Here is a 133961-nt window from a genome sequence, read left to right on the forward strand (position 1 = left end):
GTCGAATACCTAGAAAAAGTGAGTTCGTCACTAAAGCATTTCGCTCCGTACCCATACATTGTGTAATTAAAATGCATTATTGCATTATCCAAAGTTTATTACATAAATACCACACCTTTTAACAATATTTAGAGAAAATAAAGGACTATATAGATATCTATAGTTATCAAATGTGCAAATCATTTTCTATAATTAATTTTTATTTATTCAGAATCATATAGGGACCTAGTCAAACTGACTGTTAAATCAAAGGAAATAGTACACTCTTTATTTCATTCAGAAGGCAAGAAACATCGCTTAACAAAATGGAGCCAATGAAAAAAATCATTTTCAAGTGAATGATAATTAATATTGTAAAAAATAACTAAATAAAAAAGCAAGACATTTGAAGAGAAAGGGGGGGGGGGGCATTTCCCAATTTATTTTAATGTAGTTTAATAATTTATGTTTGTCTACCATACTAATACATCAATTTACTTGTATCCGTTATTAAGCCTATATACAAATGACAAACAATTTTATTCATTTTTACATACATATATTTATAAATTAACATCATCATTTTTTTCCAGCAGGGGATATTGCCACTTGATGAAAGCCTTTACAATGCCAACAATTTTAGCCTTGAAAGAACCCATTCGAAACATTCTTGCTGATGCTGAAGACATGAAATCCTAGCAATCTCTGATAGTGTTGTTATCCCCTCTTCCATATTGCTGCAAAGCCATTTCTACTTGACTTATAAATGACTGTGTCTTTGTTAGTACTCCTCAACATTAAATTTATGATTACAATGCATATAAGCCTTTGTTCCTTTTGTTATCCTGAAAAATTTACAAAAAAATAATAACAAAGTAACCATGATTATCCACTGGATAAGAGACTTAACCCACCTCTGTCAAATGGCTAACTTTGGCCAATATTTAACCACTGGATAGCAAAGTTAACCAGTGGATAAATTCTGAGCAACAGTATTTAACCAATGGTTAAAAGTTAATCGCTGGATAAGAGATTTAACCAGCGGTTAGCGCTAACCAGTGTTTTGAGCAACCCAGTCCAGGCTGCTCTTCAGAGCATGTGTAAAATATGAAGTTATATATTTGCTAGACACTGTCAATAAACTCTTGTTTGTTTTAAATTGTTTTAAACAATTTACATTTTGCAATAAATGCACAAAATTTTACACGATTTTAAACCATGTTTATATATATATATTTTTAAATGGAAAGTATCAGAAGCTAATGATGTTAGTACCTTAACACTAAACTAAGTGGACACCATGACAGACAAACTTCTGATCTGATTCTGTATTTCTAATGTTTGAGATCAATGTGAGAACAAATGTGGTTCTGTATTCACTGTATAAACTCAAATTCACTGTATACCTGAACTCTCAACTGCACTAATGTATGACAATCACACCTACCTGAATTTCCTCTATACACTATCCAAAACAACCTGCTAACTGTACCTGTGTCAGTCCGTTTTCTCTAGTCTGAGTCAAAGTATTTTAAATATTTGTACTAAATTATTGTTATAATAATGAATGAATAATAATATGGGAAAAAATAAACAATGTGAAACGGCCGAAAAATCTCTGTCTTTGTTTTCAACATATATATATGTATATATACAGGGATGGGGTAATTGAAAAAAGTAATTACAATTGAGTTTAATTAATTACATTTTTCATAGTAAATGGATGTAATTTGTAATTGACCAATTTTTCAATTACTTTTAATTGAATATAATTAATTACATTGAAAAAATATCATAAATTTCAATTACTTTTCAATTACTTTACATAATACATATTATGTGTATTTAATAGGAAAATATTTCCAACACATGCAGTCACATTTTACAGTTATTTTGATTTATTCAAAGAAGCCCTTCTGTTTTTCAAAATCTTAAACTTTTTTTATATCTCAATAAATGAATTTGGTATTGGCTTGTTTATAAAAATTTTGTTTGTTTTATAATTATAATGCACATAAATATTTAATACTAGTTTAATGTTTACCAAAATTTTGTTCTATACCTCTCATTGGTATAGGCATGAAAACATTTCAATGTTTTGTTGCTTGATTAGGCCACACCAATTTGTAAAATAGTTCTTTTGATTTTCAAAAATAAAAAGTGAGGCAAGAGGGCAAGATAATTTTACAAATATTATACAATTATGGACTCTTTCGGTGGTGAAAATGGTTTGTTATTCACCAGAAAAATATCAATATTGACCAAGGCGAAGCCGAGGTCAATATTGATATTTTGCTGGTGAATAACAAACCATATTCACCACCGAAAGAGTCCATAATTGTTTTATTATATAGTCAGGATTTTAATGAATAAGACATTGAAGGCTGCATGATGACTCCATTTTCATTAACGAACTTCTGTTGTAGAAAAATTTTTAAAAAATTTCTAGATTATAACTTATAACTTCCATGTTTTCCTTTCACTGTGTGCAAGACATCGAAATGTTTGGAAAATAATCCTGCGAGAAATTTGCCTAAAAGTTTTCCTGCTCAGATATACAGCATATGCAGCTGGCTCCGGCCGTTGCAACCATTGTTTTCAATGCGTTTTTTTAGGTATTGATTGTGACGTCACAATGCCGCTGCACGCACACTGACCCTCCAGTAAATACGGCATCAAATCCAGTGAATATGTAGTATTATAAACTGTTTGCGTTTGTATAGATTATATAGGGACTATTTATAGAATATATAATAATATTTTTTATTTTGGGATTAAAAATTATGAGGCGAGTGAATACAAGTAATTTAATTTTTTTTTAATGAATAAAGCATGATTTCAAAGAGCGAGTGCTTAAAAAATAAAGACTTAAAAATATTAGATATCATTCGTATACCACATAAACTTATGATTTTTAACTTTTTTGATATTGTTTTCAGTAAATAAAAAGCTTTAGGTTTCAAAGACTTTACTTTCATAACAAGTAATGTTTTGCAACATCAAATAAGGTCTTTTTGAAGAATTTCTCCTCCAATTTAATGCCCATTCTATCAAATCATTAAATAAATTCTGTGGTCTCGTTTGCCTGTTTTTTTTTTGCAAGGAGAAAATACATTTTGGAAGCATACGCGTCTACTTTCTGTTTGCCATGTTTTGAATTAGACTGGCCTTGCCTGTCTGATATGCACAATATACAATGGCAATACCAGTCTAGTTTTGAATGAGGTACATGTTACATTGGAACTTAGTTTCAATTCTACAAATGTTCTGTTCAATTCTGTACGAATTCCTAGGGACATTTCCGGTCTTGAAATCTCAATAACATTGCTCTTAGATTTTTTTTAGCTCACCTGAGCCAAAGGCTCAAGTGAGCTTTTCTGATCGAAATTTGTCCGTTGTCTGTCGTTGTCGTGGGCGTTGTCGTTAACTTTTTACATTTTCATCTTCTTCTCCAGAACTACTGGGCCAATTTCAATCAAACTTGGCGCAAAGTATCCTTGGGTGAAGGGGATTCAAGTTTGTTCAATTGAAGGGCCACGCCCTCCTCCAAGGGGAGATAATTACGAAGTAACAAAAAATTAATGGCATTATTGAAAAATCTTCTCCTCAAGAACCAATGGGCCAGGAAAGATGAAACTCATGTGGAATTATTGTCAGGTAGTGTAGATTCAAGTTTGTTCAAATCATGACCCCCGGGGGTAGGGTGGGGCCACAATGGACGATCAAAGTTTTACATAGGAATATATAGGAAAAATCTTCAAAAATCTTCTTCTCAAGAACAGCAGAGCTATGATTAGTCATATTTTTATGGAAGCATCCTCAGGTAGTGTAGATTCAAGTTTGTTCAAATTATGATCCCCAGGGGTAGGGTGGGGACACAATGGACGATCAAAGTATAACATAGGTGTATATATAGGAAAAATCAAAAATCTTTTTCTCAAGAACAGCAAAGCTATGATTGGTCATATTTATGTGGAAGCTTCCTCTGGTGGTGTAGATTCAAATTTGTTCAAATCATGACCCCAAGGGGTAGGGTGGGGCCACAATGAACGATCAAAGTTTTACATAGGAATATACAGGAAAAATCTTTAAAAATCTTCTCAAGAACAGCAAAGCCACTGTTTGTAATATTTATATGGATGCATCCTCAGATAGTGTAGATTCAAATTTGTTCAAATCATGACCTCCAGGGGTAGGGTGGGGCCACAATGAAAGTTCAAACTTGTAGAGAAAAATGTCACAGTTTGTCAAAAAATTATGTAAGCATCCTTAGTAAGTGTAGATTTAATTTTGTTCAAATCATACCCCCACTCCCTTTTAGGGTAGGTTGGGACCACTTATGCATTTAAGCTTTTCAATACTAAACTGATTTTTTCTTTTTTCCTAGCCACAGTGCTCAGGTGAGCGATGTGGCCCCTGGGCCTCTTGTTTCTATTTTGATAGAGCAAACATCATGTATATTCACCAAACCTTTCGTGGGCCTTTTGATGCTCTCTTTATAGTAATTTCAAACAGCGCTTCAAAAGTTTCCTCGGCTTCTAGTTCGATTGCAATATAAGGAAAAAATTCACATCCACTGTTTTTAACTATTGACGTATCGTACATATAAAGAGTAGAAAGGCATCGTGGAAAACTTCACATTGTTACAGGTCCACTCCAAAGACTATTTCTACCTACATAGCTATTAATAGCTACATAGGTATTTAAACCTACCGAAAGTAGCTAATTTTACCTACTTTTTGCATTACTTGCATTTTGTGGCCAAACGGCCGAACGGCGCAACATGGCGAGTACCAAATTTCTCGATACAGTCACACTTTGATGAATAAGACAAAATTTTGGCCAAAAGATGATTACCTCTTAAATTTACAATTTTGCATAGTAATGAATGCAAAATTGTTAATTTACAAAGTAATCATTTTTTGGCCAAGATTTTGTCGTATTCATCATCAGTGTGAATGTATCAAGAAACTTGGTACTCACCATGTTGCGCCGTTCGGCCGTTTGGCCACAAAATGTAAGTAATGCAAAAAGTAGGTAAAAATAGCTACTTTCGGTAAGGTTTAAATACCTACGTAGCTATTAATAGCTACATAGGTAGAAATAATCTTTGGACTGGACCTGTGTTACAAAGTATGAGTTACGAAGTACCCGCGCTTCTATCATTCCTCAACCACGTTTTCCAAAGTCTTTTGTGGGTTTGGTGTAAAAAGAAATAAAAAAAATATACATGTACTCGCATATTTTTGGATGCTCAGGCTGAAATATTTTTATCGTATTATAATTTGGATTTGTTACAAATAGAAGCGGCGAATCCGACGAACTATATTACAAATTGGTATGGCCTTATCAAAAAAGAATAGAAAATAAATTAATGTGTCATTAAAACCTGCCTTGTTGCCCTTCAGCTCCCAACTGTAAATTGCCATCAAAATAATCCTCCAAAGTCTTTTATATTAATTTTTTACCATGCTTTGTTTAAATTCAAAGATATGACCATTAGAGGTGATTTATAAAATACATTGTACTATATATACTTCAGAAAAGAAATATTGAATCACTATTTTTATACCCCACGCAACAAGTTGCGTGAGGTATAATGTTTTTGACCCGTCCGTCAGTCAGTGTGTCAGTCAATCAGTCAGTCAGTCCGTCAGTCCTGTTTTTTTGTCAGCTCAACTCCTCATAAACCGCTGCACAGAATTTCGTCAAACTTTGCAGATATTTAGAACACAATGTGTAGATGTGCATATTACCAGGAAATTTCTGATTCCTTTATTTTTTCTGGGAATTTCAGCACTTTTCAACATAGATTTTTGGCCATATCTTGAATATAGAGATGAACAGTTTGTCAGCGCAACTCCTCATAAACCGCTGCACAGAATTTCGCCAAACTTTGCAGATATTTAGGACACAATGTGTAGATGTGCATATTACTAGGAAATTGCGATTCCATCAATTTTCTGGGAATTTCGGCACTTTTCAACTTAGATTTTTGGCTATATCTTGAATAAAGAGAAGAACAGTTTGTTGGTGCAACTCCCCTTAAACTGCTGCACAGAATTTGGTTAAACTTTGCAGATATTTAGTACACAGTATGTAGATGTGCATATTACCAGGAAATGGAAATTCCGATTCCATTATTTTTGCCTTAAGAGTTTTGCCTATTATTGAAGAAACTTTCCAGCTAGGTAATAAGGAAATGCACTGGAATCAGCTTTTGTAATGAAATTTTATGTGAAATATTTTATGACCTTAAAAGGCCCCTATTGATTTTGAGATCAAAATATTAATGATTTAACACACACACAAAATCTTGGAGAGTTCTCCCTTCCCCTCTCAAATTGGTGCTTTGCCTTAAGTAATTTCATAATTACAGTATATAAACAAATTCATATGACAACATCATAATTTGATTTCCATCAATTATTTAAATGTGTAAATTGTCATGTGTTGGGCATGGACTTACACTCATAAACAAATCAAAATCACTTAGGAATTTAAATAACAGTTTGTCAGCATAACTCCTGCACTGAATTTCCTGAAACTCTGTAGGTATTTCAGACATAATGTATAGATTTGTATATTACCAAGAAATTTTGATTCCATTATTTATCTAGAAACTTTAGCCCAATTAAATTTGTAACATACAAAAATTTGAATGTCCTAATATGCCAGAAGTTTTGATGTGATGATTTTTTGCAAGAAATGCTCCTTTTTGAATTATACTGTGTATTGAAAATGCACTAGCTGTGCCATTCATTACATGTTGCATTGTCAAGTTTTGGGGGAGCATGGGGTATGTGAGCTTGCTCACTTTTTCTTTCATAACATTTAAAAAGATCTTTATATACATGTATGCATTTTGTATCTGAAATAGTTATTACATAAAACAAGTATTTGTCAACATTTGCAATTTAAGGTGTTTAGCTTGCCTACCTGTAGCTGAAATAATTTGAGAGTATTTTATGGTTGATTCATAAACTCTTGAAAACACGCTTTTAATCAAATTTCATGAAGGCAGTCAATTGATAAATGTACATGTAGGACTAGGTCTTATGTTGATGAAACACACAAAACATGACAGGCACCTGACATTATTTATTTTAAATATTCCCCCTACCTTAAACACCCAATTTTACCTAATTTACCTAATTCGAGATCAATAATATACCGCCTGTCAATCATTAAAAAAACAATAGCTACTGATTTGACTGACAGGCCAGCTACCTGTGCTACCTGATAATCTGAGTTTGCATGTTTTGGAAACAATTACCTGGTCACGCGTAAAACGCTTTCATGTGCCGCATGGTCACTTTGTATGTATACACTCTCGTAAAAAAAAATCAAATTGCTATAATATTGTTTGGTAATTATATTTCAAAAAATAATTGAGAGTAGATAATTAAACATTGACTTTATGATTTATTTTTTCAATCTCCATTGTTCTTTGGTACTTGTACATGTTGTAAGCGATATGACATCCAAGACAACTCAACTGTAGAACTTTCTGAAGAAAAACTATAGCGGATATTCAAAGTTTTGTTTTAAATTGCAATTTGGAAGTGTCGTTCTATTTTTAGCAAAAATTGTTATTAAAGACAAACATATTATAAAATACAAATCAATCTACACCATTCGGTGAAAGAAATGTTACAATCCTTGATCGAATTTCCTCTAACGTATATATTCGTATATTGAAAGGGTGAAGATAACGAACAGTGATCGATCTTTTAAAAAAAAAGTCTATAAACAATACAAATCTGTGAACAGGGCATAAAGACACGGACTCTGGAAATTGCACTGTTGAATACTTTGGACACGATTGTTGGCCAGAAAAATAAATAATATTCTGGTTATGGCACATGTCAGATTGTCCACATGAAAATGAAATCTCTTCGTTTCAATATTTACACTTATTGAATGATGATTTCTTTTACAGACGATAAAAATATTGATATGATTGCTTTGTAGTTTTCACTCGTGATTTTTATTTACTTTTTTTCTTAAAAAAAGAAGATATTTCTTTATAAATTTTTTTCCTTCAAAAAATATCAATGAAAACCAATTTTATATGAAATGTAAAAATTATTTATATTAGTTTCTCTCAAAATTAGACAAAAACGCGTAATGTTGATCCTGGTTACCAAAGACAGACCTCCTGTGTGCTACAATGTGTATAGGTATTTTTGACATCTGAGTATTGGGGCTCTCCAGGTAAATAACACCAGTACAACTAAGACCACTCCCTCTGCTCAGGTAACCGTACAGTAAAAAAATTGGGTCTTTAAATTTACTTGTATTTGTTCTTAAAGATTTTTGAAAGTGAAACAGAAGTAATTGAAATGTATTTAATTACAGCTTTCTTCAAAGTAATAGAGATTTATTAATTACATTTGTAGAAATCAATGTAATTGTAATTTCAAGTAATTAAGAAAATTTTCAATGTATTTTAAAGTATTTAATTACATTTCAAAGTAATTGACCCCAACCCTGTATATATACAAAAATATATGTTTAATATACATGTACAACTTGCAGATAGTAATAAAAATGTATTGTGTATGGTTTTTTGTTTTTTTAAATCATACTTATTTTTTAAAGTTGTGTGTGTGTGGGGGGGGGGGGGGGGGGATTTACAGTTGGTTTGTCTTATGGTACATTGTATGTACATTTTATATGGAAGCATTCTTATTATTTTGAATATCCATTAATTTATTTTTTTATTAATATATATGTACGACCATATAATTTGTGTAAGGAATTAGTGATTCAAAAATTGCTGTGTGGGTGTGTATGCTTTTGTAATTATAATGAATAGTGGTTCAGTTGCAAATTTGATCGCGAAAATACTGCGGATATTAGTACTTCACCTAAAGTCTGCAACACAGTAAAATTTCAAATGATGGAGAACCCTGATGTAAACTATCATATCAACATTTGTTTGTTTTCGGGGTTCTCCACATCTAAAAATGTAACCATGGTGGAAGCTGCTCAAAAGTGATATTGTTGTGAAAATGCATTTATTCTTTGAAAATCCTTTTCTCTGCTCCTTGGTGTTTAGCAGATAAACCATACAAAGTGTATGGACATAATAAGCAAGGGTGTCTCTTTCAAAATCATAAAATTTCTGGCCCCTATTTGAGGGCTTCTTGTATTATCTTAGGGTAGGGCTCTATTTATTTTCTGCAAATATTAAATGTAATTGATTGATGAATTGAGTAAAAGAATGAAACAAGAATTTTTAGCTCACCTGAGCCAAAGGCTCAAGTGAGCTTTTCTGATCAAAATTTGTCCGTTGTCTGTCGTCGTTGGAGTCGTCGTTGTTGTAAACTTTTCACATTTTCATCTTCTTCTCCAGAACTACTGGGCCAATTTCAACCAAACTTGCCACAAAGTATCCTTGGGTAAAGGGGATTCAAGTTTGTTCAAATGAAGGGCCACGCCTTCTTCCAAGGGGAGATAATTAAGAATTCGTGAAAAATTAATGGCATCATTAAAAAATCTTCTTCTCAAGAACCACTGTGCTTGAAAATATGAAACTTATGTGGAAGCATCCTCAGGTAGTGTAGATTCAAGTTTGTTCAAATCATGACCCCTGGGGGTCGGGTAGGGCCACAATGGGCGATCAAAGTTTTACATAGGAATACATAGGTTAAATCTTTAAAAATCTTCTTCTCAAGAACAGCAAAGCCATGATTGGTCATATTTATATGGTAGTATCCTCAGATAGTATAGATTCAAGCTTGTTCAAATCATGACCCCCGGGGATCGGGTGGGGCCACAATGGGCGATCAAAGTTTAACATAGGAATATATAGGAATAATCTTTAAAAATCTTCTTCTCAAGAACAGCAAAGCCATGATTGGTCATATTTAAATGGAAGCATCCTCAGGTAGTGTAGATTCAAGCTTGTTCAAATCATGACCCCCGGGGATCGGGTGGGGCCACAATGGGCGATCAAAGTTTAACATAGGAATATATAGGAATAATCTTTAAAAATCTTCTTCTCAAGAACAGCAAAGCCATGATTGGTCATATTTAAATGGAAGCATCCTCAGGTAGTGTAGATTCAAGCTTGTTCAAATCATGACCTCTGGGGGTCGGGTGGGGCCACAATGGGCGATCAAAGTTTTACATAGGAATATAAAGGAAAAATCTTTAAAAAATCTTCTTCTCAAGAACAGCAAAGCCATGATTGGTCATATTTATATGGTAGCATCCTCAGATAGTGTAAATTCAAGTTTCTTCAAATCATGACCCCCGGGGGTCGGGTGGGGCCACAATGGGCGATCAAAGTTTTACATAGGAATATATAGGAAAAATCTTTAAAAATCTTCTTCTCAAGAACAGCAAAGCCATGATTGGTCATATTTACATGGAAGCATCCTCAGGTAGTGTAGATTCAAGTTTGTTCAAATCATGACCCCCGGGAGTCGGATGGGGCCACAATAGGCGATCAAAGTTTTACATAGGAATACATAGGTTAAATCTTTAAAAATCTTTAAAAATCTTCTACTCAAGAACAGCAAAGCCATGATTGGTCATATTTAAATGGAAGCATCCTCAGATAATGTAGATTCAAATTTGTTCAATTCATGACCCCCCCCCCCCCCCAACCACTTTTTTATTTAAACTCTTCAACCTTTCAAGACTGAACTGATTTCTGCTTTTTCCTAGCCATAGTGCTCAGGTGAGCGATGTGGCCTCTTGTTAATGAATAAGAATAGTTTTTAATAGTCAGGTAGACTTGTAAATAATTTATTAAAAAAAGAATTCAACAAAAATACAATATATTTTCTTCAAAGACTAAAGAGAGGCCAATGAGTGAGGGAATGTGAAGGCCAGGTCAAGCATCACATTGTTAAGAATGTATAATGATAGTGTGTATTAGTACTGGCAAGTAAATAGATCTCCTTTAAGATTTATTACTGAGTACTAGACTAACTATTTTGTTGACCCCTGATTATCGTATTTCTATTGCTTTGGGGTAACATTTCTTCATCTTTCAGTTTATTTTGTTTTATTTCATACTTCAGCTAGTGGATCCTTTACAGTGTTGTTTTATACTCAGTTGACCAGTAAGGCCCATGGACTTCTTTTTTATTTTATTAATTAGCACAAAAAAGATAACAATAATGATTTCTAATTACAGACAAAAAATATAAGACTCTTATAAAGATAAAGAAAGAATGAAAATGGACCAAAATAATTGCATTAAAACTAAGATATTTACAATGTGCATGGTTATATAATAATGTGGATCTCAACAAAAAAAGCTTAATTGTGGCTATAATAATTTATTTATCTTATATTCTTTTAGTCCCCCTACATGAAGGACTGTAAGGTTAGAAATTTTATATTTTCCTAAGATGTGTATTGGGCTGTGTAAGAGTCTGAAAATAAATAACTGTGATTTGTTGTAACTTGGGGCTATCCATTTATTTCAAGACTCAGATGTGTGTTTTTGGACCCTGGGGTAAAGGAGAGATACAAAGATATTCACCTTGATAAATAGCCAGTGCATAAAGCAAAAGACTTTAAGCCACACAAAAGTCACTGGAAAAATTCAAGTGGGAGATACAAACAAGCAGCTTCTGTGATGAATGTTTTTTATAATGTAGCAGTTTGTACATGAAGTATTTTGTCAAAATACCTGTGTATTGCATGATGAACACAATGGATAAGAGAAAGGTATGTATAGCTAGTAAACTCTAAATTGTCTTTGATTTTAATTGTTAAGGTCTTCCGTCACAACGTAAGACCTTCTACTGATTCTGATGGTTAAGATTATTATTCTTTTTTTTTTTCTTCTCCTTTCTAGACGCCAACTTTGAGGCCTCATATCTCGCTCATTTCTCAACGGATTTTGCTCAAATTTACAGGGTTTATAGACGTTACAAAACTCTATCAGAATGCTGTCAAACATGTCAAAAATCCACTTCCGCTTTTGAGTTATCTCCCTTTAAATGAAAATTTAGGACTCTTCATTTCCGGATAAAGGCTCCGAGACTACAAAAGCTGGAGTAGAAATTCTACCGAATTTAAATAATAGAAGCATTGAAGTTGTGCACATCTATTTTTGTTTTTTGATTTCTGTGTTCAAAATGGCGCTAGATAGGGGTCAAAAATTAGAACGCCTAAAAGTGCAAAAATTTACACATATTTTCCTATGTATCTTTTAAACTAAAAATATTTTGTTAAGACATGTTGAATAAAAGTTGTGCACAATTTTAAGGTCTTTCATTTGGCACCTCCAAAAAGGGGCTGTTCCCTTAAATTAGGGATCTAGGGTCCTTGAAAGTTTTCGTTTTATAACTCAAAAACGGTAAATATTTCGATATAGCTGTCGCTAAAAAAGTTGTTCTTTAACATATTATTGATCTCGTGAACTTGTTATTTTGTTCGAGTCTTTTTTAATAAATGAGCTAGAAGTTTGACCCATATACAGGTAACTAGTTTCATTAGACAAGTGAAGGTGAAATCTTTATGCGCATAACTGAAATAAACTTGCTATAAATGATAAACCTATCCAAAATAAATACTAATACTACTTTAAAATAAGTTTTTACGTGTTCTGTGGTTTCATTCCAAATTATTGAGTCACACATTTTCAATATGTCTCGGGGTTTGTTTTTGTTTATAATTACGTAACCGGTCATCCCCCGAATCATGCGTGACCTAGATCCAGTGATCAGTGGCCATACACTAAACAGGCATTGCCGTTCTAAATCTATTTTGCAAACTCAACTATGTACGGATAATTGTTTTTTTTAGTCAAATCGGATCTTTCAAATTATTTCATCTTATCTATGTTGGTCATGTTGGTGATATACTTATTAAATTATTGTGGCCGAAATTACAAGAGATCCATTGCGTGTGAACCAGTGACCTGCGTTCGTAAACAAAATATCTTTTCGTCGTTTAATGTTGAAACATACACTATATTAAATTTTAAAAAAAAAGTTAGCAAAAAATAAGTCTTTAACTGCATTTAACTGCGTTTCACATATACCCAGGTTTTGTGTTTGTTTACAATTATGTAACCTAATTATGTAGCCGAGGAAGCAGCTATTAGTGCTCATACACAAGACATTGTCGTTCTATATTAATTTTGCTGACACAATGATTTACGGAAAATTATTTTTTAAATCATACCGGATCATTCAATTAAATCATTTATTCTTATCTTAATTTGATTTAATTTAAATCCAAAACATTTTATTAAGGACGTATAAAGGTCCCCGATTTCATGAATCCTAATCTTTAAACTGCATACATGTATTTAATAAACGATTTATTTCTCAATTATGTGTTATTATGTGTTTAATTTCGGAGATTCATTGCGTGTGGTTAATTCTGCAGATAATTCTAACTTGACACACAAGGTTTGTAGACAAAGAATTCAAAAGAGATATATTTTGAAAACAATAAGCTAAACACTTTCACATTATTTTCTTTTTAAAATGGCTATCTTTATGTTTACACCAACTTTTTATGTGAAAAACTCTGTCGACTATAGTTTTGTAACTCCAGCATATGACAAGTACATGTGGTTTTTATTAAACACCCAATTTTCCATTAACGCCCACAAAATCTACCTATATGTCGATAACATACCGCCCGACAATCATACAAAAATGAAACAATAGCTGCTGATTTGACTGACAGGCCAGGAACCTGCGCTACCTGATACTGTGTCTGAGTTTGCATGTTTTGAAAGCAATTACACGTACCTGGTCACGCGTAAAACGCTTTCATGTACCGCTTGAAAAGTCGCTTTGTATACACTCTGGTAAAAACTTATATCTTTTTTGGTAATTATGTTTCACAAAATAATTGAGAGAAGAGAATTAAACTTTGAGTTCATTATTTTTATTTTCACTGCTGTTTTGTACACTGTACTTGTATGCGATATGTCGTCCAAGATAACTGTACAGCTTTCCGAAGAAAAAAAAAACTGGCGGCTATTCGAGCCCCTTTTCGCCTTCAATGTCCTCTTCAAAACACACCTGTTTACAGAGAAGAGATCATAATATTCAATAAATATTTCATATTATATGTAATCTGATTTTGTATGTATAAGTATCTGAAAGGCTATATTGTGCTGAATTTTTTAAAATACATGTTTATGTAATACATAAGTTTTAGCATACGATTAAATATCGCCAACACTATAAGCTTAATTATTTCTAATGTCCAGAACTGTGTAACGTAAATGCCATGCATTTAAGAAGTATGTTAACTTATTATAATTTAATTACACTTGCACGTGCGGTTCCAAAAAAAAATGTACAAGGAGTACATATACATGGACTTGAATATAACAAATTTATTAGCACATCTAATGATGAAAATGAAAATAATTGATAATACACTTTTACAACTTCATTTCAATGATAAGTTATTCTTAAACTTTACTTCAAATGTCAGAAAGGCCAGCACAGCCAAACTACTGTTAATTGTCTCTGTTTTAATTACAATGTCAATCACAATAACTTTTTTTCTTTAGATCCCTTCATTTCTTATTTGTACATAGTTACATGAAATCCATGCACGGCGCTACACCTGTCAATCAAAATTGTTAACTTCTGGTGCCATGGAAGCATTTCCCCTGTGGTGTAAAATATTCTTTAGGTCAATTCAAATTTTACGCTTTTATAGATACAGTGTAATATTTCGAAACAACGTTTTAATTAAGGCTGAAGATGCATGCTGTGAATTTATCAAACCTGCAGTCCTATTTGACGATCCGTTCTTACATGTATATTATAATTAATCAGAGAGTCCAGTATTTGTGACAAATTTTGATTGAGATTTCACTTTCCCTTTAGGATAAAACGATTCATTAAATAGATTATGCATATGAGATGGATAGCTGTACTACATATAAATGTATACTTTTCACTTTGTAACAAGAATCTGTCATTGACAATTAAAAGTGAAGAGTTTAGGTAAAAGACTTTGACAAATGACAAGTTATTCCTTCTTAGTCACTATATAACTTAAAGCTATATGGTCGTGCCCACCCCCCATCCCCGCAATTATGTTTTTATTTTTATTTATTTATTTTTTTTTGCTTAGATATCAAAAAAATTTGATTGTTTGTGCCCCGTCCCAGAAAAAAATAAAATTGCGTTCTACAGGCTTAAGTCAGAACATGATTTTCATGATGATAATACATTTATCAAAATGTTTCTACCCCTACGATTCGTAGTTGTGGTTTCGAATACCACCACGTCGCCCGCGTGGCGCAGTGGTTTGAGTGTTTGCTCTAGAGTCGCGGAGTAAGGAGTTAATCTTTACGTCGTGGGTTCGACTCCCTCTGCGGGACGTGGAGACCGGTCCTTTGCATGAGACCGTGTATAAACCGAGGTCCCGTGTAGCAGTAGATGCTGGGACGAAAGAGATCCCTCACTGCTCAATGGCCTTGAGTGTCGAGTATAGGTCTGAATTTGCAGCCCTCCATCGGCAAGTGGTGGCATTTCCATATGAGTGAAAAAACTCAAGAGGGACGTTAAACAACACACAAACAAACAAACTATTCCACTACGGGATGTGGAGACTGGTCCTTCGGATGAGACCGTATAAACTGAGGTCCCGTGTAGCAGAAGGTGCTGGGATGAAAAAAATCCCTCACTGCTCAATGGCCTTGAGTGTCGAATTTACAGCCCTCCACCGGCAAGTGGTGGTTTTTCCATATGAGTGAAAAATCTCGACGGGGACGTTAACACACAAACAAACAAACAATTTCACTACAGAACGTGGAGTATTGTCCTTCGGATGAGGCCGTATAAACCGAGGTCCCGTTTAGCAGTAGGTGCCGGCATGAAAAAAATCCCCCACTGCTCAATGGCCTTGAGTGTCGAGTATAGGTCTGAATTTGCAGCCCTCCACTGGCAAATGCTGGCAGCTCAAGGGATGTTAAACAACAAACAGACAATCAAACAGACATTTTTGTGTCGCCTGCAGAGCAGAGCAGCACTTAGCGATCAATTTACCTGGCGTCTGTCTTGCTGTCCGTCCGTCTGTCACACCTTATATCTCGAGAAATGTAAGAGGTATGGGTTTGATAATTTGCACATATAGCTTGACACTATGGCTTTTGTATTTTTCCATGGCTTCCGACCTAGATATCCTTGAACTTGACCTTTGACCTACTTTTCAAAATAACCAATAATGCCGATATACAACTTCTTTTTGATATTTATGAGGCAAGTCTATGCTATTTAGAATGTGCACTGTTTGTCATAAAACATTTTGAAAAATACCAGCGTTACAGTTCACTTGACCTTGACCTTTGACCTATTTTGTAAAATATACTGCGGAGGGTTAAATTTAACTTATGTCTTTTGAAAATACAGAGGCAGGGTTTAATAATTAACAGTTATACATGTTTATGATCTCATGACAATGTATTTTGACACTGTATGAAATAAAGAAACCACAAAAACTGAAATTTAAGTACTATGAAAATACAACGGGATCGGTATTCCAAAATGGATGGTGTAGACTGACAATTGCTGATATGAAAGACTGAAGCCTCTTTCGAAGGATTGTTGAAATCACGTACTTAAATAATTTGTAATATAATTATTTATAATAAATTTATTCAAATTTCATTAATATCCATTTTAGCTTTCAGGGGTTAAGGATTTGCATTTCTATTTGATTGTTAGATTCTATCGCAGTCTTACTATCCCTGGATTGTTTTGTTTTGTTTTGTTTTTTTGGCATGAACTATATTCAATGCCTTAGCAAATAAATAGCTGATAACTTTTAGACTTAGTTACATCTTTAATGAAGCTAAAAGCAGGCGACACATGCGTTCCTGGGAACACTCTAGTTCTGTAAGAAATCAGCAAAGATAATTAAGCAGAGATTTTTGATGAATAAAATGGGTTTTTTTTAACCTTTTTTTATAAGGCTGACTATATATACATGTATGGTCTGCGTTATAAAACATGATGTGATAGGGTAACGTAATGCACCTTGTACACGTACTCAAAGATACCGACGTTTTTCAATATCGAAATTGGACATAAAACATATATACAATAAAATTTGAAGCCAGCGAGTTTAAAGTAATAAATTACAACTATGTGGAAACGAAATGAAAAAAACATGTGTAAACTTGTCAAGTTGGAAACACTCAGAATGGGTATTGTTGGTATCATACAGACTGTGTCATGGCCTTGACTCAAGTTCAACGTCAGTTAGAACAAGATGCTTTTACTGGATGTGTGGTCTGAAAGACATGTGTTAACTTGTCAAGTCGGTAACACAGATAGGTTTGCGTCATAACCAGAGTGTGTCATGGCTTGACGCAAGGTCATCTGGACAAGTTCAAGGTCATGAAATAGAAAGTGTACATTATTTTATTGTCTTTCTACTGGCGAAGCATTGCAAGTCGATAGTCCCCTAAAAGATTATTTATCATCTTAGAATATGGCGTGACCTTGACTCAAGGTCACTGCTCCAACGGAAGACCTATTCGTTGCTCTGCAACGAGCTCGGCTCTAGTTTCGTGTACTAATTATGACAAAGGACAAAAGATTTTAAAATTTTGATTTCAGGGTGGTTTTTTTTTTCTAAGTATCACTCTTAGATTTTTACATCCTTATCACACAAATGTTTAAAGGATTTATGCTTTGAATTCTACCAACATTTAATTGGGCTCGATGTTTTTTTTTTAAGGAGATAAGATATGGTGATTTACTGGTTGGTATGATGTTCAGACTTTAATAGTACATTGCAGTTTGTTGTTTGAAGCCATGTTCCCTTCAGATTTACAGTATCTGAGTTTTCATACTATACTGGAGATGTTATATAAATGTTTTTTACTGTTTTAGTTTCACCATTATCAACTCGAAAAAAATTCTCCAAATTATTATTAGGAGAGCTTATGTTATACCCTTGGCATCAACATCCCAGGTTAAAATTATGCCCTATATTAATCAGAAATGCATGGGTGATGCTTCTAGTATGTATCATTGTACCAATCCAGGTTTCAGATGCTGCATTTTCAGGCAAAGAAATACCAGGTTAATGTTTTCAGAGCAGGTTAAAGTTTTTAGAGTTTTTAGAGGTTTTATTAGCTCACCTGAGCCAAAGGCTCAAGTGAGCTTTTCTGATCAAAATTTGTCCGTTGTCTGTCGTTATCGTTGTTGTAAACTTTCCACATTTTCATCTTCTTCTCAAGAACCACTGGGCCAAATTCAACCAAACTTGCCACAAAGCATCCACAATGGGGGATCCAAGTTTTACATAGAAATATATAGGAAAATATCTTTAAAAATCTTCTTCTTAAGAACAGCAAAGCCATGATTGGTCATATTTATATGGAAGCATCCTCAGGTAGTGAAGATTCAAATTTGTTCAAATAATAACCCCCGGAGGTAGGGTGGGGCCACAATTGGGGATCCAAGTTTTACATAGAAATATATAGGAAAATATCATTAAAAATCTTCTTAAGAACAGTAAAGCCATGATTGGTCATATTTATATGGAAGCATCCTCAGATAGTGAAGATTCAAGTTTGTTCAAATCATTACCCCGGGGATAGGTTGGGGCCACAATGGGTGATCAAAGTTTACAGAGGAATATATAGGAAAAAGTCTTTTTCTCAAGAACAGAAAAGCCATGATTAGTCAAATTGATATGGAGGCATCTTTGGGTAGTGTAGAATGAAATTTGTTCAAATCATTACCCCGGGGGTAGGGTGGGGCCACAATGGGGGACCAAATTTTTACAAATGAATATATGGGAAAAAAATCTGCTGCTCAAGAACAACAAAGCCATTTGTAATATTGATATGAAAGCATCATCAGGTAGTTTAAAATTCAACACCCCCCTCCTTGTAAACTTTTCAATACTGTACTGATTTTTGCTTTTTTTCCTAGCCAATGTGCTCAGGTGAGTGATGTGGCCCATGGGCCTCTTGTTTTTATTAACTATAAGCCTATATTGACAACACTCGCAGGGATAATGCATCTAAGGATGTAAACTAACAGACTTGCTTCAGATGCTGGATCTGGCCTATTTTTTCTGGATGATTCACCAAGTTAAATTTTATGGAGTAATTTCATTCTAAAGTAACTATTATGAGCCCTATATTTACCAAACCTGCATCCTTGGGTGCTGGATCTAACTTATCTTTTCCATATGACCATATTAATGTTTTTGGAGCAGGTCCATTACCAAGAAAATGTAAGGCCTATCTAAATCTTACTTGCATTAATGATGCATCAAAGTATGCATACTTCCAGAGTTGCTTCAGGTGCTGGACTTGACCTACATTTTCTAGATGAGAGAACAGGTTCAAGATTTAGGAACAGGATCATTTCAGTGCAACTTTGACAAACCCTCTCTGGACCGATCTTACATGGATAGTGCATCAGTAGATGAATACTCTCAGACTTCCTTCAAATTCTGGATTTGTTAGATTCCAGATGAATGACAAGGTTAAATTTTGGAGCAGGCTCATTCAATGTAAATTTAAGCCCTATCTGGACCAAACTTTGAAAAATGATGTATCTGGGGACGCATGCCACCAGACTTGCTTGGGATGTTGGATATGACCTATATTTCTGGATGAATTACCAAGTTCAAGGTTTTGGAGCAGGTTCAGTCCAGTTTTATTTTAAGCCCTTCATAGAGCAAACTTGCATTGATGAATCATCTAGTGATGTATGTTTGTGAGTGATGAAAGGCAACCAGCCTTTCAAAGAACATTTTCAATAGTAAAAAGTTACTTCCACCCAATACGACATGCATGAGTGAGATGTATGAAAATTGAAAAATACTGTATCAATTAAGTCTTGCAATCACACCTGTTAGCATTATTTATACATAATTAAATCTGTCCCCTGCTTTCAATAAAAGTGGGGAATATAAATTTGGGTCTGTCTGTCTGCCTGTCTGTCATTCTGTTTGTGTAACACTTTCCTTTCCAGGCAATATCTCAAAAAGCCTTTGAGCTTTTGCAATGAAATTTATTTCACAACTCCCTATGGCCTAAGGAAGACCCCTAATGATTTTGAGGTCAAAGGTCTAGGGCATAAATTCATACATTCTGTCTGTGTGCGATTTTGAGGTCAAAAGGTCAAGATAAGAAATTCATACACTGCAAATAACATTTTCCAGATGATAACCATGATAACTTTAGGTCTCTTTGTGATTTCTTTAATGAAATATAACATTACATCTTCCTATGGCCTGAAGATTTTGAGATCAAGAGGTCAATGTCATGAATTTATACAATGTGTTTGTGTGTAACACTCTAGTTTTCAGATATCATGAAAAGCCTTTGCAGGGCTCTCATTGGCGACTAATTAAGTCACCATGGTGCTTAAAACTTTTGATTGGTGCCTAAAATTTCTCTATAAGTCACCAAATTGGCGACCATTTTAAATTGACTTGGTGATTGTCAAATTCTGGAACTATAACATTTTCATTTTTTTTCCTAAAGAGGAGAAAAGAAAATGTCTTGTGTTTTCTTTGTCACCTTGTTTGGTTTTATAGTCACGCATGTGTGAACAAAATTTCGCATCGCGCCAGTGCACACAGAGCTCAGGTAGACCAGATAAGACAATAGCAGTCCAGGTTATTGTTAGTTTCAGAAAATCGACAGTTGTGCAGCAAATTTTTTGAGCAAATTGGACAGGGAGATGTGGTCAATTGTTTGTCAATTGAATTCTCACTCATTAGAGATATCCTTTAGACATTAATGTTAAGTCATGTAATTGTACGAACGAACATGAAATGTAAATCATGTAAACAATTCTTGATGTTATTATATAGTTTTAAAAAATATTTCATGAGAACCAAGTTTCCTCAAAATAAAAGATCAATTAAAACTTTTTAAATATTTTTACCATTGTCACAAACCACGGCCAGTATGTATGATCCTCTCCAATTCTGGCCCGTAGAAGAGAGCTATATGCTGACTCCGTACAGTGGCTTGAGATGACGGGAGTTTTACATGCATGCTTAAGTGTAACCTTTTGGCATTTAGCTGGCTTATATTTCTTGTTGATTTTTTCTTTAATGATTGCAATCAACCCGCAACCCCCCCCCCCCCCCCCCCTTTTCCCATGATTAACCCAATTGGTCTGTATATTGACTAATATTATTTCGCCTCGGTCAATACTGATATTTTTCTGGTGAATAACAAACCATATTCACCAGTAAAAGAGTCCATAATTGTTTTATTATATAGTCCGGATTTGAATAAATAAGACATTAAAGGCTACATGACGATACCTTTTTCATTAACGAACCTCTGTCATAAAATAATAACAATTAAAAAAAACGCAGATTACAACTTATAACTTCCTTGATTTCATTTCGCTGTTTGTAAGACATCGCAATGTTTGGAAAAATAATCATCGATAGGCTTGCCTAACATTTTTCCTGCTCAGATACACAGCTGGCTCCGGCCGTTGTAACCATATTGTTTTCAACGTTGGGGTATTGATTGTGATGTCACAATGCCGCTGCACGCGCACTGACCCTCCGGTGAATACAGCTTCAAAACCAGTGGATATGTAGTGTTATGAACCATTTGTGTTTGTATAGATTATATAGGGGCTATTTGTAGACTATATAATAACAGCTTTTAAAGTTGGTGCTGAAGAAAAAATTGCCTGGCAACTAAAAATTTGATTGGCAACTAAATTTTTCTGATAAGGAGCTAGCTGGTGCCTAAATTTTAGAGGTTGCTTAGAGGCCTGCTTTGAGATTTTGCTGTGAAATTTAAACCACAAGTTCATATGGCCGAAACAAGACTCTTGTTGATTTTGAAAACCATACTTAATAACTTAATACAGTGGTGCCTCTTTTATCCGGACGCCTCCGTCCCCAATGAAATCCTCCGGATAAATGAATCGTCTGGATAAGTGAATCACTTCTCAAAAAACCCTCTCCAAGCATGTATATATATGCACATACTGGTATCAAATGTGAAGGCAAAGGGGAAAAAAAATCAATATTTTGGTTTATTGTATTTATTTTATAGTTTTAAAAGAAATATTAAATAAAGAAAATATATACTAAAATGTAATTTACATGATAAAAAAATGGATACGCAATTTTATGCTGTTCGAGACCTCCTTTTTTAACACAGGGAATTTTTAATCACCTTCTCTTTGGCATGTAACTTCATGTATTGAGCAAATTTTGATCTACTGTTGTTTTATTTCACCATATTTTATAATTATTGAAGCTCATATAGATATAATATGACATAACTGTTCAGCATCATCATTGAAAATGTTCAAATGTAAACTAACCCTGTATATTCATTACACAGGGCTACTATAGTAACTGAACACTGAAAGCTAACTCAAACACGCGCAATCAGTGAAAGTATTGTAAAGATTCAAATTAAACACAAGCCATCTTAATGATTATCAATATTTTTTTTTCTACAGTCTCTAAGTTTAAATTTTGATTTAAAATAATACCTTGAAAAATGTAATAAACTTCTATACCTAACGCCAGTTTTATATTTCTTTTCTAAAGTAATGTACATTTATAGACGGTAGTACATTAAATAGAAAGGTATTTTCTTCAATTATGTCCTTTTTAAACTGTCTTGTGATAAAAAAGCGTTTCAAATACATTTACATTTTTATAGAAATGGAAAATCATATTTTAAACTCATAATCAACATGATCAAGGCCATTATGAAATCGCTCATAATTTATTGTTCATTTTATTTATAACTCTCCAAAATTCTCATGAATTTACAGATATATATATATATATGTACGGTAAGCAATATGATTTTGAACGAATTCTAAATTCTTTGAGCTGCATAATAGACATGTGATTTAATTGGGGTAAATACACACTAATTTTAGATGCTATTGTTTGTAGGTCACAGGTAACTCCTTCAAACTGACTGCTTGGCCCATGTTTTTACAACAAGTTAACATTACTGCAAGATGAGTGTGAAAAAGTCGTTTCTTGAAAAACTACCGTCCGGATAAACGAGTCATTTTTAAGTGAACTATTACGTTTTGTAGTAGAAATCGACTGTTCAATGCGGAACATGAATTTCCAGATTAATGAGACAGAATAACATGGAAAAAATCCGTTCCCAAAAAATATCGTCCGGAAGGTGAAGCGTTCAGATAAACGGCATCCGGATAAACATGGTGCCACTGTACTAAATGCTCAAACTTGAGTTTGATACATATAAGGGGGTTTCATTTATCATTTATTTGTGAGGAAGAAAATTGTGCTTCAGGTGACCAGAGTGCCTCTTATGATAGTTCTGATAGCAATTCTTAAAGTCAGAAGCAAGCATTCATGCTGCAGCCATGCACTTTTTTTGTTTGTTGACCGACATTAAGAAATCGTACGAAATCATAAGAAAAGTTTGCACTTTATATATACCATGTTAAGGCACAAGTTACTTGAATAGCCAATCAGATAATATATAAGAACAAAACAATCAATGCCTGCAGATATAAAATGGGTATTTTTCTTTTTGCTCAGTATAAATTGAGACTTACAATTATCAGTCTACTAATGAATCATTATGTAATTCTTTCATTATGTGGTGTTACTTTGGTTTCAATAACAGATTTGTATTTTCATTACAGCAGAACTTTTGATGTCTTGGACCATATTACATCTGTCTAACTAGAAAGTGCAGCAACTTCATGGATTCTACAGAGACTAAAGAGAGGGTGTTTATCTGCGAGTCACAACATGGTAAACAAATCTCCAGCTCTCTAGAGAAGCATACATTCCAGGCAAACAACATGATTTCCACTTCTGAGGCCCGAACTACTACAGACGGGGTACCACCAAATGTGTTACCTCAGGGAATGCTTCCATCTGTCCCTTCAGAACAATATCACTCTCATGTGACAGCAAAGTACAACAGAGGGAGTAACAAAAGCCAGTCATCCAAAAACAGCTCTATCTCCAGAATGCAGCAGGACAGCAGTGGCCAGCAGACATTCCTGCACCAGACAGACAGTGGGTATTTTAATGGGGAAAGATACAGCACTAAGGGAAAGGAGATAGCTACTGCCCAGATCATTGGAGGAGAAACGGTACATGTGTCTGGTATGTCATGTACTTAAGCTTTGATAATATAATCATGTGACCTAGCACCGGTACGAGAAATTCTCAGCCTCACAAAATAAAGTTTTATAGACAATTTCTTACATAAATTTATTCTTCCAACTGTATGAACTACAAGCACATGATTTGAACAAAGGTATATCTGCACTCTGTATTTATTATGAAATAGCTTTCACATAACTGTGTTTAATCACTTGAGCCAATTAAAGGCTTATGTGACCTTTTCGTTTCAAAGAATAATTGGGTTTGTCTGTTACTTTGGTCAATTCTTGCAAGATCTTACCTTGAATATAGCCACTGCATTGAGTGAATTATAGTCAATGTACTTAACCCTAATTGTATTTAAAAATTAATCAGACAAGGTACTCTGTTAACTTTCTATTTCTCCAAAATTTCAGTTGAACTTGGCAAGAAGCATCCTTGCATGGGTAAAGCTGATTCAATTTTCTTCAAATGAAGGCTGGTTAGGGTCATTTATAAATCCTAGAATTTTTATCCTAGACCAGGAAAGAAAAGCTTCTGTTAAAGCTCACATCAGCTGAAAGCTCAAGTGAGCTTGTCTGATGGAAAAGTGTCTGTTAAGGTGTCTGAATTGTGTTATATGTTGTCTGTAAGCTTTTCACATTCTTGACCTCTCCTCAAGAACTGCTAGGCCAATTTCAACCAAACACAGAGTATTTTGGGGAGAAGGGAATTCATGTTTAATCAACTGAAGAGCCATCTCCTCCTTTAAGGAGAGATTATTATTAGTGGACTTTTGCAAGAAGCACAGACTTTTACAGTCAACGACTTACTTTGACAACCTACCTTATGCAGGGTTCAACACTAACGTTAGTCCATTAGTCTCAGACTAATACATTTTCATTCGGACTAATGAAATCTGTGCCTAATTAGTCCGAACGGATCAATCAAAATTTCTAGAAAACAATATGAATAAAATACCAATGTCCAATTCTCAAAAACTTTTACTGGAAAACCCCCCATGTATTTTTAGCTTTCTAACTTAGGTAATTCTGAGTCCATTCAATGCTTAATTTTATGAATAATTAATATGAAGTAAACCTTTTAGCGATCATGATTTAGTATGACACATGAAAGAAAGATGTTGGACGTTCTGGGTGTAATATAGAGGAAAAGAAAAAGATCAGGAATACATTCGTACTTCCTGATTGCGAGATTTCAACGAATCTGTGGAATAAAACACTTCATGTAAATGCTTTGTTTAATTCAAAAAGTATAAAAAGTACATTGTCATGTTTATTTTTTAAATTAGTCATTTAATATATAAAACATTGATGTTTCCCTACTTTTTGACGGACTGGTAAAATCGCATACGGACTAGTAAAAGTAAAGAAGAATTGATAATAGATAAGAAAACCTTAATAGTGGCTATTGGTTTGGTGTTTGGAGCACTTACATGATTAACTGGCATGCAATCAATGCAACAGATGATGGGAGGCAGAATTAGATAGTTTAAATTATTTATTCGTGAGGGTTAGTATCTCCTTTCAATCTCATTTTCTGGAGGAATCAAATAAGGAAGAAAAAACATTCCGGAAGGAAAACTAAGCAAGAGTTGGTCAATGTTGAAAGGGAGGGGATTGAGGGTAGGGTTGTTGCCGTTCCCTTCCAACGTAATATGTGCTTTGAAATGGCCCATTATTATCGTTTAATCAACTGTTAAGTTTAATATTTATATCGCAAAAGAGCTTCTATAAATTATCCTTAGGCTAGTGTAAAAGTAAGCCATTGATTGTAAAAGTCAGTGCTTCTCACAAAAGTCCAATAAGAATTCATGAACATTTGGTGGCATTTGTTTAAAAAAAATGCTCAAGAATAAAAAGATGAGACCTATGTGAAAGCTTCATTAGGCAATTAAAAAAATCCTAGATTCTCATTCCCGCCTGCTTGACTTTTAGCTCACCTGAGCCGAAGGCTGGGCTCAAGTGAGCTTTTCTAATCAAAATTTGTCCGTTGTCTGTCATTGTTGTCGTTAACTTTTCACAATTTCATCTTCTTCTCCAGAACCACTGGGCCAATTTCAACCAAACTTGCCACAAAGTATCCTAGGGTAAAGGGGATTTAAGTTTGTTCAAATGAAGGGCCATGCCTTCTTCCTAGGGGAGATAATTATGAAATAGTGAAAAATTTATGGCATCTTTTAAAAATCTCCTTCTCATATCCACTGGACCAGGAAAGATGAAACTGATGTGGAAGCATCCTCAGGTAGTGTAAGTTCAAATTTGTTCAGATCATGACCTCCAGGGGTAGGGTGGGGCCACAGTGAGACTTCTTCTTTGGAACAGCAAAGTTGTGATTGGTCAAATTTATATGGAAGCATCCTCAGGTAGTGTAGATTCAAGTTTGTTCAAATCATGACCCTGGGAAGTAGGCAGTAAGTAAGTTTTACATGGCAATACATAGAAAATATCTTTAAAAATCTTCTTCTCAAGAACAGAAAGTCATGATGACTCATATTAAAAAATATAGAAAATAGAAAAATAAAAAATATAGAAGCATCCTCAGGTAGTGTAGATTCAAGTTTGTTTAAATCATGACCCCTGGGGGGTAGGGAAGGGACACAACAGAGAATCAAATTTATACATAGAATTATATAAGAAAGATCATTAAATATTGATTTCTCAGGAACAGTAAAGCCATGCAAGTTACATTAATACAGAAGCATCCTCAGGTACTGTAGATTCAAGAGTTCAAATCAATCAATGACCCAGGGGGTAGGAAGGGGCCACAATAGAAGACAAAACTTACAGGAAAATAATCTTTAAAAATCTTCTAAAGCTTTGGTTAGTCAAAGAAATATGGAAGCATACTCAGTTAGTGTAGGTTCAAGTTTGAAAAATCATACCCCCCCTTTTTAAAAAGGTTGGGACTACTTATATATTTAAACTTTTCAATACTGATTTCTTCTTTTTCCTAGCCAAAGTGCTTATGTGAGCGCTTTGTCCCATGTGCCTCTTGCTGGTATTTATAAGAGAGACAAAATTTTCAAATATTTTAGTCACTGCTTTGTAATTTTTTAAATAATACTTATATATGCAAGACAGAAATTTTTTGTAAGGAGACAGACACATGTAATAACGTGAAAATAGAGTTCTCAAAAAAATGAAAAATTTATCTTCAGTATTTGTGTTAACTACAGTGTTTATTCTGAGTATTCATGTCATGACAATTTTTTCAATTATTATAGAGCATTCCTGTTCAATTTTAGGAAATGGCTACCACAGACAGAGAGTGCATCAGGTGGAGATGATTAACGAAGGGGACAAGTGCTCCTGTTGTCCCTATGGTTACCATGTGGACTTAGATTTTGTTACGTACTGTGAAAATTTGGCTGATGGATCATATCTGACAAAATTAAAAAGAATTCAGAGAGAGAAACGCAAGCTAAGGAAGTCCATGGAGTTCTTCTTACAGCAGCAAGAGAATGAAGAACAATCAAGTCCCCCACCAGATCTTGTACAAAATATCAATGTGCAGGCAACTGCATTCCTGAAAAGCATTGAATACAAGGACTCGGCTACTAACAAAGTGTTAGATGAAATAGATTCCTCAGTAGATCAAACTTTACATTCCATAGATTCTATGATTTATTCCACAGAAGCACATTCCCAGTTAATTAACTGTAACGATGAAACAAGTTCCTCAACCAATCAACACTTCAACACGTTCCCAGTGTCCAATACCTATAGGGCTCAAAATGTTGAGGATGAAATGACCTTTCAGAATTACTCCCTGGGAAGGTCAGATTCTAAAGAGTCCCTGTCTTCCATTGGTACAATGGCCAGTGATACATACAATCTGGTGCCTGTTAAAGTTACTGGTTTTGCCCAAATGAGTGATGGTAAAAGCTCCTCGGAAAAAATTTCCACAGTAACTCACATCACAACAGAGGAGCTAGAGTATACAATGGCCACGCATCTTCCTTCAGAGGAATCTTCTATGACAAGTATCAGTAAGTCCTCCATTGAAAGCATCAGAAAAACCATGGAGAGCAGTCTTCAGAGGATAAAAGAGTTGGAAGAACAGGTGAAGGCCATACCAGTGCTGCAAGTCCGTATATCTGTGCTGAAGGAAGAAAAGAGGCTTCTTATGCTTCAACAAAAGGCTAGGAATCAAAAACTGAATACAAGAACAATTGGAGTTGGAGATAACCATTTGATTCCACCACCCAGTCCAAAATCACCACAACTTAATGCCTCCAAACCAAAAGTCAAGAGTGTAGGAGTAGGAGATCATAGTATCACTAAAGTTTATCTACTGCAGCCAGATCTATCCCCATCATGCACAATTTCTGATGAGAGAATCTTTAGTGAGACAAATTTTATAGAACAGGGTCATTACCAAGGAGTGTTTGCTCCATTTGCTAAACAGCCATCTAAACCTTCAACCAGAACAGTGGGCATTGGTGATGGCAGTGTGTTTGAAGATGGTTTAAAAATCCATGAAAAAGAATTGAGAACAGTCATTATTGGGAAAGAAAGTGTGGGGAGGAGAAATGTTGGAGTAGATTGTCGTGTACCTACTAGAGATGTTGGTATGACCTTCTCACTAGATGATGAAAAACCAACAACAAGGTCTGTCGGCGTCAATGTGGACTCGGAAGCATGGCTAACCTCCATAAATATTAAAGCAGCAGAGGTAAGAAAGGCAATGCAGGAAGCTCTACATAGAAGTGTAAGAACAGTTGGAGTAAGTTGTGATTTAAAATCAGAAAAAGTAGACACTGGAGTTCAGTACACTTACCAGTATCTCAGGTCCATTGGAGTAGGAGACAGTCCTGTAGAAAAACCTCAGATTCCAACACGCTCCATTGGAGTTGATGCCCAATGTTTGATGATGTCCAAGGCAGTGAACACAGATTATGGATGGAAGGTAGATTCTGGAACTAATACTGTAAGGTTCTTCACAGATAATAAAGCAGTCCAGTATGAAAAAAATTACCAAGGAACAAAGAGCACTATGACTGAAGGTATGAGAACTTACCATGATACCACACAAACTGAGCACCGCATGTTTCTGGCCCTGGACATGGTCAGAAACACTGGCAGTAATACAGATGAGAAGAAAAAGAAAACTGTATCCTGTAGTACAGATATCTGTGAGCTTACAAACTCAGACTATGGATTTTACATCACCTACCGGGGTCGCAATGTAAATTCTTATGATGCAGGCTGTAACACTGAGAAAAAGAAGATGTGCACCATTGGAGTTGGAGATGGAAAGGTAGAGTTTGAGGATGAACCAACGATGGAAGAGACAACAGAAGAGGTAACTTATGTTACCCAGACTCTCATAGAGTCAGTACAAAAGAACTTAGAACAGAGCAAACAAATCACTCATACATATGACCTTTCAGCAGGAACAGACAAAAGTTCTCTGACAAAGGCATTGCTGGAGAAAGGGGTGGTAGAACTTCCTCAGTCCTCTGTTATCATTCAAGAAAAAACTTCAAAAAGCTCATCAGATGTTAAAACTGAGGAAACTCCTCGGTCATTAGGATCCATGTTTGAAGATGGTGCTATGAGTTCTGAAAGACATGAGTCAAGAACAATACATTCCAGTGCCAGATATGGGACAATGACTGATGATGCACTCTGTAGCTTGGGAAACAGACGTGATGCTGCCCTTTACTTTAATGAAGGTAGTTCAGACATGTCAAGATTTGATGTAAGTGAGAGGTTAGTTGATCAAAGAAGCAGTGGAGAGTCTGCAGATCAGTCAGGACTAGAGTCTGTTGTGGAAAAAAAAATTACTAGTAAGGGGGGAAATACATATATTACAACAATTACCACAAAGAAAAGTGCAGACGGGCTGGACAAGACTATGTCGGAGAGGGGAGAGAGTTCTAGGATGTTTACTGGGAGAACTTCAAATCAATCTGACAATGCCTCTGCTAGCCAGGTGTACACAGTCTCTCAGTCTACTGCTCCTTACATTGATGACCATTCAGAATCTGTGACTAGCAGTTTTATCAGGGAGCAGACAAGTAAAAGCCAGAATGATGACTCTCATATGGCTTCATCTGAGGATGTATCTTCTGGTGTTGAGACCAGTAATGAGGATCAGGAGGAGATTCATGTTATAACAGAGACTTACTCTCTGAGGGATATTGGGGGACTCAGCTACTATGAAAAGTACATCAAGCCTGCTGGTATGAAAACAGAGACTGATGCTGCTTGCAGACAAAACAGTTCAGATCAGATTTCTTTCGATAGAACAAACACCAGATCTCTCAAGTCCTGCATAAAGAAAAACAAGTCCGATAATGGGATAAAAAGAGGAATTACTTTTGCTGAAACAGTAACAGGAGGGTAAGTTAGGCATTATTTGTTGCATTATAATTGTTAGAACCACAGAGCTCAATTACATCTTACCGGATAGCACTAACAGATGACAGAATGCAGTTTGTTAGTAATGAAAATTGTCAAGGCATAAAGCCTATAAAAAGCTAAAACCATTTGTTAAACAGATATATATACCATACAAGCAGTGATCATCTAACCATTTCAATAACAAATGAGTGTTTTGTAAAAGAATTTGATATGCTTTAGAAACAGATTTCAAGTATATAAGACTAATAGTTGTGCGGCAGAATAGTCAAAAACGGGAGAAGTGCATGCATTCTATATGAAATGCATACACACTTTTAATGGACCTACTGTACTCTTAAGTTTAATCTGTTGGTGTCCAGTCCAAATTTTGACCATGCTTAAAATTGACCTCATTATATGCAGATTCTATTTAGGATTTTACTATAACCAGCATTTTTTAGCTCAATTGAGTTTTTCTGATCACCTGTTGTCTGTCGTCCGTCCGTCCGTCTGTTCAGCCGTCTGTGAACTTTTCACATTTTCAACTTCTTCTCAAGAACCACTGGGCCAATTTAAACCAAACTTGGTTCAAAGCATTCTTGGGTGAAGAGGAGTTTAAATTGTTAAAATGAAGGGTCAAGTTCCCTTCAAAGGGGAGATAATCAAGAAAATACAAAAATTGGGCGGGGTCATTAAAAAATCTTCTTCTCAAGAACCACTGGCCCAAAAAAGCTGAAACTTATGTGGAAATATCCTTTGGTAGTGTAGATTCTAAATTGTTCAAATCATGACCCCCGGGGGTAGGGCGGGGCCACAATAGGGAATCCAGGTTTTACATTGATATATCTGGTAAAAATCTTTTAAAGATATTCTTCTCTAGAACTACTGGGCCAGAAAAGCTGAAACTTATGTGGAAGCACCCTGGGGTAGTGTAGATTCTAAATTGTTCAAATCATGACCCTGGGGGTAGGGGGGGGGCACAATAGGGAATCCAGGTTTTACATTGATATATCTAGTAAAAATCTTTAAAAATATTCTTCTCAAGAACCACTACAGAAAAGCTGAAACTTGTGTTGAAGCATCCTTGGGTAGTGTAGATTCTAAATTGTTCAAATCATGACCACTGGGGGGTAGGGCGGGGCCACAATAAGTACTACAAGGGGGGGGGGGGGAGAAATCAGGTGAAAAACAGCAAGGCCAAAGTTACTCAGGTGAGCGTTGTGGCCCATGGGCCTCTTGTTAAAAGGATATATTATAAAATTAATTTAGGACTCTGAAATTGTCTTCTTGTAAGCAGTACCTCATTGTATCCAATCTTGCAATACCAGATGGACAATATATGTGAACAAAGACAAAAGGATTCATACATCAGTTTGATGTTTTTTAGTGCTATCCTATAAGGTATGATTGAGCACATAGGTTGTTTTATTATATGATTGGCTTAGATCCAGCATTGTAGAAAAAATACTACGCTATATTCACCTGCACGTGACCTTCCAGGTGAATATAAGGATTTATTTTTCTCCAAATAAGACTAAAAGTAGTTTGGGAAATTCCAAATTGATACAAATAATTTTGGAAAGTTATTTCACTTGCACCTGACTTCCACTCGTATGAACATAACGTTAAGGTAAATAGAATCTTGGGTGAGGGGTTGGTGGAGCTGTTGCAGGGGACATGCCTCTCTCCCCACCTTTTTTTGAGAAAGTAAATTTTTTAATTTAAATTTTACGGATAAAAATGTTCAATGAAAGCCACCCTCCCCTGTTCATGGACCTTAACATCCCACTAAATAAAATTTTGATTCAGGAAAATCCTCCTCTTTTTATTGGGGGGGGGGGGGCAGTTAAAGATTTTTTTCAGGTAAGTTGTCAATTTTTTCCCCCCTTATATTGCCCCTCCCCCCCCCCTTTTTCAAAATCAAGCATATATATGTGCCTGACATTTATTTTTTCAACATTGCACGTAAAATAGAATTAAAATTGCAAATCAATACAACTGGTTATGTTTATTTTAACCCTGTCTCTCTCATTATAGACCCACAATAATTTGTTCAAAATTTTTCATGAGATATAGAAGAAACAAGAATTATTTGATAATCTTTTGAAGAACAGCAGGACCAAGGTACTTCAAGAGTGTTGTGGTCCATGGGCCTCTTGTCTATATTCTGTGTTGGGAATGCTTTGGTTTGTGCATGCTTGGTTGCTGATATTAATTCATGCACTTTCTTGCCTTATTCTGAGTAGTTACACTTCTAGCAGTAATGGTGAAGAGAGTTCAGAGAATGCTTCAGATTCTGAATCAACCACGAGTTACGAGGAGGGTTCCTATGATGGAAGAGAGGGCAGCATTGTGTATCAGTGTAAAGATGACGTTACAATAGCATCTGGGGCTCCTGGTGCAGTGATGTTTGATCAGAATATAAGGGAAATGTAGGTGACTTATAGCATCTCAATGTGCATGTTAAGAGAAAAATAGCATTTATTACATTTTCAACAGTGAAATACTTAAGGAATAACTGTCTAGTTTTTTGATTTTATGAAGTGATCAAGCAATTGACTTGCGTGATAATTTGCATAAATGTTTATGCATAAAATTATCAAGCAAGCTAATTGCTTCCTCATCATCATAAAAGCAAAAAAAAAAACTGACAGTTATTCCTTATATTTACATGAATCCATAAATTCATGTGCTTGATTGTAGCCTCTCCCACTACTCTCCCGCTCAGCAATTTTTTTTTTAACCACACCTTGTCAGCAAATGCAATTTATCATTAAGTCAAATGCTGACTGACGTTTTTCATACTTATTGTTAGGCCATTAGTTACACACTGAATTGTTGACAGATTTTTCTGTTATTTCCCAATCATGACAAGGAGCACACGGCGGTTGTGACCAGTTGGCAGGGGATGCTCACTCCTCCATGGCATCTGATCCCACCTCTGATGTTTTAGAGGTCCGTGTTTGCTCTGCTCCAAAATTTGTATTGTTAAATGGACTTTTGAGCTTGAGTACTGTTCGTTATCTCCATATATTTCACCTTTTGATGAACTAAAAGTTTTATGAAGAAATCAGTTTTTTCTATTATTTGTAGTTTTATCTCGGACAAAGAAATTTTATATGTAAACATTTCAATTTATTCATTAAATAAAAGTTTCATTTTTGCAAGTGATTTATTCATTAGGTAAAAGTTTCATTTTTGCAAGTGATGTACAGTGAAAATATCAAAAATATTTTCTTTGTAAAAAATTAGCAACAAAACACTTGATTTTCCTTCTCTTTACAAAGTGTTAAAAAGAAAATATCCCTATAGGTAGCAAGAGTAAATACTGATATGGACTAAAACTGCAGAAGTGTCTCCAAATTGTAAATAAATATTCTTCAGTCTCACAACCACTCAGCTATGACTTCAGAGCCCATGACTACATTAGTGAAAAGATGGGGGCAAATGGAATTATAAAAACAAAGAAAATGTAATAAACAGAAAATTTATTTTGTATAGTTAGATATGAAACTTATTTCAGTCATGAGATAGGATTTTTAAATATTTTAAACACAATCTATATTTGAAAATATGAAAAAATAATGTCCAATACGAAATAAATTTCATATCAAAATACAAATATTTAAGTACAAAAACATTTATTTTGAAAGTAAATAGTATAATTTTTATTCTATGAATGGGATGGTGATGGTAGTAAAAAAATATGAAATATTTATGAATACTGTACAGCAGGTTAAAATCGCGGTTGGAAAAGATTGTGATTTGTTCAATTTGCAGCAAATCACGGTCGTTTGAATTTGCGGAAAGAAAAAATTCTACAATTTTTTTTTTCAGCACTACAGGTATTTTCTGTACTGCAAGTTTCAGCACTGCAAGTATTTTCCTTGCGTATTGTGTCGATTCTGAACCTGATTAAATAGAACAAAACACCATACTTAGCCCAATTAGAAGTCAAAATGTAAGATTTACAATGTTATATATTCAGATAAATTTTCTTTTTTCTTCTCTCTTTCCTTTGTTTTTTTTTCTTTCTTTTTAATAAATATTTTTGAAAAACAGTAGTGATTTCTTCAAGTGATTTTAAGTCATATTGAAACTTATTATATGCAACATTCATGTAAAATAAAGAAGCCCTTTGGCAGGTGTTCGTTCACAGAGATGTTTGAGTAGAGTACAGAGTAGTGTTTACTGCAGTATATTTGAATCCCCCTGAATCAAAATCAGTTGTCAGTACTGATAGTCAAAATGTTGAACTGTTATTAAAATTGAATTAATGTGTAACAGTGTTGTCTTCACTACGTTAGTGCCTCGATAAAAGATAATATGACTGAGTGATAGGCATGGATGAAATCTAACAATACATGTTTTATAGGTAATTACATCGCACATTTACTGGGTGGCAGAATTAAATGTTAGATATAGATGTTCATTTATCAAATAATCTTGAAAAACACCAACACCTTCATATTAGTGATTGATCCGTACGCCCACATAATTAGGAAGACAGTCTATGGTACAGCAATCACTGTTTTTATGTGTGCAAGGAAACACAGAGTTAACAAATCTATAATCACAGATAACGGTAATATTTCAATTTATCCTAATCGATTTTTTAAGAATTATTCACTGTATATTGAATTCGCGGAATTTTTATTTCCACATATATAGTGAATATTAACTCTGTGAGTTAACTTCCTGCTGTACAGTATAAGTTGAACATAAATATCTAATTAATGATAGAGATGGAATCTGATTGCTGTAAAAGCACAAAATTTTGGGTGATGGTTGTTGTTCGAAGTGAGTTGATATACTGGAATCATCTTGTCTGCTTTTGTCCATCTGAGGAGGATAATTACAGCTATGTACTTGGAAAGTTTCATTGACCAATATGAGTTAAAAGTAAGTGCTGTGCATCAAATTTAAGGACAGATGCAGTGTAGTTTGAACTTTATTCAATTTGTCTTTTTCCCTGGAGTTGAAGAGTTTCAATACTTGAAGGGCCTGTGTGCTACTCTTTTTATTGTCTGTATATGGTGCTGTACACATCTAAAACAAATTTGGATGAAAAAATGTCTAGAATATATGTTCAGTAATTTTTGTATATTTTTCTTTGAATAATACAAAATTTTTCATCATTTGATATCTATTCAAAACCCCTGGTAATCCATGCTGATTTTTTGTCTATGGACATCTAATTAGTAATATAATTTTAAATTAAGAATATCTTGAAAAATTATCAGTAGGTAAGGTATGTTGCTTATGCCCTAAAGTTGCATTCACATGGAGGATGTAATGCAAATTAGTTTAAATCAAATGAATCAAATTACTCCATCTGAAAGTTAAGCAAACTAAGCTAACTTGAATCAAATTTAGACATAAAATAGCAAATTCAAATCACATTCAACTTGTCAAGGTCAGCTAAGGTCAGCTATAACTACAGTAACTGTTACTATTTTTAGGTCTCCTTAATCACTTAGTGACCTATAGGGCCGTGTATTGAGCAAAAATATTGATACGATACAATATGATATTTCATAATGCGATATGTGATATATTGGATTCTTTAACAAGTCTATCAAAAAAGTCTTATAAATCATTTAATGCATGAATTTTATAAAAACTAATTGTTTTACAACTCATTTCAAAGTTCTTGTCTCACTTTCATTACAAATTATTCTTCAAATTCAAACTTTTTATGACTGTAAAATCAACATGTTAAATAAAGTTGTCTGTGTATTTTGTAATAATTATCTAAGATGTGCTACCTCCTTAATGATTATATCATTATTTATCAATTTTAATTCAAAACAGTTAAATATAATCTCTGGTGATTGAAATTCCCAACTTTTTCACAGAATTATATGAAAAACTGCATGCCTGATACGTATTGATAGTGATACAATACAATCCTGATTTGAATTGATATATTGATACAGCCTTAGTAACCTATTGCAATCTGTTTTTGTCCACCTCATGTGTCACCAGTTGACATTTAAAATTTAAACATTTTCATCCCCATTGGGCCTGAGGAATGGGACCAAAACCATCTAAATTATGACTATTCTTCAAAAATCTTCTTTCATTCCTGGACATCAAACAATCAAACTGTTATATATTACAATGAGCATTAAGCCCTCCACCAAAATTGTGTAATTTATGATCCCCAGGTCAGGGGTTCTGGTTTTTGGACCAGGCTCTATTGATGTTGTTGTGAAAATTATTAATAACTATTCTCTGTAACTACTTAACTTCTTTGCCATGCATGGTCACCAAATTTGATGAAACTTTGCCCATACTACAACTTGACACCAGAAACATTATATCAAATAAAATTTGGTTGCTGTGTGTCTTGGTTGCCATGGTAACAGCAGGAAAAGTTTGAAAAATTGACATTTTCAGCTACTTTGATTTTTTATTAAGTATTAATAAAGACAAGGAAAATCTCACAAAAACATGACACCTTTTTGTAGAGGTGGGACGATATACTGATACTTTAGATACATACCTATATTTCCTGCTAAGATACAGTTTACGAAACATGCACTGAAATATCAGTAGAAAACGATACATGAACGACTTATCAACAAATTGAAATGAAAGTAAAAAATTGTGACTTGTAAACAAAGCAAGAAGTGACAGATATTGAAAACGCAGCTTGCCTAATAAGTTGTACAGATAGAAACTTTTTAGCTGTAAAAGTATTCTTTGCACAGCTGGGGATATTCACTATTGTTATTTATTAGTGTCCTCTGTGTATTCTCTTAAGAAAAGGGAACTAATTAACCATTCCTCTTCTGTAAAGAGAATACCCACAGGGCAACTCTGAACAAAGTGGATTCTAAAATTTTCATTGAAAGAATTTGATTTTTGAACCAATAATGGATCAGTTGTTTGTTAACCAATCTGTTTATAAACATCTAGCAATATGTGCATGCAATATTGTTTTTGATGAATTTTTAGTCAAAGATGAACCACCAGTAATAATTTCACAGCACATTTGATTTGATATAAAATATTTTGTTGATTTATTGTCAAGACAAGTAAAACAATTTTATTATTTTTAGCTCTTCTGAGTTAAAGGCTCAAAGAGCTAATGCTATGGCCATTTGTGCGGTGTGTGAAACTTTTTAGAATAAGGGCCATAACTCAAGAACCCCTCGGCCAATTATTGTCAAATTTGTCACAGGGTATTCTTGGCCCAAGGGCTCTTGTTTATACTAAAACTAGGGTTGTGAGCCTTAAACAAGGGGAGATAATTAGGAAAATAGAAACAAAAGTACTGGTTGCTAAAAAATCTTCTTCTCAAGAACCACTGGGCAGATTATCACCAAAGTTACACAAAAGGATGAGGATATGTTGCAGATTAAAAACTGTTCAAGGCATCACCCTGGGGCAAAGGGCGTGGTCTCAAGGTCACTTCAAAGTTGACCAAAAATTACATTTTATTAAAATGTTGATATTTTGCTTACTATAAGGACTAGGATCATCAAATCTTGTCAGTTGATGCATCTAAGGACCTCATATCATGTTGACTCAAAAGTAGGTCATGGTGACCTACTTTTTAAATTTTGCGACCATTCTTTTTCAAAATGATTTAGAGGCATATTTTGAACAATTTAAGGCCTATGATCATCAAACTTTGTCAGTTGATGTATCTTGGGTCCTCAGAGCATGTCGACTAAAAAGTAGGTCACATTTACCTACTTTTTGAATTTTATGACTAATCTTTTTTAAAACAATTAAGGTCATTAATTTGAAATCTGAGAGGTTTAGAATCATTAAATCTTGTAAGATGATGCATCTTGGGGCCATTAAACATATTTATTAAGAAGTAGGTCACAGGGACCTACTTTTTGAACTTTGCAGGCATTCTATTTCAAAGCATTTAGAGACATAATTTGGGCATTTTACAGCCTATAATCATAAAACTTTGTAAGTTAATGCATCTTGGGTCCTCAAAAAACGTCAACTGAAAAGTAGGTCACCGTGTCCTACTTTTCAATTTATGTGACTATAATGAAATATGTCAGGTACTAATTAGCTAAGAATTATCAAACTTTGTCAGTTGATGCATCTTGGGTCTTCGGAGTAAGCCAACTAAAAAGTAGGTCACTGTGACCTACTTTTGAAAATTTATGGGTTTAATAAAATATTTCAGGTACTAATTGGCTAAGAATCATCAAACTTTGTCAGGTGATGCATCTTGGGTCCTCGCAGTAGGTCGACTGAAAAGTAGGTCACCATGACCTACTTTTGAAATTTTTTGGCTGTATTTAATATTTTCGGTTACTATTTGGCTTAGAATCATCAAAATTTATCAGTTGATGCATCTTGGGTCCTCGCAGTAGGTCGACTGAAAAGTAAGTCACCATGACCTACTTTCAATTTATATGACTATAATTAAATATTTCAGGGACTGATTTGGCTTAGAATCATCAAACATTGTCAGTTGATGCATCTTGGGTCTTCAGAGTAAGTCGACTGAAAAGTAGGTCACCATGACCTACTTTTGAAAATTGAATTTCGCTGGGGCATATAGAGTTTGTCATTTCCATCTTCTGTCCTTCTGTCTGTCCATCTGTCCTGTCCTTCCATCGCTCTTTGCATTTAGCTCAGTTCAAGGTAACTACTCAAGATATTTTTATCCAACTTCATTCACTGATACATATTGAAGTAAGCTATTCAACTGCATCAACATTTTTTTTACCTTGACCTTTCCCTTGACATTGACCACACTTTTCTTAAATAAGTGTTTAGCTCAGTTTTAAAGAAACCATTCAAGATAGTGTTATCAAACTTAATATGCTGATACATACTGAAGTAAGCTATTCAACTGCATCATCATTTTTTGACCTTCACCTTTCCTTTGACCTTGACCACACTTTTCTTAAATTAGTGTTTAGCTCAGTTTTAAAGAAACCATTAAAGATAGTGTTATAAAACTTCATATGCTGATACATGCTGAAGTAAGTTATTCAACTGTATCAACATTTTGTGACTTTGACCTTTTTTTTTACCTTGACCTTACCTTTCTTCATTAGTGTTAAGCTCAGTTTAGTGTTAGGCTCAAATACAATCTATAATTAAGTCATATGCTGACTGATGTTTTTCATACCAATTGTTAGGCCATTATTTACACACTGAATAGTTGACAGATTTTTCCGTTATTTACCAATCATAACAAGGAGCATATGGCGGTGTGACCGGTCATCAGGGGATGCTCACTCCTCCATGGCACTTAGCCCCACCTCTGATGTTCTAGAGGTCGCGTTTGCTCTGCTCCAAATTTTGTATTGTTTCACGGACTTTTGAGCTTAAATACTGTTCGTTATGTCCATAGATTTCATTTTAAAGAAACCATTCAAGATATTTTTATAAAAATTCATATGCTGATACATACTGATGTTACTTTTTCAACTGCATCAACACTTTTTGACCTTGATCTTTCCTTTAACCTTGACATCACTTTTCTTTAATTAGTGTTTAGCTCAGTTTTAAAAAAACCATTCAAGGTACTATAATCGAACTTCATATGCTGATACATACTGCTTAAAGCTATTCAACTGCATCAACATTATTTGACCTTGATCTTTCCTTTGACCTTGACATCACTTTTCTTAAATTCCTGTTTTGCTCAGTTTTAAGGAAACCATTCATGATATTTTAATCAAACTTCATATGCTAATATATACTGATGTAAGCTTTTCAACGCATCAACATTTTATTACCTTGACCTTTCCTTTGACCTTGACCTCACTTTTCTTAAATGAGTGTTTAATTCAGTTTTAAATAAATCATTCAAGATATTTTTATTGAACTTAATATGCTGATACATATTAGTGAGATCTATTCAACTATATCAAAAACTGTTGGCCTTGACCTTTCCTGACCTTGACCTCATTTTTGTTAAATTTGCATTTTGCTCATGTTTAAAGAAACTATTTAAGGTATTTTTATGTAAGATTATGCACTTATACATAAAATTTATCATCTATATCCAATATATTCTCTATATTCTCTATTCTCTCATCTCTATATACAGAGAATTTATCATCTATATCCAATTTTAGCTCACCTGAGCTAAAGCTCAAGTGAACTTTTCTCATCACCCATTGTCTGTTGTCCCTCCATCTGTCTGTCCCTCTGTAAACTTTTCACATTCTCACTTCTTCTAGAGAACCACCAGGCTAATTTTAACCAAAGTTGGTACAAAGCATTCAAGGGTGAACGGGAGTTTGAATGGGAAAAATAAGGGCAAATCCCCCTTTCAAGGGGAGATAATCAAGAAAAGACAAAAGTAGGGTGGGGTCATTAAAAAATCTTCTTCTCAAGAACCACTGGGCCAGAAAAGGTGAAACTTAAACGAAAGGTTTCTGGGGTAGTGCAGATTCTAAATTATAGAAATCATGACCCCTGGGGAAAGGTTGGGGCCCCAGTAAGTATTTAAAGGGGGAAAATCTGTTGAAGAACAGCAAGGCCAAAGTTACTCAGTGAGTGATTTGGCCCATGGGCCTCTTGTTTAAATTTCAATTTTAATGAAACTATTCAAGATATTCTCATCAAACTTCATACACTAATACAAATTTTCATGTTGCATTACTAATATACCCTCAGCAGGGCACTCATGTCCTATGGACATATTACTACATATAGCTTCTGCTATTTTCCATAAAAATGCTGTATTTGAAGAATTTAATTTTAATTTTTTGAAATGTGAAAATTAGGACCACACCAACACCTTTAAAAATTGATTACCAGTTATACAGAAATGTGCTTTTAGAAAAGATAAGATCAGATTAAGATATACAGAGAGTAAATTTGAAATCTCTTTGTGGTATTAAAACCATGGCAACCATTACCAACCAATAAGAAATGTCATATTTTGTCCTTGGTATATGTTTCAAGGATCTCTCTATTATTTAGTTGTATTTCATTCTATAATTGTTTTTATATTTAAGTGTATGACTTTATAAAATTGAATGAATAAAATTATTTCTTTTGAATACTTTGTTTCCGTAGTAACATATGTAATGGTTGATTTCCCAAACATGTTCATCATACATTTAACACATTAGGCTCCTATTTAAAAGTTCATGTCATTATAGAGAATGGCTCTTAATTCTTCCAAAATCTTCTTCTCTGCTCCTGAGTATGAAGTAGACAAACTAAATGCATGCTTATTATGAGCAAGGGTGCCTTTACAGGGCTCTTGATTATCTTTAATTGAGGCCATTCAAATGCCCCTTTCTTATATAAAAAGGTACCTTTTTTATACCATTGTGTGTCTGTCTGTCTGTGTAGCTGTAGCTGTCCATAACAAATTTTGGTCGCAGTTCTCTCAGTAACTACTCAGTGCAGATGCTTGAAATTTTAGCACACTCTTTGTTTAGGCATGCCATATGGTGGGATTCATTTTTTTTTCAAATCCAATGTCAACTTGCTATTTATCCATGCATCTGTCTGCACCATAAAAAACAAACAATGGTCGCAGATTTCTCCGCAACTATTCATCACAGGTGCTTGAAAGTTTGCACAGTCTTAGTTTAGGCATGCTATATGGTGGGATTCATTTTTGTATGAGTCTGATATCAACTTCTGGTTTATCCCTGCGTCCGTCCATATCATATTGTGGCAGTTTTTTCAGCAACTACTTATCGCAGATGGTTGAAAGTTTAACACACTCTTTGTTATGGCATATCATTGATGGGATTCATTTTTGTGAGAATCCGATGTCAACTTCTTGTTTATCCCTGTGACTGTCCATAAATGAACTTGTGTATTCACATCAGAGCGGGGGTATTATTAGTGAGCATTGGCTCACAGACTTCTTGTTCACATTGGATGTGTTGATTTTCCAAATTGACACTTTTACCAAAAATTATAGAACATTTAGTAAGATATATAATTACTGAACTTGTAATTATATTCCTCTGTAATGCAAAACAGGAGTTTAGTTGATAACAAACACCAGAAACCCAATATATAATGATTTTGATTAAAATCAATGCATAATAATTTTCACAAAATCCCAAAAGGCCTGAGCCTAAAGTGAGCTTTTCTGATAAAAATTTGTCCATTGTCTGTGTTGTTGTTGTTATAATCTTTTAAGCTCACCTGAGCTGAAGGCTCAAGTGAGCTTTTCCGATCAAAATTTGTCCGTTGTCTGTCATTGTCATTGTTGTCATAAACTTTTCACAATTTCATCATCTTCTTCTTCTTCAGAACTACTATTTTTTTTAAAAATCTTCTTCTCAAGAACAGCAAAGCTATGATTGGTCATAATTATATGGAAGCAATCTCAGATAGTGTGTACTGGGCCAGAAAAGGCAGGGCCACAATAGGGAATCCAAGTTTTACATTGAAATATGTAAAAAATATCTTTAAAAATCTTCTTCTCAAGAACCACTGGGCCAGAAAAGCTGAAACTTATGTTGAAGCATCCTGGGGTAGTGTAGATTCTGAATTGTTCATATCAATTATCACCTATTGTTTACTGTAAAGTTTCTTGGAAACATTTGTACACAATTAGAATGTCCTAATTAGACATTAAATTGAAATATTTTGAAAAATTACAATGCATTTTTTATTTTGTGTGGGAGATAAGAAAATTTGTTTGTGGTATGTACCTTTAAGAGGGCTGGGTGGTTGTGGCCATTTTCAGACTATATTGATCTCCTTTAGAAGAAGAGCTCCATATAAAGATATAGCAAAATGATCAAATTTTAAAACTAAAATGTATGAAATTTTTGTTTGCCAAATGATAGTTGACAGCTTAAGATATCATATCTAGAAAATTAAGTTATATCTTATGGTTAATTTGTTGACCCCCCAGCCTCCTTAAATATAAGTGTCATTTTATTCTCTATTAGCAAGTAGATATGATTAATTTGATCTCACATGCAAAACAATTTGAAGAAAGATATTTACTCTTAAATTAAGATTATCAGTTATTTAACACAAGGATACCCTCTATCCCAAACAAAAATAAAAATTGCCATAGTCATGAGCATGATGAACTTTTGCAGTTTTGGCAGTGCCATTTGGGTATTCCTTTCTCATTTAACAAAGAATAACAATGTAGAATATTATCTATGGAACAGGGAAGGGGGAAGGAATTCAGTGTACTTGACAAGAAACTTGGTTGTTTCATCTTAATTTTTTTTCATCTTATTTAAACCAGTAAACTTTATATTATTTTTATTGTACCCCCCACATATGAAGTTTGACGGGTATATTGGAATCACCTTGTCCATCTGCCATGTCTGATCCATATCTTTCTTACGGAGGAAATTAACGTCTACTACTTCACACAAATATTGTTCAATATCTGAGGGTGTGTTATGACCTTGACCCAAGGTCATTTGGGCAAGTTCAAGGTCATTGGAAGAAAATGTTCATAATTTGTGTCCAGTCCATATCTTTCTTATGGATATACTTGGTGAGTTCCCATTTTACAAAAAGATTGCTTATGACCTGAGGATGTGTCATGACCTTAAACCAAGATCATATGGGCAGTTCAAGGTCACTGAAAGAAAAAGTTCATAATTCATGTCCAGTCCATATCCTCTTATGGATAAACTTGGTGAGTTCCCGTTTTACACAAAGATTGACCTGAGGATGTGTCATGACTTTGACCCAAGGTCATTTGGCCAAGTTCAAGGTCACTGAAAGAAAAAGTTCATAATATCTGTCCATTCCATATCTTTCTTATGGATAAAATTGGTGAGTTTCCATTTTACACAAAGATTGCTTACGACCTGAGGGTGTGTCATGACCTTGACCCAAGGTCATTTGTGCAAGTTCAAGGTAACTGACAGAAAAAGTTCATAATTCATGTCTGGTTTTATTTTTCTTATGGAGAATAATGTTGGGAGTTTTCACTTCACACAAAGATTGCATATGACCTGAGGGTGTGTCATGATCTTGACCTATAGTCATTGTAGAAAAAATGGATAAATAATGCATCCATACTTTCCAGTAGAGGAATACTTGAAAATTATTATTTTAATTTTTCAATGTAATAAAAAAAAATGTTATTACAAGTATTGATGTTTAATTAGGCTGCACCTAGTTTCATTCATTAAAAAAAATAATGAGCAAGTAACGGTAAATTTTTACTCTAAATGTTTAAACAAATTGTGAACACCTCTTAGATGCATCAAATACTAGTATTAGTGACTTAGCAAACCGTGCGGGGGGTATTTGTCCATTTTGGACAGTTCTAGTTTTAAGCAGATAAAATCAGCAGCTATGCTTTGTAGTTTTCTACTTTCATTTTTAAAAAATGATCTACATGGGTTCCAATTTTATTGTTTGTTTATCATATCATTGTATTTAATTTTTGTTTTCAATAAAATAGTATTTAATTAACCCATAAGGCCATACCAGTTTGCAATATAGTTCAATTTTGCTTTCCTGATCAGGAAAGCAGATCAAAGGGTAAAATAAGAAGGATCCCGCCTAAATCTGGAAAGTTGGCAAGTATTAAGGGGGAGATAATTAAAAAAAATTAAAAATGGGTGGAGTCATTAAAAAATCTTCTCAAGAACCACTGGGCCAGAAAGGATATAACTTTTGTGAAAGCTCCCTGACATAGTGTAGATTCAAGTTTGTTCAAATCAGAACTCCCAGGGGTAGGGTGGAGCCATTGTAGATGATCAAATTTTTACATGGGTATATTTAGGAAAAATCTTTAAAATTCTTCTCAAGAATAGGAAGCCATGCTTGATCACATTTACGTCGAAGCATCCCTGGTAGCAGAGATTTAAGTTTGTTCAAAACTAGGGATGTCAATTTTACTCGGACAGCTTAGTCGAATAGCCGGAGGCTTTAGTCGAACGATAGTCGAGTACTCGTTGAAAATTTAATTAATTTTTCATGTCATTTTTCCTATTTGTCTTTAACAGACTGCTAGTCTGTACAATATTTAATCTACGCTATCACCATTATACAACGAATTCTTGAGTCGTTAACATTTACGTAGTAATAAATATACGTATCCAATGTTTTGATTTCAAATATATGTAAAGTACTGCACACTTTATCTTTATACAGAACATCATATGCTCGTATTTATCCTTTCTTTTCATGCTGCTAGTACATGTATCCGTTATTGATTTCTTACCTGAAGCCATTTGAATGTGTCTTGTCAGTGACCCGTGATTGTTAAACAATTAAAGCATAACTCTTATAAACACAAAGACAGCTTGTGATAAATTTTAATTATGAGATTTTTTGCAAACAATCAATACAAATGATTGATATTAATTACGCTCATAACTGTCCCCCACTTTACATGCATGTACAAATATGTAACAGCTTATTAATTATTCTTCATTCACAGATAGTTACATTATACGAGATCTTACGAAATTGCAGGTTGAACAGGTTGGAGAGAATACTCGAAATCGGGTATTATCTGTGAAATCGCGTATAGTCCCCGATAGCAGGGTATCGTTGAATCCGCGAAATCGGGTATCCCGTGCAACTTTCTGTAAAAACAGAAAAATAAAGCAACGGTGCATCATGACAGTTAGTGTTACGTCATCTACACTGTATCTTGGGGGTTTATTTTTATTAAACTCAATTTATATGGTTGTCTGACAAGTTTAAAATCACACGACAAACACTGCTGGGGTAGCAAAGAAGACACGGTGGCGTCAATATTTTTCAATACAATTTCTAAAAACAAATAACTACATGTTGTTTGTGTTTATTTCCAAATAAATTATTCCTCAAGCTTAATTTCCTAACTCATGTATATTTCACAAAATGTAAAACTTTGTAGAAATTCAACGACTAACGCTGTCTTATGTATGTTTTACTTAAAAATGTATGGCGTCCCTTTCACGTTAAAAAATTATTTCTCAGTTGATAAGTATTTCTTATCGATATAGAATACCGACGTTATTGCAAGGGGAAAAAAATAAAATTAAAATAAAACACATGGGAAGCAGGTTGAAAAATGATGTTATATGAAATCTAATTTAATCATCCATGTACTTAAAAACATTTTTTAAAATATATACACTGTACGGAGTGTAATTTCTAAAAACAAATAACTACATGTCGTTTGTGTTTATTTCCCAATAACTTATTCCTCAAGCTTAATTTCCTAACATGTGCATTATTCACAAAATGTAAAACTTTGAAGAAATTTACCGACTAACGCTGTGTTATGTATTGATATATAGGTAAAGTAAAGATTCTATAGTAAAATCATCAGTTCTTCCTATGATGTATGCATGCAGTGCAGTCCTGCAATTTCCGTGGAGAAAGGTGAAGGCGTGTATTTTAAAAAAAAAAAAAAAATAATGTCAATTTAGCGTGAAAAATTTAATTGCATTCAAAGGCATCGCCAATGTTTTGGTTGCATTTTGATCGATGCAAGCGACGTTATTTTACCTGTTTGTGTACAAATTGAGAGTGAGAGGTCTTGTTAAAAGGATTTTTCTTTGGCGGGGGTTGGGGGGGGGGGGGGGGTTCGACTGATAAACTTGCTATTGTCCTCATAACTTTATTATACCGAAGCAGACTTATGTACGTCACTATGCGGATAATACCAGAAGAGTCCCGAGATCATTGAAAAGCGAGGGAAATGAAATGCTGCCGGTGGATAGTTTGATGACTATTTCATTATGGGCAAATAGTACAAGAACTATTCCACGGTAGAGGTTGTTTAAAAAAATAGCGGGTTTATTCCTCCTATTTTTATGTAGAAAAAATTCACAGAGTATGATAGAAATTAGTGCATGAATGTTTTGGAGATATGATGAATTCTATTCACTCAAGAGGGCAGTATAGGGAATATAATTTTTATTAGGTGAATAGATATCCCCCCCCCCCCCCCCCCCCCCCAGTTACAGCTATTTACTTTTTTCCCCTGAAGTAGCCTAAAAATGGTAAAATATTGCCGACTTAGCGAATTAAAAGATCAACAGTTACATTTATTTTCTCTCACAAGCTGTGTTGCTGAGAACAGCATTGCCTTTGCTTAAACGTTGGAGGCATGTTGAATCCAAAGGAAATTTTAATAAATAAAAAAAAGAAGAAAGAATATATCGCCTATTTATAACTTCTGGAAATAAGCTTTATTTGACATTCTCTGTTTGTAAAGCATATGTACTGGTACAAGATATATGTAAGAAATGCTTTTCTGCATATATGCATTTATGACCAAACAAAAATCAACTCATAAAAATAGATTCAGGACCCCCCCCCCCCAAAAAATACGTATGCACGCGTTATATTGCTTTTTAGCCGTAATTTGAAGCATTTTAACCATTAAATAATTTATAAATTTTGTAACGAATTTGATTTTATGCAAAAGATGAATGTAAAAGCAATTAATGACGCATGATTGGATAAAATAGACAGTCCCCTGTTTACACCTGACATTATTTTGTGTGTGAAATGTGTTTCCGTATAATTTAAGTTATTTACAAATTGTTCATGTTTGTCGTGTTGATGTGGAAATATTATAAATTCCCGACTTTGGATATTTTACAGTTTTGTTGTGTTGGGTATGACTTTGAAGAAGTTGCAAATACTTTTAACATTATAAAAAATATAAAGCAGAACGAACGCCTGTTTGGGAGCAGACCATGAAATGTACAAAGCTCCACGGGTATTTGTTGTCATATGCGCATTATTCCAGACTTCCAGATCATTACTTGACTAGTAATACCTTTAGATAATATTTGTCTCTAGGTGGAAATTGACTCGGCAAAATGCGCCATCCCATTGTTTAAGTTTTATATAGTGATTATACCGCCTATACCCGATTTCGCGGATACAATGATACCCCGATTTCAGGGACTATACGCGATTTCACGGATAATACCCGATTTCGAGTATTCTCTCCAACCTGTTGAAACTTTACAATTTGGATCTGACATCTTTTAAAGTATGCCAATGTATGTTTGGCGAACAAAAAAATCCTTTGAACAATTATTGAAGATCGGATAAGCCTTTCCCTGAGTTTTACTCACGAGAACACTGAACTCTGATACGTTAATAATGAACTGAGCAGATCCACTTCTTTTTTTTACCTTGAATTTAAGATTATTAATAAGTAGCAAATTTTTAAGGAATAACCGACTAAAAAAATTTCAGTCGATAGTCGGTATGATCGAACAATAGTCGAGTACTCAAATATTCGTTGACATCCCTATTCAAAACATTACCCCCAGGGTAGGGTGGGGCTACAATTGGTAATCAAAATTTTACAAATGGGTATATATAGGAAAAATCTTTCAAATCTTCTTCTCAAGAACATCAAAGCTAGGATCATGTCATATTTATATGGAAGCATCCATAAGTAGTGTAGATTCAAATTTGTTCAAATCATGACCCCCAGTGGTAGGGTTGGGCCACTATGGGTGATTAAAGTTTTACATGGGTATAAATAGGAAAAATCTTTAAAAGTCTTCTTCTCAAAAACAGGAAAGCTATTATTAATCATTTTTAGCTCACCTGAGCCGAAGGCTCAAGTGAGCTTTTCTGATCGAAATTTGTCCATTGTCTGTCGTCGTTGTCGTTGGCGTTGTCGTAAACTTTCCACATTTTCATCTTCTTCTCCAGAACTACTGGGCCAATTTCAATCAAACTTGGCTCAAAGTATCCTTGGGTAAAGGGGATTCAAGTTTGTTCAAATGAAGGACCACGCCCCCCTCCAAGGGGAGATAATTACGAAATATCAAAAAATTAATGGCATTATTGAAAAATCTTCTTCTCAAGAACCAATGGGCCAGGAAAGATGAAACTCATGTGGAATTATTGTCAGGTAGTGTAGACTCAAATTTGTTCAAATCATGACCCCCGGGGGTAGGGTGGGGCCACAATGGACGATCAGAGTTTTACATAGGGATATATAGGAAAAATCTTCTTCTCAAGAACAGCAAAGCTATGATTGGTCATATTTATATGGAAGCATCCACAGGTGGAGTAGATTCAAGTTTGTTCAAATCATGACCCCCAGGGGTAGGGTGGGGCCACAATGGACGATCAAAGTTTTACGTAGCAATATATAGGAAAAATCTTCAAAAATCTTCTTCTCAAGAACAGCAAAGCAATGATTGGTAATATTTAAATGGAAGCATCTTCAGGTAGTGTAGATTCAATTTTGTTCAAATCATGATCCCCAGGGGTAGGGTGGGGCCACAATGGACGATCAAAGTTTTACATAGGTGTATTTAGGAAAAATTTTCAAAAATCTTCTTCTCAAGAACAGCAAAGCTATGATTGGTCATATTTATATGGAAGCATCGTCAGGTGATGTGGGTTCAAGTTTGTTCAAGTCATGATGCATCCGCAATAGAAAATAGCAATAGCTATAAACCAATTTCTTTTAAAAATGCTCACAATGAATAATTATAGCTTGAAAATAAAATTGCATCAATTGTATCTACAATTGATTCTTTTACAAAACAACGATATTATGTTTTATTTTCACACAATAAAAATGTGAGGGTTGTTGTGGATGAATTTCTACAGAAAGGTGCGTCGAATGACATGAATAACATTTTGGAACGATAACCGTGGAACACAAACAACCAACAGGTGGTAAAATAATTACAAAATTACATAAACACGAATACTATAAGACTGAAAAGATTGAATTTCTAAATCTTAGCTTTACTTTTACAATCTTCTGACCAACTTTATCCTAAAAACCGATGATGTTGACCAGTATTACTGTATTTCTCCATTTCCTCCAATATACCACGCCCTATCGTAACTCGATCGTACTTGTAACAGAGCAGAGTCATGGTTGTAGTTTAGATGCAATCACTAAAACAACGCTTTGACATTGGCAATTAGAAAGAATAGTATATAAATTCATGAAGTCCTTCAGAGTTCTTCAATTGACTGAAAAGATAATAGTTTGATATTTAGCATGAACATGTTCGACGGTGTCTGGTCAATTCGAACCCTGCTCCATTCAGACCATGACATAAGGCCCCAGACTGTAATTGTGACATTTTGTTTAAAACTATTTTTTCATTATTATTATTATGTCACCTGAGTCACTCACTCGACCTATTGCTATCGTCAGATTCTTTTGAAATTATTTTTCTTGTTCGATGTCATTGAAGCCTTTCAGGCTTTTGATTTAAAAATTGTATCATCAATATAATCTTTCACACATTTGCTTCCTTTATTTTATTGAATAACTTTTTGATAAATTATTATTTTACATATGTGTTTAAGTGTGTATATGAAAAGAAAAAAAGCCTCACACATGATTCGAACTCTCCAAAGTTCATGGTTAGGCATAAGACTGAATGTGTTAACCACTAAGCCACAAAGTCTTTTTGTCATTGATGTTTGTCAGTGTGATTTAAATAAATGAGTTTGTTTAAGTGTAATTTTTTTCAGAAATGTTTGATTTTCATATAAAATGGATTCAGACTCCATTTTTTGAAACATATAATAGATTGTATATTTGTTTTCCATCATTTTAACATTAATGTAGAATGGAGACTTGACCCACTCATATTCAAAAATCATTTTTTTATGGCTCCATTTTCCACTGATTCAGAATATGTTAAACTGGCAACTTTAACTACTTATTATCAACCAATAAGTCTTTCAATAAAATAAATGAATCATATGTGTTGAAGATGCCATTACTCAAAACACAATTTTTTGGAAAAATATACTTTTTACGTGAACTTTGAAAATTGAGAAAAATATTTTCTCAGAGCGGGGGATTGTCCTTACCTTGTACGCCATCTTTCTTTGTTCAAATAATGAACTTGAGGGGTAGGGAGGGGCCACTATGGACAATCAATCTTTCACATAAAAATACATAGGAAAGATTTGTAAAAATCTGAAGAAGAACAGCAAAGTCATGATCAGTTAAATTTATATGGAATGAACAGTAAACTAATAGATGGGTCACATTACCCATCTAAAAATGAGACAGAAATACCTACATGAATATCTTTGTACTTTAAAAAGGTTCTTCAAAGACCAAGAGAAGCCAATGTGAGAGTGAGTGTGATGGGTTTACAATATTAGCTCAAGCACTGTTGTTTTGTTTAGTCTACATGGTGATAGTGACAAATGAGAGTATATTAGCACTGGCAAGTATTATGGTTTGCAAATGAGTATTAGACTAACTACTTTGTTGGTCCCTGATAATCTTATTTCTCTTGCATTTATATCTACATCTGTCACTTTATTTTTACTTCATTTTATACTTTTATTATTCTTTTACAGTGTAATACTCGGTTGACTGTTAAGGCCCTTGGGCCTCTTGTTAACTTACCTAAACAAAGTCGTTGGAGCTTATGTAAAACCCACAGCATCCCAAGTTTAAGTTTTTGGAGCAGATTTGTTTTATTCCTTTCAAGTACTTCTATGCCCTATATTGATTGTTTTTGCAAGAATGATGCTCCTAGTATGTTTCATTATACCAGAGTCCAGTTGAAGTTGCTGAATTTTTAGCCAAAGAATGATCAGTATTATGATTGGAGTATTTTCAAGTTTTTGAATTTGGATGCTGGATCATCACAGGATGTCATAAAGCAAAACAACAACAAAAAATGACTAAAAAAAATTACAAGTGCACAATCTTTTAATGTTACAAGTGAAGCAATCAGAATGTCCAATACTGTGCTCGACATTAATATACCCTGACACATTAATGGACTACTTGAATGTAGATCTAGAAAGCCTTTTATGTGAAGAAAGACAACAATTTAGAATTAAAATGACATTCAAATTACTGTAAACACTACAATTTTTGACACCTTTTCTTTCCAAAATCAACAGTTTGAAATTCATCTTCAACTTTTAGTATTTGTGACCAAGGAAACATTCTACATGAATCATGATGAATACACAATTTAAATATAATGTTAGTTTCTAGCAATAGAGTTATGTCAGAAAATCTAGGTCATAAAGCTCTTGGATATTTCTTGTATATAAGTTAGTTTACAATGTTTCAGTTAATTCTTGATTAACAATAAAAGTGCTAAATATGGATTTATTACAAAGCAAAGGATTATTGACAATCTGTCATTGATTTGCTTTGAAATTTTGGAGGTAGCAGATCTCAACTCTAGTATTTTGACTCTCTGAATATCTTGACAATTCTGTAAGTCCTGCTGATTTAGAAATATACAGTCCAAAGTTTATGTGTACTTATTATCTACTTAAATGAATGGAAACTACATTAGGTAGTTCCCATTTATAAAAAAAAAATGTTGTAAATGTGAACACCTTAGTCTGGCATCAGTGTATTCAATCTTTTTATTGGTTGATGATCCCACTTTAATATACAAGGTTATCAAAAACTTGTAGTTGATTTTCTTATTTGCAGCTTTGAATTAGACCCAGAGATGAGAGAGTCCTGTCAAATTCTTGCAAAGTATTTAGAGGATTCCACTGAAGTCACAACAAAACAACTGGTAAGTGATACATTCCAGGGCTCTAATTGGCAACTAATTTAGTCGCCATGGAGCCTAAAAATTCTGACTGGAACCTAACGTTTCTCTATAAGTCGCCAAATTGGTAACCATTATTATATATTGACTTGATATATTGTTAAATTCCGGAACTATAAACATTTGCATTTGTTTTTTTTTTTTTCATAAGACCAGTTAAGAAGTCTGAAAGTTAGCAATGGACATGTCTTGTGTTTTCTTTGTCACACTGTTTGCTTTTTAAGTCAAGCACATGCAAAAAAACTTTGCATCGCGTCAGTGAACACAGAGGTCACATAAACCATAAGACAATAGCAGTCCTGGGTAATTGTTGGCTTCCGAAAATCAACTGTTGTGAAACGCTGGGTGGTGTAGCCAATTGTTTGTCAATTAATTTCTCACTCGTAAGAGATATCTGACCTGTTGTTGGCAACCTTATACCAGTTAAAATCACTCATGCATATCGCTTAGCACTTGGATATGATTCAATCGGTCAAGTTTTGAATCAGATTATACGTAAACAATTTGAATAACACATCTCATTCTATAAATTTAATGCTTCCATTGGGATGCACATTTATTGAAATAATGCGTCCTGAGCAAAAATTTACACAGGACGCAGACCAAAATGAATCACTGCCCAGGGATAGGGTGGGGCCACAATAGGGAATCCAAGTTTTACATTGAAATATATAGGAAAAATCTTTAAAAATATTCTGAAGAATCACTGGGCCAGAAAAAGCTGAAATATATCTGGAAGCATCCTGAGGTAGTGTAGATTCTAAATTGTTCAAATCATGGCCCCCTGGGGTGGTGTGGTGCCACAATGAGTATTAAAAGGGGGAAATATGGTGAAGAACAGCAGGTCCAAAGTTACTCAGGTGAGCTCTGTGGCCCATGGGCCTGTTGTTAATTGTCTGTCATTCTGTCTGTGTGTAACATTCAAGTTTGTGGACAATATTTCATAAAGATTTTTAACTAACTTCAACAAAGTTGGGGAAGCTTATGTAATACCCTTAGCGTCGGCATCCAAGGTTAAAGTTTTTGGAGCAGATTTCTTTTCAAGTACTTCTATGCCCTATATCAATCAGAGGTGCATGGAGGATGCCTGTAGTGTGTTTCATTGTACCAGTCAAGGTTTCAGATGATGCAATTTCAGCTAAAGATTGACCACATTAATGTTTTTGGAGCAGATCTCTTTTCCAAGTTACTATAAGTCCTATGTTGACCAAACTTGTATGGATGATACATCTAAGGATGCACACTACAAGGCTTGCTTCATATGCTGAATCTAATCTACATTTTTCAGATGAGTGACCAAGTTAATGTTTTTGAAGCAGATCTCATTTCTGAGTAACTATAAGTCCTATGTTTGACCAAACATGCATGGATGATACATCTAAGGATGCACACTACTGGACTTGCTTCAGTTGCTGGATTTGACATACATTTTCCAGATGAGTGACAAGGTTAAAGTTTTTGGAGCAGATTTCATTTCCAAGTAACTATAAGTCCTATGTTGACCAAACTTGCAAGGATGATACATCTAAAGATGCAAACTACTGGACTTACTTCGGATGCTGGATCTGACCTACATTTTTCAAAGGAGTGACTAAGTGAGAGTTTTTGGAGCAGATCTCATTTCCGAGTAACTATAAGCCCTATATTGACCATACTTGCATGGATGATACATCTACAGATGCACACTACTGGACTTGCTTCATATGCTGGATCTGACCTACATTTTCAAGATGAGTTACCAGGTTAAAGTTTTTTGGAGCAGGTCCATTGCCAAGAAACTATAATGCCTCTCTGAAACAAACTTGCATGGATGATACATAAAGGGATAAATACTTTCAAACTTGCTTTGGATGCTGGATTCGACTTACATTTTGATGATGAGTGACTAGTTTAAAGTTTTTAGATTAGTCCATTCCCAAGTAACTGCAAGCCCTATCAAATTGCATAAATGTTGAATCTATGGATGCACACTACTAGATTATTAGTTTAGTGTGGGACTTTGCCTTACTTAAAGACAACATTCGTTGAGGTGAGCTCTGTAATCTCTGATTACCTATGTTTAGCTTTTGCAATGAAATTTATATCATAGCTCTATATAACGTAACAAGACCATATTGATGTAAAGGTCAAAATGTCAAGGTAAGAAAATCATAAATTGCATTGAATGATTTCCAGATGATAATTTTTGCTCTCACTGAGCTTTAGCAATGGCATTTCATGCTGTAACTCCATATGATTTAGTCAGGTCAGGGGAACTATATTCTTTTACAGCAGAATAAATTTACATACTACCATCATGATTTAATAGAAAATATATCTTAATATATTGCATTATATTATTGTGAAATTCTATATTGCAGTAACCCAATTTTTAGCTCTTCTGAGTCAAAGGCTCAAAGAGCTAAAGCTCTTTGATATTTTGCTTACTATAAGGAATGGGATAATCAAATCTTGTCAGTTGATGCATCTTTAGACCTCATATCATGTTGACTCAAAAGTACGTCACTGTGTCCTGCTTTTTGAATTTTGCAGGCATTTGTTTTCGAATTGATTAAGATGCACATTTTGGACACTTTAAAACACATGATGATCAAACTTTGTCAATTAATGCATCATGGGTCCTCAGAGTACTTCAACTGAAAAGGAGGTCACCTTGACCTAATTTTTAGCTCACCTGAGCTGAAGGCTCAAGTGAGCTTTTCTGATCACATTTTGTCTGTAGTCTGTCTGTCCGTCTGTCTGTCTGTAAACTTTTCACATTTTCGACTTTTTCTCCAGAACCACTGGGCCAATTTCAACCAAACTTGCCACAAAGTATCCTTGAGTAAAGGGGATTCAAGTTTGTTCAAAGGGGAGATAATTGTGAATTCGTTAAAAATTAATGGCATCATTAAAAAATCTTCTTCTCAAGAACCAATGTGCTTGAAAATATAAAACTTATGTGGAAGCATCCTCAGGTAGTGTAGATTCAAGTTTGTTCAAATCATGACCCCCGGGGGTAGGGCGGGGCCACAATGGAGGATCAAAGTTTTACATAGAAATATATAGGAAAAATCTTTAAAAATCTTCTATTCAACAACAGCAAAGCTCTAATTGGTCATATTTATATGGAAGCATCCTCAGGTAGTGTAGATTCAAGTTTGTCCAAATCATGACCCCCGGGGGTAGGGCGGGGCCACAGTGGAGGATCAAAGTTTTACATAGAAAATGGGAAAAACCTTTAAAAATCTTCTTCTCAAGAACAGCAAAGCAGTGATGAGTCATATTTATATGGAAGCATCCTCAGGTAGTGTAGATTCAAGTTTATTCAAATCATGACCCCCGGGGGTAGGGTGGGGCCACAATGGAGGATCAAAGTTTTACATAGAAATATATAGGAAAAATCTTTAAAAAATCTCTTCTCAGGAACAGCAAGGCCCTGATTGATCATATTTATGTGGAAGCGTCCTTAGGTAGTGTAGATTCAAGTTTGTTCAAATGTTGACCCCCTGGGGTAGGGTGGGGCCACAATGGAGGATCAAAGTCTGAAATAGAAATATATAGGAAGATTTCTTCTGATGAAGAATTGCAAAGCCATTATTAGTCATTTTGATATGGAAGCATCCTCAGGTAGTGTAAATTCAGTTTTGTTCAAAAGATGACCCCGGGGTAGGGTGGTGCCCAATAGGGGGATCGAAAGTTTTACATAAGAACATATAGAAAAATGTTTCTTCTCAAGAACAGAAAAGCTATGTTTAGTCATATTGATATGGAAGCATTTTCAGGTAGTGTAGATTCAAGTTTGTTCAAATGATGACCCCCGAGGGTAGGGCGGGGCCACAATGGAGGATCGAAAGTTTTACATAAGAACATATAGAAAAAATATTTCTTCTCAAGAACAGAAAAGCTATGTTTAGTCATATTGATATGGAAGTATCCTCAGGTAGTGTAGTTTCAAGTTTGTTCAAATGATGACCCCTGGGATAGGGAGGAGCCACAATGGGGGATCAAATTTTTACAAAGGAATATATGGGAAAATTTTTTTAAAATCTTCTCAAGTACAACAAAGCCATTTGTTATATTGACATGGAAGCATCATCAGGTAGATAAAAATTCAAGCCCTGTAAAAACATTGCTAATTTTTAATCTGAATTTCCTGAGTTTTCTGAAAATGGTGATATTGTGTAATTATATAGATTTATTAAGTTATTTCCACCTACTCAGTTGATCTACGAGTAAATGATAAGGACTGTATGCATTATTTCAGGTAGAAAAATATATTTTCAGTGCATTAATACATATTAAAAATGATAAATTAAATATTTCAGGTATTAATTGGCTTAGAATCATCAAAGGATCATTCTCTTTAAGGCTGTTTTGCGGCCTACAATGACTTCAAATTTTCAAATAGTACTTTTTCCCTTAAAAATTGCATGAATCAGTAGGTGAATGTTCCAATTTATTGAATAATGTTGATTGGTTAAAGATACAATAGTATTTGTTATGATATAGGGTCACAAAGTAAGGTACTATCGGTCCGTATTAGCATTAGGGCAATGGGAAAACTCAAGAGGGTGGGTGTGTTAGGTAACTCCTACACATGTCATAACCACCTTTAACCAACACCAAAATTTGTTTGTAAACTTCTAATAAACATAAAAAGTGACTACCAAATTATGAACTTGGTTAAAGGTGGTTATGACATGTAAATAAAAACTTTTCACTTCATTTTTACGATATTTTCAGGAAAAGCTAACTACTCATAATAAAGGATATTAGCTTATGTAGATTATTTCTTATTATAAACTTTCACTTAAAGTACATATTTCTACTGATTTACAAAGAATTGTTATAAGCCATGCATGTTTACTCAAAAAATGTCAACTTTTTTCTTTAAAAAATCTAAAATCAAAGGACTGAAATGACTGGATGTAATGAAATTACACGTGAAGACAAGTCTCATTGAATTATCTGCTAGAAATTAAAAACGAAAAAAAACCCAACTTTTTATAGACTATAAGGCGTGAATGTAAGTTATTTATTATATTATTATTTATAATGATACTTTAGTTTATCTATGCTAGTTTTCCTAAGGGGTACTGCATATCTGTTGGTTCTAGAAATGATAAAAGCTATCTTTGTTGTAGCAAGAAGATTCATTTGCTATTTGTGTTATAAACTTATTTTTCTATGGGTACACATGTAACTTATATAGATAGGGAATTTCCAATGGGATGGTTTCATAATGGGAATTTTCGCCTCAACCTTTTACAAGGACACTTTTCTGTATGAAATACATGGGTTCCATGTTCTTTGTTAACTGGGTGATGAGAGGACTCAGTCTTTTTACCACACATCTTTGGTAGCATCAATATAAGTTACGAGAACAGCTGTTCTGTCTTAGAAAATAAAATTCCAAGGAGGAGAGGGGTTCCTAAATGTCACATGTGATTGAAAACTGAATGCTGCTTTACGCCATTTTAGAATTATTCACTCAGATAAAGAGATCATCCACTTAAGGTGAAGTATCAAATTTTGATTTATGCATGGTTTCATTATTGACCAACGCTTACCGTGGGACGGGACCTCCTTTTTAAAGATGATTTACTTTTAATGCTGAGGATTTAGCAAAGAAACTGTCACTACCCGTGTTAAACACCTTAGTTTTTGACGCGGCACTGAGAAAAGGAAATTTTACCCTTAGGTTTCAAGGGTGCGAAAGGAGCGTCAAACCCTTAGGGCCCATTTTGTACCTGGGACGTGTAGAACTTCGTTAGTCCAAGGATATATACTAAAACTTCTGATATGCGTAGTGGAATTAGGAACTGTTGAAAATCTACTCCATTTTATGGAGTGCTGTTAGAAAAGGAGGGGGACTCGACTTTTATACATACATTTATGTATTATAGTTTAGATAGCTTTTTAAATTAAATATATTGTTTTACATGTGTAATTAAATGAAATCAAAGCAATTCTTACGATGTTATTTTATTTTACGTCGATATATATATTTTTAATACAACCGTTCTGAGTTTTATGTACTGACTATTTAAATGAATAGTCAACATGTAATTGCATTAATATTTTCATCCTGTAAATTAATATTTTTTTATTTTTTGCAAATGTAGAATTTATTTTATTGATTACAAATTAATTTTTATTTAATCACAAACAAAATCCATTCAATGCTTTCAACATTTGATACACTACTTTTATAGTTCAATAGAAGCTTAGAAACCTCATTTCTTACATGGGCATTTTATGCGTAAAATAGGTGCCACATCTATACAAACAATACACAATTACAATATAAACAAATATGAAATAATACTTTTAATTAAATGCTAATTAAACATTTTTCAACATCATACGAGGTGCATTTTGTAAAGATTTACATTCAAAATATGCAAAATGTGAATGCATCCAAACTCTTGTTATAAAAATATATTTTAAACCCAAAATTAAACAATCTTCACATTTATTACTTAAGTCCAATATGTTTCCGACATAAATTAACAATTTTTGATCATTTACATTCAGAAACATGCATAGAAACTTGATGTAAATAGACCTACCCTCAATTTTTCTTTAATTGACAGCACATTTGTAATCTCTAATCAGGTTACTTAGGTGATCGATGTTGAAAAACAAACATCAAAATCATGAAGTAGAATGATTAAAGTTACATAAAATCACATTCTTAAGTGATTTTATCGTAGGCCGGAAATTGGCGTTATAGAGAATCATCCTTTGTCAGTTGATGCATCCTGGATCCTCAGAGAACGTCAACTGAAAAATAGGTCACCGTGACCTACTTTTGAAATGTTATGGCTATATTTCAATATTTTGGGACTAATTGGCTTAGAATCATCAAATTTGTCTATTGATGCATCTTTGGTCTTTGGAGAATGTCAACTGAAAAGTGACCTACTTTTAAAATTTTACATGTATATAATATACTTAGTGTTGTCAACGAGTACCCTGTTAACCATCAAACGATGCGAGTATCGGTTAGTAAAACTGCTATTCGATTACTCGGATAAAAATACATTTTACATAGTAAATACAGGTGACTCTCAGTGGCTCGAACTCCCATCTCTCGAAGTTCTCGATCTCTCAAAGTGAACCTCCGGTCCCGTTTTTTTCCTCTATATAACTAAGCAAATTTACTCCTGATCTCTCAAACTCCCGATCTCTCAAAGTTCTCTATCTCTCGAACCAGGACCTGGCTCCCGTTACACATATTTCATTGTTTTTTACTCTCTATCTCTCGGAGTTTTGATTGCGCATGTATACACGTCAATCAAGCGTAAAATTTATTCAGCTTGGACTTACCTAGATAACAGTGAACACCTGGGGCTGGGATGGAAGTGTTAATTGGGTGTTTACATAGATGATACTACACCTGTGAGTCGTCCGATATAATGAATTGGTTAATTGGTAAATTATAAACAAATCGCTTCACAACTTATTTTGACTGGACGAGACGATAATTTTGAGAAAATAATTTAGGGAGGTGTCAGTAATTTTTCATAGATTATGAACTTTAATATTATTAGAGTCTACACAATCCCTGTTTGGCAAATATTGCACAAGAAATCCTATCTTAAGAATTGTATACCGATTATGAGCAATCTTGTGAAGGACCGATCAAGCCCGCGCCCGGGGTTAGCAAAATTGACAATTGCTATTCAGGTTTAATGTAATCATGAAATGAGAACAAATAAATATTGAAACTTAAATGAATCATTTTATTTATTCAAAACACGATCATTGTTGTTGAAATCAAGTGAATTACCTGTAAAATACGAATGAAAACGTGTAATGACATTATCAACATATACTTCCGGTATGTATAATAGTAGAACAATGATGATCGGAACTGAAAATTCCAGATTTTATTCACTTTCGATCTCTCGAACCCCCCGATCTCTTGAACTTTTCTTAGGGTCCCTTGAACTTCGAGAGATCGAGAGTCACCTGTACGTAGAAAATAAATGTTATATGGTTTATAAATGTATAACACATTTACCTAAAATTATTTACCATTAGACTTGATCTTGACTAGTGGTTCACAAATAGGATCGATTTGTTTTGATTAGTTTTCACACTCTATATATTAATTGATAGCTTTGATTGCCAGGGGTATAAAAAATTTGAAGACCTCAGTTATAATTACCTCATTTACACCTGTGCTAGTCAAAGGAGCATAATTTAATAAGATGCCACCACAGACATATAAAGCTTGGAAGTATTTTAAAAGAACAGCTGATCTGAGATCTGTAAAATGTAAATTATGTGAATCGAAGTTATTGTATACGAGTGGGACTACAAATATGTTAAATCACCTAAGATTAAAACATTGTTTGGAAACCAGCGATTTACTGGACACTCTACAAATCAACCAGTGATTATGGGTATTTTAATTCTCCTTGATCGCGACATATATTAGGGGCTGAAAAGAAAAACATAATGAGAGCCATTGTGAAAATGGTGATTGACGACTATATACATGTATCTGTCTTCTTCGTGTATCGATAAAATTATTCTCTTAAACAAAAACAAACTGTCCGTTTCGATTGACATCTAAAATCAAAATTCTTTGAAGATATTGTGTATGTGTTTAAGTTTGTAATTGTAAATAGTTCATATACAGTATATTTGTTTTATTTCTACTGATAGGTAAAGGATGAGATAAATAATAGATATGGAAACTGTAATGAAAAATCATCCGAGTAACCGGGTACTTGATCGGAAAAGTAAGCGAGTAACCGGTTACTAAAAATCGTCCAATTTGACAACACCAAATATACTGAAAGGAAAAAGAAATGCAGGGTAATATAATGTGGGAAAATTTTTTGACTGTATAACCGAAAATTATGAAAATTTGTCAGAGGGATATCTTGGTTACTGTGCATTAGAATCAGTGGTCAGAACTACTCAACCGTGAAATATATGATGTCACATAAGGAAAGTGGTAAAAAGCCGAATACGTGTGCATATCGATGACGACATGTTTTTCAACACATCTCGTACCATTTGCTGCACTCGATATTTACAGTTGATTTGCATTTCTTGAAATCAAGGTACGGTTGACGGAAGTACCATGGGGTCTGGCTATTGCATTGCCTAAGTAAGGACAAAGGCAACGACAGGTTTCTGTGCAGTTTGTTGTGAATTTTTCCACAATAGAACATCTTACTTGTCCTTCGAGAGGGCATAGATGGTTTCCAACCAACCGTGATGATGACGTTGACGCATAACAGTGCCACATCAAGATCGGACTATTCATCCTGCCACCTGTATAATCACCAACACATTACTCTAAAACTGCTATTAATACAGCAGGCTATCATAATCGTTACATTCACCCCAAAACTGAAGGAAATCGATAGCGCAATTTTGGTTTGTGAGTTCATCAACTTTACATAAGTGTTCCTCTAACTTGCGCATGCATACCTCGTTTGCTTATTTTTGGGGCATGTTAACTCCCCTCCCAATGCTGCCAGGGTTTGTCAAGATTTCCTCGAAAACAATCACATTCATCCAGTTGACTGATCTCCATCAAGTCCATCTTTTTCGCATCAAACGCCTGTAGGACTACATGGACGATAGGGTTTAAAATGTCCAAGCTGGTCTCAATCAACTAAGGGCTGCCTTCTCGGAAAAGGTTGAATAATATCCCTATTAGAAGGATAAACACACTGATGAACTCCATGCAAAGGAGAATCAAGGGTGTGACAGATGCGCGATGGAGACATGTGAGATAATGAGAATTTTCATTTTTGACTTTTGGGGGTACCATCATGTGAGTTTCAATAACTCATGAATTATTGGGAAAAATCAAATGAGATTTTGGTTACATTTTTATTAAAGATGATTTTAAATGTTAGATAGGAAAACTGGAAAATACATCTGAAATATATACATGTAACCTTATTTCACCTAAAAAGTTTACCCTGCGTTTCTTTTTCCTTTCAGTATATTTCAGGTACTAATTGAATTGGAATCATCAAACTTTGTCATTTGATGCATCTGAAGTCCTCAAAGTATATCAACTGAAAAGTAGGTCACCCTGACCCAATTTTAAAATCTTATGGCTATATTTAAATATTTTAGGTACTAATTGGCATAGAATCATCAAACTTTGTCAGTTGATGCATCTTGAGTCTTCGGAGTAGGTCAACTGAAAAGTAGGTCATTGTGACTTACGTTTTGAATTTTATGATGATATTTTAATATTTCAGATGCTAATTGTCTTAGAATCATCAATTATTTTCAGTTGATTCATCTTTGGTTCTTAGAGTGTTTTAACCAAAATGTAGGTCATGATGACCTAGTTTTGGAATTTCAAGGCTTGATGTGAATATACAGGATACTCAGAGGCTTCAAATAGAAGTGACAGGTTGTACAATTTATCAGAAGAGTGATTCAAGGCCCTTGGGCCTCATGTTTAGCATAATTTCATATACTGAGTTAGAATAAAATATTCAATTCAACAATGATATAAGATTGATTCATTGATTGTTCTAATTATTGCAGTAAGGAAAAGTTAAAAAAGATTGCCTTCATGTATTTTAGAATGCCAGTGTTGAAACAATTAAAAAACATTGGTTCAAGACATCCAGTCACAAACTATCAGATCCCAATCAAGTGGAGGATTTCCTGTCCAGCTTCAATGAAATCTCCAAAGCCTGCCTCCAATATATTGTAAATCTACAGGATGACAATGTAAGAAATATTTATGTAATTGAAATGCATCTATAAACACTGTAGATGTACATTTTTCTGTGTGGAATTAATTAATGATATGTATGGGATCACATTTTCCATGGAAATTTGTCAGAGCTTATTTAAAGTGCATATAACATATATACAATGGCTGTTCAAAAATCGGCCTTATTTTCTACCTGGGGATTATTCTATCAAATTATGACCCTGTGGAAAAAAGAATGTTTACAGTATTTTAATAAAAAGAGAAAAATGCCAAATACTCAAAAATTTCTGTTTTTTGAAATGCCTCTCCAAGAGATTTTGCCAAGGACATTTAGTCTCCTTCAAATTTTACATAAGAATATATAGGAAAATTCTTTAAAAATCTTCTTCTCAACAACAACAAAGCCACAATTAGTCATATTGATATGGAATCATCCTCAGGTAGTGTAGATTCAAGTTTGTTCAAATCATGACCCCCAGGGGTAGGGTGGGGCCACAATGGGGGATCAAAGTTTTACATAGGAATATATAGGAAAAATCTTTTTTAAAAACTTCTTCTCAAGAACAACAAAACCACAATTAGTCATATTGATATGGAATCATTCTCAGGTAGTGTAGACTCAAGTCCGTTCAAATCATGACCCCCGGGGGTAGGGTGGGGCCACAATGGGGGATCAAATAGGAATACATGTATATAGGAAAAATCTTTTAAAGATCTTTTCAAGAAGAGGAAAGCCATGATTAGTCATATTAATATGGAAGATTCAAGTTTGTTCAAGGCATCCTCCAGTAGTAGGGTGGGGCCATAATGGGGGATCAAAGTTTTACAAAAGAACATACATGTTTGTAGGAAATATCTTTAAAAATCTTCTTCTCAAGAACAAAAAAGCCATGATTAGTCATATTGATATGGAAACATCCTCAGGTAGTGTAGATTCAAGTTTGTTCAAATCATGAACCCCCCCCCAGGGTAGGGTGGCAGACATCTTTAAAATCTGTTTACAAGACTAGCAGAGCCATGATTAGTTTTATGAATATAGAAGCATCCTCAGAGAGTTAAGATTCAATTTCATTCAAAACATGGCACCTGAGGGTAGGGTATGCCCTATGCAGATGATGAAAGCTTTACATGTGAATAAATAGGAAAAGAAATCTGCTGATGAAGAACAGCAGGGCCATATTGACTCAGGTTAGTGTTGTGGCCTATGGGCCTCTTGTTGCTTTGTTCCTCTGCTCTGCCTCTGGGCATTAAGTAGTCAAACTAAGCATGCCAAGTGTATAGTTATGATGAGCAATACCCCTGCGAGATGATCATGAATAATTCATGATTTTCCTTGAATTATTCATGAATTTTATTCATGAAATGTTCATGAAGATCCTATGAACTTATTATTGGACATTTTCAAATCATGAATTTTCATTCATGAAAGAAAGTTGATGAATATTCATGAATATATTTTTACATGAATAATTCATGAAGAGTCATATTCATGAAGATTCATCATTTTAAGAATTGTCCAATAATAAGTTCATTGCATCTTCATGAACTGTTCATGAATAATTTATAAAATTTATTCAGGAATGTTCATGAATGAATAAAATTTCATGAACTATTCATGAATATTTTTGCTTATTTGTATACAAAAAATGCAATATTATTATTCACTTTTATTCATGAAAATGCAAGAAGTCTAATCAAGCAAAAAACTGTAAAAGAAGATATTTTATAATACAGCATCTTGAAAGATTTCACAAAATATCTGTTTGTTTTCCAACAATGGCAACAAAATGTTTTTTTTAAAGTAAACAACTCTGATAATTTGATAACCATAATTATGTATACATGTATATCTTATTTTACTCTTATTTAAAGCGACAAACTAGAAAGAGTTGAAGTATCTTGAAACACTGTTTACAGACAAACGTAAAGAACTGATATTAGCTGAATTTGAGCTCCCTCTTCTTTTAATAAAAATAAAAAAAAAATAGCATTCAAATGGCAACACATTTTCATAGTATTGAAGGCTTTGCAATTGCCTTACCACTTACTTGCAACTTTTTGAATGTTTTGAATTTCTTATGTACATGTAGTTCATTCCTGGTAAAATTATGAAAAATTTCAAACACGACTCTGTGCAGAATCCTAAACCTTACTTGGTCAAGAGGAGGGCGGGGTCCTGCCTCAGCATATTTCAAAGTGGGTTTTTTTTTGGCCAGAAATGGAACAGTTTTTAATTCCAGTCTAGGAGAAAAGTCTGTTTAGCAATAGGGCAACAACTTTGAGGGCTATCAAGCATTTTCGAGCAGAAATGGTCAATTCCAAGATTCTTCTTGGTTCTCCATTTGGAATTTCCAGAATTTCATCATTTAGATCCTTTGATCGAATATCATTCATATTTTCATTTCTTTCTTTTGTTTTTTCAAGAGTCCGGATTTTTTTGCAGAGTTTCTTATCTTCTGATCTCAACTCATCAACATCATTTATGAACTGCTTCTCTTTTTCCTACAAGAACAAAGATTTTCTGAAAATGCCCATGAAGATTTTTGTTACATTTCTTAACTAATGAGAATTAACAAATCTTAAACTTTAACATTTTTACACTGAAACATGGTATTATAATGAAGGTTGCCAAGAACATTCACCTTAAAAAATTCATCTATAAATATCTAGTATACTCTTTATTTAGCTGAAAAGTGTAGTATTAAAAGCAACTTTTGGTATGTAATGCTAAAAAGTTACATTTACCAAAGCAGATTGACATAAAGTTGCAAACGAAACTGCAAAGGGGATCATAAATTTACCGAGGACTACTGGGGTAGGTCATCCAATATTAAAACAATGATTCTTAAAAGTTTATCATGGCTTAAACACTATAACGTAATTAAATATGAAAAGTACAAATTTGTCTTTGTCTAAAGATTCTCTGGACCTAAATTAATGGTTCAAATCTTCAGTGACACTTTCTGAAGAAAGTGTGCCTATTAAAACAGAATTAAAAGAAATTTTCAGGCAATTTATAACAAAAATAAGATTTTTTTTCCCTAAAAAAAAAAGATATTAAAAAGGTAAGTGCAGAGAGATGCTGCAAACAGTTCAAAGGTTACTCAGTACATTAACCTGCTTGATTTACCTGTAGTATTTAGTGATGTGGCAGGTGGTGACTGCCTTTCTGTTGCTGAATGCCTTGAAAATAGTTTGCTGGAACAGGATGCTATTTAGAAAAAAATATTTTCATTTTTAATGATAACCTATTTGTGTCTGTGTAATCATTTTAATTTGTGAAAGTATAATTATTGTAATAGATTAACTTAAGAGAGTTGAACTGTTTGGCTTACACTTGAAAAGAAACTTTTCATACGTACTGATGCATCCTGAAATGTATGGTTAAATTCTCCAATTCCTTCTTTTATTTTCTCAAGATGTTTCTTGTCATCTACAAATTAACAATAAAACAATTATATGACTTTTAACTTAGAATTTTCATTTTACACAACTCTTATTACCATCCACAGTCTTGGGTCAAAACACTTTGTATGTGCCTTATCTAATCAATTAAAGCACCATTAGATTACAAGTGTAAAAGTGGTCAGGAACCTCCCCCCCCCCCCCCCCCCTTCAAAAAAAAATTTATACTCTAAAAGTTTTGAATTCTTATTGTAAATTTACCAAAATTAGGTTTTATCCCCTTCCCTGCCATTAGCTAAAGATACAGGAAAAGAACTTATACTTTTCTTGCAAGTTTTATCAATTTTAGTTTTATGCATCATAAGCAGATCTAGAAGGGGTGGCAGTTCTTCCATAGAGTAGTCCGAGAGGAAGTTTGCCTTTTTCCCTCGGCTGTCATGTTGTACCCGTCAATAGGCCTATGAATGTTTTAATAAACTAGCCTATCTATAATTAATGTATATTACTTTGGTTGGATACCCACTCAAAGCAAAGTTTGGCAAAGTCTTCATTTAAAAAAAAGCATAATAATTTAACAAATAGAGTAACATCTACCGACAGATATCTGATTAAATGATTAAATCAGTGATTGCCTACCGTTTTTTGTAACTCACCACTAATCTCTGAAGTTATGGCTGCAAAGTAGATTGATCTTCTGAATATATATATTCTTCCTTCTTCGTATTCTGTTATTTCCTTAAGAGGCTGAGAAAGAATGACTACGCTAATTATAATGCTTTCGATCCTCCTACTCTATCAATTCACATTTCAAACGTCTTGCGCGTTTCAAGTTTGCGCCTTTCGTCTTGACCAATGGAAACTTGGGTTCTTAAAAATGTAAGGCAGAGCTAGGATATAGTTTCGAATTCCCAATATTTTTATTTTAATAAATAACAAAGACTATCTGAATAATTTTTTACTGGAATTAAATTTTAAAAATCAATATAATTTTTATCAATTAATGAATTCAAAGAAAATTTTTATGTCATCAATGAGCGTCTTCGTTTCGTATTATCATAACAAGTATGGCGGCCACGGACGAGGGAACCGGAGGACAACAACTATGAGGACGTATCGGTATGGGAGACGAAAAAAATACGAATGTGGATCATGTCATAGATACTTCACAACCATGCAATCTGTGTTGTATCGTTTACACACGATGCATGGAAAAAGTATGACTTTTTAACTACATCAATATTTTTGTATGGGGATAAAGTGTTTCGACCCAAGAATAGTACAGTACGGATAAGACGCATAATTTTTTAGTTGTAAATAAATATATGACGTGTTTTAAAGAAGATTACGAAGTTTTTTCTTAATTGTTTCAGTTTCTCACAACTTGCTTTAATTTTGACATTAGAGAAAATTCGGTTGAACAAAGTACGTTGCGTTGTGAAAAATGAGATTATTTAAAGCACATTTTCAATGTAACTGGTTAATTAAAATAATAAAGGAATATGGGTAATTTAAGGACATACGCAAGGTACCTTACCTACTGATAATTTTTCAAGATATTTTTATTGTAAGATTATAGTGCCATCAGATGTTCGTAGACAAAAAATCAGCATGCATTACCAGGGGTTTTGAAAAGACATCAGTAGATGAAAATTTTTGTATAATTCAAAGAAAAATATATAAAAATTACTAAACATGTATTATAGATGTTTTGTTTATCCAAACTTCTTTTAGGAGAAGTGTACAACAGCATATATAGACATTAAAATGTAATACACAGATCCTTTAAGTATTGGAACTCTTCAACTCCATGAAAAAAGACAATAAAGTTCAAACTACGTTGCGTATGTCCTTAATAAAAAAAATTGCTGGCTATGATGATGCAGTGTTTGTTTAATTATAATCAAAACACGGAATGTTTACAGATTTCATGATTTATGTTTTTTTCAGATAGTAGATAAATGATTTAACATGTAATTAATTATCAGGTCCAGTACAAAGACTATTAATAGCTACGTAGGTATTTAAACCTACCCAAAGTAGCTATTTTTACCTACTTTTTGCAGTAACATGGTGAGTACAGTGGCGCCGCGTTTATCCGTACGCTTCACCATCCGGACAATATTTTTTGGGAACCGATTTTTTCCACGTTATTTTGTCTCATTAATCCGGAAATTCGTTTTCCTTATCCGGACGGTCAATTTCTACTACAGAAACTTAATAGTTCATTGAAAAATGACTCGTTTATCCGGACGGTAATTTTTCAAGAAACGACTTTTTCACACTTCGCTTGCAAACGTGTTAATTGTTGTAAAAACAATGGCCATGCAGTCAGTTTGAAGACGGTTACCTGTGACCTACAAACAATAGCATCTATTATTAGCATGTTTACCCTAATTCAATCACACGTTTATCTTTAATATTTAGCTTACACTGTGCATTAATTAAATAATAATCTGTTCAAAATCATATTGCTAACCGTATGTACATCGGTAAATTCAGGAGAATTTTGGAGAGTTGTAAATAAAATGAACAAATAATTAAATAACGAGCGATTTCGTAATGCTCTTTATCATGTTGATTGCGTTAGTTTAAAATACTGTTTTCCATTTCTAAAAACGTAAACATACGTACATAAGTGAAGAAATATCTCTATTTAATGTACTACCGTTTACAAACGTCCATTGCTTTAGAAAAGATAATTATATAAAACTGGCGTTACGTACAGAAGTTGATTACGTTTATCAAGGTATTTTTTAATGATCGAAATTCAAACTTAGCGTTTGTAGAAAAAAAATATGGATAATCATGAAGATGGCTTGTGTTTACGAGTGATTTTAATACTTTGAGTAAGCTTGCAGTTAATTTTATAGTAACCCTGTGTAATGAATATACGGGGAATATACAGGGTTAGTTTATATTTGAACATTTTTAATGATGATGCTGAACAGTTCTGTCATATCATATGAGCTTCAATAATTATAATATATGGCTAAATAAAACAACTGTAGATCAAAATTTGCTCAGCCCTTGAAGTCACAGGCCAAAGAGAAGGCGAATTAAAATAGGTCTCAGCATAAAATTGCCCATCCATTTTTTTTATTGTGTAAATTACATTTTAATATATTTTTTTCTTAAATCAATTACTGCTTTTAAAACAATAAACCAAAATATAATTTAAAAGTTTTTTTTCTTTGCTGTCACATTTGAAACAAGAATGTGCATATATACAATGTACATACTTAGAGAGTGCTTTTTGAGATGTGATTCAATTATCCGGACGATTCATTTATCCGGACGATTTCGTTGGGGACAGAGGCGTCCGGATAAACGAGGCGCCACTGTACCAAATTTCTAAATGCAGTCAGACTGATGATGAATACAACCGAATTTTGGCCACAAATTGATTACGTCTTAAATTAACAATTCTGCATTAATTACTATGCAAAATTGTTAATTTATGAAGTAATCATTTTTTGGTCAAAGTTTTGTTGTATTCATCATTAGTGTGACTGTAGCAAGAAATTTGGTACTCACCATGTTGCGCCGTTCGGCCGTTTGGCCACAAAATGCAAGTAATGCAAAAAGTAGGTAAAAATAGCTACTTTGGGTAGGTTTAAATAGCTACATAGGTAGAAATAGTCTTTGGACTGGACCTGATTATACCAGGGGCTTGTTCAACAGTGGACATGTGCATGCAAAAGTTGTATTATGGGAGTTATGAGTGTTTTCTGGCAATCGCTTGTGTCAATTAAGTCTTCATGAAAATTCATGAACATTCATTACCTTGAACTAAACGTTTTTTTCTGTTTTTAAACTTAGTTTTCAGAAAATTACTTATATTCATATATATTCATCATTTGTTCATGAACTACATTTTATGAATATATTCATGAATAAAATTCATGAACCATCTTTATGAACCAGTCATGAATACATCATGAATTCTCATGAACGATTCATCAAAGTTCCTGAAATTATGAATTTCATGTCGCAGGGGTAGGTGCCTCTTTCAGAATTGTGAATTTCATGGCCTCTGGTTCAAAACACAAACCAAATGTTACATGATACATGTAACGTACATGCATATAAATACATGCATATACATATTTTGATGAATGGTTTTATAATAATACTAAAATTAAAAAAAAAATTATGTGAAATTCTTTTGAAAGGCTACTACTTGTACAGTTATAGTCAGATTGCAATAAAACTTACCACACAAAGAGACAAAACATTGCAATGAAGGATTATTTTAGCTCACCTGAGCTGAAAATTCAAGTGGGCTTTTCTGATTTCTTTGTCTTATGTCTATCTGTAAACTTTTCACATTTTTGACATCTTCTCTAGAACCTCTGAGCCAAATTCAACAAAGCTTACCACAAAACATCCTGAGGTGACAGGGATTTAAATTTGTTTAATTGAAGGGCCACACCATCTTTCAAGGGGAGATAATGAAGAATTAGTGAAAATTATTGGCATCTTTTAAGACATCTTCTCAAGGAACATTAGGCCAAAAAAAAAATTCAAACATTCAAAGTGTTAGTTCAAGTTCGTTCAAATTATGACCTCTTGCAGGTAGGATGGGTCACAGTTGGGGATGGATAAAAGTTTTCCATATGAATATATCATCTTCGCTAGCCAAGGGTTTCTGATACGCTACTCTCCTCATAAACCCTTGGCATACTGTGCTGACAAAAGACGGGATTGATTTTGTCACGTGATCATGTTTCTTACCAGGTACGCACAGATTGCGTCATCGACAGAAATAAAAAGCGTATTTAAAAAAATTTTGTTTTTATAGAATAATTAACAAGAAGGTATCGAGTTATGTTAATTTTTATTTAAACATGTAAAAATGCAAATCTACATCTTCAGTATAGATTCTTAATCACATATTTTGCACGTAGCTTTAGATATTGGATGACACCATATAGCTATTCATAGAATGGCATGTTATCTTACGGATCATTGTTTACTTGTGTTTTACATTACCGATATTAAAGAGTCAAGATATATCCCGAACGCAAATATCGTCATTTACAAAAAACAATTGCTGATTGGTCAAACGATGTTGATCAACTCTAATCACAACTTGAGAAAAAAATCCCAACTTTTTTTAACACCGTATGACAAGGGCTTATGAGGAGAGTATTGATCAGAAACCCTTGGCTAGCAAAGATGATGAATATATAGGAAAAAATCTTCTCCAGAACAGCAAAGCCATGGTTAGTCATATTGATATGGAAGCATCCTCAGGTAGTGAAGAATCAAGTTTGTTCAATTTATGATCCTCTGGATAGGATGTGGCAATAGTCAGGAATAAAAGTTTTACACAGGAATATATGGTTAAAAAATCTTCTGCTCAAGAACAGCAAAGATGTGATTAGTCACATTGATATAAAAGCATCCTCATGTTCAAATCTTGACCCCCCAGGGTTTGGGTTGGACCATAATTAGAGATCAAAGTATGACATGGGAACATATTGGAAAAAATCTTTTAAACATTTTCTTGAGAACAGCAAAACCATGATAAGTCATATAGATATGGAAGTATTGAAAGTAGTGAAAATTCAGGTTTGTTCAAATCATGACCTCTGGGTGGGGCCACAACAAGGGGAAATGTTTTGCATAGGAATATGTGTTTAAATATCTTCTCAAGAACAGCAAGACCGTCGGTCCACTTAAAATTTAAACACTGTATTTAAAAACACAGTAAAATTCCTTTTTTCCTAAAAATCGACATCCGTAAATCAAACGATTCATTCATCCAAACTTGTTACAAGAAATGAATATGGTAATATTTGTTTTAATCAGGAGAACCTAGTGACTAATTATGTATTTTACATATAATATTGATGACTACAATAACAATAACATTGAGATGCAAGAACATTCAACACGGACCTTGAAAAAGAAGCATGTAAAATTCGTGCCCGATTAGTCAGTCAGTCCTTTGTTTGTTTAATGCACAGAAAGGTGTGAAAATGTGCACTGGGTAATAGGAAATCACTTCACACCTGAACGCACACTGATGGCCAGGTCTAGAGATAATTAGAATTGATTTACAGCTGTATTTATATATGCATTGTTTATATTTTAGATCTTCAAACAGGTGTGATTTATATTTTATGAATACATTACATGTATCTGCAGTTCCTGTTTTTTTTTCTGCTATACATAATATCACATAAAAGAATCATATGATCGCAGTTTATTTGAATGAATAATAATTAAAAATAATAATAAATAAATACATATAAATAATAAATAAACACATATACTTTTGTTTTGCATCGTAGTAAAAAAAAATTTAGCCATAGATACATGAAAAATTCACTTGTTTATATGAACAATTAGGATTTAACTTTTATCTACCGTTGGAAGCGAAATAAATGCAGGTTTTTACCATTGTTTGAAGATATAGATTGTGTTCTTTTTTTAATTATTGAAAATATGTTTAACAATATTGTTGAAAACTCCTGACTAATTGATTTGATTCTGTTGACTGGTTAACTTATACTTTATTAGTCTGACTGGACTGGGTACATAAGTTAGTTTCAAGCCTTGTGTAATGAATTCATTCATTAATTCAAACATTTATGAAGGTCCCCCAGAATTTAAGAATGTCCACCAATAATTTTTGACTATAGTGGACCTGCGGTCCACCAAGGTAAAAAAGTTAGTGTTGAACCCTGCATTTGTGATTAATCATGTAAATATAGAAGCATTCTCAGTAATGTAGATTCAAGTTTGTTCAAATTATGATCATCATGGTAGGATGGGATCATAAGAGGAATAGAAGTTTTACATAGGAATTTATGATAGAAAATATCTGCTGATGAAGAACAGCAGGGCTATATTGATTTTGGTGAGTATTGTGGCCAATGGGCCTCTTGTCTTAGTTTCAAGTCCAAGTGCTTTGTCATAAGTAATTCTTATCAGAGACTTCTGGTTGAATTTTAACATACCTTCCTCTATCAATTTATTTTGCTTTATTATAAAATTATCAAGTTGCCATTCCATGGATCATTTATGGGGTTGTATTATACTTGTGTGACTTTAAAGTCTGTCAGCCTCTGGTTCTGTAAAAGGATATTTTCATTAAAGTATATGAAAATGTCTTAAAAGATTAATGAGATAAAAACAGAAGTTCAAATTCTTCATGGTTTATGTATAAAAATGTGATCTGTTCATATGGTATATTGTTATAGGGTAATACAGCCATACACTATGCAGTGTCCCATAGTAACTATGACATAGTGAGTTTACTGCTGGATACAGGTGCAATTGATCTGAGCAAACAGAACAAAGCAGGATATACTGCCACCATGTTGGCTACATTGGCTTACCCACAGACAGACAGACAACAGGATGTTATCCAGAGACTTTTTTCAATGGGAGATGTCAATGCCAAGGCTTCCAAGGTAATACTGTATGAGATGAAGAGAATGTTTGAATAATCATTCACTCAATATCTTATTGACTGTATTGTGGCTTCCAAGGTACTTTTAAATTAATGTGGAATGGAAAGCATGTTTGAATAATAATACATCCATATTCTGTAGGCTGTATTATGGTTTAGTGTTTTCTTTCTACCAATTTGTTTAAACTAAGCATTTTTGTTTTCAAATCATAAACATTGCAAGATCTGAAATTATCAAACCTATAGTTATCTGAAGAGTTGAACATATTTTATTGATAAAGAGTCAAAAGGATCAGACACAAGTTCAGAAACTTAAACTTAAATAGTCTTCTCCTAATGCAACATTTTGTAAATTGCCAAAATATAAATACATGTACATCTGTTCTCTGATATATCTTTGTGGTTGGGTGTGTTGCAATCTGAAAGAAAGTGATTCTAACTGTTTTAGCTCACCTGAACTATACCTTAGATGAGCTTTTCTCATCACCTGCAGGTCATGACACAGCACTTTTTAGTATATGGGCAGGTCCATTGAGATTAAGAAAATGTCTACAAAATATGATACACTGGACTCAGGGTTTAACAAAGGTGCTTTGGGCATCAAGTATCCTTGGGTTAAGGGGATTTAGATTAGTTGAAATGAAGAGTCACACTCTTTTTAAAGGGGAGATGTCTTGAAAAGACATAATTAAGTTGGTGTCCTATGATAATGTATCATACACCACTGGGTCAGAAAAGATAAAACTTTTGTGAAAACTTTCTGTAATTTTGTTCAAATCAAAAAGAAAAGATTTTTTTTAATCTTCTAAAAAAAAACCCATCATCTTGATTAGTCATATGAAGATGCAAGCATTCTCAAGAAGTGCCGATTCAAGTTTGTTCACAACTTGACCCCTGGAGGTAGGATGGGGCCACAATGGGCAATCAAACTTTTACAGAAGAAAACATAGGGAAAAACTTAAAATCTTCCTCTTAAAAACCAATGGGCCAGAAAAGAGGAAACATGTAAAATATTCCTGATATAGTGTAGATTGAAGTTTGTGCAAATCATGATAGGATGGCACCACAATAGAGGAAGAATGTATAGAGGAAAAATCTTGAAAATTTCATCAAGGACAGCAGGGCCAATATTATTTACATAAGTGTACCTTATTTTCTTAAGTACTCTTGAGTCCTTACCAAAGTATTAATTTTCATCATACAAGCCCAGAGTTTCACATCCAGGTTGGAGTTAACTGATCATAGTGTGAGAAACTCTTTTTCTCTTGTTGAGTAAGTCAAAATAATGTGGTGCCCAATTCAATCTGATAGTGTGTGAATACTATTAACAGCACAAGTTTTACAACCATGTGTTTCCTAGGATGGACAGACAGCACTCATGTTAGCTGTTAGCCAGGGTAGGAAGGAGATGGTTCAGATGTTGTTAGATGTTGGTGCTAATGTGAACGCCCAAGACAATGAAGGCTCCACAGCGGTGATGTGTGCATGTGAACATGGTCATACAGATATTGTCAAAATTCTGCTGGCTCACCCAGATTGTGATGCCACTATAGCTGATAATGTAAGAGTTACACATATCATTTAGTGGGATATTATACATATCCCTTTAATGCTTCCTATGTTTAAATTAAGTCAGTCAATTGATCTTCATCTGCACCAGGTCACATGTTGTATACTTCTTGCATTTTACCAAAAATTTGCCTCAAAGTATCCTTGATTATGTTTAATATATAAAGACTAAAAGTCTAACTTTGTCACCCTCAATTTTTAAGTTTGACCTTATGACATGTTTTACAAATGTTTCACTTGAAAGTTCTGAATTTTGTTTGAATTAAGTATTTAGCAAAAGTTGATGTTTTTGATATGTTTTAGCGATCTTACTTTAAGAATTTAAAATCAGGGAAGGTATAGCTGATCAAAGTCTTTCAACTTTTTCTAATTGAAAACATTAAAATTGGTATCTGTGTGGATAACTCTGTATGTTTAAAAATTGCAACCCTAACTAAATAAGATTTACTTTATTTTGAAATCCAGATTAATTCTTTTTAATTAATATAAGTTTTAAAAATTGCCTGCCTTTTTGGCTTAATTTTTTTTCTGTGGGAGGAGTAAAATGTATTTCTTCTAAGATATTTTTTAAAAGTTTGAATAAAGAATAGCATTGTCAAATCGGACAATTTTTAGTAACCGGTTACTCACTTTTCCGATCGAGTACCCAGTTACTCGGAGATTTTTTTTTTTTACATTACACCTGAACATTTGAAAACATCCTTGCTCATGATATACATTTACTATAGTAACTGTAATAAATGTAACTTCTTTACAATTTAGCTTATCTTTTATTTCAATTATAAACACAGATCTTTGATATAAATAGATTTTGTTCTCGAATGTCACTGGAAAAAGTGCAGTTTGTTCAAGAAAATACTCCATTATAGCTGACTGTTTGCCTGCTTTTAATATGATTCCATTTAACATATTTACACTGCACAGATATAAAATCAGCCTTTCTTTGAAAATATCTCAATGAGTTTGATGTTTTGAGTGTCATTTTGGTTTATAGGTATAATTAATGAGGTTGGTAATCAAGGCCCGTAATTAATTACACTGTGAAAACGAATCAAAACAAATCGATCGTATTTAGAAAATGTGAGACTGAGACTAACAGTTAATAAAATTGGTGACATGTTGGTATACCGTATTTGGCTGAATATAATATGCATTGGTGTAAAATACGCACCCCCGTTTTTTTGGCTTCAAAATTTGGGAAAAAACACAGTTTGGTTGTATTATACGCTGTCAAAAAATTGACCAGGCAGTAATGTTGTCTTTTTTACATCGCGGTAATTTTAACTTAAAATCTTTGTGGGAATAATGTATTGAAAATATAAGCACGGTAACTTTTCGTATGCGGACTTTGTTTTCAGAGCTTACGGTACTTCTGAATTTAAGCATGGCAGTATTATTCATGGAAATAATAAATTTTGCATTATAAATCATTTTTTAAGCTTACGGCAACATTGTCTTAAAAAATTGCGGTATAATTTTATTAATTTTAACAAAGCACAAAATGTCCCATTAAACGGTGCTGTTAAATCTTCGTGTGATAATGATTTTATTCAAGAAAGCACGAAATATTATTGCATTTTTAGGTCACCTGAGTCACTCAGGTGACCTATTACTATCCGTTTTTGTCCGTCGTCGTGCGATGTGCGTTAACATTTGAACATTTTTAGCTTCTTCTCCGAAACCGCTCAACCAATTTCAACTAAATTTGGCATATAGCATCTATGGGTGAAGGGGAACAAAAATTGTGAATTTCATGGTCCCTGCCCCCCTGGGGCCTGAGGGGTGGGGCTAAAACCACCAAAATTAATGAAATTTTTAAAAATCTTCTTCTTTACTCCTGGACATCAAGCAGTCAAACTGTTGGCATCATTGTAATAAGCATTGAGTCCTCTACCAAAATTGTGAAATTCATGGCTCCAGGGTCAGGGGTTCTGGTGCTAGGGCGGGGCTATATAGATCATATAATGAAAGTGCATTATTTCTTTGAAAATCTTCTTCTCTGCTCCTGGGTATTAAATAAACTAACTAAGTATATAGTTATGATGAGTAAGAGTGACTCTTCCAAAATTGTGAAATTCATGGCCCCAGGGGCAGGGGTTCTGGTGCTAGGGCGGGGCTCTATTGATTATATAGTGAAAATGCATTAGTTCTTTGGAAATCTTCTTCTCTGCTCCTGGGTATTAAATAAACTAACTAAGTATATAGTAATGATGAGTAAGAGTACCTCTTCCAAAATTGTGAAATTCATGGCCCCAGGGGCAGGGGTTCTGGTGTTAGGGCGGGGCTCTATTGATTATATAGTGAAAATGCATTAATTCATTGAAAATCTTCTTCTCTGCTCCTGGGTATTAAATAAACTAACTAAGTATATAGTTATAATGAGTTAGAGTGCCTCTTCAAAAAATTGTAAATTTCATGGCCCCAGGGGCAGGGGTTCTGGTGTTAGGGCAGGGCTCTATTGATTATATAGTGAAAATGCATTAATCCTTTGAAAATCTTCTTCTCTGCTCCTGGGTATTAAATTCAGTAACTAAGTACATAGTTATGATGAGCAAGAGTGCCTCTTTTAAAATTGTGAATTTCATGGCCCCTGGGTCAGGGGTTCTGGTGTTAGGGCAGGGCTCTATTGATTATATAGTGAAAATGCATTAATCCTCTGAAAATCTTCTTCTCTACTCCTGGGTATTATTGAAACACATTAAATACATAGTTATGATAATCAAGGATGCCTCTTTCATAATTGTGAAATTTGTGGCCCCTGGATCAGGGGTTCTGGTGTTAGGGCGGGGCTCTATTGATTATAAAGTGAAAATGTTTTAATTCTTTAAAAATCTTTTTCTCTGCACCTGGGTATTATTTAAACAAACTAAGTACATTGTTATGATAAGCAAGGATGCCTCTTCCAAAATTGTGAAATTCATGGCCCCGGGGACAGGAGTTCTGGTGCTAGGGCGGGGCTATATAGATCCTATAGTGAAGGTGAATTATTTTTTTGATAATCTTCTTCTCTGCCCCTGGGTATTGCTTAAACAGGCTAAAGTACATTGTTATGATACACAAGGATGCCTCTTCCAAAATTGTGAATTTTATGACCCCAGGTTTAAGGGTTCTGGTGAAGGGAGGGGGGGGGGGGCTTCTATTGATTATAAAGTGAAAAAGCAAAATTTCTTTGAAAATATTCTTTTCTTCTTCTGGTTAAAAAAGCAAAGAAGCTAAGTGTATAGTTATGATGAGCAAGTGTGCTTCTTCCAGAGTAGTGAATTTCATGACCCCTGGGTCAGATGTGCTGGTGTGAGGGTGGGGCTCTTGATAATTTAGTGAAAATGCATTAATTCTATTAAATAATCCTGTTTGCTCCTTAGTGTTAAGAAGATAAACAAAGTGATGATGAGCAAACATATGGTCCCAGGGTCAGAAACTCTGGTGTTTGGGGGGGGGGGGGGCTCTATTGATAATATAGTGAATCTGTAGTAAAAATGCATTATTTATTTAAAAATCTTCTCCACACCTGGGCATATCTGAGGCAAACAGAGTAAAGTTTTTATAAGGAAGGGAATTTTTACCAGATTTTTGAACTTCTGGACCATTTGGTCAAGTGTTCTGGTCCTGGCCAGGGCTCTATTAGTTTGTATTCTACTGAGAGGAGTTATTCCCCTTTGCCATTTACTTTTGATAATTTATCACTGTAAATAATGTACTTGAAAGGTAATTAGAATAAGAGAATTATGCAAAAACTTTTATTGTATAATACAAAAAGTACTTTCATAGTTTTAATGATCAGATAGACTTGTAAGTAGTAGATAAATAAAAATGAGACAAGAATAACTTGTCTTATTAAATATTCATCAAAGACCAAGAGATGCCAATGTAAGAGATTTCAACAAAGGATTAAAATAGTACAGAAGCATTGATAATTTGTTAATATACTGTATAGTGATAGTGATAAATGGGGAACAGATTAGAACCTAATTTATTAACTGTTAATGAATATTAAGACCAATTATTTTGTTGATCATGATCACCCTATTTTTCTTGCTTTTGGGCAACAAAGCTTCACCTTTCAGTTCATTTTATACTCTATGCATCCTTGAAATTGTTTTATTATACTCAGGTGACCGTTAAGGCCCTTGGGCCTCTTGTATTTTATTTTTAGCTAACAGCAATCGTGGCATTACACGTTGTCTTTATCCTTAATAGTTTTATTTCAACAAAGCACGAAATACTGTTAAATTTTAGTTTGAACAGATCGACACGGTATAAATCATGTCTTTGTACATCTAGGTAAACTTCGCAGATGTCTTATTTTCTACAGAGCACGAGTTACTATAACACTTAAGTTTTAACAGATTCCATATTTGTCCATTTTACACTCTTAATTAATTTAACAAGAGGCCGATAAATATAAGGTAATTAAAATAAAATTATATTTAACAAGTGTTTAACTGTTTTATGTGTCATAATCAACACAAGTTCATACGAAAGATAATGTACGAAGGCTGAAAATCGACCCCTGAATTTTAACAAAGAAAACGATCAAAGCCAATAATAAGGGCAGTAAATAATCAGTGCTCTAACTGTAAAAACAATGCTAAGGAGTTGGTAGACAATCTATTTGCCTGGAGGGACATGTTGAGATCAAGTGACAAGCGCACGTGTTCACAACATTGGCTTCGGTTGGGACATATAGTATACAGTGGTATTCATGGTATAGTAGGGTGTTTATGTTGAAATGAATTTTCACCGCGTTATTTAAAACCCAAAATGAATGTTGATTTATTGTATTTCATTATAAAATTGCTCAATTATTTTTTTTTTTCCCAACCGAGTGTCTGATAAGGTACATGTGTACTTTGGTTACGCAAGCACGTGGCGAAGGAATGTGTGATCATCTATAAACAAGCATTCTGAGAGTATTGCGTTAGCAATACTTTTCCCCTACTGGCAAGTGTAATCTGGTTCCCTTTAAAAATTGAAAATGCCATAATTCCGTCAAAAATCAATAAGCAGAATGAAATTCAAACTTGATCTGTAACTCATCAAGGTTAAGTCACATACCAAAAATCAGCTCAATATCTGAAAGCGTTTAGAAAAAAAATGCGGAAAACCCTGAAAAATTGAAAAGGCCGTAATTCTGTCAAAAATCAATGAAGTGGAACGAAATGAAAACTTGATCTGTAACTCATCAAGATACACTCACATACCAAAAATCAGCTCAATATCTACAAGCGTTTAGGAAAAAAGTGTGGAAAACCAAGTGGGACAGACTGACAGACAGACGGACGGACAGACTCAGAGGAAACCTATAGTCCCCTCCGGTTTCACCGGTAGGGGACTAATAACATTGTCAATGGCGGCCTACATGGAGACGATGAATATGCAGCTCAAATTAATTGTAACTTGTTTTTAATATCACTTAACAACAGATTATCATTATCAAAAGATTATAAATATAACATTTTCAACAAGCCTACGTTCCAACAATAATTTTCCGAGGTTTTAAATACAGCGATAAACAACATGAAATTGCCCATGTCTCTAGGTAATACTACGATATGTCCATATGATAGCCATGTTTCACCTGAAAGAAAAACTATCAAAATCCTATTGTGGTGTAAAATACGCACCCCTTTCTCACAAAAACATTTTCTAGGAAAAAAGTGTGTATTCAACCAAATACGGTACATTTAACAACAGAATATTTTTATTCTTATATACACATTGAAATATCTGTATATCCGAGTAACCGAGTAGCAGTTTTATTAATCAATACTTGCATCGTTCAACAGTTAACCAGGTACTCGTTGACAACACTCATAAAAAATAAGAATGAGAAAAATTTCCCTCCAAAGAAATGAAATAAGTTTTTAAAAACTCTTAAAAGAGTGTTTGTTTGTATGTTGTTTAATGTCCCTTTTCGAGAATTTTTCACTCATTTGGATCTTAAAAGAGTGAAATTCAATTATTTTGTCTTTGTATTTACATTCCAATGCATCCCTCAGGTCTTAGTTTTCAAGGCTTTAAGCGATTATATTGTAAAAATTGCTATTGTAGACAAAAATTCTGTCTCTTGGAGCCCTCTAATTTGGTCAAATATGACTGCCATCAGAAAACAATCAGCTTTTACATCACCCTTAAATAATCCATGAATACTGATCTTTTATGGTAGATTTTATCATATTTACTTAATTGCATGCTAAAATATTTATCACAGCATGTTTCTATTTTTTCACAATTGGACATACCAAGCAAGATATATGTTTAGTGCAATTGCCCCCCCCCCCCCCCCCCCCCCTTTCAACCTTCTTTTTATAAAAAAAAAATATTGGAAAATTTACTTTTTTTTGAAACAAAATGATTTCCTTTTTTGTTGTCTTTATTAGTTTTCTGGAATAATGACATCCAGAATGTTCAAAAATCATCAAAATTTTGTCCATTTATACAGAAATTTTGGCATAAATTATGGAAGGGGTAACATCCCCAACACCCCCAGAAACCAGGTGACGGGCAGGTACACAGCTGAAGAGATTCAGCGCTGTTATAACCAGCACACAATATATATAAAGGATCTAGAGCCCATGATATGTGACTTGATATGATTTTAATCCAAGTTGTTTGTTTTGTATCTAGGAGTCATTGACAAGGAGATAAAGAACATGCACAAGTTGAATAACAATCATATCCAATCACAAAACAAGGGAGATTCTTAATTTTTATCACATGTTTTTACATAATTTTAATGTTTTTGAAAAAAATTATTACTCCGTTTGTTTTTCTCATCAGATGTCTCATGTTATAATAATTAACATCATCAATTTTTTGCTGCTTAAAGTACTGTATAAGGAAATAGGCCCATAGGAAGCAATTTCAGGTTACTTTTGAGTGGTGGTGTGGGTTGACAACTAAACAGAAATTCCTTAACAAGCAAAGAATAGGTCAATAAACTTTACTGAAGGGACATCACAATAATTTGCTTTGTTTTCTTTTGTATGGTATAATACAATTTATCCTGCAACTACCCCTTGCATTGACCTAATAAAGGTAACCTAATAAACCAAAGCTTTATTTGGTCAATGCCCTAATAAAGCCCCGTGCATGTATTCCGACATTCTAAAGGCATTGTGATGTCATATATATTGCAATGTTTACGCCATGGCGTCTTAGTTTCAACTGCAGAGATGTACCTGACTCGGTTGAAAAATAGCTCGTTTTAAAGGTCTGATTTAAAAATATATTGCAGGATAAACAAAATACATGGATGCTGTCTTAAAATATAAGTGATATTTGGGCTCTGGTCGAAAACGTGATAGAGGGCTCGGCAAGCCTCGCCCTCTATCTCGTTTTCTTACCCTCGCCCAAATATCGCTTATATTTCAGGACAGTGACCATGTATTTTATATGTATTAGCAGAATTATTGGATAGGGGACATTACCCCCCCCCCCCCAACCTCTCCACTTGTATACTAAATTGGTCAGGAAGATATATAAACATGTGATAATGAGTTGTATATTATGCAATTTTATGTTGTATATGCATGTTGTATTCCTGTAGGAAAACTGCACTCCCCTGAAAATAGCCATGGATGCAGGCCATAAAGATATTGGGGTCCTGTTGTATGCTCATCTCAATTTCAAACAAACACAAGTGAATCTTGTAAGTCAGGTTATTATTACAAGTCATGACATTTCAGTGGAGTTTATGTAAAGTTTCATAGATTATTCAAATTAATTTTAGCTTGCATTTCTTTATTGCTTTTACTGGTGCTTGTGAATGTTGTTTATTATTTTCCACATATTAATCATTATTTCTGTATAGTTGTACATTGTTTAATACTGAAAAGAGCATTTACTAGGTGAAAACACATTAGATATAATTTGGACTGTATGTTTTTCTTGATAATCTATACACAAATTGTGTCAAATTTCTAATTTACTGATACTTCTTCCAAAATGGTAAATATTTAAAACTATTTTTCATTATTTCGAATAGTGTACAGCCTATGATCTAAAATGCAAAAATATCTTTGATAGAACTGTAACTTACATGTAAATTTATAAAGCGCAGTTTGTATCTTTCAGAAAGAGGTTTTGTGTGTGTTTGTATGTGTCAAGAAACAACATTTATTACATATACTGTAGACAAATTTAATTATGTTGTGAAAAAAAATTGTTTTTGAATTGAAAATGCATGATTTCTTGCATTAATTTTAAATGCTTTTCAGCAATTTCAATTGAAAATTACATAAGATTTGGCGTATCAAGTAAAAATAATGGTACCTACTGTTGACATGTCAAGTATAAATAATGCCACCTACTGTTGATATATCAAGTAAAAATAATGCCACCTACTTTTGACAAATGCCACCTACAGTTAACACTGTTATTTCATTATTTATCAGCCATGTGCTGATAGTTGGATGAAGCAACACTACCATTATCATTGTCTGTTTACAAACTAATTCATATAGAATTGATTTTATTTAGTTTTGGTCTTCATGATTTTTTAACACAAGCCATCTTGTTGAAAATTCAATAGATAGTTTTCAGTATAGGCCCAAATTAGCAAGAATTATTTCCCATTGGCCGCCATATTGGAGGTCAACATGCTCATATTCCTTCATAATTCAACCAAAATTAACTTTTTATACTGGCCATTGTGGGGTAGGAAGCATTGTTTTTCTGAAAAATATGGGTGAATTAAAAAAAAAATGACCAAACGCATATTTATCAACCCACACTAAAAATACATGCAATGAAAATAGATTTCTATGTCTCAGCATATGTCTTTAGATAGTGTCTAAATACCTGCCAAATATCTCGTTGATATCTCAATTAACAGAAAAGTTATGCCCAAAAATGATGCTAAAATTGTCAGGAGTGCAACACCTTTTTGTGACATTTTTAAATTTCAATATTTTTTGGAGATCTGTGAAATAAAAAATAATGCTTCATGTTGAAAATAAAGACTTTCCTGATAATATTCAAAGTATTGAGCTTTAAATGTGGACTGTCATAACTTTTGTTTACTCAAGTTGTGGTCATGGCTGATGTTTAAAAAAATGTTATACCATGTCAGGAGTGCAACAGAAAAAATGTAATGTTGCCAAAAAAAACATCAATTGTAAAATTCTCATAGAAAATTAAGACAAAAAAGAATTTTGGAAGTGTAAAATAATAACTGATATACAATTTAAAACTTAAAAATGTAATATAAATCACAAGCAGCATTAATGAGAGTCAAGTATATGTGCATACCCAAAAATGTCAGGAGTGCAAAATTTGATGTTTTGCTCCCAAGCATGAAAAAACTATTATCATTATATGACTTTCTGATTTTTATTTTGGAAAATAAAGACACTAAGAACATTTTTACCAAATAGATCTATCAATTACAGGATCTGTCTGTGCTTCAGATCCATATTTCTATGGTCAGGAGTGCAACACATTTTTTTAAAGATTCAAGTTGTGTGTCGAAAAGACTTCTATTCATGCTTAGAAGTATTCATTAATTAATAATGATCTTTTTGTATAATTTAATGCTAAATTATTGACAGTTTTATTATTAAAATCCTTCCTTTTTCAATTTTATCAATTCAGATGTGTTTTTATCTTTTTTGTGATTTTTTAATGAACATTAAAAATAAACACACTAAAACATTGTCATTAAATTCAAGTAATTCCTCCTCAACTTCACTGAAACAACAGAACAAGTTCTTATGTAATTTTCACTTCACAATTCTACTTTAAAGGCCCCGATGCTTTTGGTCAGGAGTGCAACAAATATGTTAGAATTATGAATCATCCAATAAGAATAAAAATAAAGAAAAAATGATGAGTAGAATTTTTCTGGTGGGTTACTGTGTTTGTCTTCTAAAGGAAAATATGCTTTAAAATATATTTTATCTTCTAAATATACATTTAAGCTAGTTTTATTGGCATAAAATAGGGTATAATTCCAGATAAAATGTGAATTTTAAATACTTTCATCTGTTTAGTTATGAAGTATTGGACTATAAGTATTGCACAATTTCATTACCACTTGATGTTGCCAACACTTTATGAATTTTTGTGTTCTATGGTTTTAATTTTAAACTTTACTGCAGTCAGGAGTGCAACAAAACTGGTCCATAATTACCGATGCTTTTTAACTATCTTTACTAAAAAATAAGTTGAAAAAAAAATGCTTGATACTATTTGATGTTCAAAACACTATGTCTATCAACAAATTACAGAAATTTTACAGTCAATTCAGGGAAAAGTTTTCATCATTTCACATATATTTTAAATACAATTTATATATGTTACACTTTGCAAATAATCATGTTTTAAGGTCTTCAAAATATGAAAAACCTGCTGTAAACGATGAAAAATATCAACACCACAAATTGATTTACAAAGTAAGAATGGGTTATTGTGTGTTATAATTTTTAAAACATGTCAGAAGTGCTTCACAATAATGTAACATAGGGTCACTTCAAAATCTAGTATTTTTTGTAAGAGAACTCGTATATAACAATTCTTTTTTGGCCTAGATTTAAAGAATTGACTTGAATGGACAAAAAAGTGAACTTTGGGGAATTTTATTGCTTCATATTTTTTTCATATTAAAACTTTTCAAACCAGAATTGAAAAAATAATGTAAAATAACAATCAAAAAGCCAATTTTTTGTCACATGTACAAGAGAAGATACTCATTCAAGGTCTAGATTTAATCATTAATACCCCTTTTACCATTTTGAAGCATAAAAAACTATAATTTCTTGTGATTATGTATTTTAGAAAGTCTTTCAAGGTGTAATGATATTTTCTTTTTTTGAAAAGAAATTTTACTAATAAAAATTCTGAAACTTTTTAATCCAATTGTCTATTCCATTGCCACTTCAGGATTTTAAACTAGAATGCATTTGCAATATAATGATATAAGTGAAAAATATGTTATAAGTAGTTGAATTTTGCCAAAAAAATTCAGTTTGGTGGTCATTTTTTTTTATTCACCCATATACATTTGTTAAAGCCTCCTTTATTTCATTATTTTAATTCTATAAAGATTTTTCCCCAAATATTTCTGCTACATCCTCTTAGATTTGGTAGGACAAAGAGGAAAAATTACCAGGTTGACCACCAAGATGGCGGCCAAGGGAAATAACTTGGAGAGAAAATACGTCATATGAAAACTATCTATTATAGTTGTCCTTATTTCTTCTGTAAATAACCACTGAATGCCCACCTGTTGATCTCCCAATTAAAATTAGTAATAGTATTATCAAGTAGCATTTATGAGGGCTGTTTGATATGTAATGTGTATTGTACCACTTTGAACGTGATAACGCTTTGCACACTTTCGTGGATGATGATACTCTTGAATAGCTCTATTCAATACCTTTCCAACAGTATAAAATGAGCCTTAGTTCCACATAGTTTTAAACTTATAGTCATCTCAATAGAGCCAGTCATTGACCACTGTTGTAAAAATGGTTGGGAAAGGGGTTGAGAATATTGAAGAAATTAGAGCTTATATAAATTTAGTACTTAGTGATGAAACATGGGTTCACTATTTCGAACCAGTAAGAAAAATTGGAAACAAAGTATGGCTAACTAAACACAGTTAAGAAGGCCTGTAGTTGCCAAAAGATTCATAAGCACTGAGAAGGTTTTTTATTGCATATTCTTCTCATGTGATGGTATAGCCATACAAAGTCCGGTGCAAAAGTGTTACAGGTCAGTATTACCGAGATGTACTAAAAAAGCTTGAGAAATATCATAAATGACGCCATGTGGCTGGATTTAGGCATGTTCATCTACTTAATGACAAGGCTCCATCGCATGCATCTGAGCTTGTGAGGCAATTTTTAGGTCACCTGAGTCACTCGGGTGACCTATTGCTATCTGTTTTCGTCCATCACCGTATGTCGTCTATCGGTCGTAAACTTTTGAACACTTTTTAGCTTCTTCTCTGGAACCAATTTCAACCAATTTTGGCAAATAGCATCTATGGGTGAAGGGGAGTAAAAATTGTGAAATTCTTAGCCCCTGCCCCCCTGGGGCCTGAGGGGTGGGGCTAAAACCATCAAAATTAATGCAATGTTTAAAAATCTTCTTCTTTACTCCTGGACATCAAGCAGTCAAACTGTTGGCATCATTGTAATAAGCATTAAGCTCTCTACCAAAATTGTGAAATTCATGGCCCCAGGGTCAGGGGTTCTGGTGCTAGGGTGGGGCTCTAATGATTATATCGTGAAAATGCATTAATTCTTTAAAAATCTTCTTCTCTGCTCCTGGGTATTCAGCCGATAAACTAAGTACATAGTTATGATGAGGAAGAGTGCCTCTTCCAAAATTGTGAATTTCATGGCCCCTGGGTCAGGGGTTCTGGTGTTAGGGCGGGGCTCGAATGATTATATAGTGAAAATGCATTAATTCTTTAAAAATCATCTTCTCTGCTCCTGGGTATTAAGCCGCTGACCTAAGTACACAGTTATGATGAGGAAGAGTGCCTTTTCCAAACTTGTGAAATTCATGGCCCCTTGGTCAGGGCTTGTGGTGTTAGGGTGGGGCTCTAATGATTATGTAGTGAAAATGCATTAATTCTTTGAAAATTTTCTCCTCTGCTCCTGGATATTAAGTGGATGAACTTAGTACACAGTTATGATGAGGAAGAGTGCCTCTTCTAAAATTGTGAATTTCATGGCCCCTGGGTCAGGGGTTCTGGTGTTAAGGTGGGGCTCTAAATGGTTATATAGTGAAAATGCATTAATTCTGTGAAAATCTTCTTCTCTGCTCCTGGATATTAAAAAAAGTAACTAAGTACATAATTATGGTGAGCAATAGTGCCTCTTCCAAAATTATGAATTCCATGGCCCCTGGGTAAGGGGTTCAGGTGTTAGGGTGGGACTCTATTGACTATATGGTGAAAATGCATTAATTCTTGAAAATCTTTTTCTCTGCTCCTGGGTATTAAATAAAGTAACTAAGAACATAGTTATGATAAGCATGGTTGTCTTTTCAGAAATTTCAAATTTTATGGCCCCTTGGTCAGGGGTTCAGGTGTTAGGGTTGGGCTCTATTGATTATATAGTAAAATTGCATTTATTCTTTGAAAATCTTCTTCTCTGCTCCTGGATATTAAATAAACTAAGTACATAGTTATGATGAGCATGGTTGTTTCTTCCAAAATTGTGAAGTGCATGGTTATGATAAGGAAGAATGCCTACTGGTTATAAAGCAAAGAAACAAGTGTATAGTTATGATGAGCAAGAGTACTTCTTCCAGAATTGTGAGTTCATGGCCCCTGGGTCAGATGTTCTGGTGTAAGGTTGGGGCTTTATTTATTTAATAACATTTCTTTGAAAATCTTCTATGCTTCTGGGCATTTTCGAGGCAAACAGAGTAAAAGTTATAATATGCAAAGGTATTTTTACCAGAATTTTGAACACCTGGACCATTTAGTCAAGTGTTCTGGTCCATGGCCAGGGCTCTATTAACTTGTATTCTGCTGCGCAAAGTTATTCCCCTTTGCCATTCACCTTTGATAATTAATCACTGTAAACAATGTATTTGAAAAGATAGATAGATACTAGACCAATTATTACCAATTATTTTGTTGATGCTAATCATACTATTTTTCTTGCTTTTGGGCAACAAAGCTTCATTTATCAGTTTATGGATCCTCTAGGTTGTTGTATTGTACTCAGGTGACCGTCAAGGCTCTTGGGCCTCTTGTTTAAGTCAGAGAAGGTTACCATCTTGCCACACTCACCATACTCTCCAGATCCCCATGCGATTCATTTTTCCAATACTCAGAAAGTTCTTATCTGGTCGTCGTTTCAAGTCCCGACAAGCCCTTGGCTCAGCCAAGTCAGTGCATCAGAGGTCTACCTAATGATGCATTTCAGAAGTGGATTCAGAGATTGAAATTATGTATTTCAGACTGCAAAGAATACTTTGAAGGGATGTAATGTTCATTTCACTATTTGAGGCGAATGCTTTTGAGATATTGTACAATACACATTATATAGCGAACAATCCTTGTACATTGTAAACTTGTTTTTTAGGGACCCTCTATACACAAATTAAAGGAAGATATTTTTTTGGATATTTTGAAAATTATATCATATTGAGCTTTAGTATTTCAAATTATTCAACACAGGTATTCATCCTCGGGAAAAAATGTTCAAAGATGATAAAGTATTGATGACCAGAAATCACTGTTATTAATCTGTGTTGGGAAAATATATGCAAATAAAGTGTTTAATTTGTTGATTTGATTGATTTATCTTGGCCTATAAAAATAGTAGAATCGTTTGAATTTATTTCAGTTGTTTTGTAAATGTAGATTTCATTTTTAATCACCTGAGCTGAAGTTCCAAGTAAGCTTTTCTGATCAAACTTTGTCCATTGTCTGTCATTGTGGTCATTGTTGTCATCATAAACTTTTCATATTTTCACTTTTTCTCCAGAAACATTGGACAAATTTCAACCAATCTTGCCACAAAGCATTCCTGCATAAGGGGGATGAAGTTTTGTTTCTTTCAGGTAGAGATAATTAAGAATTAGTGAAATTTTAATGTCATCTTTCAAAAGTCTTCTTCTCAAAAGCCACTAGGCAAAAAAAAAAATACTTTTGATAAAGTTTCATAGCTTACTGTTAATTCAGTTCTGATCATAACATGACCCTGGGGGTAGGAAATGACCAAAACAAGGGATCAAAGTTTAACATAGGAATAATTAGAAAAAATCTTTAAATATATTCTCAATTACTGCAAATCCTGGGTAGATAATTAGTCAAATTATTTCAGAAGCATCCTCAGATAGTGTGAATTTAAGTTTGTTTAAATCAATGAAGCATTCTCAGGTAGTGTAGATGATGCCTGGAGGTAGGGTGGAGCCATAAAATATCTTTACATATTAGGAATATACATATACACTGTATTTATATGGAAGCAAGTTGTTAAAGTCACCTCCCTGGGGAAAGGGTGGTACCATTCAAATATTTAAACTCTTCAGTACTAACTGATTTCTGCTTTTCTCTAACCAAAGTAGTTAGGTGAGTGATATGGGTTTTAAAGTCAAAGGGTAGATAACTCTAGCTTCATAAAAATACCAAAATCAAGAACTCAGTAGTGAGCAGTGTGTAGAGGGTTTTAAAGCTAACATAAGTTGTTTCAGAATCAAGCACAGAATTAAGTCTTGTAGAAAATAATATTAGCAGATTTTAAATCAAAATCTCAGATGCAGTAGAACATAACTAAACCTATAGTTAGTCTAGTTCAGGTGTAGTTATATGACAAAAATAAGGCAGGTGTTGAATACAAGCAGTTATAAACTCAAGATTTTTTTGGTATGAAAAAACCCCAGCATTTATGGCTATATTTCGGTATAGCTCAAGCTGGGCTAGGAACAGCATTAACACATCAGGTTAATCTTAAGGCTTGGTAGAAACTGTCTACTTGTTTCAACTGTTTGATGTTTTTTTATTATCAAATTTGATATTGTTAAGTAACTGTACCATTTTTAGAAGCTACCTTTTATTTCAATTTTCATGTATTTTATTTGCACCAGTTTTGTGATAAAAAATACAGATACATTATACACAAAGCAGCTTTATATTTACACGAGTGAGGGTACTGGTAAAATGATTTATGGAACACAGTCTATTGAAATATTGAATAATATTGTTATGTTAAAAAATAAAGTAACTTGTGTCTGAATTAATTATGTTGCTTTCTCCCATACACAAAAATAACTAAATTTAATCCAAATTTAATCCACAACAAAACAAATTATGTCTACAGTATATATGAAGCAATTCCTTCATTCATTAAAGGATTTTTATCATTATACTAATTTTTAGGTCACCTGCGTCACTCAGGTGACCTATTGCTATCCGTTTTTGTCTGTGGTTGTGCATCCTCCATCGTGCTTTATGTGTCGTGCATTAACATTTGAAAATTTTCAACTTCTTCTCTGGAACTGCTAAACTAATTTCAACCAATTTTGGCTTATAGTATCTATGGGTGAAGGGGTACAAAATTTTAAACTTCATGGTCCCTGTCCCCCTTGGGGCCTGAGGAGTGGGGCTAAAACCACCAAAATTAATGCAGTCTTTAAAAATCTTCTTCTTTACTCCTGGACATCAAGCAGTCAAACTGTTGGCATGATTGTAATAAGCATTACACCCTCTACCAAAATTGTGAAATTCATGGCCCCAGGGTCAGGGGTTCTGGTACTAGGGCCTGGCTATATAGATCATATAGTGGACATGCATTATTTCTTTGAAAATCATCTTCTCTTCTCCTGGGTATTAAACAAACTAACTAAATACATAGTTATGATGAGGAAGGGTACCTCTTCCAAAGTTGTGAATTTCATGGCCCCTGGGTCAGATGTTCTGGTGTTAGGGCGGAGCTTCTTTGATTATATCGCAAAAATGCATTAATTCTGAAAATCTTCTTCTCTGCGTCTGGGTATTAAATGAACTAACTAAGTACATAGTTAGGATAAGCTATGTTTAAATATTTCAGATACTCAGTGTCTCAAAATCATCAAACTTTGTCATTTGAGGCTTCTTGGTTCTTTGGAGTGTGTCAAGCAAAAAATAGGTCACTGTAACTTACTTTTAATATTTCATGGCTTTATTTAATTATTTCTGACAATGAAAGGCTAGGAGTCATCAAACTTTGGCAGTTGATGCATCTTGGTTCCTGGGAGTGTTTCAACCAAATAGTTGGTTATCATGATCTACTTATAATATTTCTTGGCTATATATCTAAATATCTCAAATAATAACAGACTTAGAATCATCAAACTTTGCCAGTTGTTCTCTTAGGTTCTCGAAGTATAACCAAAAAGTAGGTCACCTTGATTCCATTTTGGAATTTCTAATTTTTATTTCAGTATTTAAGATACAAAGAGGCTTAGAATCATCATATTTGTTAGTTTAACTCATTTGCGTCCTCAGATTATATTATGTCAATTAAAAAAGTAGGTCAGAATGACCAACTTTTCAGACAAGGCTCTATCCAAATACTTTGGATAAGAAGCTTGGAATCATCGTCGTCCGTCGTGCTTTAACATTTGAACATTTCCGCTTCTTCTCTGAAACCGCTGAACCAATTTCAGCCAATTTGAGCATATAGCACTTATGGTAAAGGGGAACAAAATTTGTGAATTTCATGGTCCCTGCACTGCTGGGGCCTGAGGGGTAGGGCTAAAACCATCAAAATTAGTGCTATCTTTAAAAATCTTCTTTACTCCTGGACATCTTACAGTCAAAATGTTATCATGATTGTAAATAAGCATCAAGTCCTCTACCTAAATTGTGAAATTCATGGCCCCAGGGTCAGGTGTTCTGGTACTAGGGCTGGGCTATATAGATCATATAGTGAAAATGCATTATTTTTTTGAAAATCGTCTTTTCTGCTCCTGGATATTAAACAAACTAAGTACATAGATATGATGTGGAAGGGTGTCTCTTCCAAAATTTTGAATTTCATGGCCCCTGGGTCAGGGGCTCTAGTGTAAGGGCGGGGCTCTATTGCTTATATAGTGAAAATGCATTCTTTGAATATCATCTTCTTGACTTCTGGGTATTAAACTAACTAACTAAGTACATTGTTATGATGAGCAAGACTGCTTCTTTCAAAATTTTGAATTTCATGGCCCCTTGGTCAGGGGTTCTGGTGTTAGAGTGGGGCTGTATTGAATATATAGTGAAAATGCATTAATTCTTTAAGAATCTTCCTTTCTGCTCCTTGGTATTATTTAAACAAACTAAGTGCATAATTATAATAAGCATTGATGCCTTTTCCAAAATTGTGAAATTCATGGCCCCTGGGTCAGGGGTTCTGGTGTTTGGGCGGGGCTCTATTGATTATACAGTACAATTCGTTTTTTATCATACCGGTTTTATATCATACTTCTTTTTTTATCATAGATATCTGAAACACAAAACCATTTCTTAATAATTCATTATAAATTTTGTCTGTTATTATCATAGGTAAATGTATATACTTCGCTTACTATAATAGAAAATGTCCGTCCGTAATACTTTTTTCACACCTTTTCACTCTTGGGACAATCAACAAAACAAAAGATAACACCTATCTACACCTGTGGTTCATGCACTGTCGCTTGTCTATACACAATGGCTTGATTTTCACTTTGAAATTTGCCGATAGTGAAAGACTGGGGAGATTAGTCACACTTCAGTGCACTTACCTGAGCGATTGACAGGGAGTCTGTTTATTTCATGAAGTACATGACAGGATAACACGAACTCTTTTTTTTCATAACTTATTTTCTTCTTATGTTAATCTTGAATTGTACGTTCGTAATAAATACGTTTTACCAAATGTGTTGAAACTAAATTTAGTGTCAATATTAACCCAAGCTTTCTTACGCTTGGTGTCTGGATCAATGTTCATAGTTAATTACATTTACAAAACTACCTGATTAATTAAGAAATAATTAAGTGAAATTAACTCTTTCACCAGTCTGTCCAAGCGGCTTTGAATGCATATGCTCATCAGTGTATCAATTAATTTTAATTATACGGCGACATTAAGTGTAAATAGGTAATTTTTTTTATGTCTACTTTGGATGAATAAAAGAAACAATTTGAATGCATGCTTTGCTGCTGTGTTAATTTATTTAATATGCGACCAAAAAAAAAAAAACAAAAAAACAAAAAAAACAAAACAAAAAAAAAAAAAACGAAACGAAACATTGGTAATTTGAATTGACCATAAATTAAAAATGAAAGTAGATCAAAATAAACAAGATGGATGCCAAGGGATCTAGAAGATTGAGTTTGAAGCGTATTAAGCTTTATTTAAGTGAATTTATTTATAATAAAAAGTTGAAACAGTAAGTAAATATTGTGAAATGATATGTCAATTAACTTGTATTTCAAATAAACCTAAAAAATCGAAATCATATGTAACGTAAGATGTATAATACATCCAATAATTTACACAAACGTCGTATCGTCAGCCGTCCGACAAGAATTTCAGCCGACTATGGTTATTATAAAAGTCGCTTATTATAAAGTTTTGGCCTGACAAATAAACTATGATAATAAACGAATTGTACTGTATAGTGAAAATGCATTAATTCTTTGAAAATCTTCTTCTCTGCTCCTGGATATCATTTAAACAAACTAAGTGCATGGTTATGATAAGCATTGATGCCTTTTCCAAAATTGTGAAATTCATGGCCCATGGGTCAGGGGTTCTGATGTTAGGGCGGGGCTCTATTGATTATATTGTGAAAATGCTTTAATTCTTTGAAAATCTTCTTCTCTGCTCCTGGATATTTTTTAAACAAATTAAGTGCATGGTTATGATAATCATTGATGCCTTTTCCAAATTTGTGAAACTTATGGCCCCGGGTCTGGGTTCTTGTGAAAGAGGGGGGGGGGGGGGGGGGGCTCTAGTGAAAAAGCATAACTTCTTTGAAAATATTCTTTTCTGCTCCTGGTTAAAAAGAAAAAAACTAAGTGTATAGTTAAGATGAGTAAGAATGTGTCTTCCAGAATTGTGAGTTTCATGGCCCCAGAGTCAAATGTTCTGGTGTAAGGGTATGGCTCTATTAATTATATAGTGAAAATGCTTTAATTGTATTAAATAATTCTGTGTGCTCCTTAGCGTTGAGCAGATAAACAAAGTGCATAGTTATGATGAACAAGGGTGCTTCTTACAAAATTTTTAAAACTTGTGGTCTCTGGGTCAGGGGTTCTGGTGTTTGGGGGAGGGGCTCTATTGATAAATTGATATGTATATAGTGAAAATGTGTTGATCTTTTGAAAATCTTCAACTAAGTGCATAGTTATGATGATGAGAATACCTCTTCCAAATTTGTGAATTTCATGACCATGGGTCATGGTTTCTGGTGTTAAGTTAGGGCTATGTTGAATCTGTAGTAAAAATAGATTGATTCTGTGAAATTCTTCTCTGCTCCTGGGCATATCGGAGGCAAACGGAGTAAAAGTTTTGAGAGCCATTATCTATAATGACTTGAACTTTTATATAGGAGCTGTGGCACACATAGTCTCAGAATTTCTCCAAACTCTCTGTGATAAAAGTCTTTGATACCGTAAACTCAAATCAGGCAAAAATTGGTTGCTACATGTCATGGTTACAATAGCAACATGTCCTAAAGTTTGAAAAATGGCATTTTTCATTTGTTTAGAGTCCCATAGTTAACGTTTGCAGCAAAGCAAACAAGTAGCAATGACTGTTTTTGGAAGTTGAAGGCCTGATGTCTTAAATGCATGATAAACATGTTTGGTAAATCAACTTTATCATACATTACTAGTGATGGGACATCGGTTAATTTTCATAATCGATCATCGGTTGGAATCGGTTACTGCTTCCGATGCGATTTTACCGATTATAATCGGATTTCATAGTTTTGTATACAAAAAGCATACAATTACAATTATTTCATATTATTTCTTGAACATGAATATATAAAATATAGGCCTATAATATATTATTTTCTTTGTTGTTTTGCTTCTTTTACACTTTCGAAGCCTAAAAAAATTTTTGTTTGTTTGTTTCCTGTAACATTCCCAAAAATGAAGGGTCGAGAGGTCGGGAATTTTTTTTTTTTTTTTTGTTATGAATAATGGGGTCAGACATCTCGGGACTAAATTATCCAGGTGTTATATTTACAGTGGACACCCAACATGGCTGCCTAGCAGCAGAAAACGAACCTCAAAAAGTTGTGGGGGGGAATTGATTACTCTTTATATTTAAGGTAAATGTTGACTAAGTTGCATATTTTATATTTCAAATAAAAGATACAATTAATATTTTTTTGAATAAAGAGAATCAGCTGATTGATCAAACCAAAGAGCAAACACAGATTTGGCAGAAAAAAATCCACCCGGGGGTAAATTGAATGGGTCGATCGGGTTACAGGAAACAAACAAATTTTTTTAGGCCCTATATATGCACCTTTCGGTTCTTAATCACCTCTGCTTCATGCTAGTTGGCTAGTATCAGATGCAGACGCCATTTTCTTTCATTAAGAAGAAATAAAATTTAAACCAGAAATGGATAATTGCATTAGAAGTATGTTTCCGATGATCGATTATGAAAAATTATAATCGATCATCAGAATCGGTAGCATTTTTTCATCGACAATCGATGTTTTCTGATTATCGGTACAACACTATACGTTACTATGGAAACAAAGTATTCAAAAGTAATAATTTTGTTCGTTTAATTTTATAGAGTTATACACTTAAGAATAAAAACAATTATAGGTTGAAATGCAAGCAAATAATAGACAAAAGATCCTTGTAACAAATACCAAGGGCGAAATATGATATTTCTTATAGGATATCAACAGTTGCCATGGTTTTAATACCATGAAGGTATTTTAAATTTACTCTCTTAGTGTTTTAATTTTATCCCATCTTTTTAAAAAGCATATTTCTACATAACTGATGATCAATTTTTAAAGGTGTTGGTGTGACCCTAATTTTCAGATTTCAAAAAATTCTAATTCAATTGTCTAAATAGAGCATTGCTATGGAAATAAGCCAAAAAAATATACATAAAAATCTGAAAAATATTCTGTTTCCTTGGATACCTACTCTTGTATGTAGATTCCCAAAACTTTTATGATTGATATTTATGAACAATTAACTTGACTTTCAATTTTGACTACCACCCAATCTCTGTTTGGATGCAAAAAGCTGGCACATGGGGTTTAATATTGATATAAAGTTAACAAAATTGAACATTTTCCTTTCTTGGTAACCATAGCAACAGTGTTGTATTTTTCATCAAACTTTATCAATATATGATATTCAACTTTAGTTCTACCAGATAAGTACTATTCAAGGTGAGTCAAATAATATGTTTCTTGATTAAAGGGTAAGTAAATTCCTAAAGCAACAAAAAAGTATCACTTTAAACAACTGGTACGTTGTTTCCATGGTTACACTGCAAGGTAACAATTAATCCCGATTTTTCTTATGTTGTTGGTGTTGCAAGGTCCTAAGGATGTATATGTGCCAATCATGAATTTTATTGTTTTTCCTCAAGATAGTAGCATTAACCCAATCTTAGCAACGAATTTTGCATGGTTAAAAGTTAAAAGATAGTACAGAAGCACAAGTACATTGTTAATAGTCTGCATGGTGATAGTGATAAATGGGGGACAGATCAGAACTTAATTTATGAGTTGTTACTGAATACTAGACTAATTATTTTGTTGATCATGATCATCCTAATTCTCTTGCTTTTGGGCAACAAAGCTTCATCTTTCAGTTTATTTTATACTCTATTGATCTCTAAATTGTTGTATTATACTCAGGTGACCAATAAGGCCCTTGGGCCTCTTGTCTAAATGTTTATGATACCAAGAAGCTTTGAGCAGAAGTGATAGAATTGTACAATTTATCAGAAGAGTGATTTTAGGTCCTTGGGTCTTTTGATTTATATATTAAATTGACAAGCCAGTAAAACCATCCATTTTTGCTAGAAAATTAGGATTTTAGTGCTTTAGCATTTACATGTTTGAATTTCTTAATATGCATATTTTAATTGCTATTGCTCTGATGTCATAGGTGTCAATCCTAGTCAAGCAGAGAACTTACTGTTTTTACAAAACAAAATCCATTCTTGTGTCTTGTAAACATGACAAATAAAAAAAATAATGATAATTGGATCATTGACAGTAAGTACAGTGTAAATATAGTGGTACAAATGTATTTGAATCAGCACAGAGTTCACTAGAGAGGATTCAGGAACATCTTTTTATGTGCCGTAGACTTTGCAATCATTTGAACATTAATAATTTAGACACTAAATAAAGGGGAAACTTAAATTTCTCATAGCTTGAAATACTTACAAAGTCAAAATGTAAATCGTTCCATTCATACGATATCATGAGTTGTCATCAGCTCCTTCTTTGGTTTCATACTATTTGTTGGCAAATTTACTTGGTTATTTCTTTATGATAGAGGTTCATGCTTAAAAGATGTTCTTCCAAAGGAATACTGTCAATAACATAGTTCCAACTACCTGCAGATTTTGGTTGATTTATTCAACACCAAACCTATTCATTGTATTTATCCTTACAATTAGCTACTCAAGAATTGACACCTATGATGTTTCAGTACCATGTGACTCTCTATCTAATTAGTGGAGATTTTTTATTTCTTAGACAGTAGATTATTGGCATTTTTCATCTAATTATGACTGTTTTCAACCTAATTAAATGGTAAAATGATAGTTATATGAAACAAAATTATTTTTAAGAAATTTAAAAGTGTGATAAAAACCCTTTAACAAAATTTTTTTCACCAGATATCGGCTGATGAAAATTATTTATTTATGGCCTTTGCACAAGTCTTAAAGTTTACCCAAATAAAGTGTTTATCAACAAGAACATTATAATATGAATTTCATTTTTTTAGGGCCTTGTCAGAAAAAAAGTTTCCAGTACTACCTCACCTTTGCCAAGGTAAATTCTTCAGCTATCTTTGTTCTGTAAATCTGGTTCATTGTAATCATTATGATATCTTCACATTTGAGTCATGCTTGAAGGGATTGCAATGCTAATTTTGACAGAATTTTTAAAAAGGAGCATAGACACAATTTTGAAGTTAAGATCTTTCAAATTTTTTGTACAATGTAATGACTTCCATGTTGTGAGATCATTTCAGATCAGTATATTACAAGAGCCTGTCTGTAAACTTATTATATCTGAAAATTGTTAAAACTACAAATTTTAGAGGTGTTTAATTACTACCCATTCTTGCCCTTTCAATTCAATTGTGTCTATACCCTTAAAGAGAGCTTTTTTCATTATCTTTCCAAACAAAGAAATGAAAGGACACTTTATTCAGAAAATAATTATTTACAGGTTTTTGAGTTTTTAGCTCACTTGAACAAAAGTTGAAAAGAGCTTTTCTGGTCATGTTATATGTCATTTCTCTGACCATCTGTTAACTTTTTTATATTTTCTACTTATACCCATTCTCTACTTCGAGGGAAAGTTATTAAGAAATGGGAAATTGTGATATATTTCGGTCTTTTGAAAATCTTCTTTTCAAGAACCAGTGGGTCAGAAATATGAAATTTGCATTAAGTGACCTCAGTTAAAGGAGGTTCAAATTTATACAAAATCTTGACCCCTGGGGATAGGGTTGGACCACTTTAGGGGAAAATATTTGCATAAGTATATATAGGACAAATATTTCAAAATTTTCTGAAGAAGAACATCAAAGGTCATGGATAGTCATATCAGTACCCAAAGGTAGGGTGGGGCCACAAGAAAAGATCAAACATCAACATGGAAATGAAGTTACAAGACTGTAGCTCTACTGGATTGAACTCATAACAGAAAGAGAAAAGTAGCATTTGGAATTGAAGCTTTGCTACAACAATAAATAGAAAAATGATCCTTGGTTTAATCTCTTTTTGTGACAAGATTTATTGCAATCAGAATAAAGATATAGGAGAGGTAGCTTTTTGAAATAATTTCACAATTTTTTTTTAAATTTTTTTTTTTATTTTTATTACCCCATCACATGAATATGATAATCAATAAGTTTACAGCCAAGGTTGGGGAGCCTTGGATTCTGCAAACTAATTTGACAAAGTTCTTATACTAAACATACATCTTGTGACAGGTGAATTTTTATATAGGCCTACAAAAAAAAAAAGAAGAAAGAAAAAAACAGTCACACCTCAGTCATACAAGACATGTATATGCAAGCTTAATTATTTAAATTATACAAAAAAAATCATTGTTTCAATAATAAGTAGTTTGAGCAGCAGGGGGTTCAGCTCAAACAGAACAATTATTCAGGACTTGTTCTAATGGTAGACAGTTCCATTTTCTGTCAAATTTCTCAATATCACAGTTTTTTCTTGTAAATATATTTCTCATATTTATAATAATACAAAATTTCATTTTTAGCTCCTTCAAATGAAGGAATTTGTTTTAAACATCTTTTTCGGTATATGTGCTTCTTTACAATACATGTTATCAGATTTGCAATGTTATAATACTTATCATATTTTCCAATAATAATGTCCAATTTATTCATTGCAATATCAATTCCAGATAGTTCTTTTATCCAATCTTGAATTTTTTCCCAGATCTCACTTACATATTCACATTCTCGAAGTAATGTCCCAGTGTTTCTGGATGTACATTACAAAAAGTACACAATTCTGATTCTACAATCCCAATCTTGTTTAAAAATGTGTTTGTTGCAAGATTTCTGTGCGTAATGTGGTATTGGAACCATCTAATTTGCATGTCATTTGTAACTTTAAAAATAAGACTATATTTAGTCTTCCACCAATTACTGTTCACATCTAGATTAAACTCTTTTTCCCATTTCAGTTCACATTTAGGTTTTTTCCAACTATGATTCAAAAATACATTGTAGTAATCCTTTGAACCCTTTTTACTTTTTCTTATTATTTGTAAAAATTGTGGGTAAAAAGGTAAGTTATTAACAATATACTCTGTATTGTAATAAAGTTCTAGTTTGTTTATACTATTTATAATCCCGTAATACAAGGTAAATGGTGGATAGAAATTGTACTGATTACAGAACTCTTCATAACACATTAATTCTCCAGTGTAATTGTAAAAATCTAATATGTAATAAACACCTTCTTCAAACCATTGTTTATAAAATACACTTTTGCTATTAATACATATTGATTCATTAAACCACACAGGACTCAAAATACAGTGAGTCTCGATACACTTTCTTAATTCTAAAAAAGCTGAAAAAACATCAATCCAAAAAATATTTGTACTGGTTTTAATATATAAGCTTTTGCAAAAAAAGGTCTAAAAACTGTTATCTGTGATACATTAAAGCAAAGTTTCAATTATCAAGTGTTTCCAGCCGGATTTACATGTATCATCATAAAAGCGGCGAACCCATGTAACTTTCAAACTTTTAGCAAAAGTTTCAAGACAAATCATTTGGAAACCTCCATTTTCGTAGCTTTGAATAATATCACTTTTTGCAACTCTTGGAGTTTTAAAGTTCCATACATACCGATAAAAAATAATTTAAATTTCTTTTAATATTTCTTTTGGGGGAGTTGGTAAACTAATTAACAAATGTGTAATTTTTGGAAGAATCAATGATCTAACCACAGTAATCCTTCCTACAGTTGATAAAATTCTGCGTGACCATGAACATATGAGTGCTTTTATTTCTTTAAGTTTGGGTGTGAAGTTTAATTCAAACATAGAGATACTTTCTAGGTTTCACAACAATTTTGATTTTAGTAACCATGGCAACATCATTAAATTAAAAAAAAAACAATAAAGACAATTATGTATCTCAGTGTAGTCTACGTGCTTGCCAAGTAATAATAAAATCAGACCAAAACTGTAGGAGGAGTAATGTTTTGAAAGGATTTCACAGAAATTTATATTTTTAGTAACGATGGCAACACTGATTATCAAAATTAAAAACCAATAAAAAAAATTATGTATCTTAGTGCAGTCTACTTGTGTGCCAAGTTATATTGAAATCAGACAAAAACTGTAGGAGGAGTAGCGTTTTGAAAGTATTTCACAGAAATTTTTATTTTTAGTTACTAGCAACATAGTTCATCGAAATCAAAAACCGATACATAGAATTATGTATCTTAATGTGGTCTACTTGGGTGCCAAGGTATATTGAAATCAGACCAAAACTGTAGGAGAAGTAGTATTTTGAAAAATTGTTTACAAATGGACAGACAGACAGACGGACAGATGAAGAACATCTTACCATCGCATAAGCTCTTCTGGTCTCTGACCAGTAGAGCTAACAAGATGTGTTCATGAAACACTGATGCCCCCACATAACAGCTTACGGCAAAGTTTAAAGTTTCTCAAATGCAAGTCAAACTCAAAGCTTAAGCTCAAGAGATCAGAAGATGTTTGTACCTAAAATAAGGACTTGCCTTAATGAATATACCTGTGAAATATGAAAGCTCAAGCACAAATCATTCAAAAGTTACGAAGGTTAAAGTTTTTTTTTAAAATGTATCGGACTCCAAGGTCAAGGTTAAAGGGTCAAGATTAATGGTACACAGGGAAAAGTCTTGTCACAAAAATACACACATGAAATATGAACTGTTTTGACCAAGGTTAAAGTTTTTCAAAAGTTGGTCAATCTCCTAGGTCAAGCTCAAAAAGGTCAAAATTTTTAGTATCTGAAGGAAGGTCTTGTCTCAAGGAATACACATGTGAAATATGAATGCCCTAGTTTTAAAGATACATACCACAAACAAATTTTCTTATCTCCCACACAGAAGAGTTACACTGGTATTTTTTCAATATTTCTTTCACTGGAAATATAATTAAGAAATTTTAATTGTGCAAAATGTAAATATACACTCTTGAAAATGTCCCCAGAAACTTTGCTGTAAGAAAATTTTACAAGTTTCTTAAATTTTTCAAAAAATATATGAAACTGTTAAGTTGTATTTTCTCACTTTTTATCAAATTATGTGGCTTGGCAAAACATTAAGCTGTTCAACTAAACAAATATCACTTCTGAAGTGAAAGAGGCACCTATTTTAGCAAAGATATTTGAATTCAAAAGAAAAAATGTTTGTGTTATTTATCTTTAATGTTCAAAAGTTATGGCCAAGGTTAAAGTTTTTTAAAAGTGAATCAAACTCTAAGGTCAAGGTCAAAAGGTCAAATATATTTATACATAAGGAAAGGCCTTGACACAGTGAATTCACATTTATCTTTCGAAAGCCCTAGCACCAACTGTTCAAAAGTCATGGCCAAGGTTAAAGTTTGGTACATTTTTGCAAAAGTGGGTCCAAGGCCAAGGTCAAGAGGTGAAATATGTTGGTACCTAAAGAAAGGACTTGTCACAAGAAATACACATGTAAAATATGAAAGCCATAGTTTCAAGCAATCAAAAGTCATGGGCTAGGTTTGAAATTTCAAGGACAGATGGACAGAGCAAGAACTTGTGTGCCCCCGAATCTTTGGTTACAAGGGCATAAAAGAGTTCCATTATTACTGGGTAGTCAAAAATAAATATGCAGATTTCTAGGGTTATGCATATTCAAGTTTGTCCAGATCATGGCCCTACAGGGGTAAAGATGGCCACAGTTAGGAATCAAAGTTTAACACAGAAACATTGTAAGAAAGAAATCATTAAAAATCTTTTCTAAGTAACAGCAGGGCCATGATAAGTGATACTGACTGGCTTTTGTAAGAAGCCCAGACTTTTCAAAATTTGTATTGAACTGTTATTTAAATGACATTTTCCCACTTTTCACCAAATTTTGTTTTATCTCAGACTTAGACATTTGAAAATGTAAATATTAAAAGATAAAAACAGGTTTTTAGCTCACCTGAGCTGAAAGCTCAAGTGAGCTTTTCTGATCACCCGTTGTCCATCGTCCGTCCATCCGTCTGTAAACTTTTCACATTTTCAACTTCTTCTCAAGAACCACTGGGCCAATTTTAACCAAACTTGGTACAAAGTATCCTTGGGTGAAGGGGAGTGTAAATTGTTAAAATAAAGGGCCAAGTCCCCTTACAAGGGGAGATAATCAAGAAAAGACAAAAATAGGGTGGGGTCATTAAAAAATCTTCTTTTCAAGAACCACTGGGCCAGAAAAGCTGAAACTTATGTGGAAGCATCCTGGGATAGTGTAGATTCTAAATTGTTCAAATCATGACCCCCGGGGGTAGGGCGGGGCCACAATAGGGAATCCAAGTTTTACATTGAAATATATAAGAAAAATCTTTACAAATCCTCTTCTCAAGAACCACTGGTCCAGAAATACTGAAACTTATATGGAAGCATCCTGAGGTAGTGTAGATTCTAAATTGTTCAAATCATGACCCCCGGGGGTAGGGAGGGGCCACAATAGGGAATCCAAGTTTTACATTGAAATATATAAGGAAAATCTTTACAAATCTTCTTCTCAAGAACAACTTGGCCAGAAAAACTGAAACTTATATGGAAGCATTCTGGGGTAGCGTAGATTCTAAATTGTTCAAATCATGACCCCCGGGGGTAGGGTGGAGCCACAATAGGGAATCCAAGTTTTACATTGAAATATATTGGAAAAATCTTAAAAAATCTTCTTCTCAAGAACCACTGGTCCAGAAAAGCTGAAACTTAAGTGGAAGCATCCATTGTTCAAATCATGACCCCCGGGGGTAGGGCGGGACACAATAGGGAATGCAAGTTTTACATTGAAATATATAAGAAAAATCTTTTAAAATCTTCTTTTCAAGAACCACTGGTCCAGAAATACTGAAACTTATATGGAAGCATCCTGAGGTAGTGTAGATTCTAAATTGTTCAAATCATGACCCCCGGGGGTAGGGCGGGGCCACAATAGGGAATCCAAGTTTTACATTGAAATATATAAGGAAAATTTTTACAAATCTTCTTCTCAAGAACAACTTGGCCAGAAAAACTGAAACTTATATGGAAGCATCCTGGGGTAGCGTAGATTCTAAATTTTTCAAATCATGACCCCTGGGGGTAGGGCGGACCCACAATAGGGAATCCAAGTTTTACATTGAAATATATTGGAAAAAATCTTTAAAAATCTTCTTCTCAAGAACCTCTGGGCCAGAAAAGCTGAAACTTAAGTGGAAGCATCCATTGTTCAAATCATGACCCCTGGGGGTAGGGCGGGACACAATAGGGAATGCAAGTTTTACATTAAAATATATAAGAAAAATCTTTAAAAATCTTCTTTTCAAGAACCACTGGTCCAGAAATACTGAAACTTATATGGAAGCATCCTGAGGTAGTGTAGATTCTAAATTGTTCAAATCATGACCCCCGGGGGTAGGGCGGGGCCACAATAGGTATATTAAAAGGGGGGAAATCTGGTAAAGAACAGCATGGCCTAAGTTACTCAGGTGAGCGATGTGGCTCATGGGCCTCTTGTTGACCTGAGTATTTTTTAAAGGACATTACTACTTCGGTATCTCAAACACCGATATCTTGAATACCATGGATATGTCGAAGTGATTTGGAAGTCTTAACTACTCACTCTTTAAGTATTTTGCCCTCGAATATTGGATATCTCGAAGTTTTTTCTCAGTCCCATCGTGTTCGAGGTAATGAGATTCAACTGTAATTGAATATGCATTCTTTATTTAATGAAATTACCTGTAATGTTCAAAAGCCATGGCCACAGTCAAATATAAAAAGTTTTTTCAAACAGATCACAAGGACAGTCAGGACAAACATGTGTCCCCTGATCTTTGGCCTTTGGGGGCAATGTGACTTGGGTGAGGATTGTGGTCCATAAGCCTTTAATATGAAGAGAATTGGAAGTTAAGTTCAGTGATCTCTCTAGTGATGGTTTTTCATTTCTCCTGTTTCTTTTAGCCCTACATTCAGATAGCAGCTCTCCTTGAGATCAAAGTATAGCAAATACATGGAAAGGAAACATCTGGTTCAGAATTATCCCATAACTACAACTTCTACAGAAATTGTAAAGAATGTCACTAAACCAAGTCGGTCCTACAGCCATCACTCAGGCCTCTTGTGGATGAAACAGGCAGTATGCACCTTGTAATTACTGTTATCCTGATTGCTCCTCTTCCGAGTTCAGTTTTGAGGAGCCATCATGTATCACTGTACACCTAGGAAATACTCGTATGTTTACAGGCATTTTATCTGGCTCCAGATCATGAAAGATATTGCAAGATTAAGTCGGAATATGCTTATTGCAATGAAATTATGTTATAATTTAACAATCTGATATATATATATATATATATATGTCATTGAGTATTTCATCTGCAAATTTAGAATTACAGTTTACAATTAAGACATCCCTTACAGATGATTGAAAGTTTGACTTGAGTCTAAGTCTTCTTCATGATCTTGGGGCCTGAAATTTGTTTTTTATATTTATATGTTTTTGTACACTCAGTTATAAAGCTTGTAGATTTTATGAGGATGAACTCTTCTGATGAACCAAGTGTTTCTCAGATTGAAAATATGCATGTGTTTGTGTATTTTTTTTAAAATATACTCTGTGTAGTTTTTCCAAGTTGCATTTTGAAGGTACTTCATGACCCCATGAAAAGCAAAGTTTATATCTTGCAAAAACAAGATGCTATTGAAAAAATTGATACATGTATATGATTTATAAAAGAAATTATACAGATATTTAAAAAGGAAACAATTTTAATTCTTTTTAATATCTTATAATGTACTATATTTTTGCAAGTAAAAGATTTAAAGATATGTTTTGAAATTAAAAAAAAAAATATTAGTACATGTAATGCATTCTACCAGACAAACTGTTCATATATTTATAAATGAGCAATATGACTTCAATGCAATTGTGATTTTGATGAAGGGGTTCATGCCTCATGGTTTGGCTAACATATACTTGTATTTTTTTTATCCAGAACACATAACTTATTTATTCCTCTGTCCATTTCTTTTCCTAGACATTTTGTTTGTTCCATTCTATTTTAAAATGAAAAGAATATTTTATATGATACATGTAATTATATACTTATTGAAGTTTTTCCTATCAGACACAAAAATTATTTTAATAACCAAAATTAAAATTTGATTTTTTTTTAAGGATCTGTCAATTTATACAGTGTAAGTAGATATATATTATCATTATGGTGTTACGATAAATTGGAGCTCTTTGCAGTAGGTTATAAACTTTAAAAGAAAAAGTAAAAAAGTACATATGTATATTGTATATTCTTTTAAAATTTTAAACATGAAAATTTGCTTTTTTTATTATTATCATTATTATTATTGGTTATTATCTGCCTACATCCTAAGTATCTATCATTTTTGTAGTACATACTCCATGAATACTGTAAACCAGCTTTTACATGTATTTGCATGTGAGAAATATCTGCTAGTTTCACGACCTACTTTAACTCGAATATTAATTGCCGCAAACCATTTATTTTGCTTTATATTTATAGAAAATATTTTCTGTCGTGAAAATTAGTTGTTGCGGATTGATTTCAAACTGATGAATTGCGAATGAAAGATGACGTGAATAATAGTTGGTTTACAGTATAGGAAAATTTCATTAATTTAAAATTAACCCCTCCTCAAAAGATCATACATTAGAAGAATTTTGTGTTTCTAATACCCTCAAATGGGGGGGGGGTGTCAGAGTTTAACATATGAATGCAATGTAACTATTGAAAAAATCAACAAGAATATGCCCACATTTATTATACATTTATGGAAAAATTCCTGTATAGTTGTAGTTGACAAATCATGGCCTGGAGGGCTAAGGAAGGATCACAAAGGGGGGGGGGGGGTCAAAATGTTATCATGTAGCCTTTATTTTTAATGTTCTGCTTTAAAGGACACATTCATACTGATATGCAAAAATCTGCATATGATTCAGACTTGTTCAAATAATGTTCCCCCTGGGATAAGTATGGGCAACAATAGGGGTGAAGGTCTTTGGCTTCAGGTAAAATCTTGTCCTCAGATGCCACAAGTAATATGTTGCACTCAAACTCAGACACTAACTATATAATTTACAATATATATAAAGATGTGTTTTTTGCTCAAAAACAGAATTTAAGGGTCAGAGTTTTAAATTGTGTAAATCGTGGCCTTTGGCACTAGTTATTGGGGAAATCTTCAAAAAGTCTCTCTTATAAAGCAGCAAGGGCAGAATTTACTTTAATATTCCAGCATCATGTACTGTAGGTTCAAATTGTTTAAGGTGTCACAATGACCCTTTTAAGCTATTCATTTTAATTCCTTTTAAATTGATATATATGAGTTCAAGGATCCATCCAATGATGTTCATGGTTATTGCATCTTGGTTTGTTACAAACGAGTGAACTTCTTTTAAGCTTTATGGCTTTCATTTCAAATACATGTATGTTTAGATAATTATCACTGACCCTGTGAGTCCAGGAATTATATCAAACTTTGTTGGTTAATGCGCCCAAACAGATTTAAGGGTAAAAATAGCTAGCTTTATTTTGTAATTAGCTCACCTCGACGAAGTCGAGATGAGCTTATGCTATACCCCAGCGTTGGCGTCGGCGTCCCGGTTAAATTTTTAGGAGCAAGTCCATTCCCAAGTAACTATAAGCCCTACCTGGACCAAACTTGCATGGATGATGCATCTAGGGATGGACACTACCACACTTGCTTCGGATGCTGGATCTGACCTAGATTTTCCAGATGAGTGACTAGCTTAAAGTTTTTGAAGCAGGTCCATTCCCAAGTAACTATAAGCCCTACCTGATCGAAACTTGCATGGATGATGCATCTAAGGATGGACACAACCACACTTGCTTCGGATGCTGGATCTGACCTAGATTTTCCAGATGAGTGACCATGTTAAAGTTTTTGGAGCAGATACATTCCCAAGTAACTATAAGCCCTACCTGGACCAAACTTGCATGGATGATGCATTTAGGGATGGACATTACCACACTTGCTTCAGATGCTGGGTTTGACCTGGATTTTCCAGATGAGTGACCAGGTTAAAGTTTTTGGAGCAGTTCCGATCCCAAGTAACTATAAGCCCTACCTGAACCAAACGTGCATGGATGATGCATCTAGGAATGGACACTACCACACTTGCTTCGGATGCTGGATCTGACCTAGATTTTCCAGATGAGTGAATTTTAGCCATATTTTAATCAAATTAGCATGGATGATGTTTCTTAGGATGGACACTTTCAGACTTGTTTTGGATTCTGAATCTGACCTACATTTTCCAGATGAGTGACCAGGGTTATGTTTTTGGAATAGCTATATAATATTATGGCATGTTATGATTAAACTTGCATGGATGGTGCATCTAAGGATGAAAACTTCAAGACTTGCTTTGGATGTTGGAACTGACCAAAATTTTCTTGATTAGTAAACAGGTTTAAAGTTTTTTGAGCAGGTCTATTTCCAAGTTACTATAAATCCTTCTAAAACCAAACTTGTATGGATATTGATCTTGAGATGAACACTAACTAGAAAAAATATGATGTGAGATTTGCCTTACTTATAGATAACCTTCGTTGAGGTGAGCTTGGTAATCTTTGATTACCTATGTTTTTTGCATTTGACTGAATATAATAGTTTATCACATGTTTAGTCCTTTATACAGTGGATATAGCTCATAGGATATTGTTTTCATATCCACGGTTGTGACGACACAATGGATTTTGCAATGATTTGATCAAGTCAAATATTGTGTTTTTGCATATATAAAACAGTATAAAACAGAAACTGCTAAGTGTAAAACATGATAAAAAGAATCTCTCTTGGTTTGTGGTTGGATAGGATTTTTTTAGCTCTTCTGAGCCAAAGGCTCAAAGAGCTAATGCTATGACCATTTGTGCGGTGTGCGTAAACTTTTTAGAATATGGACCATATTTCAAGAACCCTTCAGCAAATTTTCGTCAAATTTGTCACAGAGTATGATTGGCCCAAGGGCTCTCATTTACGCTAAAACTAGCGATGTAACCCTTAAACAAGGGGAGATAATTAGGAAAATAAAAACAAAAGTATTGGTTGTTAAAAAATCTTCTCAAGAACCACCAGGCAGATTATCGCCAAACTTATACACAAGGATGAGGATATGTTGTAGATTAATTTTTTTTCAAGGTATCACCCTGGGGCAAAGGGCATGGTCTCAAGGTCACTTCAAAGATGACCAAAAATTATGTTTTGTTTCACTTACTACAAGGACTAGGATCATCAAATTCTGTCAGTTTATGCACCTTAGGACCTCACATAATGTTGACTCAAAAGTAGGTCACTGTGACCTACTTTTTTTTTTTTTGAATTTTGCAGGCATTTGTTTTCAATTTGATTTAGAGGCATATTTTGGACACTTTCAGGTGTATGATCATCAAACTTTGTCAGTTGATGCATCTTAGGTCCTTAAAGTACATCAACTGAAAAGTAGGTCACAGTGACCTACTTTTGAAATTTTATGGCTATATTTAAATATTTCAGGTACTAATTGCCCTAGAATCATCAAACTTTGTTAGTTGATGCATTTAGCATCCTTGGAATAGATCAACTGAAAAGTAGGTCTCCGTGACCTACTTTTGAAATTTATTGGCTATATTTAGATATCACTGTGACTTACTTATGAAATTTTATGGCTATATTTAAATATTTCAGGTACTAATTGGCTTATAATCATCAAACTTTGTCAGTTAATGCATCTTGGGTCCTTGGAGTACGTCAACTGAAAAGTAGGTCACTGTGGCCTAATTTTGAAATTTTATGGCTATATTTATGCATTCCAGGTACTATTTGGCTTAGAATCATCAAACTTTATCAGTTGATGCATCTTGGGTTCTCAGAGTACGTCAATTGAAAAGTAGGTCACCGTGACCTACTTTTGAATTTTATGGCTATATTTAAATATTTTCAGGTACTTACTGGCTTAGAATCATCAAGCTTTGTCAGTTGATGTATTTTGAGTCCTTAGAATGTGTCAACTAAGAAGTAGGTCACAGTGACCTACTTTTTGGAATTTCAAGGCATTATCTAAAAAAAAAAAAAATAATAAGATAACTAAAATCATTAAACTTTGTCAGTTGATGCATCTATGGGTCTTGAGGTATGTTTACCAAAAGGAGGTCACTTTGACCTACTTTTGGAATCCCATGGCTATATCTGAATATTTAAGATATTAATGGTCCTTGAATCATCAAACTTTGTCAGTTGCTGCATCTTGGGTTCTCAGAGTGTTTATTTTTTTTAGAATGTAGATCATGATGACCTACTTTTGGAATTTCAATCATTTTTCTAAATGTACAGGCTTCAAATAGAAGTGGTAGGTTCTACAATTTATCAGAAGAGCGATTCAAGGCCCTTTGGCCTCTTGTTACACAACTTACTGGATAAAAAATCATATCCAACTACAAGGCATTGGAAATCCTATATATATGTTACCTATCTAATATACTAGATGGATATGCCTCCAAATTTACACAATAGACAAGATTATAAATGCACATCATTTATGTAACATAATGATTAAGAAATTAAAAGGGATTATAATAACATGCCATATTGAACAAAATGCTGTACATAGATCTAGATTCACATGTAATTCTTCTGCAAGACAACATGGCTACAGAGACTACAGTTTGTAAGCTTAACTTCAATCCTAAATATGCTGAAGTCATTGGATAATAATGAACATATCTATCTAAATATTTTTTATTCATCAATGTGTTCCCATTTTTAGAAACTTACCGGTAATGAATGGAGTAAGTTATTATTTTACCAACATTTACTGTTCATTAAACTGTTAAAATACATTATCAAGCATTCATTTGTTAAGTATGAATACATTCCATATTATTGTTTGTACGATTTGGTTATGGAATTTTAATGGGGTGTTGCAAAAACAAAAATATTTTTGATATACCATTATAATACAACATGTATTATTGCTTTTATATACATCAGCTTGCTTTTCTCCTAAACATGTAGTAAACTGTTATTCATGAAAATAAAGATAGTAAAATTGGTTTGAAATGCAACTTTTTGTGAGATATATTGTTTTTGCTATTGGTGCGTAGCATTCTTATGCCTCACCATGAATATGGCAAGTACTTATACTGGATTCCTAAACTTCATAAAAATCCTAACAAAGATACAAAGTACTGTACTACAGTGTATTTGAAAATGGCGTAAATCAGATCAAGGAACTTTTAGTAAATTTCATTGCAAAAGCTCAAAGATTTAAAGATTTTGCTCGGAAACAAAAGCATTACACAGAAACAGTCTGTATGAATTTATAACCTGACCTTTGACATTTTGACCTCAAATTTAAAAGGGGGCTTCTTTAGTCCAGATGTGATATATAATTGCATTGCAAAAGCTCAAGGACTTTTTTTTTAAATATTGTCTAGAAACAAAAATGTTATACAAAAACAGTGTCTGTGTGTAGCACTTTCGTTCCCGAACGATATCTCATGAAGTCTTTGAGCTGAAATTTTATTCCACAACTTTCTATGGCCTAAAAAAGACTCCTATTGATTTTGAGGTCAACAGGTCTAAGGTCAAGGTAATGAATTCCTACATTCTTTGGAAGCCTTTCAGCTTTTGCAATGAAATTACATATCACAACTCCTTATGTGATAAACAGGACTCCTATTGATTTTAAGGTCAATGGTCAAGGTATATTTTACATTACAAAAAAAAACAAAAAAACAAACAAACAAACAAAGCATTTTCCAGATTACAATTAACTTCAGTTTTCTTTGAGCTTTCTTCAATAAACTTAAATATCACAACTCCCTGTGAAGTAAAGAAGACCTCTCTTTTCTTTTTTTAAACCAAAAGGTCAGAGATCAAGAGAATAAATTTAGACAATAATTTAAATAAATATTATCAGCATAACTTTATGTGAAAATTTCATTTTTATCGCCTTTATATGTAATATATGATTCACAATCAGGAACAAATTCAGGATTTTCAACTCTTCACCACACAAACGTAAATCTTGTATCTTTGATGATGAGCACTCATTTATAATTAATAATACACACAGACAAAAATACAGCTAGACGGACGGACGGACAGATAGACCAAAATTAATATTCTCCACTTTCAGTAAAAGTGGGAGGCAAAAAAAAATTTCTGCATCATGTAAGCAGTACTGGAGGAAACTCTTTTTTTTTTTTTTTTTTGATAATTAATCCTAAATTTTTAAGTCAATTTTTAAGTCAAACTTTCAGCAACTATTTTGATACGGTCTTGTAGAGTAGGCTTTCTCTTCTAAACCCCCCCCCCCCTCTCTCCGGAAAACTGACTCTAGGTAGGACCCCCCCCCCCCCTCCCCGGAAAATCAGAACAAAGGTTCTTGAGTAGAATTTTCACCAACAGGAAAAATGACTCTTTGAGTAGGATTTCCCCTATGAAAATCCCAAATCAGATTCAATTTACTGGGATGGGGGAGGGGGTCCAACTCTGCGTTATAGACTGCGATTTTCCCCCAACCCTCCCAACCTCCAGTAAAATGCATGTATCATGGCTGTACTTGTGTACATGTTCATGAGGGGGAGGGGCGGCAGATTGTTTCAGTGTTCCTTCTTCAAAATAGCGACCAGTTCCATTGAATCAAACGGAGTATTTTAAATCTCGGTAACTATCCAACCAATCCTTTTAAAGCATTTAAAATCAAAGTACTGAAAGTACTAATTCGAGGTGACGTCTTCCAGTAAAATATGAAATCTATCTCCAAGTTGACTGGCTTATACAAAACCTTACATCAAGAGAACCCTTAATGAAAACCATTGGAAAGCAATAAGTGAGCAATACGACAAATGCACTTTGTAACTTATTTGATCTATAAAAAACTGAACAAATGCGAAAATACTAACAAACGTATCTTTGCCATATAAATGTGTAAAAATTAAAAAAAAAAAGGGGGGGGGAATCATGTGTCATATGTCTTTGAAATTCCAGGCCCTGGGGCCTTAAAACTTAGATGAGCTCACTCTTGATTACAGTTTCTTTTTTCCGCTAATAATTCCTTTTGTAAAAGTGAGACTGGGATCACGGTCTCTTTTTTCCGCAAATGATTCCTTTTGTTTGTTTATTTGTTTGTTTGTTTAATGTTTAACGTCCCTCTCGAGAATTTTTCACTCACATGGAGACGCCACCACTTGCCGGTGGAGAGCTGCAAATTTTGACCTATACTCAGCACTCAGGGCCATTGAGCAGTGAGGGATCTTTTTCGTGCCAGCGCCTACTGCGACACGGGGCCTCGGTTTAAACGGTAAATTCCTTTTGTAAAAGTGAGACTGGGATCAAAAATGAGCTAGTCTAAGTTTTATGGCCCTGGAGCCACATTAATCACTGATACAGCTAGCATTTTATACAATTTTTTTTTTCCAAAAGCATGCTTGTTTAGACATTTTTTTTTCAAATAAATTGGTATAATCTATTTTATTTAATCATATGAAGCATTGTAGACTCAAAATACCTTCAGATCTGTAGCACACAAGTCGAAAATGATGTTCAGATAACTAAAGATCCATGCATTCTTTCTGAGCACAAAAATGTACAAAATTTTAGAGCTAATTCTCCGTATTTCAAGACAGTGAAATCAAAATGTAACTAGCCCTTTTCCCTAAAATATTGCTTTGCTACATGCATATGCTTTCAAAACCAAATCAATCCCACGATAAATTTTGTATGAAGCCCTTTTGTGCATTTGCTTGAAACTATTTCCAATATCATTTTCTCCAAATACATTAACTGTGCTTGTAAAAATGTGTAATACCAATGAAGTGCAAAAATGGAATTCAAACCATTGTTTTCATTCATATTATTTTTTTAAAGCAAAAATTGAATTTCCAAACTGATTTTAATACTTTCAGTTTAAATTACCCCCAAATCCGAGTACATCATAACCACTTCAATTATCACTTTATGAGTCCGTCAGTTAACACCTGCAGTTAAAGCCAGCCGTGTAGGAAAATGCCATATTTAAAGAAAGGCAATTATACCGCATTCTAAAATCTGACTTATCAAATAGACAGTGGATTAGGTGATCCATGATTTTAGTGATGGACCGGATTTAGTCCAGCATTCAAAATCTACAGCTGTAAGGCTTCAAGATCGAAGGCAAATTATGAATACATCTATCAAAATACTTAGCATAAATGTAACGAATGGACAAAAAAAACTTATATACATGTAATACATGTAACAATTTTAAAAATTATGGAAATGCCACTGACTACATTTGAAACGCAGCATTCTGTTTTAATTGCTGTTAATCCTCCCTTTAGGAAGATTTCATTTATAACACCTTTATGGAAATAAATGTTTCCGCCACAAGTCCATCTGCGAGTGGAGATTACTATACACTGTACATGCATTTTTAAAATTAAAAAAAAAAAGAATAACAAGTTTCTTAAACCGGTAAATACAGAGAAACAAATTTGTAAGCTCTGGGACCGACCTACTAACATAGACAAAATTTAGGGAGACATCATTTCTCCCTCAAAGAAATTCAGGGAGAAGTTTTAAATTCTACGGAGACTTCTTACTGAACATTGATCATTATTTAAACTTTTAAAAAAATAAATACATGTTAATGTATATACCTTTTATATGCTAAGAATACTTAAAGAGACAAAAAGGTATATTTAAAAAAAATTATTATTTGATATTTTCCAATAGCAAGGCATATACATGTCTACCTGGAAAACAAAATTATACGTACATTGTCAATCTAAAGTTTTCAACTGACAGACTTAGGTTTATCAAAGTTATTTCATTTCTTGCAAAGATTAAAACATTTTTCTCTTCTCATCTCTCCATATTTTCAGAGCCTTATCAAAGTAATAAATTTCAATGTTACTTTCTCTTCAAAGCTCATTTTCAAATTCCTTATTATTATTTCTTTTTGTGAAATGTATATTTATTAATAAATGAAAACAAAGAATTATAAATAAATTACTATATTATGAAAACTAGAAGATCTACTACTGCATGCCGACTGAGCGACTTTATCTTGCAATCAGCTTTTTTTTTCACATGTGTGATCGCCAAAGACAGTTAACAGCTCAAAAATATATGTCTGTATTCATGGCATGAATTAATTTTTGACAATAAAAATAGTCGAAATTCATCTCCAACATCTTTGGTATGATATCGATTGAGGTCCAGCTGTTTGTTGTTGTGTATAACTTGTAACAATGTACTTTTTAATATGCAGAAGCGGAAATTCTAGAGGAGTTCCTGTGACAGTACATATTGTCGTTTTGTACATATTGTCGTCGGCGACAATATGTACCTACCCTCACTGCACATAATGTCGTCCATCGGTACATATTGTCGCCGACTGAAAGGTTACACATGTACATATTGTCGCTGGCGACATTATGTGCCTCACCCTCACTGTACTTATTGTCGCCCCACAGATATTATTGCTAAAAGATTTCTTCTGTTATGTTATGTTAGTTTTGTGAATGTAATTGGTGAGTGAATCACACTGACGTGTCCCGTATGCTATTTCATGCAGCGTGATTGTGACGGTACATTTTGTCGTCTTGTTCTTATTGTTGCTGGCTGTCTCCCTCCGAGCGTATACATGTATATCTATATATATATATCTATATATCTATATATATATATATATATATATATATATATATATATATATATATATATATATATATATATATATATATATATATATATATATATGGCGTGTAAAACGTTGCTTTATTCGACAATCTTGTGATGTATATTCAAAATCTTGTGATGTATGTTCAAAATCTTGTGATGTATATTCAAAATCTTGTGATGTATGTTCAAAATCTTGTGATGTATATTCAAAATCTTGTGATGTATGTTCAAAATCTTGTGATGTATATTCAAAATCTTGTGATGTATGTTCAAAATCTTGTGATGTATATTCAATATCTTGTGATGTATATTCAAAATCTTGTGATGTATGTTCAAAATCTTGTGATGTATATTCAAAATCTTGTGATGTATGTTCAAAATCTTGTGATGTATATTCAATATCTTGTGATGTATATTCAAAATCTTGTGATGTATGTGCAATATCTTGTGATGTATATTCAAAATCTTGTGATGTATGTTCTATAATCTTGTGATGTATGTGCAAAATCTTGTGATGTATATTCAATATCTTGTGATGTATATTCAAAATCTTGTGATGTATGTGCAATATCTTGTGATGTATATTCAAAATCTTGTGATGTATGTTCTATAATCTTGTGATGTATGTGCAAAATCTTGTTATGTATATTCAAAATCTTGTGATGTATGTTCTATAATCTTGTGATGTATGTGCAATATCTTGTTATGTATATTCAAAATCTTGTGATGTATGTTCGATAATCTTGTGATGTATGTTCAATAATCTTGTGATGTATATGCAAAATCTTGTGATGTATGTTCTATAATCTTGTGATGTATATGCAATAATTGCATTGTGGGTAATATTCGACTTAATTTCGATACCTTTGTAAAGACATTTTTCATTGGTCTCCAAAGTGAAAGTAGAAACGCTGTGAAAAGGAGAGTCCTCAGTCCGGGCTTGGGGTCTGTAATTTTATTTTACACTGATAAAGTCGATAACTTTTGCGCAAATCTGAGAATCCTGTTACCAGTGAACATGTCCTAAAGTTTTTGTACAACGAGGAAATTCTGCATGTCCATCCAGGCGTAGATGAAAAGAAAGTTGTACAAAGTCACTGTAGGTATAGGTACGTATAGGAGTGCACTTTTGATTAAAAAAAAAAAGGGAATCATCATGATCATAAACATTTTTTTTATGAGAAAGTGATTGTACGCGTACATGATTACGCATTTTAGATTAACCCTTTTAAATTGTAAATTTACTTTTCCATGACTTTTTCATCGAAGAAATGAATGTAGCCCAATATTTTTTTCTTTGACCGAAGTATCAAACAAAAATTTGGATGGAAAACTTTTTCATCCTACGCGCATTGATGACGTTTTCTGTCCAAATTTTTCTTTGATACTTCGGTCAAAAATTTTTTTTTTTACATTCATTTCTTAATTTATTTTACGCCCCCCCCCCACTCCCCCCAGAGGTGGGTGGATCAAGGCAGGTCTTTACTTCCAAATTTTCACTATGATTTTTATATTTTTTTTATTCCAGTTAACTCTAGTTACGCAGTATCTGCTTGTACTGTGAATGCCCATTGGATAACTTCATATGACATCATTTTGAAACAACCTCTGCACCTCTGTTGTATGGGTAATTATAAAATATGTATTAAGATTTACATGTACAGTACTTATAATTTAAATGAACATCTACTTCTGTTGTAAAGTGAAATTAATTTGATTTTTTTTTCCTCGATCAGTTAAGAGGTTAAAATGGAAACTGTATAAATTAACGGAATCAGTTAATTATTCTTGTGTATTCTGTACTAATTTGTTTTATGAAATTAATTATAATTATTTTACTCCCCGGTTGAAAAGTGGGGGGGGGGGGTGTTTAATGATGTGTCCATCCATCTGTCCGTCCATCTAGCTGTCCATCTTTCTGTACAACCATCCATTAATATATATACTTTGGGGTACCCATTTCTTATCAGCATCTCCTCTTATACCACTGAATGAAATTTGATGAGACTTTTACAAAATCTTTGTTACATATAGTGCCATTTTGCAACCCCTATTTTACTTTTAATTGGACACATATTTCAGGTTTCCCATAGCAAAATATGGACTTTGCCATTATAATAACATGGGAGGCAGGGGGTATCATTTTGTGAGCTCAGTGCTCACAGTACCTCTAGTTTATTTTTATTTTCATTTTCAGATATAAATGCATGCTGTGTATGTAAAACATATGTAAAGTGTTGGTGGCTTAAAAATCTGAAGACATCAATGAGAAGGAACACAAAAACCATGGTGCATAAGTTATGTCCAACAAGTCCTTTAAAATACAGGTAAAAATTACAGTACATTAATGAGCAAAAATTTCTACTTTTAAGGATCCTTCAATCACTTTTCAACAAACAAACAAATTATCCTTGCTATTTTTGTCTCACCTGCAAAGCAGAGTGACACTTAGGGATCACTTTACCCGGTGTCTGTCTGTCACACATTGGATTTGATATTTTGCACAAATTATTTGCATCGCACAATGACTTTTGTAAAATACCATAGTTACAAACTTTGAGACCATTGAATGTGACCTTTGACTACTTTTTTTAAATAGTTCATAATGAATGTATCCGGTTAGGCTTTTGATATTTAAGAGGTAAGTCTATGCTATTTAGTATGCGCACTGATTGTTGTCAATACCAACATTATGTGAACAGTCTACATGTCCTTGATCTTTGACCTACTTTGCAAAAAATACTCCAGACATTTAATTCAACATACATGTATGCCTTTTGAGTTTCGAGAGGTAGGGTATCAATAATTAATTAGCATTTTAATATGCCTGTTTATGAGCTCATGACACTGCACTTGCTGGATTATGTACAGTTACCACACACATTGAAATTTAAATACTCATATATTTCTATCAAAGTCTTACACACTTGACTATTCATGGATTTTTTTTTCTTAGCAGGCAATAAGAACTATAATGCTAGTAGGAAATAAATACCTGACCACTCTTAAGATTATTTACACTTTTAATGATGCAATATAGGGAAGGTTACACTTCTTTGAAACACTCTAATTATATTATTCTGTATATTTTAAATTAAAATAAAAGAGCATTAGATATGTCATTTGATAATAAGTACAGGATTTTCCTTAGAAAGATATTGGCAAGGCTTGTCAGGTTTATTGTTAAAAATTTGGAACAGTGTATGAATGATTTTTTTTTTTTAGCTCACCTGACCTGAAAGCTTAACTAAGCATCTCATGTATTGTGATGAGGTTTTCAAATTTCTAAACTGTACAAATCATGACCCCTGGATGGTAAGATGGGGCCTTTCAATTGGGGATTAAAGTCTTTAAAAATCTTCTACTGAACAACTTACTAGGAAAAAAAATGAAACTTTATAGAAAGCTTCCTGAGGTAGTGTAGATTCTAATCTGTTTTAATTTAATAAATTGTTGCCTCTAGGGGTAGGGTTGGTCCATAACAGGGGATCAAAGTTTTGCATGGAACTATGTAAGATTTTTTTTTTGAATGAAAAGTAACACATTAGAACCATTAATTTGCAAACATTCCCAATTTTTATACTTTTTTAGCTCACCTGAGCTGAAAGCTCAAGTGAGCTTTTCTGATCACATTTTGTCTGTAGTCCGTCTGTCTGTCTGTCTGTCTGTCCGTCTGTCCGTCTGTCCGTCCGTCTGTAAACTTTTCACATTTTCGACTTCTTCTCCAGAACCACTGGGCCAATTTCAACCAAACTTGCCACAAAGCATCCTTGGGTGAAGGGGATTCAAGTTTGTTCAAATGAAGGACCACGCCCTCTTCCAAGGGGAGATAATTAAGAATTGGTGAAAATTTGGTGTCATCTTTTAAAAATCTTCTTCTCAAGAACCATTGAGCCAGAAAAGTTTATACTTATGTGAAACCTTCATTACATAGTGTAGATTCAAGTTTGTTCAAATCATGACCCCTGGGGGTAGGGTGGGGCCACAATGGGGGATCAAAGTTATACATAGGAATATATAGGGAAAATCTTTAATAATCTTCTTCTCAAGAACAACAAAGCCACAATTAGTCATATTGATATGGAATCATCCTCAGGTAGTGTAGATTTAAGTTTGTTCAAATCATGACCCCCGGGAGAAGGGTGGGGTCACAATGGGGGATCAAAGTTTTACATAGGAATATATAGGGAAAATCTTTAAAAATCTTCTTCTCAAGAACAACAAAGCCACAATTAGTCATATTGATATGGAATCATCCTCAGGTAGTGTAGATTCAAATTTGTTCAAATCATGACCCCTGGGGGTAGGGTGGGGCTACAATGGGGGATCAAATTTTTACATAGGAATATATAGGAAAATTCTTTAAAAATCTTCTTCCCAAGAACAACAAAGCCACAATTAGTCATATTGATATGGAATCATCCTCAGGTAGTGTAGATTCAAGTTTGTTCAAATCATGACCCCCGGGGGTAGGGTGGGGCCACAATGAGGGATCAAAGTTTTGTATAGGAATATATAGAAAAAAAATCTTCTTCTCAAGAACAACAGAGTCACAATTAGTCATATTGATATGGAATCATCCTCAAGTAGTGTAGATTCAAGTTTGTTCAAATCATGACCCCCAGGGGTAGGGTGGGGCCACAATGGGGATCAAAGTTTTACATAGGAATATATAGGGAAAATCTTAAAAAATCTTCTTCTCAAGAACAACAGAGCCACAATTAGTCATATTGATATGGAATCATCCTCAGGTAGTGTAGATTCAAGTTTGTTCAAATCATGAGCCCCGGGGGTAGGGTGGGGCCACAATGAGGGAACAAAGTTTTGTATAGGAATATATAGAAAAAAAATCTTCTTCTCAAGAACAACAGAGTCACAATTAGTCATATTGATATGGAATCTTCCCCAAATATTGTAGATTCAAGCTAGTTTAAGGCATCCTCCAGTGGTAGGGTGGGGCCATTATGGGGGATCAAAGTTTTACAATAGAACATATACAGAAAATATCTTTAAAAATCTTCTTCAATCTCAAGAACAACAAAGCCATGATCAGTCATATTGATATGGAAGCATCCTCAGGTAGTGTACAATCAAGTTTGTTCATATCATGACCCCCCCCCCCCCCCCCCCCCCAGGGTAGGGTGTTAGACATATTTAAAATTCTGTTTTAAAGAACAGCAAAATCATGATTAGTTATATGAAGATAGAAGCATCCTCAGAAGGTTTATATTCAATTTCATTCAAAACATGGCACCTTGGGGTAGGGTATGCCTAGAACAGGCGATCAAAGCTTTATATATGAATATATAGGAGAAATATAGGAGAAGAAATCTGCTGACGAAGAACAGCAGGGCCATATTGACTCAGGTGAGCGTTGTGGCCCATGGGCCTCTTGTTTAAATTATGAACCACAGGTTATAGAGTTAAAATATTAATTGGCATCATCAACTAAATGTTTTTAATATTTTCAGCTATGGATTGGATTCAGCAGCCAGAGTCACATGAGCACCAGATCCTTCTTGCTCCTATGACAGAGGGTCCTTGACTTGTGTGAAATTTACTGAAGCAGATGCTCCATTTGTCTGGTTATGCTATGCAATGATTCTGTCCAAATACTACAGAGGCACCAAAAGGGTATTGAACAAATCTTATGGGGGAAGTCATGAGGACACAAAGGATAACTGTCTCCAACTTTGAAGCTGTGCTTAATTTTGAGTGAAAAAGGTAATGCATGTGCACATCTGCAAATGGGTGTCTGAACTTGTATAGAAAAAGTATATGTAGCCATGTACAAACAATTTAAGAGCCCTCTATACACTGCACACTAAAGAGTTCTGATTTGTGGTATTTTTATGCAGATAGAGTAATCTGCCCTTTGATCTAGAATAAGATAAATTGACGTGTACAGTTTATTTCTTAATTTGTGATCAAATAAAGCATTTATAACATTTTAATAGGCTAAGATGAATAGATTGAACACTTTAATTTGCTGGTATTTTGCCCATTTAAGTAAACAACAGTGATTTTTGTTCATCAGTACTTCATTGTCTTTGAACATTTTTCCTGGGGGTAAATGCAAGGTAAACTATGTTGAACATGTAATAGATAAGCTCAACATTTACACCTTTACACACTATAATTTTCTCAATGTCTCCAAAAAATCTTTTCCTTTAGTGTATAGAGGGTCCTTAATGCAATGAAATTTAAATTTTAGTGTAATGTTATATATTTAAATGTTTATGAAAAAATCAATGAATTAAATCAGATAAAACTGTTTTGTTTTATGCAAAAACTAATTAATTGCAGACTAGCTGTTTTTAGCTCACCTGAGCTGAAAGCTCAAGTGAGCTTTTCTGATCACCCATTGTCCGTCATCCGTCCGTCCGTCCGTCTGTCTGTCTGTCCGTCTGTCTGTAAACTTTTCACATTTTCTACTTCTTCTCAAGAACCACTGGGCCAATTTTAACCAAACTTAGTACAAAGTATCCAAGGGTGAAGGGGAGTTTAAATTGTTAAAATAAAGGGCCAAGTCCCCTTACAAGGGGAGATACATGTGTAATCATGAAAAGACAAAAATAGGGTGGGGACATTAAAAAAATCTTATTCTCAAGAACCACTGGGCCAAAAAAGCTGAAACTTATGTGGAAGCATCCTGGGGTAGTGTAGATTCTAAATTGTTAAAATCATGACCCCCGGGGGTAGGGTGGGGCCACAATATGGAATCCAAGTTTTACATTGAAATATATAGGAAAAATCTTTAAAAATCTTCTTCTCAAGAACCACTGGGCCAGAAAAGCTGAAACTTATGTGGAAGCATCCTGGGATAGTATAGATTTTAAATTGTTAAAATCATGATCCCCAGGGGTAGGGTGGGGCCACAATAGGGAATCCAAGTTTTACATTGAAATATGTAAGAAAAATCTTTAAAAATCTTCTTCTCGTGAACCACTGGGCCAGAAAAGCTGAAACTTATAAGGAAGCATCCTGGGGTAGTGTAGATTCTGAATTGTTCAAATCAGGACCCCCGGGGTAGGGCGGGGCCACAAAAGAGAATTCAAGTTTTACATTGAAATATATAGGAAAAATCTTTAAAAATCTTCTTCTCAAGAACCACTGGGCCAGAAAAGCTGAAACTTATGTGGAAGCATCCTCAGGTAGTGTAGATTCTAAATTGTTAAAATCATGATCCCCAGGGGTAGGGCAGGGCCACAAAAGAGAATTCAAGTTTTACATTGAAATATATAGGAAAAATCTTTAAAAATCTTCTTATCAAGTACCACTGGGCCAGAAAAGCTGAAACTTATGTGGAAGCATCCTCAGGTAGTGTAGATTCTAAATTGTTAAAATCATGATCCCCAGGGGTAGGGCGGGGCCACAAAAGAGAATTCAAGTTTTACATTGAAATATATAGGAAAAATCTTTAAAAATCTTCTTCTCAAGAACTACTGGGCCAGAAAAGCTGAAACTTATGTGGAAGCATCCTCAAGTAGTGTAGATTCTAAATTGTTCAAATCATGACCCACGGGATAGGGCGGGGCCACAATAGGTATTACAGTGGGGGAAATCTGGTAAAGAACAGCATGGCCAAAGTTACTAAGGTGAGCGATGTGGCCCATGGGCCTCTTGTTTACCTTCTTTTTGACCTTACTATTTTAAACTAAATTTAAAAGAAACCATTAAAGATATTTTTATCTTTATCACATATAATAAAACTTATTGGTGAAAACTTGCCAACTCTGTCCATTATTTTTTACCTTGTCCTTCCCCATGACATTTTGACTTTACTAATATTAGTTTGAAAGAAACTATTCTCAAGATTTTCTTTAAACGTCATTCACTAACACAAATTGGTCACAGCTATTCAACTGTGTCACATCTTTCTGACTTAACTTTCACTGTGACCTTGACCTCAATATTTCTCATTTACCTCATCTTTAACAAAGAAGCAAAGCACATTTCTTTTCATGTTGCATTACATTGAACACTGGGCAGGGCATTCATGTACTATGGGCATGGTTTTAGTTTTCAATGATTGAAATATTTTGGTTTACTTTTCAGGAATTTGGCTTGATGGATTGATTGGGTGCTTAAGGTGTTTCACATAATTTAGTTCTGCATCCCCCTCTCTGTGAAGTATCTTACCAGACTCTGTATGCTAGGACAGCAATTTCCAAGTTTGTGCAAGTCAAGTGTACCTACTCTGCTGCATTATTAACAGCTGAAGATGCAGTCCATTATCTGAAAGACTTATACTTAGGTACATGTTATTGTTTATAATATAAAAAGGTTTATTACTCCAGTGCACCTTTGGGCTATCACCGACTACTTGGCGAAATTTATCTGTAAAAAATTTACCTTAGTTTACATAAATTCTATTTTCATATTTCAGAATACGGGGAAGATTCTTTACATCTGAAAACTGACCTTGCCTACTACCACCAGATTCAAGGTCAACACATGTGTAACAAGACATGTTGCATCTTCTTGGTTGGGACCCTGGTCAACAGTGTCATTAATTATTATAAGAATTGTGTAGGATAAGGAATGTACAAAAAATATTGCACTGCTATAAATTTTTACTACAGTACCTATATTCCAGCACCAAGAGAAAACTAGAAACTTTGACAAACTATGTTGGTCTCTGTTCTGTTCAGTAATTGATATGACAATGTAAATCTGAGATAAACTAGTTATAATTGTAACGGGGACCGTTACAGATGTTCCCCAAACACTCCCCAACACCCTTTTGGTGTCTTATTTCCTGTAAGCTTCATTAAATAAGGCAATGAAGTATATTGGTCGTTTTTCGCATTTCACGCGCACGCACGTGCATGCATGTGCAGGATGACCATGTCTTCCCGTCTATACTATTAATGCATCTTTACATTCTCAGTATCAAAACATTTCATAAAAAATATATAAGTTCCGGCTATATCAAGTATATTGGTCATCTTAGCATTGCGCGCATGCGCACCTACATGCATGTTCATAATGACCACGCCATCTTGTCTACACTTATAATTTGTCTGTTTATTCTTAGTATCAAAGCTTTTCGTCAAAAATTATAAAAGTTACGGCTATATTAAGTATATTGGTCATTTAACATATTGCACGCGAGCGCATGTGCATGCATGTGCGTGATGTCCATATTATCTTGTCTACACTTTTATTATATCTGTATATTCTTAATATCAAAGCTTTTCATCAAAAAATATAAAAATTACGGCTATATTAAGTATATTGGTCATTTAGCACATTGCACGCGCGCGCACGTGCATGCATGTGCATGATGACCATGTCATCTTGTCTACACTTCTAATATATATAAATATTTTGAATATCAAAGCATTTCATCAAAAAGTATAAAAGTTACGCTTATATAAAGTATATTGGTCGTTTTACGCTTTGCGCGTGCGCGCACGTGCATGCATGTGCATGTTGACCATGTCATCTTGTTTACACTTTTAGTATATCCTTATATTCTGAGTATCAAAGCATTTCATCAAAAAATATAAAAGTTACAGCTATATCAAGTATATTGGTCATTTTACGCAATGCACGCGCACGCACGTGCATGCGCGTGCGCGCAAAATGACCTTCGTTCCGCAAATCTACATAACATTCCTATTAACCCTAAAAAGGTTTCACCTCAATCGGATGTGTAGTTTCGGAGATCACTCACGGACAAAAAAGTACCCAGGAAGAAAAATAATAATAACTAGACTCTTGTTGCCATGGCAACAAAAAAGTCTTCCGTTCTTCTAAATCTGTGAGAATTTGCTTTTTTTTCTGTGTAAAAAACATACATATCATATTTACTGTGAAAGAAAAAAAAAACTGGAAAAAAAGTCCTTTCAGTACTTAAGGTACTTTGATTTTCATTATCAATCTTGCATAATACATTTGGCACCTATAAGAGATATACGTATATCATTACCAATTTTAAAAAAAAATTGTTTGCAATCATTTCTAAGACAAACAAACAGACGAACGAACACCGTACTATCATAAACTTCACTGTGTGTATGTCTTGGCATAATTGTGTTGGTGTTATAAAAAAATATAATGAATTAAGTTAGTATCACATTAAACGTAAAGTCACTGAGTTTTGTAAAGTTATAATATCAAGATTTGACAGCATACCTATAAGACAGATTATTCAATTACAGTAATTCTTCAGCAATCGATTGATTGATTGATTGATTATACGTATGTTGTTTAACGTCCCTCTCCAGAATTTTTCACTCACATGGAGACGCCACCACTCGCCGGTGGAGACTGCAAATTTTTGTCCTATGCTTTGGCACTTACCGCAATTGAGCAGTGAGGAATCTTTTTTATGCCAGCACCTTCTGCGACAAGGGACCTCGATTTATACGATCTCATCCAAAGGACCGGTCTCCACGTCCCACAATCGAAGTTCATAATACCGAGATATTTTATTTTTTATTTTATTCTTTTTTTTTTCACAAGTTTGTTGCATCAGATTTACTTAAAGATCATACTTCAATATCATTTCGAACTCAGGCTACTTAACTGCAGTGCATACAGCGTCAAGTGATTTTGATTGACAGGTCAACACACCTGCACTTCCTGTGATACTTTTTAAGCTGAAAAATATACAGGATGTGACCATGACTGACTATGAAATCAGAAAACATTTAATAAAGAATGGGTGTGACCGACATAGAACTAATTTTTGGTCTATGTAAATGGATAGGAGGATCGGGATTAAGAGGGAATCTCTCTCTCTCTCTCTCTCTCTCTCTCTCTCTCTCTCTCTCAGACGTAAATTGAACATTTCATAATGACAAAGCTACCATTATAGAATATGAAATTCTGTATACATGTAAATGGTTATTATATATATTCACATGTTCCAGATTTAAATCTAAAACGAATATATAATTCAAATGCCTAGCTGCACGAGCGTCTCCAAATATTAATCAAGACGGGGGGGGGGGGGGGGGGGGGCTTCAAAGGAATTAGATAGTTTTATGTTTTATGAATTATAAGGAAAAGTACGGACGTCAGTTAATGAACATAATTATATATCATTGCATAAAATTGTGTTCATTCAGGTATACTTATCCCACATATCAACAGACCTGTGCAATTTTTTTTTCATTTTTTTTTTCAAAAGAAACATAGCGTACCATTATTTCACACAGAATCGCGTTTTCACATATTTTTTTTTTAACTCTGAGTATTTCACAAGAATCCAAGAATCGTCTTTTCACATCTTTTATAATTCCTTGGGTATATAGAGTATATATCATGTGTCATAAATAATTTAACTTTTTATCAAATATACATGTAATAACCAAATCTAATCTATAGATTGATTTTCTTTCTTTTAAGTGGCAGATATCAATTTATTTATAAAGGCTTTAAAACAGTACTGTATTACAATTTTCTATCGCTCAGCTCCTGTTTGAGTGTATGTAATATTTTTCAATATCGATCGGAAATCGGGATAATTTCAAATTCAAATCATAGAGAATAATAAATCGTCTGCATTATAGAAGGCTTATAACTATCGTATTCTGAACTTACTTTACGAGATAGATAAAATTGCATGCCTGTCCATCACTATAAATGTATATTCAGTGCTTATAATATATTTACTTGAATTAGGTACCTAGCATATATATTAATTATTTTTTTTTTAGATATATTCATGTGTAAATCAATTAACTGTCAATACAGACTTACACTACACTGGCAACTTTAAACTATACATGCACTGGAAGCGGTAACCAACGTACTCTTACATTTAGAAGAGTGAATATAGAACGTCTAAATATTTTGATATGGAGAGTGTATATGTCTCTGACGTCATCGATACTATTTCCGCCTTTATCTCGAAAGTTCTATTCTCACTTACAAGTCAGAGTTATCTTTCTTTGCCCATTGTTTACACACTAGGTAACTAGGAAAAATGACGGTACCGAAAATCTGCAAAATGTGGAATCTGATTTCAAAACAAATTATATATTTAGTATTTGTAGAATAACCTCTGTTATACATAATAATATCTTGAAAAAATGTTAAAAAACAAAGAAGTTGAAAATTGACCAAACACAAATTCACTTCCGGTTCGGACAGGAAGTACCGGAAACACACAAAAACAATTTCAAAACAAAGAGAATGTCATGATCTAATACTCCTGTAAATTTCACATCTTTACCTCAAACTGTTTCCGAGAAAAATTCCGGACAAAAGTCCATTTAAAAATTGGAAATTCGGCCGTAACTTCGGACCGGAAGTGAATTTTTCAAAAAACGGAATTTTATATAAACTTCATGTATCAGCCTACTATCATGTGAAAAATTGTGAAAATCTATCTAACCATCTCTGAGTAATCGCGCTCACAAAATTTGGGAGGAATAATAATAATAATAATAAAAAGAAACTAGACTCTTGTTGCCATGGCAACAAAAAAGTCTTCCGTTCTTCTAAATCTGTAAGAATTTGCTTTTTTTCTGTGTAAAAACATACATATCATATTAACTGTGAAAGAAAAAAATAACTGGAAAAAAGTTCTTTCAGTACTTAAGGTACTTTGATTTTCATGATCAATCTTGTATAATGCATTTGGCACCTGTAAGAGATATACGTACATCATAGAGCAAGGATAATTAGCAATCAAAAGAAATGTTTACAATCATTTCTTAGACAAACAAACAGACGAACGAACACCGTACTATCATAAACTTCACTATGTATACGTTCTGGCATAATTGTGATGGTGTTATAAAAAAAAATATAATGAATTAAGTTAGTATCACATTAAACGTAAAGTTACTGAGTTTTATAAAGTTATAATATCAAGATTTGACTGCATACCTATAAGAAAGATTATTCAGTTACAGTAATTATTCAGCAATCGATTGATTGATTGATCATATGTTGTTTAACGATTTATACGATCTCATCTAAAGGACCGGTCTCCACGTCCCACAATCGAAGTTCATTATACCGAGATATTTCATTTTTTTTATTTTATTTTATTTTTTCACAAGTTTGTTGCATCAGATTTACTTAAAGATCACACTTCAAGATTATTTCCAACTCAGGCTACTTTATTGCATGCAGTGCATACAGCGTCAGGCGATTTTGATTGACAGGTCAACACACGTACACTTCGTGTGATACTTTTTAAGCAGAAAAAATATACAGGATGTGACGATGACTATGAAATCAGAAAACATTTAATAAAGAATGGGTGTGACTAATATAGAACTAATTTTTGGTCTATGTAAATGGATAGGAGGATGGGGATTAAGAGGGAATCTCTCTCTCTCTCCCTCTTTCTCTCTCTCTCTCAGACATGTAGACATAATGACAAATGTACCATTATAGAATATGAAATTCTGTATACATGTAAATGGTAATTATAACCACATGTTCCAGATTTAAATCTAAAACGAATATATAATTCAAATGGCAAGCTGCACGAACGTCTCCAAATATTAATCAAGACGGGGGGGGGGGGGGGGCTTCAAAGGAATTAGATAGTGTTATGTTTTATGAATTATAAGGAAAAGTACGGACGTCAGTTGTATGTACATAATTATATATTATTGCATAAAATTGTGCTCATTCAGGTATACTTATCCCACGTGCACATATCCACAGACCTGTGCAATTTTTTTTATGATTTTTTTTTTTTTTTTTTTTTTTCAAAAGAAACATTCAGCGTAGCATTATTTCACACAGAATCGCATTTTCACATATTTTTTTTTAACTCTTTGAGTATTTCACAAGAATCCAAGAATCGCCTTTTCACATCTTATATAATTCCTTGGGTATATAGAGTATAGATCATGTGTCATAAATAATTTAACCTTTTATCAAATATACATGTAATAACCAAATCTAATCTATAGATTGATTTTCTTTCTTTTCAGTGGCAGATATCAATTTATTTATAAAGGCTTTAAAACAGTACTGTATTACAATTTTCTATCGCTTAATTCCTTTTTTGAGTGTATGTAATATTTTTTAATATCGAAAGTAAAACTCGGAAATCGGGATAATTTCGCATTCAAATCATAGAGAATAATAAATCGTCTGCATTATAGAAGGCTTATAACTATCGTATTCTGAACTTAATATACGAAATAGATAAAACTGCATGCCTGTCCATCACTATAAATCAGTGCTTATAATATATTTACTTGAATTAGCTACCTAGCATATATATTAATTTTTTTTAGATATATTCATGTGTAAATCAATTAACTGTCAATACAGACTTACACTACACTGGCAACTTCAAACTTTACATGCACTGGAAGCGGTAACCAACGTACTCTTAAATTTTGAAGAGTGAATATAGAACGTCTAAATATTTTGATATGGAGAGTGTATATGTCTCTGACGTCATCGATACTATTTCCGCCTTTATCTCGAAAGTTCTATTCTCACTTACAAGTCAGAGTTATCTTTCTTTGCCCATTGTCTACATACTAGGTAAATAGGGAAAATGAGGGTACCGAAATTCTGCAAAATGTGGAATCTGATTTCAAAACAAATTATATATTTAGTATTTTTAGAACAACTTCTGTTATATATAATAATATCTTGAAAAAATATTAAAAAACAAAAAAGTTGAAAAATGACCAAACACAAGTTCACTTCCGGTTCGGACAGGAAGTACCGGAAACACACGAAAACAATTTCGAAACAAAGAGAATGTCAGGATCTAATACCCCTGTAAATTTCACATCTTTACCTCAAACCGTTTCCGAGAAAAATTCCGGACAAAAGTCCATTTAAAAATTGGAAATTCGGCCGTAACTTCGGACCGGAAGTGAATTTTTCAAAAAACGGAATTTTATATAAACTTCATATATCAGCCTACTATCATGTGAAAAATTGTGAAAATCTATCCAACCATCTCTGAGTAATCGCGCTCACAAAATTTGGGAGGAATAATAATAATAATAATAATAATAAAAAGAAACAATACAATCACTATAAGTCTTCCGTTGTGAACGGAAGACTTAACAATACAATCACTATAAGTCTTCCGTTGTGAACGGAAGACTTAATAATAATAATAAGAAACAGAGTAAAAACAATATGTTCCCAAACTTCGTTTGGGGAACATAATAAAGGGAAGGAGATTTTGTAAAAAAAAAAATAAAATAAATAAAATTTTAATTCAGTACCTTTTTAGTGCATGGACATACAAAATTTGGTAGTAAATTCCATACACGTGTAGTTCAGTGACATGTAAAAATACACTTTCTGCATAATGTCTAATTTTTAATCATTCATTTGTAAAACATGATCAATTAAATATTGCAACAAGTAACCTGTGTATTTAAAATACTTATATTGTCAAAGGAATAAGTGAAGTACTCATTGCCATTGATTGCTGTCCAACTGATAAGTGTGTTTGTTTGTATGTTGTTTAATGTCCCTCTCGAGTATTTTTCACTCATATGGAGGTGCCACCACTTGCCAATGGAGAGCTGCAAATGTTGTCCTATGCTTGGCACTTAGGGCCATTGAGCAGGGAGGAATCTTTTTCATACCAGCACCTACTGTGACACGGGACCTCGGTTTGTACGGTCTCATCCAAAGGACCGGTCTCCACGTCCCACAATGGATTCAAACCCACGACATAAGGATCAACTCCTTACTTGGGGACTCTAGATGCTCTAACCACTGCACCAAGCAAATCTAGAGCAGATGCTCTAAGCACTGCGCCATGCGGGCAACCTGATGAGTGCAAGAATTTTTTAAAACACATAAAATGGTCAATTTCACTCTTAACCAATAACGAATCTACAAAATACAAAGCTTCCATCAGAAATATTGGGAGAACATAGACTTAAGTACATGTATATAATAGTTGAACAGGTGACAAAAGGATAATATTGAAGTTAAATTATGCAACTTCTTTCAAAAGAGGGACTTGCAAGTTAACAAGATGAACATAGTTGAAATATCTGTGAATTTAAAGTAAACCAAAAATGAAGTATTTCAGTTTTTGATCCTTTCATTGGCACGTGGCAGTGATGTTGTGCACTGGCAATTTTAAAGCACAATGCAGCCTCTAGTGAATGTTTAATAAAAATCCACAATGTTTATCTGTATAAATATACTGTTATATGAATATTGAAAAGCGGAAATTAAAAAAAAAATGCAGCCTCTAGTTAAGTGAACTGATATCTGAATAAAAGAAAAGCAGGCATATTTAGACACAGTCCTGATTCAATGAATGATGAATCTTTCATCAGATACATGTATGTAAGATAATTAAGGACTCCTGCACTGATTTTAGAATTTGAACCTCACTATGTAGGACTATGACAAACATCTGATGTTGAGCCAGGATATATTAGCTTTGAGCAAAATGTTATGAAGTATGATGATTTATGTAAGAGATGTAAGCCATTGCAAGCATATCTATATGTGATGGAATGTCTTGTGTCATTTTAGTAGCATCTATCAAGGCTGTAGCTGATACAACTCTGCATAAGATTTAGACAGTGATATTTTGCTTTTCAATTGACAGAGAAAAAAAGAGGGTTTTTTTCCTGACTTCCTCTAACAAGTTACAACTCTCCATGTGAAGCATGCATGTACATTGTATATTTAAAAATGACTGGAAGGCTTACAAAAAATCTGTGAGATAAGTTTAGGTCACATGGGTTTAAACATTGGGTTGCATCAAGTTGGTCATCAGTTTTAGCAATCATGATTGTAGGTGACCAATCACCATATCTCATGTCAAACCTAATCAGCTGTCTCACTACATGTGTAATACACTGAGAAAATCATATGACAGTGATGTACACAGTAGCTGCGAACTGAAAAAAAAACATAAAAAAGATAGAGTGTAGTTGACATTGTAATTAGATAAGCCTTA

General features: G+C 33.7%; 1 protein-coding gene across 5 annotated transcripts; it reads left to right on the plus strand.

The window, feature by feature from the left end:
- The first annotated feature begins 23597 nt into the window (after positions 1-23597).
- Positions 23598-107147, plus strand: LOC133190566 (uncharacterized). 5 transcript variants are annotated; one of them, XM_061326260.1, is made up of 10 exons: positions 23598-24063; positions 27311-30413; positions 32660-32845; positions 52747-52834; positions 63431-63580; positions 74183-74395; positions 75755-75955; positions 83513-83614; positions 99392-99438; positions 106331-107144. In XM_061326260.1, the coding sequence occupies exons 1-10, from the start codon at positions 23652-23654 to the stop codon at positions 106344-106346; spliced, it is 4518 nt and encodes a 1505-aa protein (XP_061182244.1). In that variant the 5' UTR covers positions 23598-23651; the 3' UTR covers positions 106347-107144. The 5 variants fall into 5 exon arrangements, with proteins under 5 accessions (XP_061182244.1, XP_061182245.1, XP_061182247.1 ...); XM_061326261.1 differs by having other exon boundaries at positions 32672-32845; XM_061326264.1 differs by having other exon boundaries at positions 23919-24063; positions 32675-32845; positions 106331-107143.
- Positions 107148-133961: the final 26814 nt, after the last annotated feature.

This window comes from Saccostrea echinata, unplaced genomic scaffold (assembly GCF_033153115.1).
Source record: "Saccostrea echinata isolate AGI-Se365-2 ecotype Australia unplaced genomic scaffold, CSIRO_AGI_Sech_v1 ptg000022l, whole genome shotgun sequence".
NCBI classification, from domain to species: domain Eukaryota; kingdom Metazoa; phylum Mollusca; class Bivalvia; order Ostreida; family Ostreidae; genus Saccostrea; species Saccostrea echinata.

Coding starts and splice junctions, on each gene's coding strand:
- LOC133190566 (XM_061326260.1), top strand. CDS start 23,652: ATGGATTCTACAGAGACTAAAGAGAGGGTGTTTATCTGCGAGTCACAA. Junction 52,835..63,430: donor AAGTCACAACAAAACAACTG/GTAAGTGATACA, acceptor CATGTATTTTAG/AATGCCAGTGTTGAAACAAT. Junction 75,956..83,512: donor ATGCCACTATAGCTGATAAT/GTAAGAGTTACA, acceptor GTATTCCTGTAG/GAAAACTGCACTCCCCTGAA.